This window comes from Marmota flaviventris, chromosome 14 (genome assembly GCF_047511675.1).
Source record: "Marmota flaviventris isolate mMarFla1 chromosome 14, mMarFla1.hap1, whole genome shotgun sequence".
NCBI classification, from domain to species: domain Eukaryota; kingdom Metazoa; phylum Chordata; class Mammalia; order Rodentia; family Sciuridae; genus Marmota; species Marmota flaviventris.
Window position 1 is genome coordinate 34672392 of NC_092511.1, and position 121085 is coordinate 34793476.

The window sequence follows — 121085 nt, forward strand, 5'->3', positions numbered from 1 at the left end:
GATCCCTTTTGCTTTTCCTTTAGAGCACCTAATGTACATTTTAATTATATATTTATTTGTGTCAATATTTAGTGAATGCACATCTCTCTTCCTAGGTTACAAATCCATGAAGACAGAGATGTCTGTTTCAGTAATCTGACAGAAATCTCTTTTTGGCATATCTTTGTGTTCCTCATAACTTAGTACAGTGCCTTGAATATAATCAATATTCAAGAAAATGTATTCCTTGCCACCTTTGTTCAGGATATACTTACAGTGCATATTCATTCAACAAGTATTTATTGTGTATCTACTATGTGCCAGGCCCTGTGCTAGATGATGGATATATATGAAAGCAAAACCAGACAGTGTTTCTACTCTTGTGGCACTTACAGTATAGTGGGGTACTATGGTTGTTACCACTGTTGACCGGTGACGAGTCCTTGCTTCCCCAATGTTGAAGAATAACACCAGAGAAGCACGCCGAGGCAAGGTCAGAGTAGAAATTAGAAGTTTATTAAAGGGCAGCAGAAAAGACTTCTCCCAGAGGAAGAAGGGGAACCAAGAGATGGAATCCGTGGAAGTGCAGTTGTCTCTCCATTTTATAGTTTTCGGTGATGGAATGTTGGTGGGAAAGCCCGAGGGGTGGGACACAGGTGGGCCAAAGAAGTAATCTGGGCTGGAAGGACTTAACACTTCTTTGGGATGGGCTATCTTCAAATCTGCTGGGGGCTGTTTCCTGGACTTCATTAACATTTCAAGAGTTGCTCAACTTTTCCAGGAATTCATCCTCATGGCCTCCATTTTAGATTTCACTCGATATTAGACCCAATTTACCTAACTACACTGACTACCTAACTTTAAATCTGGCTTCATGGTTTGGGTCTAGAATGTCCTCCCAAAATCTCATGTTCAAAGTATGGTCTTCAATGCAGCAAAATTCAGAGGTGGGCTTTTAGGCAATGATTGGGTTATGAAGGTTTTGACTTCATCAGTGGATTAATCCACTTGGTGGATTATTGCGCTGATAATGGACTACTGAAAGGTAGGACCTAATTGGAGGAAGTTCATACCTGAGCACATAGAAAGTGTTTATCTTCTCTCCTGCCCTTTCATTTCTCTCTCTGTCCTTTCTGGCTCCCACTAGCTGATGGCTTTACTCCTCAATACACTTCTACCATGATATAATACTGCCTTGGAGTCAGAAGAACATGGACTGAATCCTCAGAAACTGTAAGCCAAAATAAATCTTTCCTACTCTAAGTTGTTCTTGTCAAGTATTTTGGTTACAGCAATGAAAGGCTGATTAAAACATGAAAGGAAGAAATCCAATAATAGCAAATAAACTAAGACAAACAGGTATAAAACAAGGGTAGTATCACTATGAACATTCATGAAATCTGTTCAGAGATATTTTCTTTCCATGGCTACCTAATATAAAACCCCAAACTGACAGGTACTTTTCTTTTTAAAAACATCTTTATTATAATTCATATAAAATAAAATCCACCCATTTAAATTGTAAATGCCCATGGGTTTTTGTATATTCACAAATTTGTTCAACTATTACTAATTTTATAATTTTTTTTTTTTGCCCCAAAAAGAAAGCTTGCTTCCATTGGCCATCACCTCCATCCCTTCCCAGCCACTAATTGACTTTCTGTCTCTCTGGGTTTGCCTCTTCTGGACATTTCATATAAATGGAGTCATAAACTAAATGTTGTTTTGTGATTGGCTTCTTTCATTTAGCCTATTTTTCAACACTTAGCCAATGTGCAACATGTATTAGAACTTCTATTTATTTATTTTTATTGATGAATAATATTCCATTGTACCATGTGTTTTCCTTAGCACAGCCAGAAACAGGATGCTGGTCCACATTTTTCTCCAGAGCCAACATATTCAGTTTGTCATGTTTCCAGAAAAAGGTGACAGTAAGTTAATGTTGGCTGAGCCTTACAGGAGTGGCAGCCGTGTTTAGAAAACTGCTTTTCATGAGTGATCTTATTCACTCAGTTCTCTAAGTCTATTTAGTATTTCTGAGTCACAAAACGGAAGTGATTCTATTTTAGCATTCTTTTTCTCCTGCTTGGTCTCTTTTGACTTGCTGTGTTAAATTATGCAAGTCACTTAAACTCTGTTTATTTAACTCCTGCCTGCTCTGTAAAATAAGCCCAGTTCAGCCTGCTTGTTTGCCAAGGCTGTTTGGAGACAATTTTTCATATGATATGCATCATCAGCTCCCACAGAAGGCAAAAGGAATTTGATGTGTGGGGGTAGTCTGGGATCTAGTCCAAAATTAGTGCTCATCTGGAAGAAATATGGAAGCCTGATACTCGGCCCCTCACTTGCTGGCCTTTTATTTGTTTTCACTTATTGTCTTCCCTTTGAGGAACTTTGTAAATCTCTGTTTTGTGATTTTTTTTTTCTTTATGAGATCACCTTAAAAAAAAAAAAGATTGCAGTGAAAAAAGCCTTCTGAGATTCTCTGTTGACCAACTGTGAATCAAAGGGAGTAATTTGTCTGACCTAGTTTTGTGACCTGGGAAGAATTACCCATAACTTTCAGAATTTGTCCCCCTCCTCTCTCCTCTCCTTTTACCCTGAACTGACCTCGGCTTGGGATGTAAAATCCAGTTAGATTTAAAATACCATTCATGCAATATGCGGTGTACCGGATGCTGCGAAGGATGCAAATCCTTGCTTTCAAAGGCTTGCAGTCTGGTAGAGAGATAGGGGGTTGTACATAAAACAGACGGAGTAAGTGCCAAGAGGGGCAAAACCCTAGATGTTCAGGGAGCAGAAACAATAGATTTCTGCTCGGTGGAGAGATAGGCATGGTTCTACGGAGATTGTTTTGAACTGTGTCTTAAGGGATAGTTAAAACTTTCAAAGGCGGCATGCAAAGGAAATAGCTTGTAAATGTTCCCAGTGGGCGTCCTTGGGGGTGGGGAGGTGCACAGCAGTGGTCTCAGGTGTAAAGGCAGCTGTGAACAATAAACCTGAGCAGGTAGAATGGAGGCCTTGAACACTGGACTAGGGAATCTGTTCTTGATAATTTGAGTAAAAGGAAGTCAATGAAGGTTTCTGGCAAGGTGTAAATCAAAACTGCCCTGAAGGACAATTAACTCGCCTGGAGCATGAAGGATGGACTCACAAGAGAGATTTCAGGCTGGGAGACTTAAGCAGGAGGATGGTATAATAATAGTCCAGCCCGGCAGAGGAACTAGAAAGTACGTGACCGACCTCTACAACAAGGTCTGAGGTCTAGATGTGAGGAAGGCTCGGGGTACACGGGTCAGGACAGAACTACTTGGAAAGGAGACTGGGAAGAGCCAAAGTTATAGACACACTCTTCAGTGACGACGGGTGGTCGTCCGTGGTCCCGGATTGGCTATCCCGGCCGCCAGTCCCGGGAAGGGGTGGCGCCCTGTCCCCGCCCGCCGGGGGCTCCTAGAGAGGCGGGCGCGGGCTGAGAGCCGGGAGAGCCCGGGGAGCCCGGGAAGCCCGGGATCAGGCGCAGCCGGCCGGGACATTGGGTGCTGCCACCGGGGACCCGCAGCAGAGGTAAGCAGATGGGAAGTACCCGGAGCCGGGGGACGACCCCAGCGTCTCAGCCACTCCGGGATCCCCGCCCCCTCGGGAGCGCGCCGTCCGGGGGGCTCATAGAGCCGAGGATGGGGACCGCGGGCCGAGTCGGCTGCTGGGATCCGGAGGATGGAGCAGCTGGCGCAGCTCTAGACCCCACGTCTCCCTCTGCAGCCGGGGTCTGCCTCCAGGTCTGGGTCTCGTCTGCAGGGGTGGGTTGGGGGCGGTGGCCCGCACCCCTACGTCCCCTGGGCTCCTGTGACGTTTTGTTTGAAAACCCAGAGCCCGGGTTTCTGGCGCTGCGCCTGTGGTCCTTGGCACAGCGGGGCCCCAGGTTAGAGATGCCCCCGCAGTTAGGGATGCTGCGGCTTGGCCTCGGCTTCTGGGGAGCCCCACTGTGATCTCCCGGGAGAAACTTCTCAAAACTTTAACGAGCCATTTTCTACACCTCGAGTTGCCGGGACGTCAAAGTGCCCTAAGGTGACCTACCGTGAAACTACGCTGTCCCAGAAGTCAGTAGACCACTTTTTAAAAGATGGAACATTTTAGCCGTGGTATTCTGAGCGCGAGACACTGTGAGAAGAGAAGTCGAACCATTTGTGCTGTGAAAGCACTAGTGCTGGGCTACCTGCGGGTCACTACTTTCTTTGTGAAAATTCCTGTCTTTGCAAGTCTGGACCGCACCGCTCAGTGCGTGCCTGAGGAGTGTGGGGCGAGGAGCAGGCTGTTTGGGGCAGTGCCACCGAAGGGCAGGCGTGGCCGAAGTGGGGCTAGGTGGTGGCGGTAAGGTTCTTTAAACAAGGCATGTCTCAGTCTGGTCAAGAAAGGCATCTTTTCTGCTAAAAAGAAAAAAAAGAAAAGCACAGTTACCTGATCCAGTTAAGCTGTCCCTTAAGAGAAGAGAACTAAAGAATGTGAGAGGTTAACCCTGAACTCCATCAGAGTAAACCAAAGGAGATGAATCTTTCCTTTTGGGGTTTTGTAAGAGAAACAGGAAGTCAGAGATTCAGAGAAAAGAGCATTCATTCCACAATTGTAAACAGTTTATTTTGTGTCAGTATGTATTTTCAAAAGTTATTGAAGGTATTTGGAAAACTCAAGACTTTTTCTTGTCCCCTGCAGAGAAGATAGAGCACTTTCAGATTCAGAATTTAGATAAATATATTTTTAAGTAATTGGTTATAGCTCCAAAGTGCTATAGTTCTATAACATCAGTGGTAATATTTATTGTTCATAGAATTCTTAACTACTCAAGATGGTGCATTAGTGCAAGCTACTTCTGTACTTTTATACACTGATATTATAGAATGAAATGAGGAAACCAGGTGTCTAGACCTCAGTGTGGACCAATCTGAAGCTTTGAAAAAAATTTTTTCTGGTAGTATTGAAGATTGAATCCAGGACCCACACATGCTGGGGAAGTGTTATAACATGGAGCTACAACCCCAGCCCTTTTAAAAAAAAATTTTTTTATTTCAAGACGGTGGGTGGGTGGGGTGTCTTACCAAGTTGCCCAGGTTGACATAGAGCTTGGTAATCCTCCTGTGTCCATCTCCCTAGTAGCTGGGGTTATATTCTGTCTTCACTGCTTCTCCTGCAGTTTTGAATTTTTTTTATTATGACCCAATTAAAATGGAATGCAGATGTTAAGTGCCAATATAATAAAATTCTTAAAGCATTACTACCTCATTGTAAAATAAATTAGCATAACTGAAAAATAGGTGTGTTTAGTTTTGATGTTATTTGTTGTGTCATTTTTTTCATAGCAAAGTGCTTTAGGTAAGCTATATGCATGATGCTTTTATTTTTGAAGTTAAGTTACCCTTTTTTTAAAAAAAACTTTTTTTAGTTGTAGATGGACACAATACCTTTATTTAGCATTTTTTATGTGGTCCTGGGGATTGAACCCAGTGCTTTATGCATGCTAGGCAAGCGCTCTACCACTGAACCACAACCCCGGCCCAACAGTTACCTCTTAATTATTTGAGTTAATGGTGACATTCTTGGAAGAGATAATAACCACATATAATGGATCATTAAATGATCTATTTGTAAATGTGTTTTTAGTGTACATCCACTTAAACTACTACTTTTTCTTGTTCATAAATTTGTGCTTTTTATCAAGATATAATTCAGAAACCATAAAATTTACCCTTCTAAAACTGTGCAATTCAGTGATTTTTAGTATATTTTCAAAATTGGCAATCATCACCACAATCTAATTCTAGATTATTTTATCACCCCCCAAAAGAAATCCCAGTCCCCATTGCCCTTTTATCATAGCCCCTGACAACCACTAACTGCTTTCTGTCTCTCTGTCTGGTTTGTTTCACTTATAATAATGTTTCAAGGTTCATCCATTTTTATAGGCTGTAGTGGTATTTAATTTCTTTTTGTATCTGAATAATATTCCATTCTGTGTTTATGTCACATTTTGTTTATCCATCCACTTGAGGGTGGACACTGGGTTGTTTCCTCTTTTGGGCCTTTATGATTGGATGTTATAAATAATTGTGCACAGGTTTTTGTGAGAACCATGTATTCAATTCCCTTGGCTCTATACTTCATATTGGAGTTACTGGGTCATAAGGTAACTAAACTTTAGAGGAACTGTTAAACTATTACCAAAGCAGCTGCAATATTTTTGCAATACCACTGGTAATATATGAGGGTTCCAATTTCTTCACATTCTGACCAACAATTGTTAGTATATGTTCTTTTTCATTTTATCTATCCTATTTGGTATGAAATAGAATGTCATTATGACTTTGATTTTTCACTTTCCTGTAGAGTTAAGGATGGTGAACATCTTTTCATGTGCTTATTGGCCATTTTTATTTCCTTTGGAGAAATGTCTATTCAGATACCTTGGCCATTTTTCATTTGGGTTGTCTCTTTTTACTGCTGAATTGTATGAGTCCTTTATATCTTCTGGACACAAGCTCCTTATCAAGTACATGATTTGCAAATATGCCCCCCTCCATTTTGTAAATTTTTTTTCACTTTCTTGATTGTGTCCTTTTAAGCTCCAATTCTTAAATTTTTTAAAAAAATTTTAAAGATATTGATGGATCTTTATTTTATTCATTTATATGTGGTGTTGAGAATCAAACTCAGTGCCTCACACATGCTAGGCAAGTGCTCTCCCACTGAGCCACAACCCCAGCCAACAACAATTCTTAAATTTTGATGAGGTCTAATTTATCTATTTTAGTTATTTGTTGTTTAGAACATATCTAAGAAACTATGTCCTGGTTCAAGCTCCTGAAGATTTATACCTGTTTTCATCAAAGAGTTTTAGAACTTTGGCCCTTACATTTAGCTCTTTGATCCATTTGGGGTTAATTTGTGTATATGGTATGAAGTAGGGAATCAAATTAATTCTTGTGCATTGGGGCATCCAACTGTCTAAGCATCATTTGTTTAAAATACTATTCTTTCTCCCATTGAGTTGTCTTGATACCCTGGCCAAAAGTCAGTGAATATAAAGGTGAAATGTTATTTCTGGATTCAACTTTATTCCATTGACCTATATTATATGTCTATCCTTATGCAAGTATCATGAAGTCCTATGATTTGTGCCTTTGCAGTAAGGTTAGAAAGTTAAACGTGTGAGTCCTCAAACTTTAAAAAATTATTTTGGCTATTCTATTCTAAGTTCCCTGTAAATTTTAGGTTTAACTTGTTAGTTTCTGCAAAAGAAATAGTTGCACTTTTTGAAGGGATTGCATTGAATATGCCATCTTTACAGATTCAGTCTTCCAATCCATGAACATGCAATTTCTTTCATTTATATAGATCTTTATTGGCTTTCATGGGTCTTTTGGAGTTTTCAAAGTACAAGCCTTGCAAATTTAACAAGTTTTATATTTTATTGATTTTGATGATAGAGTAAAGGGAACAGTTTCTCAATTTAGGTTTTGGATTTTTCCTTGCTAGTATACAGAAGAACAGTTGATTTTTATATATTGATTTGGTTTCCTAGAATCTTGCTCAACTCACTATTCCTTAGAAAATTCTAAGGAATCATGCATGTCATCTGCAAATGGAGATAGTTTTACTTCCTTTCCAACTGGGTTGCTTTTTATTTTGTTTTCTTGCCCTTTCTAGTACAATGTTGAAATGTTGAATAGAAGTAATGAAAGCAGACATCCTTGTCTTGTTCATGACTTTATTGGGACAACTTTCAATCATTTACCAGTGTGTATGATGTGAACCGTGGGATTTTTTATAGATGTCCTTTATCAGGCTGGGGAAATTTCCTTCTTCTTTTTTCTGAGGAGGGGGTGGGCGGTGCTGGGGATTGAACCCAGGGAATTGTGCATGAGGGGCAAGCACTCTACCAACTGTGCTATATTCCTAGCCCCAAGGGAGAAATTTCCTTCTATTGCTGGTGTGTTGAATGCCTTTATTATGGGGGCTATGTATTTTCTTAAGCGTTTTTCTGAGTTGTTGAGATGATTGTGTGGTTTTCATATGGTATATTACCTTGATTCTTTTATTAATTTGCTGAGAAATATGTACTCCTTATGTTATTTTTGACTGTAGGCTGGGAATGTAGCTCAGTGGCAGAGGACTTGCCTTTCATGAGCAAGGACTTGGGTTCTATCCCTAACACTGCAACAAACAAAACAAAATCTGTAGCCATTTTACACTAGAACATAAACAAGGGGGTGTAAATGGAGATCAAAATTTAACCAGCATGAAATAGACTTCTAGTTGCTTAAGACAGAAAAGTGTCCCTACATTTCTGCACAATTGTATGAATGGATCAAGAATTAAGGATGGCTGTTTCATGACTGCTTTTTATTTTTTAATATTTCATCCATATTTTCTTTCCCTGTCTCTTTTAAAGCTAATAATGAGAGAAATCAAATAGTAGAATGATAAAAAGTTTGTGTTTGGCAAATTACATTTCTACTCCTAAAGCATCAATGCTGAAGTGAGTCATTAATAGTAAATGCTAATATGGGAAATGAAAAAGATTATTTACAAGGCTAATATTATTCTAAAAAACAAACAAACAAAACACGGATAAAACAGCGAAGCAAGGATGCTGTAGACACCAAGAAACAAGAAGAGAATGATGTCAGCTCTACCATGATGAACTTTCCTTAAACTATAGCTGGGATTGAAAGGTATCTGGAGGCTTTGACATGGTGGGATACTTTTAATAAAAGTTGTAGCCTTCATAGAACAATTCTGCTTGTATTTATTTGTTTTTAAAAGATTGAGTGATAATGTCAGTATTAATATAAAAAAGTACATTATGCACAAACCAATACTTATGCTAGGAAAATCTTTCAGTGGGATTTTATTAGCATACAGTTTTTTAAAAGTTGGTATAGATTTAGGGAGGAGAATAAATTACACTAAATACTGGGAATAAATTTGATTGTATTTTTATAAAACAAAAGAATAAAATAACATACTTCAACTGCAGGACCCTCCAGGGTCTAAGTAACATGCTCCTCATGCCTGGAGTTTGGCTCCTGCAGGAGATCCATTCCTAATGCAAATTTTATCAGTTCATAGCAAGGACAATTCAGAAATACATTATTTAAACCTTTTATTTTAATAACTCAATAAAACATTAACAATGGGCTGAGGAGGTACCTCATTGGTAGAACATTTGCCTAGCACGTGTGAGGCTCTGAGTTAGATTCCCAGCACTGAAAAAAAAAAAGCAACATTTAAAGTTGCTTTTATGAATCTCAGAGCCAGAAACAATCATGCTTAATGAAGTAACACCTATTTAAAAACCAGTTCCCTGGCCTCTTGTCTTCCTCCCTATAGTGTTTCTCCTCCAAAAGGAAAGTTAATATCATGGAAAATACTGAGTCCAGATTAATGTAGATGATTCCAAATTTCATATTTATAGGTTTTTCTCTTCTTACACCAATAAAAATTATGCACACTTGTCAGGATCATAACTTACCTAGATAAATATGCCAAAGGATTTCTGGCTTGAAGGATAGCCTGTTCTTGGACAAATTCAGAGTGGTGCTAAGTAATAATTTTAGAACAAATCTAATATATATTTGTAGCACTGGTATAGTGTTTCTCGATGTTATTTTATTGTGCTATCAATTGAATCAAACTGTGATACTTCTGTAAATGTAAGAGTGTGGTAAAATTATAAGCTATGGATTTTAAAAGTCTATCTGTTGGACAGAGTTAAAATAATAATAGTACTCTGTGCTGTGCTATTATACTATCCAGAGTTCTGTTAGAAACAGCAAATATTTAATTTGTCCCTCACAACTTACCAGTGAGGAAGGATAGTTTGTGATTGTCAGCATCTTTCTTTTTCCAGATTGTGTAAACTGACACTAAAAGAGAATTAAAATCATGGCATTTGCAGGTAAATGGATGTAGTTGGAGAGTATCATGCTAAGTGAAGTAAGCCAATCCCCCAAAACCAAATGCCGAATGTTTTCTCTGATATGTGGATGTTGATCCATATTGGGGATGTCTGGGGGAGCATGGGAGGAATGAAAGAACTTTCGATAGGGCAAAGGGGAGGGAGGGGAAGGGGGGAGGCATGGGGGTAAGAAAGATGGTGGAACGAGATGGACATAATTACTCTAAGTACATGTATGGAGACATGAATGGTATGACTCTACTTTGTGTTCAACCAGAGACATGAAAAATTGTGCTCTGTATGTGTACTATGAATTGAAATGCATTCTGCTGTCATGCATAACAAATTAGAATAAATAAATAAATAAATACGTTTTTGTTTTTTTTTTAAAAAGAAGCTGAATTTGAGGAGCTGGGGTTGTGGCTCAGTGGTAGAGTTCTTAACTAGAAAAAGAAAAAAAAAAAGGAGTTCTTACCTAGCATGTGTGAGTTACTGGGTTCAATTCTTAGCACTGCATATAAATAAATAAAATAAAGGTCCATTGACAACAACTAAAAAAAAAAAAAAAGAAAAAAAAGGTAAGTAACACAGTGGGGCTTCCACCCCTGGCCTCCTGTCTCACTCAGTTCTTTCCATAAAATACACCAGCTTCTGGAATTTATCTTAGAATTTAAAACTTGTGGCTGGATATCATTAGATGGGGTGCATTGGGTGATTTAACGGATTATCTTAAGTGCTAATGTTATGCTGTTTGAATGCTTTCTTGTTTAGAATAATTATGGCAGAGCCTTCTGATTCAGAAGGACCAATAGATTGGAAAGAGCGATGCGCAGCTCTGGAGTCTCAGCTTATGAAATTTAGAGTTCAAGCAAGCAAGATACGAGAGCTTTTAGCAGACAAGGTAAGCTTTTCTCTCTAGCCTTTGTTACTAAGTATCAGCTACTCTGGTCCCTTTTCATGTATAACTGAATAAACTCAGTACTTTTGGGGTTAAGCCTTTTGTAAAATAGTATAATTTAACTATTTGCCAAGATTTGAAGCTACATTTGGCATATTCTTTTTCCACTTTTAAGGTAAATTGGGCAGTGGATGTAAAACATTTTATTTGCAAATGTTAGTGGAATATGTGAAAATTGTGTATGTTTAATGAATGTGGCATTCATTCATTCTGGAGAGAAAAGTAGTTCATTTGATTTTGCTAGTGGAATTTAATAGCATTTTAAATTGCTAAATATTTAAGAATATCATTTTAAAGTGATTATAGAATACAAATCCCTATTGGCAATAAAATGTGTTTATAATGTATTTGAAAAGTATGTACCTGTTTGGAAATTTGTGCTTATTAACTGTATATCATTAAACTATTATTGAGACTAGAATTGAGTTTAATATAATTATATGTTTTTCCTAATAGTTCTAATAATGCAATTAGAATTTTGTGTCACAGGAATTTTGTTTTTGAAAATATGTATATAAACCCAGCACATTCATTCATTCAATCATTTAACACATATTTTTTTGAGGGCTAGTTATGTGCCAGACATGGTTCTTTATGTCACAATTACATATGTAAACAGGACAGCCTATGTTTTTGATTCCAGGTGATCTGGATTTTAGATCTGTGCTATCCATATTTGTTCAATATGAAAGTCACTAGCCACATATGGCCATTGAACATTTCAGATGAGGGTAGTTCACATAGAAATATAAATACATACCGGATTTCAAGGATTTAGTATGAAAGAAAGTAATTTATCTCAGCAATAATTTTTATATGGATTATGTTGATACTACATTGGTTATTGGGTTAATTGAATAATATTAAAATTAATTTTACCTGTTATTTTACTTTTTAATGTGTGCACTAGAAAATTTTAATTATGCATATGGCTCACATTATATTTCTAGACAGTCTTGGATATATATTAGGATGAATGATATCTGTGGTCAGTCAGAACTCAGCAGAAGAATTTCCAGGGGGTTTCTTAAACCCTAGTCCACATATTCTTTTGGGATAGATACTGGTACCCATATCACATCTCCAAACAAGGTCTTAAATCTTCATTGTTGGCCAAGAATCTCTGAGAAGTAGTTTAATAAAATACAGTGAAACATCATTCCATTTATACTTTCATATATATCTTCTTAAATTTTTGTATTTTAACATCTTTTTGGTAGAAAGACTAAGGTTATCCTATTCACTTTGGGTTAATGATAATCCAGTAATAGTCTTTGAAGAATAAATCCCCAATATCAATGTGCCCTACTGCTATTAGAATAAATTATAGCTCAGAGAAAAAAAATCTCAGTTTGAATATCTCCAAATAGGGAAAACTTATCTTAAGTCAAGGTTGTCTTTTGCTCTTTATATATGTCCTCTCCTGTGTTGTGCTGTGATTTATCTAGTATTTTCCACAACTCCAACCATTCATACAATTATTTTGTCTAGATCCACCAATTAAATCCTGCTAGATCTTGTGGACACTTGCCAGTTGTTGCCTTGGCCTCTGAGCAGTTGACATTGCTGACCACAACCACCTCCTCAGAATTTTCTTGACTTCTCTACTGTCTTAGTCTACATATGGACTAAATAAAAATTCTGCTCATTTGGGTTTCAATTAGTTGACTTTTAAATTTTGTGGCAACATTTGTTCTGTTCTTTAGAAAGCACATTGCAGCAAGTGTCTCTCTGATTGCCCATCTTTTTATTTTTTAAAATTTTTTAGTTGTCAGTGGACCTTTATTTTATTTATTTATATGTGGTACTGAGAATTATTTTTTCTTTTTTTAAAATTTTTTTAGTAGTTGTAGATGGACAGAATGCCTTTTTAAAAAGCATTTTTTAGTTGTTGATGGACTTTTATTTTATTTGCTTATTTATATGTGGTGCTGGAATTGAACCCAGTGTCTCACACATACTAGGCAAGGGCTCTACCACTGAGCTACAGCCCCAGCCCCTGAGTGCCCATCTTTTAAATTATAAAAATGGTGTTTTCTCTATAGGTAAAACCATACATAGCTTTTTAAAATATTTATTTTTTAGTTGTAGTTGGACTTAATACCTTTATTTCACTTATTTATTTTTATGTGGTGCTAAGGTTCGAACCCAGGGTCTCACAAGTGCGAGGGGAGTGCTCTACCATTGAGCCACAACCCCAGCCCCCACAAATGGCTTTTTAAAAGTATTTTTTTAGCTGTAGATAGACACAATATTTTTATTTTTATTTATTTATTTTGATGTGGTGTTATGGATTGAAGTGCCTCACGCATGTGAGGCAAGCGCTCAACCTCTGAGCTACAACCCCAGCCTCATAAATAGCTTTCTGATTACCAATCTTTAGGCTATTAGTTTTAATATTTTCTTTGTCAGTAAATGAGTACTCAAGAGGAATATTATTTTAAAATTGCTGTTTTAGTTGTTTCTTTTCTTTCTTTTTTGTCTGTATTTCATATCTGTAACTTGAATCCTTTGACAGATCTAAGAGATGGAATTATTCAGATGCATTTTACATACTGGAAAATGGATAAGTATGCCAGGTTTCTCATGGTTTCCTAGTAATATATTCAGCATTAAAATGGGAGTAAGGATTCTCACAATACTTTGTTAAATTCCATTATGAAATATTTTCCCAAGTTTAAAATTTCTTTTTGGTATCCACCCATATTTTAAGGAAAATAGCTAATATTAATTGATTTATTATGTACTCAGCACTTTATAGATTTAATTTACTTAATTTGTCTAATCACTTGTGAGGTAATAAATTTAATTGTCCCCATTTTATAGATTAGGAAACTTATGTTTCCTCTGTGCTAGGAATTCTTCTAAGTCCCATACATATACACACACACACACACACACACACCCCACACACTTTTAATACTTTCAACAATCTTATGAGGTAGGTACTAACATTACCTGCATTTATCTAGGAGGAAAATTAGGCTCAGGAAAATTATTTAACTTGTTTGAGTTTACACTGAAAGATAAGTGATGGAACCAAGATTTGAATCTGGCATTTTGTTTTTAAAGCCTAAATGATTAGCTGTCACCTTATATGGCCTCTCTGATCTAGTTTTATTACCACCCTCTTTGCTCTCTCTGATGTTTCTGCCCTCTCATCTATTCTGTCTTCTATTCAGTCATGCATCATATAAATTCATCTCTGGGTGGGGATAGGTATCTATGTGTGTTGGTGTGTGTGTATGTATTTAATAATAAAAATTTATAAAGCATTACGTATTTTTCAGAACAACCCTATTGCACTGTTTCTAAGTGCCAACTTGAAGCAAATGTTGCATTCCTGAGACTAGTCTGTTCCCATCCACAACCTTTGTTTTTGTGTTAGGACCAGTCTGCCCCAAGGTTTCTGTTTAATATTCTCTATGCCTTCTCCCCAAATGGATGTAGCCCCAAGGCTGAAGATTCTTAAGAGAATACTAATTTGATTCTTTAGCTCTTTGCCAGGAATTGGGGCCAGCTTCTTCTTCCTGCAACAATTCTGATTCTGGTTCCATTTTATTGGTGTTGGCTTTAGGCAGCTCATGCCAGGTGCTAGCTGTGGCTCCCAAGCTTTTACTACAGCCATTAGCTAGTTTCAACCCCATAGTAACCCTATGAAGTAATTATTATTCTCACAATCTAACAATATTAACGTTAAGACTGAGTGTAATTGATTAGTATGTCCAGCATTACACAGCTAACAGCAGAGCTGTCGTTAAACCTTAGATTTCTCATATTTATTGTAATGCAGTTAATAGAGTACCTGGCACATAGAAATGACTCATTAGTTTTTTCTTTCCTTCTTTTTCTTTCTCTTCTTCCCTCTTTCATCCTTCCCTCCTTTTCTCTCTTCTCTTTTCTTTCCTTTTCCTTCCCCTCCTCCCTCTTTGGATCAAACCTAGAGCCTTAAGCATACTAGGCAAGCACTCTACCACTAAGCAACCCTCCCCAGGCTTTCTTGTATCATTTTGACTAGGTATGCTGTTTAAGAGGAGATAATTTCAATGTAATTACAGATTGATAGGAAACATTTTGAATTTTGTAAGGGAAAAGGTATGAGATTATCTGAGAGTATTTTAGAATTAAAGATGAATTTCTATTTTATAGATTTGTTTTATTTTTGAAGATGGAGTAGAATATAGAAGATTTTTAGAAAACTATTTTGGCACTTGGTTCCTCCCCCATCACTATTTTCAAGAAAGTTAAAATATTAAAGCTAGTGGAAAAAAGGCCTTATTGAAGTCTTGGGCAAGTGCTGCTGTAAGTGGGAGAGGTCTTTAGAGGAATTTCAGGAATGGTGTTGGAAATATCCTTAGAATGCCAAATATAAACTCTTCAGGGAAGCTGAGTTGTAAGTAGTTTTTCTACCTTATAATATTACTAGTTAGTTTTCTGAGTCAGGGAGGGAAAAGGGGAACTTTCTTTACAAGGTTAAGTGCAGTGTTATTTCCTATGAGTTAGATTTTCATTGAAAAAGAAAAGGAAAAAAATAAGAATTTTTCCTGTGGGCATCAGCATGGCCCACATAACCTAACGCTTGCTGCCTTTACCTGACACAGCATGGCCATCTGGGATTTCCTGCTTTGGTCTTTCTTTCATGAATATGGTTCCCCTGAGGTGGTTCAGGAATGCTTCCTAAGAATAAGGAGTCCCTGGATAGCAGAGCATATGCTTTCATTCAGCAATCCAGCATAATATCACTGTTAACCTGTTTAAACTGTACATCCTCTCAGTTACTCTGTTGGCTCACCTAATGTTGCACAGTGCCTGATGGAAATTTGACATAGATTTCAGTGAGATTTTGCAGACTAATTTGAACGTCATATTTGAGGTTATTGGCTGATGACATTATCTTTCTATCTATCTATCTATCTGATCATCAGGGATTGAATTCAGGAGCACTCAACCACTGAAACACATCTCCAGCCCTAGTATTTTATTTATTTTAAATCCCCAGTATTTCATTTATTTATTTATTTATTTAAACAATTTAGATTTATTCTGATTCCCTTACAATTAATCTCACTCTTAACACCACAATTTTATTTATTTATTTTTTGAGAGAGAGAAAGAAGTTTTTAATATTTATTTTTTAGTTTTTCAGGGAACACAACATCTTTGTTTGTATGTGGTGCTGAGAATCGAACCTGGGCCGCACGCATGCCAGGTGAGCGCGCTACCACTTGAGCCACATCCCCAGCCCCAGTATTTTATTTAGAGACAGGGTCTTACTGAGTTGTTATTCAGTGCCTTGCTTTTGCTGAGGCTGGCTTTGAACTTGCGATCCTCCTGCCTCAGCCTGCCAACCTGCTGGGATTATAGGTGTGCACTTCCACACGTGGTGACATTATTTTAATAAAATTTATAAAAATGTTTGGTGATAGGATTGGGGTTGTGGCTCAGTGGTAGAGCGCTTGTCTAGCATGTGTGAGGCACTGGGCTCGCATACAAATAAATAAAGGTCCATTGATAACTAAAAAATATTTAAAAAAATGTTTGGTGATAGAGTCTTTAATGATGTCTATGGGGGAAAATCAGGGAAAGAAAGTCTTGGTGGGGAGTTGCTGTTTACATTAGTGAGTAAGAAGGTCCTTAAGATTCTACCTAAATTAGCCAATCCATTGAACAAGTTTATTTGTGCACAATGCCTATAACAATGAGATGATCACTGAGGATTATGTGGTGATATGATGTGGTGATATTATGTGATGATATGATCCAATCTCACTGGCAAATTCCCATCTGATACTTGTTGCTAAGTTCACTGTGGTTACAGAGGGCACTTGGTAACAGTAAATCAAGCATGAGATTTAGAATTTGCTGCTTTATTTTATTATTGTGTAAGTGGCCTGTTCATAAAATGCTTACTGTGTTTTTGTCTAAAATCTGATATGGGGCAGATGATCATTTCAGATTTCTTTTACTGGCTTAGAATGGAACAGTTGTGGACTTGACCCAAGGTTTACATTATAGTTTACATTGTGAGGGTAAAAACTTATGTGAATATGTCCTACATTGCCTTTTTGAGTATTTTGCAAAATTATTTTCCAGCTTGAATGACTATGAAACAAAATAATCAAAATGAAAGTATTGCCTTTTATTCTACCTGATGGTTTTTAAAGCATTCTAAGCTTTACTGGATAAACTTAATGTATATTTATATTAATGTGATATGAAGCATTCAGTATTTATGATTCTGTAATATAGATGGTTTCTTTTTATTGGTGTTTGTACTAGTTTTTTAATTTTTTTTTTTTTTTTTTTGGAGAGAGTTGAAGCCTTCCTTCCTTTATTCATTTTGCTCTTTTTATTTCATTTGTTCAAAAAATATTTACTGAGTTTTTGTTAGGTAGTATTCATTATTCCAGCCTCTACTATTATTATATAAGTAATTGGCCTACTTAACATCTAAAAAGGGAGCATTTAACTATTTCCTATCCAGTGGTAGAACTCTCTTAGAATCTCAAACTCAAAATTTAGACTTTTTTTTTTGGTTCAATCCCGGGTAACCAGATAAATAAATAAATAAATAGTTAGATAGATGAATAATATCACCAGCCAATAACCTCATTCCCTGTGTTTCTTTCTCTGATAGGTTCTCTAAAAACATGTAACTTAAAGTTGTTGTTATTATGAGTGTTAAAATGTTTATAAGTTACCATTAAAAGATTCCCAAGCTGAAAGAATAGCAAAGGACAGAAATAAAGACCAATGCTTTCCAGCTAAGAATTTTGTGGTTTTATGTATTTGGGACTGATGTTCATATAGTTTTTTTTTGTTGTTGTTGTTACTGTATACTGTGTGTTTGGTTTATAAATACTGTAACAACTGTGGTTTTTCTAAAAAACACTAGGGAATGAGAACATGAAGATTGAAATCTCAGCTATGTTACTGTCTAGGAATATGAATTTGCATAATCTTTATAACAGTTTCCATTTCATGGTATGACTATGAAGTAATGTATTTGAAAGTTCCTGGTTTCTGAATTCTTTTTTTTTTAAGAGAGAGAGAGAGAGAGAGAATTTTTTTTTAATATTTATTTTTTAGTTTTTGGCGGACACAACATCTTTGTATGTGGTGCTGAGGATCGAACCCGGGCCGCACGCATGCCAGGCGAGCGTGCTACCGCTTGAGCCACATCCCCAGCCTCTCCTGGTTTCTGAATTCTAATTGGAATTTCTTTTTATTATTATTATATTTATATTTTTTTCGGTACCGTATTTTTTAATTAATTTTTAAAATTTATATATGACGGCAGAATGCATTACAATTCTTATCACACATACAGAGCACGATTTTTCATATCTGGTTGTATACAAAGTATATTCACATCAATTCATGTCTTCATACATGTACTTTGGATAATAATGACTATCACATTCCACCATCATTTCTAACCCCATGCCCCCTCCCTTCCCCTCCAACCCCTGCCCTATATAGAGTTCGTCTATTCCTCCCATTCTCCCTCTCCCCATCCCACTATGAATCAGCCCTCCTTATATCAAAGAAAACACTTGGCATTTGGTTTTTGGGGAATGGCTAACTTCACTTAGCATTATCTTCTCTAACTCCATCCATTTACCTACAAATGCCATGATTTTATTCTCTTTTATTGCTGAGTAATGTTCCATTGTGTATATAGTCTAATTGGAATTTCTAAAAAGAAAAGTTATCTTTTATTCTTTGAGTTCTTTTTCTTTCATCTGGGGTTATTTTTCTATTTTTTTTTTTTTGTTGTTGTTGTTCAGGTAGAAAACTTTTCTCAAATGTCTGATGATCTTTGGTGATCTATTTGTATTTAAGAATGGGACATCTGCAAAGTTGGGTGACAATTGTACACTACTTGTTAGTTACTTGTCAAGTTTTGCTTTTGGGAGAGTGGGCAGGAGACTATTTGTTAGATGGCAAGCTCATAAATACCACAATTGCTGGATGAGTGAGCTCCAAACAATTTATTCAATTTTGTAAGAGAAGAACTTTTCAATTTTTTAACAGAAAGTAAATGCTTATTTGCTGGACATCTGGCATCTGGGGGGAGTGAGAAGGTTTAAGGGAATTAGCTTATTTTAAAGGACCACATAATTTCCATTAGTACCCACTATTTTCAGCCTGACACAGCATTTCTCCCATAGGTCTTTACAGGGTTCTGCAGGGCACTGGGTCCTCGGCAGGAGGAGAAGCTCAGGACCCTCCATACCTTATTTTAGTCTGTGCTTTCCATCATTCTTCTTCACCAAAAACAGAGGGGTTGAGTGAATATATGCCTTTGCAATAGTAAACTTATCCTTTACTCCCAGCCTCCTCTCACTAGCAGCCAGCCTTTAATCTTTAAGAGGATATTGAAAATCTCTTGGAACTCATTTATCAGTCCAGAAGGAAAGAGATAATGAGGCTGACATCAGTGGTTCCCCAACAGAGAATCTAGCCAGATCACTTCATGTTGAAGTTCATGGTCAGCAAACCCCATATATGTGTTAAAGCCTCTAATCAACCTTTTAGTCCCTCACCCTTAAACCCAAATGGCTTCTCAGGGACAACTGAATATCCAAAGAAAAGCCTGTAACATGAAAGAGAATGAGCAATCAGAAAAACATTGCCCATATAGAGAAAAGGAAGAAAAACAAGGTGGGCAAAATCCTATCATTTAATATTTTCAGAAAGAAAGGAAGGGACAGGACAGTGCCTCCATGAAATAAGGAATATTCAGGAGGAAATAATGACTCTTGGAAATTAAATACATGATAGAAGAAAAGGCAGACTTAATAGAAGGGTTGGAATATAAACTTAAGGGAAGTTGCCAGGAAGTAGAATAAAAAATTTAAAAAGATGGAAAACAGGAGAAAAGATGAAAAAGTTAGAGGTTCAGTTCAGTATTTGCTAATTAGGGTTTGGAAAGGCACTAACACTACTGGTTAGCCCTGCAATTCAGGTCTGCCCTACTTCTGTTTTCCTGCTGCTCATCAGGAATCAGGGGGTTGAGGTCAGCAAATTGGTCGTGCCTAGAGGTTCCGGATCTGCTGTGCTGCATGGAGTGGGCTTCTGCAGCAAGCATCCACACCATGCCCAGTCCTGGCTACTGCAGGGTGACAGATCAGCTTACCCTGGCTCACTTTGGTGCTGGCCTGCCATTGACACAGGCCGGGCCAAGCATGGCTGGCTCCTCACAGATGTCTGAGCTCTCGGCCTCCACTCTGCCCCTCCACTGCTTGAACAAGAGCTTGTTGGCAGGGATTGTTGGGCTGCCTGTGCAGCTCCGTAGCCAGTGGACTATGCCATTTCTCAGCCTGAAGAAGTGCCCCAAACTGCCATTAGGGGAAAGGGCGATGACTACTCTGGCTATTTCAGGCTGTAAAGGGCAGGGGATGGCAGTCAGGGTCCTTCTACTGGCCTGTTTCAAAAGGCCTCCAGTAGAAGCGGGATTTGGTTTTGGATTCCATTTGTAAGGCCATTTATACCTTGAGCATCTCACACATCAGGGCAGTCTGGTTGGTAGGTGATTGGGTGAACCATATACAGGGCAGAGATCATATTAAGACAGCAATAAACAAGATAGTAATATTTTCCGTAAACAACTAGCACAAAATCAATTTGTTATTAGCAAGTCCCTGAAAACCATGAAGATTAGTAACTTATTAAAGCTTAAGGTGGGGTTTAACATGACACTGATTTGTGAGTGGAGGTCATTTAAGACTTTAGAAACATTAGCAGAGTTGTTAGAAAAATATTTAGTTTCTATAATGTCTTAGGCATTCTCTTCAGCTATAGTTAAATATATATAATGCCATTTTTAATATTTATTTTTTAGTTATAGATGGACACAATATCTTTATTTTTTATGTGGTGCTGAGGATCCAACCCAGTGCCTCACGCATACCAGGTGAGCGCTGTACCTCTGAGCCACAACCCCAGCCCTATAATGCCATTTGTGTTGTGTGTGTGTGTATGTGGTGCTGGGGATTGAACCCAGGGCCTTGTGCATGCAAGGCAAGCACTCTACCAACTGAGCTGAATCCCCAAGCCCCTATAATGCCATCTTATTTTTGTAAAACATCTTTTTCATTAGTGTACCTGTTTGGTTGAGGGATCCCCTTTAGCTATCACGTAGGACTTCCTTGGAAAAGTTGGTTTGGACGTCCATGTGTCATGTTACATCTTTTAAATGTAATATAAATAAATATAGGGACTAAATAATACTAGTGAAAAATACATTGAGCTTATCTACATAGGAAGTTAGGAAGATTTTTAGGTCTCAAGTTGACTTAGAATAGATTTGTCACTTTGGCAGGAGTTTTTCAGAATGGTTATCAGGCACTATTATATAAGAACCCCCTCCCTTTATAACCTCCCAGTTTTACTTACTTGAAAGAACTGACACCAGCATATGTCTTAAGTTATAAAGCATTGTCTTCCTTATATGACTGCTTTGGTTATACTCTTCTGCCAGGTGTTCAAGACCAAGTTGATCAAAATTGACCTTGTTCATATCTACTGTTAGGAGTCAGCTAAGATTTGTCAGGAGTCAATCTTGGGAACTTGTGAGAAGACTCTTGGCTCCTTTAGCTTTCCTCTACCAATTATGCCATCTGCCAGGATGGATTAGAGTCTTGCTGACCATATGTGGCTTCCTTTGTAAGCATCGGGGACACTTCCCTTTCCAATGACCCTCCTCTTTGCAGAATGTGCATTGATTGGTTTTCTTTTCTCTAGAGTCCTCAGGAGGTCAGGTGACTCACCAGAGTTGCATGGCCCTAAATGAAATTCCATTGTTTCCTGAGTTCTGGCAAGGGTCAAGATATTGGCTGGTTTTTCCTTTTATCTTTTACTGCCTTGACTTTGATCTCCATGGTTTTAAACATCCAGCAGACTAGTTTCACCAGTCTTAAAGTGGGAGTAATGGGTTTTGACTTTGGTACTGGGAAATCAGCATTATATCCTATCTGTCCTGTAGGTGATGGCTTTTTGTCTTAACTCAGAAGTAGAACTCTTGCAAAACACTAAAGGCAACAGTTATAAAGTTACTCAAAGCAACCAAATGTAATCCAGGTTTGAAAATGGACAGTGTATAAAAGACAGCATTTATTGGTCAGCTTGCCTATATTAGACCTACATAAGCTCTAATTTTATAAATTTCTTATATAACACTTAGACAAATCTCAACCATTTAGTTCTCAGATGTATATATTATATCTCTAGCCACATATATTTAGGGCATCAACTATATCAGAATAACCTAAAATATCAGTTACTTACTTAACCAGTTATGGAGTAATTGTTTAAACAACCTTAAAACAGGTACAAATCCTAATTTTTAAGACTTAGGATTTTCCTAACAGACATAATAAATTATCTTGATAAATAATAATTGGATATCTCTTAACATACATTTATGAAGAAATGTTTAGTTAAGAACTTTACATTATCCGTGAAGCCAGAGTACCACATAACCTAGTTAATATTTTAAACCAGTTATTCCCACCAAAGAAAAATCCTTTAAAGCAATGGACATCAAACTTCAAACATTTTATAGAAACTAATGTTTTGTATTGACTGCACACTAGAAAATTATGTGTTAGTAATTTCAAAGACATTTTTGCTTTTACCAATTTAAATTGACTTTTTGTTGAAGTTTCACATGAACTTTTATAAGTGCTCACATATCTATAAGCCAATTCTGGTACCATGTAAAGAATATATAGATACATACAGATTTGACATACAATACACAGGTATGCACAAATATACATAAAACAGGAAACAAAGATGTGGTGGCTTTAACCAAGTGTTTTATATTCACAGGTAGGAGACTAAAGAGATTACAGTGCCTATCAGATTTAACCCTTTAGAAATTAAAACAGAGCCTGTCACATATTTTTACATTATGACTTACACATAAGAAGGACCTATGCAATTGGAGACATTAGGAGTAGTCTATCAGCCATGGTGGACACTGAAATCAAAGGTTCAAATGGCCACTTGTCCTCAGTGGGGGTCACATTCACTTCCACCATCACTACTGTTAAAACAACTCCAGGTAGATGAAACAAGAATGATCAGGAAAAAAAATTAATTTATGGGGTTGTGGCTTAGTGGTAGAGCACTTGCCTTGCATGTGTGAGGCACTGGGTTCCATCCTCAGCGCCACCTTAACCAAATAAATAAATAAATAAATGTTATTATGTCCATCTACTACTAAAAAAAAAAAAAAAAGAAAAAAGAAAAAAAGAATTTAAGTATGCAGAACCAATTGTGAATTCACCAGAAAAACTGAGTTCAAAAGACAGAAGGTTTTTCTAAAAAATGAAATGACCATAATCATATCTAGTAAAGGAGCACATGGAACATCTTTATCAGACCACAATGCACATTGGGATCAGAGTCAGTCCTTTCTCTTTGTCTCCTCCTTTCTGTAGCATTTAGATAGGAACTTACTGAGAAAGCAGAATTCCAGAGTACAAAAAAGCTTTATCAGTTTGGACACTATTTTTTTTTGTCTTAAATTAGTTTGATCAATTACTCATTGCAGATCTAGCTGAAGGTGGTGTTAGTTTATGTTTCCCTCAAGGGCTATCTCCCTCATTCCCAATTTGTATGTGGGTCAGACTTGAGTACAGAAAAATATTAGGTATTTCTTCCCAGGGTTGAGGATTAAAGGACTTGCAGTGTGTGAGTACTTATGCTAGATGGAGTATTACCCTTCTGAAAGACAAAGGGTGAAGAAGGTGACACTTGACATCCTTCTATTGTCTGAACCAGATTGAAGTATCCTTCTATCCCCTGTGGACCTCAAGGCCGTTGGTGACCACTCCTTGAGTCCTGCTGGTTGGATTGATCACTCTTAGCAATTCATGACCCAGAATCCCTTTTTTTTTTTTTTTAATGTCATTTCCCTATTAAAAGGAAAATCCTGTTTTTGTTTTTTTTTTCTGTACTCTGCTTATCTGCAATTATGAAGGCACTGTAGACAGGGTTTTGTGTCCTGGAGGAATTTAATTATTGTACTAAGGGAGAGACATTTCACAAGGGTCATTTGCCCTGAACAAGTTTTATAGTCCTTTCTGATGTTTATATTTATGGTATCAGTTTGGAAATCTTTTGATACTTACTTGATCATTGTAAATATTTGATCTTAAATTGCTTGAGAGTCTTTGGATTGTATTTGTTTTTTGTTTAAATTTTTTTTTTTTTAGTTTTTGATGGACCTTTATTTTATTTATTTATATGTGATGCTGTGAATTGAACCCAGTGCCTCACATATGCTAGGCAAGTGCTCTACCACTGAACTACAACCCCAGTATATTTGTTTTTTTGTTTGTTGGGTTTTAAAATTATCCAGAGGAAAACTGGAAGAGTTTGGAAACCTAGGGAATGGGACCTTCCTTGTGAGTAGGAGCACACAAAGGACAAGGGTGGGGTTTAGGTCTCAAAAGGCACTCAAGGACTCGAAAGTTCCCAGTAACCTTATCTATGGGTCCTGTTGAAACAATTGGGATTCAGAGGGGCATAAGAAACCTGGGTGTACATGGTTTGTGTGGCACATATGACAGACAGAGTAGAGAGAATAAAAGAGCACTTGGCTCACACTGTGGGGATTAGTGGGTCACCTCTTTTCCAAAGACTTGGATCAGACTAAGGCTTTTGTCTCAGACACAACAGGTGAGGGCACCCTCCACCATCAGGCTAAGTCAGTCTGAAAGTGAAAGAAGGAAGTGGGTGCTTGAACCCATCTGTCTATGTGGTTTGTGTTACACAGAGATAAACTGAAGCAGAGCTTGACCACCATTCCTCCATCAGAGATGAAGGGAATGAGCAAGCCTCCTCCAGTGAGCCCACGCCTTCAGACCGGTGGCCCTCACTAACTGCTTTTAACTGGCTGGCAGGTGTCCAGTATTTTTGATAGAGATTTTTCAAAAAGGAGTAAAGAACTTCAGGGGAAAAAAAGATGGCTCTGTTGGTCCATTTTACTCACTCTTCCAAAGATCCAAAAGATAAAATTTGATAAAAATTGAGTTTCTCTGTTTCAGCTGGCAGGTGGGGGTCTGCATAAACCAAAGGCCTCTGCAGCTCTTAATGGTGGGTTATACCCTCCAGTGCTGCAGCAGACCCTAGCAACTGTCAATTTCTTCTTTCTGGGTTCCTGTCTTGCAAATTCGAAAATGAAATCCACAGACAGGTTGAGTGAATGTAAGAATAGGATTTATTAAAGAATAGAAACAGGGACAGTACTCTCAAGAGTGGGAGAGAGACTCCATTGCAGGTTTTCCCCCTGGATTTGCTAGTCTAAGGATTTAATATAATTAGCACTTGGGTCAATGCTATTGGTCCAAATTCATGCTAATCAGGGTTTGAAAAACTACTTACGCTAATTAGAGGCTGGAAAGGCACTAACACTATTGGTTAGCCCTGCAATCCCATTCAGGTCTGCCTCACTTCTGTTTTCCTGCTGCTTATCAGAAATTAAGGGGTTGAGATCAGCAGATTGTGCAGGGATTTAGGGGTTCTGGAGCTGCCACACTGCATGGAGTGGGCTTCTACAGCAGGCCTCCACACCATGCTTAGGCCTGGTTGCTGTGGGGTGTCAGGTTGGATGGCTCTGGCTCTCCTGGGAGCTGGCCCACTGCCAGCATGGTGGCCTCTGCACAACTGAAGTTCAGCTCTGAAGGACTGAAGTGGGAGCTCCTGGCCTGTGCTCCAGCCCATGCAGACTAAATGTGTGCCTCTCCACCACTCCATTGTCATTTCTTGGCTGGGATTATTGGGCTGGTTCTGTGGCAGGTGGTCCACATCAATTTTATCATAGTATGCTGTCTGGTGGGGGAAAGGATAAGAAACCAATAAAGTTATTTTTATTAATATTATTTTTAATTTTTTTAGTTGTAGGTGGACACAGTACCTTTTTTTAAAAATGTGGTGCTGAGGATCGAACCCAGTGCCTAAACGCTCTACCACTGAGCCACAGTCCCAGCCCAAAGTTAGAAATCTTTAAAAGCCAAAACGGCCAAAACTGTTACAATGACGAGCATTCATCTTTCTTTCTTTTTTTTAATATTTATTTTTTAGTTGTAGTTGGACACAATACCTTTATTTTATTTATTTATTTTTATGTGGTGCTGAGGATTGAACCTAGGGCCTCACACATGCTAGGCAAGTGCTCTACCACTGAGCCACAACTCCAGGCCTCATTTTTCTTTAGAGAACATTTTTTAGAAACTAAGCTTATTTCTAGAACAAAAGCATACCTTCAATTTAAACTTTGAACTAAACTCTTGGAATTTAGGTAATTATGCAGCTTTAATGGATACTAGAAGATGCTAAATGTTGTGTAAATCCATTACAAACCATAGAATGGAGAAAGGTCAGGCAACCAGGACTTCTGTGGTCCCATCTTACCCTAGAGAGAGAGAACTGGTGGTTTTTCCAACATTACCACAAAACTACCTACTTTGAAAGCCTGTGGCAGTGGTTGGTGGAGATGGGTTGGAATAGGATGATATTTTGGGTAGGATGAGTAATGAAATGAAGGACACCTTTCATCTTGGAGAGTAATTCAGCCCTCAACATCTCCTTGGGCTGGCCATAGTTTTGCAATAACAGCAGGCTTCTGATTAATATTAGATGTATTTTCACTAAAAGAAAAATATAAATTCTCTTTCAAAAAAGTCTTTCTTCTAAGGTTAATCCATCATTGTGCCATTAATAATACTTCATTACATATTTAATCTGGACTGCATCCTAAGTATTTAAATTGATATTTTTAAATCTCAAAGAAAATCTGTGTAATACATTTATTTTGGATATGTTCATACAGTTTGTGAAATGGAAAGTTGGGGAAAGCTCTGTACTTTTCATGATTATGCACCTTGAAGTTGAGACACTAGATTTCTCTATGATATCCAAGAACTGAGAGCAACAAGAAAATACCATTTCTAGACACTCACTGCATGTCAAAATGAGAGACTTTCGTTGGAATGATGACCAGAGATGATCAGTGGGTACCATAGAAATAATTACAGTATTAGTTTTACAGATCTGTTCTCAACAGGGTAACTTTGGGTTTTAGTTTTCTATGGCTGCATAAAAAGACCACCTCAAAATTTAATGACTTTATTAATTTTTCCATATATATGTAATTTTCAAATATATATTTAAAACATATATTTAAAAATATCATGTTTTACATGATAAATAGATAATTTTGTCAATTAAAAAACCTAGGGGCTTTAAAACAGCAATCATTTTATTTGTTCACAATTCTGTTGGTAATTCTTTTGACTATTTGGCATTGAATGTGGTCATTCATATGACCACATTCAATTGTCAAATCAGCTGGAGGATGGGCTCACTGGGGGTGCTGGACAGTTTGGTCTGGGATGTCCTGATTTCATTCATGTATCTGACACCTCAGCTGGAAGTGGTGGAATAGTTAGATACTGTCCAAGATCCACCTGCCCCATACCCTTGGTCTCTCCAGCAAAGTAGCCAGATCTTTTTTCCATGCTGATTCAAGGATCTAGGAAAGTACATGTGCAAACTGTATATTTCTTCAGGCCCAGCCACAGAAGCTACATCACATTCTAATAGTCGGAGTCCATCACTGGACAACACAGTGTTAAGGAAAGAAGAAATATTTTCTATCTCTAGAAGGGGGAAGTCACATGATGTTAAGCATCTTGGTATGTACTTCTTGCCATGTGTATTTTTTATAACATGTCTATCTAAATCTTTTGCCCATTTTTAAAATGGGGTTGTGGGCTGGGGATGTGGCTCAAGCAGTAGCGCGCTCGCCTGGCATGCGTGCGGCCTGGGTTTGATCCTCAGCACCACATACAAACAAAGATGTTGTGTCCGCTGAGAACTAAAAAATAAAAAAATAATAATAATAAAATAGGGTTGTGTTTACATTCTTACTATTAAGAATATACACTCGAAAGTAAAAAACCTTTATCCTGGTTAAAAGTCCTTTATCACAAGTGTTTTGCACATATTTTCTCAATTTATGCCTTGACTTTTCATACATTCATTTACAATTTTTAGGAGGTACATTTTATCAATTTTTTCTTTTATGGTTCATGCTTTTAGTATCTTTTCTAAGAAATCTTTACCTAATCCTAAATTACAAAGATTTTCCCCCTTTGCAGAGAAGGATAGACTTTGAAGATGATGTAAGATTTAGTAGAAAGTTCAGTTTTTCGTGAGCCAGGTGCACACCTATAATCCCAGCGGCTCAGGAGGCTGCAGCAAGAGGATCGAGAGGTCAAAGACAGCCCCAGTAAAAGCGAGGCACTAAGCAATTCAGTGAGACCCTGTCTCTAAATAAAATACAAAATAGGGCTGGGGATGTGGTTCAGTGGTTGAGTGCCCCTGAGTTCAATCCCCGGTACCAAAAAAAAAAAAAAAAAACCACTTTATTTTTTTCCCGTGGATATCTGTTACAGTGCCTTTCCCCCTCTTAATTACCTGGGCTTCTGTTTATACGTGTAAACATGGCTGTAGTCAAAGAGATGGACAATAATAAGCACTGATGGAAAAATTGGAGTCCTCATATATTGGTGGTGGGAATGTAAAATGGTGCAGCCACTGTGGAAAACAGTTTGATATTTCCTCCAAAAGTTAAATATAGAGTTGTACTGAGACCCAACCATTCTACTCTTAGATATATATCCAAGAGAATTGAACATATATGTCCGCACAAAACTGTACATGAATGGTCATAGCATCATTATTTGTAATAGCCAGAATTGTCCTAAAGCCTATCAGCTGGTGAATGGATAAACAAAATTATGTACATCCATATTGTAGAATATCATTTAGCACAAAAAAGAAATGAAGCACTGATACATGCTACAAATGAAAGAACTGTGAAAACACTAAGAACTCAGACACAGAAAGTCATATATTATTCATATACAGAATAAGTAATTCCACAGAAACTGAAATAAGGCATCATGTGCCTGAGAACATTAATCTAGAGTAAGTTTCTTCGAGGCATATTTTAGTAAAAACTTCTGTGTTAAAGAGCATTAGAGTATCTAGGCAAAAACAAATCCATGACTTTTACATAAAAAGGGGAATAAAAATTATATTGTTACACTAATAGCTTATTCTCATGCTTTATGCCATGAGAAAATAGAATACATAATTAAGACATCAAGGAAAGAACACTGGGATCCAAGGATTTTATATCCTGCAAAACTGACTTTCAAGTATAAAGAACACAGAAAGCATCTATTAACATGAAAGAACTCAGAAAATATCTTTACCAAGAAATCTCTCTAAGAAGTTTAAAGAATGAGGTTCAGGTAACCAAGATAACTAGAGATTATAGCATACAATGGCTATACATATGATCTGGCAATGAAGATAGAATAAACCAATAACAAAAAAAGGATTAAGGATATGCCTCAGTGGTAGAACACTTAGTGAGCATGAAGGAGACCCTGGTTTCCTCACCAGCATTGAAAAAAAATTTTTGAGATGGGGTCTCACTGTGTTGCCATAAGCTGGCCTTCAATTCAATTCTTGCCTCAGTTTCCTGAGTAACTGGGAATACATATGTGTGCCATTGTGCTAGCTATATTAGATGGTATATTTTAAAGTAGATTTCTGAACTATTCTGTTCTGTTTATCTAGTATGTTTGTTTTATGCAAATGTATTGTCTTGATTACTATTGCTACATAATACATTTTGATATCAGATATTATGTCTTCTAATTTTGTTCTTTAAGTTGTTTTGTCCATTTCTATATAAATTTTGGAGTCTGATTAATTTATGCAAAAACTCTGCTAGGATTTTGACTGGGACTAGGTGGAACCTATAGGTCAAACTGGGGAAAGCTGAAATCTTAATAATATTGAATCTTCTCATTCAAACTCTCCATTTTTCAGGTCTTCTTTGTCGTTTCAGTTTACAAATATTTTACACATTTTGTTAGGTTTACCTCTAAGTATTTTGTGGTTTTGAGGCTGTTGTAAATGGCAGTGTTTTAAATTCCAATTTCAACTGATTGTTGCTTTTATATAGAAATATAACAGACTTTTTATTGACCTTGTATCCTATAACCTTATACACTCATTTATTAATTTTAGTAAAACTAATTTTTTAGATTATTTGGTATTTCTCATGTAGACAATCATGTCATCTTTAAATAACTGTTATTTCTTTTTTTTCAGTCTATGCCTTTTAAATTTTTTCTTGGTTATTATCTGGCCAAAAGTAAAATGTTGAGTGGAAGCGGTAAGAGAACATCATTATGGAAGGAAGCATTCATCTTTTGCCATTAAGTGTGATCTTAGTTATAAGTTTTCATAGATGTCTTTTGTTAAGTTTCAGAAGTTCCTTATATTCTTATTTTGCTGAGATTTTTATTGTGAGTGGATGTTGAATTTTGTCAGATGATTTTTCTCCATTTCCTAAAATTATATTTTATTTGGTCTTTTGACATGTGAATTACATTGGGTTGATTTTTCAAAATTTGAAATAACCTTGCATTCCTAGGATAAACCCCATTTGGTCATGGTATACTATCATTATTGTATATGTTTGGTTTGGATTTGCTGGTATTTTAAGATTTTTGCTTCTATATTCACAAGGATATTGGTCTGATGGTTGGTTTTGGCAATACTGGCTTTAAAAATTTTGTTGGGAAGCATTCCTTCCTTTTATGTTCTGGAAGAATTTTTTGTCGAGTGTATATTCATTACACCATAAATCTTAGGTGGAATTCATTAGTGAAGCCATCTGGTCCTGGAGTTTTTCTGTGTAGGAAGCTTTTTAACTACAATTACAATTTCTTTTATGGATTTTGAACTATTAAGCTAACATTTCCTCTTGAATGAGCTTTGACATTTTATATCTTTAAAAGAGTTTGCTTATTTTACCCAAGTTGTCCAATTATTGTTGTTCATAATATTCTGTTATTATGCCATTAGTTTCTGTGGGGTCTGTATTGATGTCCCCATTTATATTGCTGATATTGATAATTTGTATCTTTCTTTTTTTGCTTTATCATTGTGGATGGAGATTTATCAATTGTATTGGTTTTTTTTTAAATTTTTTATTGTTGGCTGTTCAAAACATTACATAGTTCTTGATATATCATATTTCACACTTTGATTCAAGTGGGTTATGAGCTCCCATTTTTACCCCATATACAGATTGCAGAATTACATCAGTTACACATCCATTGATTTACATATTGCCATACTAGTGTCTGTTGTGTTCTGCTGCCTTTCCTATCCTCTACTATCCCCCCTCCCCTCCCCTCTTCTCTCTCTGCCCCCTCTACTGGCATTCATTTGTCCCCCTTGTATTATTTTTCCCTTTCCCCTCACTTCCTCTTGTATGTACTTTTGTATAACTCTGAGAGTCTCCTTCCATTTCCATGCAATTTCCCTTCTCTCTCCCTTTCCCTCCCACCTCTCATCCCTGTTTAATGTTAATCTTCTTCTCATGCTCTTCGACCCTACTCTGTTCTTAGTTACTCTCCTTATATCAAAGAAGACATTTGGCATTTGTTTTTTAGGGATTGGCTAGCTTCACTTAGCATAATCTGTTCTAATGCCATCCATTTCCCTGTAAATTCTATGATTTTGTCATTTTTTAATGCAGAGTAATACTCCATTGTGTATAAATGCCACATTTTTTTTTGTCCATTCATCTAATGAAGGGCATCTAGGTTGGTTCCACAGTCTTGCTATTGTGAATTGTGCTGCTATGAACATCGATGTAGCAGTGTCCCTGTAGCATGCTCTTTTTAGGTCTTTAGGGAATAGACCCAGAAGGGGAATAGCTGGGTCAAATGGTGGCTCCATTCCCAGCTTTCCAAGAAATCTCCATACTGCTTTCCAAATTGGCTGCACCAATTTGCAGTCCCACCAGCAATGTACAAGTGTACCCTTTTCCCCACATCCTCGCCAGCACTTGTTGTTGTTTGACTTCATAATGGCTGCCAATCTAACTGGAGTGAGATGGTATCTTAGGGTGGTTTTGATTTGCATTTCTCTGACAGCTAGAGATGGTGAGCATTTTTTCATGTACTTGTTGATTGATTGTATGTCCTCCTCTGAGAGGTGTCTGTTCAGGTCCTTGGCCCATTTGTTGATTGGGTTGTTTGTTCTCTTATTGTCTAATTTTTTGAGTTCTTTGTATACTCTGGATATTAGGGCTCTATCTGAAGTGTGAGGAGTAAAGATTTGTTCCCAGGATGTAGGCTCTCTATTTACCTCTCTTATTGTTTCTTTTGCTGAGAAAAAACTTTTTAGTTTGAGTAAGTCCCATTTGTTGATTCTAGTTATTAACTTTTGTGCTATGGGTGTCCTATTGAGGAATTTGGAGCCCGACCCCACAGTATGTAGATCGTAGCCAACTTTTTCTTCTATCAGATGGCGTGTCTCTGATTTGATACCAAGCTCCTTGATCCATTTTGAATTAACTTTTGTGCATGGCGAGAGAAAGGGATTCAGTTTCATTTTGTTGCATATGGATTTCCAGTTTTCCCAGCACCATTTGTTGAAGATGCTATCCTTCCTCCATTGCATGCTTTTAGCCCCTTTATCAAATATAAGGTAGTTGTAGTTTTGTGGATTGGTTTCTGTGTCCTCTATTCTGTACCATTGGTCCACCCGCCTGTTTTGGTACCAGTACCATGCTGTTTTTGTTACTATTGCTCTGTAGTATAGTTTGAAGTCTGGTATCGCTATACCGCCTGATTCACACTTCCTGCTTAGCATTGTTTTTGCTATTCTGGGTCTTTTATTTTTCCATATGAATTTCATGATTGTTTTCTCTATTTCTACAAGAAATGCCGTTGGGATTTTGATTGGCATTGCATTAAACCTATAGAGAACTTTTGGTAATATCGCCATTTTGATGATGTTAGTTCTGCCTATCCATGAACAGGGTATATTTTTCCATCTTCTAAGATCTTCTTCTATTTCTCTCTTTAGGGTTCTGTAGTTTTCATTGTATAAGTCTTTCACCTCTTTTGTTAGGTTGATTCCCAAGTATTTTATTTTTTTTGAAGATATTGTGAATGGAGTGGTTGTCCTCATTTCCATTTCAGAGGATTTGTCGCTGATATACAGGAATGCCTTTGATTTATGTGTGTTGATTTTATATCCTGCCACTTTGCTGAATTCATTTATTAGCTCTAATAGTTTCTTTGTAGACCCTTTTGGGTCTGCTAGGTATAGAATCATGTCATCTGCAAATAGTGATAATTTAAGTTCTTCTTTTCCTATTTTGATGCCTTTAATTTCTTTCGTCTGTCTAATTGCTCTGGCCAGTGTTTCGAGAACTATGTTGAACAGAAGTGGAGAGAGAGGGCATCCCTGTCTTGTTCCAGATTTTAGAGGGAATGCCTTCAGTTTTTCTCCATTCAGAATGATGCTAGCCTGAGGCTTAGCATAGATTGCTTTTACAATATTGAGGTATGTTCCTGTTATCCCTAGTTTTTCTAGAGTTTTGAACATAAAGGGATGCTGTACTTTGTCGAATGCTTTTTCCGCATCTATCAAGATGATCATATGGTTCTTATTTTTAAGTCTATTGATGTGGTGAATAACATTTATTGATTTCCATATATTGAACCAGCCTTGCATCCCAGGGATGAATCCTACTTGATCATGGTGCACAATTTTTTTGATATGTTTTTGTATCCGATTCGCCAGAATTTTATTGAGGATTTTTGCATCTAGGTTCATTAGAGATATTGGTCTGTAGTTTTCTTTCTTTGAAGTGTCTTTGTCTGGTTTAGGTATCAGGGTGATGTTGGCCTCATAGAATGAATTTGGAAGTTCTCCCTCTTTTTCTATTTCCTGAAGTAGCTTGAAAAGTATTGGTATTAGTTCCTCTTTAAAGGTTTTGTAAAACTCTGCTGTATACCCATCCGGTCCTGGGCTTTTCTTAGTTGGTAGTCTTTTGATGGTTTCTTCTATTTCCTCAATTGATATTGGTCTGTTTAGGTTTTCTATATCCTCCTGACTCAATCTGGGCAGATCATATGACTTAAGAAATTTATCGATGCCTTCACTATCTTCAAATTTATTGGAGTATAAGGATTCAAAATAGTTTTTGATTATCTTCTGTATATCTGAGGTGTCTGTTGTGATATTGCCTTTTTCATCCCGTATGCTAGTAATTTGAGTTCTCTCTCTTCTTCTCTTCGCTAGCATGGCTAAGGGTCTGTCGATTTTGTTTATTTTTTCAAAGAACCAACTTTTAGTTTTGTCAATTTTTTCAATTGTTTCTTTTGTTTCGATTTCATTAATTTCTGCTCTGATTTTAATTATTTCTTGCCTTCTACTTCTTTTGCTGTTGTTTTGCTCTTCTTTTTCTAGGATTTTGAGATGAAGTATGAGATCATTTATTTGTTGGTTTTTTCTTTTTTTAAGGAATGAACTCCAAGCAATGAATTTTCCTCTTAGAACTGCTTTCAATGTGTCCCATAGATTCCGATATGTTGTGTCAGTGTTTTCATTAATCTATAAGAATTTTTTAATTTCCTCCTTGATGTCTTCTATAACCCATTGATCATTCAGTAACCTATTGTTCATTCTCCAAGTGATGTATGCTTTTTCCTTCCTTCTTTTATCGTTGATTTTCAGTTTCATTCCATTATGATCAGATAGGATGCATGGTATTATCTCTACTCCTTTATATTGTCTAAGAGTTGCCCTGTGACATAATATATGATCTATTTTTGAGAAGGATCCATGTGCTGCTGAGAAAAAAGTGTAACTGCTTGATGTTGGGTGGTATATTCTATATATGTCAATTAAGTCTAGGTTGTTAATTGTGTTATTGAGTTCTATAGTTTTCTTATTCAACTTTTGTTTGGAAGATCTGTCCAGTGGCGAGAGAGGTGTGTTGAAGTCTCCCATGATTATTGTATGGTGGTCTATTAGACTCTTGAACTTGAGAAGAGTTTGTTTGATGAACATAGCTGCACCATTGTTTGGGGCATATATATTTATGATTGTTATGTCTTGTTGGTGTATGGTTCCCTTAAGCAGTATGTGGTGTCCCTCTTTATCCCTTTTGATTAACTTTGGCTTGAAATCTATTTTATTTGATATGAGTATGGACACTCCTGCTTGTTTCCGAAGTCCATATGAGTGATATGATTTTTCCCAACCTTTCACCTTCAGCCTATGTATGTCTTTTCCTATCAAATGCGTCTCCTGTAGGCAGCATATTGTTGGGTCTTGTTTTGTGATCCATTCTACTAGCCTGTTTCTCTTGATTGGTGAGTTTAAGCCATTAACATTTAGGGTTATTATTGAGATATGGGTTGTTCTTCCAGCCATATTTGTTTATTTCTGTTACTAAACATGGTTTGTTTTCCTCTTTGATTATTTTCCCCCCTTTACTGTCCTACCTCCCACTGTTGGTTTTCATTGTTATTTTCCATTTCCTCTTCCTGTAATGTTTTGCCAAGGATGTTTAGAAGAGATGGTTTTCTAGCTGCAAATTCTTTTAACTTTTGTTTATCATGGAAGGTTTTAATTTCATCTTCCATCCTGAAGCTTAATTTCGCTGGAAACACAATTCTTGGTTGGAACCCATTTTCTTTCAGTGTTTGAAATATGTTATTCCAGGATCTTCTAGCTTTCAGAGTCTGTGTTGAAAGATCAGCTGTTATCCTGATTGGCTTACCCCTAAATGTGATCTGCTTCCTTTCTCTTGTAGCTTTTAAAATTCTCTCCTTATTCTGTATGTTGGGCATCTTCATTATAATGTGTCTAGGTGTGGGTCTCTTATGATTTTGCACATTCGGCGTCCTGTAGGCTTCTAGGATTTGGGATTCTGTCTCATTCTTCAAGTCTGGGAAGTTTTCTCGTATTATTTCATTGAATAGATTGCTCATTCCTTTTGTTTGAAACTCTGTCCCTTCCTGTATCCCAATGACTCTTAAATTTGGTCTCTTGATGTTATCCCATATTTCTTGGATGTTCTGCTCATGGTTTCTTAACAGTCTTGCTGAGCTGTCTATGTTCTTTTCAAGTTGAAATACTTTATCTTCATTGTCTGATGTTCTATCTTCTAAGTGTTCTACTCTGCTGGTAGTATTCTCAATTGAGTTTTTAAGTTGGTTTATTGTTTCCTGCATTTCTAGGATTTCTGTTTGTTTGTTTTTTATAACCTCTATCTCCCTGTATAGTTGATCTTTTGCTTCTTGGATTTGTTTATGTAATTCATTGTTGAAGTGATCTTTCATTGTCTGATTTTGCTGTCTGATGTCTTCCTTGAGACTCCAGATCATCTGAAGCATGTATATCCTGAATTCTTTATCTGACATTCCATCTGCTGCAGCTATTACCTCTTCTAACGTTGAGTTGACCTGCATTGCTTGTGGTCCTTTCTTTCCTTGTCTCTTCATACTGTTCGCGTTCCTTTCTACTTGGTGAAACTGTTGTGCTATTGAATTTTCCCCCTATATATTTATATTGGTCTTGTATAGTTGCAAAGTCTCCCTCGCAGGCGCGGGCGGCGGCTCTGCCCCTCCTCCAATTGGGCAATGTGCCTACCACGCCGGCAGGCCACTGGGCCTGCTCTGCCAGTCGGTAGCAGGTCCGCCTACCTTGCAGGCGCGGGCGGCGGCTCTGTCCCTCTGCGGGCCGCTAGGCTTGTTCTGTCGGTGGTCGCAGTTCTGCCTACTTTGCAGGCGCAGGCAGCGGCACTGCCCCTCTGCAGGCCTCTGGGGCTGTTCTGCCAGTGGGTCGCAGGTCCGCCTACCTTGCAGGCGCGGGGGGAGGGGGCGGCTCTGCCTCTCAGCAGGCCACTGCTCCTCTTCTGCCGGTGGGTCGCAGGCCCGCCTACCTTGCAGGAGTGATTGGAAGCTCTGTCCCGCCGCGGGCCACTGGGCCTTTTCTGTCAGTGGTCACAGTTCCGCCTACCTGGCAGGCGCGGGGGGTGGGGGGCGGCTCTGCCCCTCAGCAGGCCGCTGGGCCTGCTCTGTGGGTGGTCACAGTTCCCTCTACCTTGCCGGCGCAGGGGGAGGGGGCGGCTCTGCCTCTCAGCAGGCCGCTGCTCCTCTTCTGCTGGTGGGTCGCAGGCCCGCCTACCTTGCAGGAGTGATTGGAAGCTCTGTCCCGCCGCGGGCCACTGGGCCTTTTCTGTTGGTGGTCACAGCTCCGCCTACCTGGCAGGCGCGGGGGGTGGGGGGCGGCTCTGCCTCTCAGCAGGCCGGTGCTCCTCTTCTTCCGGTGGGTTGCAGGCCCGCCTACCTTGCAGGAGTGATTGGAAGCTCTGTCCCACCGCGGGCCACTGGGCCTTTTCTGACAGTGGTCACAGTTCCGCCTACCTGGCAGGTGCGGGGGGTGGGGGGCGGCTCTGCCCCTCAGCAGGCCGCTGGGCCTGCTCTGTGGGTGGTCACAGTTCCCTCTACCTTGCCGGCGCAGGGGGAGGGGGCGGCTCTGCCTCTCAGCAGGCCGCTGCTCCTCTTCTGCTGGTGGGTCGCAGGCCCGCCTACCTTGCAGGAGTGATTGGAAGCTCTGTCCCGCCGCGGGCCACTGGGCCTTTTCTGTCGGTGGTCACGGTTCCGCTTACCTGGCAGGCGCGGGGGGTGGGGGGCGGCTCTGCCCCTCAGCCGGGCCGCTGGGCCTGCTCTGTGGGTGGTCACAGTTCCCTCTACCTTGCCGGTGCAGGGGGAGGGGGCGGCTCTGTGTATTGGTTTTTTTTAAACAGCTTTTGGGTTTACCCATTTTTCTCTGTTTTTAATTTTGTTGATTTCTCCTCTAATCTTTCTTAATTCTGTGATTTCTGTTATCTTTAAGGTTTAATTTGCTTTAAGTAGTTCCTTTAGTTTGCTCAGACTCTTGCTTCCCAATGAATGCCCTTGCTTTTCACCCCTGCAGCCAATCTCACAAAGGTCACTATGACCTCCTAATTATCAATGACATCATCCCAGTTGTCATTTAGTTAGCTGCTTCTTCAGTATTTGAGTCTTTTTTCTATGTACATTCATTTGTATCCTAATTCTACAAGGTGTTTGAGAATCTGCTTCTTAATTTTCTATTTACTCTGCGTGAGCAGAACTAACTTTTCTTGGGGGGGTGGGGTGGGGTACTGGGGACTGAGCCACATCCCCAGCCCTATTTTGTATTTTATTTAGAGACAGGGTCTCACTGAGTTGCTTAGCTTTGAACTCAGGATCCTCCTGCCTCGGCTCAGCCTCCTGAGCCACTGGAGCCACCATGCCCAGCCATAATAATAATTATAACTGTTGTTGTTGTTATTATTATTATTGGTGCTGGGGATTGAATCCAGGGCCTTAGTGCATGGAAAGCAAACACTCTACTGAGCTCTATCCCCAGCCCCTTAGAATTATTTTTGATTGAGAATTGGCTACTGTTTCCAGTGCAGATTTCTAACACCTTTGTCTTTTTCTTCTTTCCTCAATTCCATAAAGTTCCTCATCATGTATAAACTGCTTTACCCACAATCCTATCACCCAAAGGTAGGCAAGTCATTAGTATATATCATCCCATAAAAACAGACACATATACCCTTTTCCAACAAGAATGTGATTAAAACATTAATTACTGCTTTGTAAACTTTCCCCTAGATATCATCTACATATATCATCATTCTAAATATAATTTACATTTGTCTTTGAATATGTCATATATTTTCATATGTGTGTAAAGGTATGCATATATATATTTATAATTGCTGGAGAGACTTTCAAACATATAGCAATAAGAATATTAATATATAAACCCCCATGTATGTTACTGTCAGCTGTAATGCTTATCAACTCAGGAACTATACTGTTTCTACTCTACACTGATCCACTTCAACCCTCTGCTATATTATATTGAAGTGAAGCCTATATATAACCTTTCTTACATTTATGTACATTTGTAATGATTGTAAGGTATCTGAGGATGTGCCATTATTTATATACTTAGAAAGTCCTTTTTTAAAGATACTTCTAATTTTTCTACTTCCTCCTTTTTAATTTTTAAATATTTTATTATTTACTTACTTTTGGCAGACCTGGGAATTAAACCCAGAGCCCTATTATCCCTGAGCTATGTTCCAACCCTGTTGTTGCCCAGGTCCCATGCTTGCGACAATGGATTCAGGGTCGCTCCGCGTGAATTGGACTGGCAACAAAAGACCACACAAACGCAAAATACCTTTTTCTGGGGTCAGGGACGGCTCTGTGGCCTCAAGGGTCAGCTCCCGCTGGAGGCTGCAGGAGGAGCATGGGAGGCAAGAGGCAAGAGAACGAGCGCACCCCGAACCGGTATTTATTAGGGGAAGACTTTGGGTAGAATATTCCACCCAAATAAGGCAAGGTATTGTGTTTCAACAAACAGCGGGGTGTAACCCCCTTCCACTGGGTGACGCCCAGTCCCGAGCTGCATTTCCTTGCCCAGGGAAGGAAAGGCCCGCTTACTTCGCACTGCCTTGGATGCCAGTTCCACACCCCCATTACTCAAGGTTAAGGGGGCGTGCTCAGCCCCTGTTCTGGGTGGTCCCTACACCTAGTGGCTTTTATTTTTATTATTCAAATTATGACACTATAAATGCCACCACCACATTTTTAACTAATGAGGTATCTTTAACTTTCTTACATCACTTTTATGTGATTTCTTATTTTTATTCTTACAACATTATTTAAGGTAGTAAGAATATATTATATTATTCCCCATTTCATATACAAGAACTTTAGAACCCAGTGGCAAACTATTGGCAAACAGTAGAGTAAGAACTAAAACCTAAATTTTTAAAATCTTGTTTGTTCATTTTAAACTAAGCCATCCAAACTTAAATTATTTATAAAAGTAACACATATATATGGTAGAATAAGCTGTTTTAAAACACTCTATATAAATATTGACTACCTATTAAGTATCAGACACTGTGCCAGATGCTTTCCTGTTTATTCTTCATATAAATACTGTAAAATAAGTGTCTAATTTTACATACAAGGGATGGAGACTCAAAGAAGTTAAATGGCTTTCTTATCATTATACCACTAATAAATCTGGGTTCTTGCCCCTAAGTTTATTGCTCTTTCCATTTTCTCCTATATTATTATTTCAAGGACTATGCCCTTTTTCTTAAAAAAGCAAAAGTGACTTTTTGAACCTGTGCTTTTAGCCAATTCCTTGTATTCAAAGATATACACATAATTTTCATGCCCAGCAACGGATTTATTTGTAACCTTGTATAACCAAGGTTCTGTGAATTGCTGTTGTGTGTGTATATAGTAAATGCTTTTTAATAATAGAAAAAAATCTGTAAAGTTATTTTTTTTAATTTTTTAGTTGTTGATAGACCCTTATTTATATGTGGTGATGAGAATTGAACCCAACGCCTCACACATGCCAGGCAAGTATGCTACCGCTGACCCACAGACTCAGCCCCTTGGTAATGTTTTTGATACCTTTTAGAATTTTATTGACTGGAACGTGCAAAGTATGGTGTCCCAATGGATTTAAAGGGTATTCCACATGAATTATTTCTAGCAACTTAAAATGAAGTTAGGAAATTTTACAAATTAGGCAGTCAGTGCTACAGAAGCAGAAATATTTGGCAGTGATAAAAATAATACTATGGGCTGGGGTTGTGGCTCAGTGGTAGAGCACTTGCCTAGCATGTGTGAGGCACTGGGTTCAATTCTCAGCACCATATATAAATAAATAAGGGCTGGGGATGTAGCTTAGCTGGTAGAGTGCTTGCCTTGCACGAACAGGCCCTGGGTTCAATCTCCAGGAACACACACACACACACACACACAAAATTAATAAAATAAAGGTCCATCAACAATTTTAATATTTTAAAAATACTGTTCTTCACATAGGCATGGTATTTTACAGATAACAGAGAGCTTTGTCATTTCATCAATACTTTATAATATATTGAGTACCTACTATGTAGAAAGATCTGTTTTAGGTGTATAATAACAGTGAAGCAAACAGATTTCGGCCCTTCCTGCTATCACTAGAAACTAAATACTTAAAAAAAAATCAGACAAGATATTTTCATAGTTCTTTTAAGAAACTATTCATTTTTTCCCCACTAGCAAAGTTTGACAAAATTTTATTAGCAAATATTTGTGGATTTTTTTTTTCTGTTTCTCCTGGAAACCCCAACAATATACAAAAATCAGTTAAGGATCCAGAAGTACAAAAATTCCTCTGAAAATAGAATGTAGTTATAGGGTAGAGGTGACAAGTATCAGCATATTGCCAGTAGTGGAAGAATGTGGTCTTGGCATTTGTCTGCTGGTAGGTTTTTGATTTAAAGGATATCCTGAGAACATCCAAGAAACATAATACTTGTCCAAATGTTTCTATACAGTATCTAATAAGTCAGCAAAATGCTTTTAAGCAACAATCCTTGCCCATTAGACATTTGATGTATTTTTTTTAAAAAAGATAAGTTCCAGAGAATGTATTTGGGAAATATCTATTTACATATCCAAATATTTAAAAACTTCTTCCAGAATTTAGATCCCTGTAATAAACTGCCTTTTAAAAAGTGCTGACATGTGGACAGTTAAATTGCCATATATGGTGACAATGGATGTTCTTCATTTGTATTACCAAGAAAAATATTAGGTGAATGACACATGTAACCTTTTTCTAATGGGCAAATGAATAAAATGGAAAAGAAACAGATTGTTAATGTTACTAGTATATTTTATTTAATAAAACATATCCAAAATGTAATTTCAACAAGGAGTTAATATAAAAACTTACTCATTTTTATTTCTTTGTACTGTTTCCCAGTAATACATTATTATTACTGGAGATTGAACACAGGGGCACTCAGCAACTAAGCCACATACCAGCCCTATTTTGTGTTTTATTTAGAGACAGGGTCTCACTGAGTTGCTGAGGCTGGTTTTGAACTGCCATCCTCCTACCTCAGCCTCCTGAGCCCTTGGGATTACAGGCGTGCACGACCGCACCCGGCTGTTTCCCAGTAAGACATTATTGAATGATGTGTGTATAATATACTCACACCACACCTTAATTAGGACTAGCCACATTTTGAGTGCCCTTGGACAGTACAGTTCTATTACTTGCCAGCCCTCGGTCATTTTGTGAACCACTTGGAAGGCAAGAAAACCAGCCTATCATTGAAATGATGTCCCAGTGCTCCGAGGCGGTACACGCCATACATCATTACTTCCATCTTTTCGGGAGTCAGTTCATTAGTACGGTCCAAAAACTCATCTACGGATTCCCCAAGGATGATACAGAAAAAACGAATGCTCTCACTGAGCTTCAGGCGCGTCACTTCTGAAATGTTTACTACATCTTTTGTCAGGTGGGCCAAGATGGTGGTGCTCGTGGTGTTGAGTTTGACCTCGATGTCGAACGTGGCCTTGGTGAAACACAATTATTAAAGCCCAGGAAGTGCTCCCAATCCACCCGTCTCAGCAGCAAACACCATTTTCCCGGCGTTGACCCAGCGCCCGGGTCGCGGCCGCCTTGGGTCCGGTCCCGACGGCCCCCGCGGCGCGCAGCTGTCGGCCGCCTGAGGTTGGGCCCCTCTAGCTGCGGGAGGCCGCTTCTCGGTGGTGTGGGAGCTGGCCGGGTCTGACAGCGCGGTCCGCGGGGGGTGGGTCCCAACAGTGGAGGGAGGCGTGGCTGGAGCTCAGCTCCCGGCCAGCAAGAAGAGTAGAAATGAGCGCGTGCTTGCCACCGACGGCTCTGAAGTTGGCCAGACTTCAACATCGAGAACAAAGAATTTGAAATTGAGTTCTGCTTTTGTATTCAACCCTTGGCACGCATCCCTTATATGTTAATTAGATTGGGTCCTTTATAAGGCTTTAAAAATTTTACTTATAATATTCATTTTAGTGTGTGTTTAATCAAAGAGTCTCTTTACTGTTTCCATCAATTTATAAGAATGAAAACTCCCCAGAGCCTTGACTCACACATATCACCTATGGAATTTATGAGAATACATCCTTTTCCCTGATATTACTGCAACTTTTTGGTCAAAACGTCAAATATGACATTTGAAGTCTTTATTTTCTCTTATACTTATTGTTCTTAATATTGTATATTAAGACAATATTGACAATGAAGAGTCTATTGGTCTCTATCTAGTCTTATTGATGTACACTCCTATGGCATATTTACATTGTATCAAAACTCTTGGCATTTTGTTTGATCAATTTTTAACTATGTAAAGAACCTTGCATGTATTAATTGTATGCGACTTATGTATCCAGTGAACCACTTTATATGTTCTTTACAAAATTGATAACATTGAAACATGAATTTTTATATTTCATTTTTTCCTCTTACTTTACAGATGCAACAGCTCGAAAGACAAGTTATTGATGCTGAACGGCAAGCAGAGAAAGCTTTTCAACAGGTAGAGTATTATTTTAGTTAAATTTTTTTCCTGCCTCTCCCCATATAAAGGTTGCTTTGAAATTTGTCAGTCCTCTGCATTCTATCATTTTTACTTCTTGAGCTTGATCCATAAGAGAAAGTGGAAAAATCTAACCCTGTTTTGTCCACTAACAAAGTTTCAAGAGGAGAAAAGTTCTTGATTAGAAATTTTTTATCTCCTGAGAGCATCAAATGTGACTTTTATGGTAATCCTAACCATAGGTAAGTGATATATAAAAATATGTTTGTAACAATTTTATTCATAGTAATGAAGAGTTGTAAATCTCATGAATGCCTTATTATAGAGGAATGAATAAGTGAACTTTATCAACACCATGAGATAATCAAATAATCATTAAAAATAATGTTACCCTGTAGTATGCTTTTTTTAAGTCCTTTGGTATAGACCGAGGAGAGGGATTGCTGGGTCAAATGGTGGTTCCATTCCCAATTTTCTAAGAAATCTCCATACTGCTTTCCATATTGGCTGCACCAATTTGTAGTCCCACCAGCTGTGTATGAGTGTACCTTTTCCCCCACATCCTCGCCAACACTTATTGTTGTTGGTATGCATAATAGCTGCCATTCTTACTAGAGTGAGATGAAATCTTAGAGTGGTTTTGATTTGCATTTCTCTAATTGCTAGTGATGATGAACATTTTTTCATATGTTTGTTGATTGATTGTACATCATCTTCTGAGAAGTGACTCTTTGGGTCCTTGGCCCATTCATTGATTCGGTTTTTAGAGGGAATGCCTTCAATTTTTCTCCATTTAGAATGATGTTGGCCTGGGGCTTTGCATAGATAGCCTTTATCATGTTAAGATATGTTCCTGTTATTCCTAGTTTTTCTAGTGTTTTGAACATAAAATGGTCCTGTATTTTGTCAAATGCTTTTTCTGCATCTATTGAGATGATCATATGATTCTTATCTTTAAGTCTATCGATGTGATGAATAACATTTATTGATTTCCGTATGTTGAACCAACCTTGCATCCTGGGATGAATCCCACTAGATCATGTTGCATTATCTTTTTGATATGTTTTGTATTCGATTTGCCAGAATTTTATTGAGAATTCTTGCATCTATATTCACTAGAGATATTTTGATATGTCTTTGCCTGGTTTTGGAATCAGGGTGATATTGGCCTCATAGAATGAGTTTGGAAGCGCTGCCTCTTTTTCTATTTCCTGAAATAAATTGAAGAGTATTGGTATTAGTTCTTTTTTAAAGGTCTTGTAGAGTTCGGCTGTCTATCCATCTGGTCCTGGGCTTTTCTTGTTGGTAGACTTCTGATGGCATCTTCTATTTTGTTGTTTAAAATTGATCTGTTTAAATGGTGTATATCATCCTGATTCAAATTGGGCAAATCATATGACTCTAGAAATTTAAGACCCTAACATTTAACAGAAGTTTATTTGAATTGTGGAATTAGGAATAATCTTTTTCTATATTTTTATACTTTCTAGTATTTCTTAGATTATTTTTAATGATGTTTTGATAAGTCGCTTAACCCTTTCTGGACCTTGCCAGCAGTAAAATGAGCAGTTTGGATGGGCACATCCAGGTTTGAAGTTTATCTAGTGACCCTAAATCCATAGCTTCTCATTTTATAAAAATATCTCTGCCGCATTTAGTTGAATCAAGAATTTCCAAAATGCAAAATTCTTTCTTCCAAGAAGAGTATATTAAATTTCTTATGCTTCCTCTAAGTTTGTCATATGTTTCTTTCTTTAAATCTGAGCACTACCAAATCTCCTTTCTACCTGTTAATTTTATATAATAAAGGCCTGAATTTTTTCTAAGTAAGCCCAATCTAACCTAATCCTTGATTTTCTTAATCATACTTGAAAAGAAACCTTAAGACTTTATTATGCAAAACTTCAGCCACATATAAGAGTAGAGAAAATAATGTAATGAACTCCCATATCCAACTTCAACAATCAGTTTACTCATGGCTTGTTTATATCTCTTCCTACTTTCCCCTCCACCCATCTCCACACTGGATATTTTGAAGTAATCCCACACATCATATAATTGTATCCATGAGTGAAATTTCAGCAACTAATCTAAAAGTAAATGCTCTTTAAAAATCAACCACACCATGTCAGAAAACTTGCCAATAATTCTTTTTTTTTAAATATTTTTTTTAGTTGTCAATGAACCTTTATTATTTATTTATATGTGGTGCTGAGAATCAAACTCAGTGCCTCAAAACATGCTAGGCAAGCGCTCTACCACTGAGCCACAACCCCAGTAATTCTTCAATACATCTGTCAAATTGTCTTATCATTGCTCCTATGTTTATTTTTAAATTGACATACCATAAATTTATTTTTTAAATGGCATACCACAATTCACATTCCATAAAATCTACTATTTCAAAGTGAACAATTCAGAGTGTTGTGCAATTATCATTTCTACCTAATTTAAAAATATTTCCATCATCTCAAAAGGAAATCTTGTGCATCCATTCTCTTTCTTCCCTCCCTGCCTCAAGGTCCTGGCAACAACCAATCTACTTTCTGTCTCCATGAATCTACCTATTCTGGATATTTCTTATGGATGGATTCATATAATATGTGATCTCTTATGTCTGGCTTCTTTCCCTTAGCAGGATATTTTTGAGATTCATCCACATGGCAGCGTGCCTATCACGATTTAGCCCTGCATCTGTTGCCATCAACAGATGGGTTGTTTCAATCTTCTGGCTATTGTGACTAGTGCTGCCATGAACTGCATATACAAGCATTTGTCAAGTACCTGTTTTTAATTCTTTCATTTATATACTATTTTTTCTTTTTTAATAGTTGATTTATTCGAATCAGGGTCTGAATTAGATTGACACATTTGATTATTAAACTCTCTATAGGGTTTCCTACCCTTTCTTTTATCTTTCAATTTATTTGTTGAAAAACATGGGTTAATTTGTCCTCTAAAGCTTTCTGCATTCAGAATTTTTTGGTTGCATAATTATTTAATGTGTTCTTCTACCTCTGTATCTCTGATAAAATATAGTTAGATCCTAAAATTCTGATGCCGCTTCCCTTCCTCTCCCCCCCTTCATCCTCCTCCTCATTCTTCATTTCTCCTGTTCCTCTTCCTCCTCTTTTTACTCTTTTTCTTCCTCTTTTCCTCCTCCCTTTCCTAAGTCTTCGTGATATTGCATACCTCTGTCAGGAGGTATATAATGTAGAGTATATAACATATAGTAAACTCTTCTTTTGATATATTAGCAACCATTAATGATCCTTCTTTATCAATTATTTCAACAGGGAGGTAATTGCTTTGTAAAAAATCTACTTTATCTTTTAGAGAAGTTTTACATTTACAGCAAGATTGAGCAAAAGTACAGAATTTTTGAGTATCCTCTCCCCTACCGCAACACATACTCCAGCCTTCCCTAACGTCAATATCCCACACCAGGGTGGTATATTTGTTACAGTTGAAGAATTTCATTGACACATCATTATCATCCAAAGTTCATAGTTTATATTAGTGTTCATGCAGTGTTTTGACAAATGTATGATATTTATTCACCATGATATTATTATATGGAATAGTTTCACTGCCTAAAATTCTCCTACATTTCAACCTAATCATCTGTCCCTGCTCCCAAGTCCCTAGAAATCACTGATCTTTTTAATCTTCTCCACAGTTTTGCCTTTTCCAGAATGTCATATATGTCATATGTCTAACGAACCATAAAGCAAACAGTCTGTTCATATTGACTTTTTTCACTTAGTAATATACATTCAGGTTCCTCCAAGTTTTTATGGCTTGATAGCTCATTTATTTTTAGTGTTGAATAAAATTCCATTGTAAAAATTACTACATCTTCTTTACGGCTGTTGCTTTTTAGAAATTAAGACATAATTGATATAACAAAGCACCCTACCGTTAGATCAAGTTATAGAGCATTTTATCATCCCATTCTCTTGTTTTTTTTTCTCAGGCAGCAACCCTGTTTACCAAGGTAACCAGTATTCACATGGGTTAGTTTGGCTGTTCTTGATATTAGTACTTTTGGTCTTCTTCTTTTCTTTTCCTTCCTTCCTCTCTCCCCCCTCCCTTCCTCACCCCCTATTTTTCTTTCTCTGTGATGCTGTGGATCAAACCCAGGCCCTTGCACATGCTAGCCAAGTGCCCTACTACTAAACTGTATCTCCCACCCTAAACTGACTTCTTTCACTCAACATTATGTCTATGAAAGTCACTCATGTTGATATGTATCAGTAGTTTTATTATTGCTGAATAGTATTTTATTGTGACTATATCTCACTTTTAACCATATGGTTCCTTTTCAGCTTGGGGCTCTTATGAAGACTTATATTTGGTGGATGTATGTTTTTAGTTCTGTTGGGTATACACCTAGGAGTAGAATTGCTGGGTTATAAGTTGACAGATCTTTAATGGGTGTTAGCAAATAGTTTCTCAAAGTGAATGTGCCAGGTTGTACTTCTACAGGCAGTGTATGAGAATTCCGGTTGCTCCACCTTTTTCCAACATTTGGCATCGTTGTACTTTTACTTTTAGCCATTATGGCCAAGTTAATGTTGAAAAGAATGCAACTGTAAATTCTCCTCATTGGCTTAACAAATATGTATACACAAAACATCCCATTTCCATCATTTTGATCTGTCTTGTTTAGACCTTATCTTTTGACATCTAATAATGATCCCTGCCTAGCAAAATCAACAGATTGTTCTTACTTCCCCATTTCTCCTACCAAGATAGGAGAAGATGAATGTAGACTATAATATAAAAGAAAGCCAGTCCAAGACAATGGTAAATGCTCCCCATAAAGACATGGATTAGGCAGATTTCGTGTTTAATTTCTAACTTTCTACAGTGTTTCTAGAGTACGTTATTCCCATTTGTACATGATGATTTTCTAAACACATGGAATTAAAGTCCAGTGTTTTCTTTCTTTCTTTTTCTCATTCTTTCTGTTTTTTTAAGAGGAATGAAGAAAAGGGAAGGATATAGGGGCCAGAGGTTGTCAAAGTAAATTCCATACAAAGAAAAATAAAGATAATTTATGTTCTCTGCTTAGGGGATAGACTTAAATTGTTAACTGTGTTTAAATCCAAATTCTACCACTTATTTGACTGGAAAAGTTTCTTAATTTGATTCTTTGTTTTGTCACTCATAAAAAAAGAGCTAACTCATGTTGGCAGAGCTGATAGCCTCTGTGTTGTGTAAAGGTTTATAACATGGTGATTAAGAGCAAAGGCTCTGGAGCCAAACTGCCTGGTTCAAAATCTTCCTCCATCTCTTACCCCTTATTTGACTTGGGCCTCAGCTTCCTCTCTGTAAAGTGTTGTACAATCTATGCCTGTCCCAGAATTTTATGGAAATTGAATAGGTTGCTATGAGTAAAGTACTCGGAATGCTTCCTGGCACATAGAAGTGCTGTGTAAGTGTTAGCTATTATGAAGATTGAAGCTAATTTAAGGAAAGTGCCTGGCATGCCTTCAGCCCTCAACAGATGGTGGTGGTGGTAACACTATTAGGCTAAAAGTACAAGGGTAAAGATCTATGCTGTCCCTTTTTGTAAATATTCTTTAGTTGACGGTATTGATTACTGATATCCACACTTATAGTAGAATGAGACAATAATAGCAAAATCATAAAAGGCCACTCAAACTCTATGAGTAAACTTTACTCTCTGTAAAATGCCTTTATCTCTTTCTGTAACCGTGGAGTGGGCCATGTATGTACATTCCTGTTTAGCCCTACAGTTGCAGTAAACATTTGTCAGTTTGTCTATTTCTCTTTCATGTCTCCCTCTCTTTTACTTTCTGACTTTGACCTTTCCTAGTGGCATTTTCTCGATCTCCACACTCATGGCTGTCTCTGTGTCTTTGTTCCACCCCATCTTTCCCTTGCTTTCCTTTTTCTTTTTGATTGCTCACATTATAGGGGAAAAAAAGAGAAAGTAATTGAGAATTGTTTTGTCTGGCCTTTTTAAAATTGGAAATTCTAAATTTATATGTGTGGCAAATTTATTTCTCGAAAATAAACTTAAGTAATTTTTATGTGATTTTAAATTAATTTTTCCTCTCAAATGTACTAGATCTAGTGGAGTTTCTTTAAAAAAAAAAAAAAGAAACAAGAACCTCATATTCTCAACCTAGGGCAAGGGAATCAAAGCATGTAGTCAATCAGGGCAGTTCATAGCCACTAACCTTAATAAGTTTAATAGGAAGAACTTATTTGAAGTTGTCCTTGAAGGTATCAGGTAAAGAGTCATTTAATTCTAGGCTGTACATGTTTAAGCAAGAGCACACCATGATTGGTTATGTTAGACATACTGCCTTAAATTGAAAGGATAGAGAAGAATTGCAAATCTCTCATAATTTCTGTAAGCTAGCAAAATATTTGGATATTCCTCTTTGTCACAACACTCTAAATTTATTCAATGACTATTTTATTTATGCTTCAGAAAGATTTTTTTCTGTAAATACCTCAATGGATCTAAAAAATTGACAAGAAATATAAACAGAGAGCAGATGAACTCTCATACACTGATTATGTCACCTTTTTGGCCTTTGTGTTAAGTTACAGTAACTGAATCCTTAGCTATCTTTAACACTTTCCTCTTGGCCTATCTAATGTTTATGTTCCTTGAATTCAGCTTATCTTTTCATTGAACCTAAAACTTAAATGATTGTGTTTATATTAACCCAAAGGGAATGTTTCTTGACTAAAAGCAGAAGCCAGCTCAACTCTATACTTTAGCTTCATACATTTTTCTCTTTATTTATTAATGAATGGCATTATTTCTATAAGCATTAATTAAGTTGTCTGCAGAAGAAAAGATTGCACATTTGCTAGATAAATCTTGGTGACCCTTGTATTTAATACTGTAATATATCTTTATGGTCGCTTGTGAATTTTGAAAACAGTATGCATAAACCAACCCAGAACTACTTAAGGAGTAGTCTTGCGAGGCAGTGTTCAGCCCCAGGGCTTCGGAGGCCCCAGAATACTGTTTACCAAAAAAAACCCAAAGAGAGAATGTGGAGAGGTTTTGGGGCATTTTATTACTCACTCCTTGGCAGTGGCAAGTTGAGATATAGTGAAGGGTGGTCCTGTGCCTACAAGCTGGGGAGATATATAGAATAGGTTGCATGCCTACTGCACATGATACTCAGATGTTTTTAGGAGTACATCCCTTTGCTTTACAACCAAGGTCACTCTTCAGATTCTCTCCCAAGAACTGGAATTAAGGGGAGTGGTCAGCTCCCCATTTCCCTCCATACCACATTCTTTTAGAGACCTTTTTATCTTAATGCAGATTTTCCTAGGCACTGATTAGTGTTTAACCAATGGGTAGAAAGGCAACAAGCAGCCCCTCCTCCCAGAAAACCTTTGTTACTCAGATTTTTAGTCTCTCCATCCCTTTGTTCCCTGTCAGAGATAATACTGGTAAAGTGTGGCCTATGGTCCCAGGTAAACCAAAATAGGTTTTCACCATCGATCACATTATTAACACCAGCTTTCTGTTGTCACCCAAGACCTCAGGTATAGAAGAGCAGTCTTACCAGTGAAGCCATCCCAGTGGCTTAGAGGTTGTCTCCCAAAAGCCAGTTGTGGGCTGGTTCTTCAGAATGTACAGGATCTGAGAAGTCCAGAGTTTGTTGAATTAACCTTTTGCTGAATAGGGACTTAGGTAATCTCACGACAAGAAGGTTTGCAGGGAACTGATTAAGGAGTGTGCTGAGTGGATGCAGCCAGAGGCATGCCTAGAAATAAAGGAGGAAAGTACTAGAAATATGAAACATTCCATACTGAAGGGCATACATGTATAGGTGATTTCAAGAATTTACTTAAACCCATTTGAATTCATAGGTGTTTGTTTTCGGTCAGTCTCTGAATAGTTAAAATTCTTATATGGTTCAGGTTAAATGAATGGAAAAAGAACTTGGCTATTTTCCATATGCCATGGGAGGATATTTTAAAAGCCTGCTTATTTTTTCTGAAAGCTTCTTAGCTTTACTATAGACTTCTTGTTCATACTAATTACCAAGGAAGGCTGGTGAATCCTGTGAAACTTGGTCATAACAGGACCAATTGGGAAGTGGGTTGCCTGTAACTATTTTGTGATCTCTTTCCCTAAGAAATTTTGCACATTTCCCAATATTTTTCTTGCCCGGGAAAGTTATTTTTCTAAAAGTAACAACCAAACTAAAAAGTTTAGATGGCAAAGATGCATCCAAGAGTTCAATGGATTAGACAAAGGGGAATGAAAGGAAGGGAGAGGGGATATGATTAGGAAAGACAGTAGAAATGAATCAGACATAACTTTCCCATGTTCATGTATGAATACATGACCAGTGTAACTTCACATCATGTACAATCACAAAAATGGGATGCTAATTTGAATGTTATAATATGTGTATACATAATATGTCAAAATATACTCTACTTCATGTATATACAAAAAGAACAAATAAAAAATTTTTTTAAAAGATGGATCCAAGGAGCTCTGCAGCATTCATCGTAAAGTGAATTCAATTATCAAATCCTAGTCATCATTGTCCAGAACCTAGACTGAAATAGGTTTGGCACTTGCCAGTAATAATAGGGAAATTTTATGTGACGACCCAATGTCTGGAGGGTGGCTTGCTCAGACATAATAAAAGGAGACTATAGCTGAGGGTCTGGTAATATTTATTTCTGTTCTTATTCAATTACTTAGGTTTTTCTTGAAGTTCATCTTCTATTATTATGTCCTCAGAGGAGAACAACCATTTTGGACTTGGCTGTACTCTTCTCTCCTTGCTCCAGAGTACCCTATGTACAGCTGGAAATGCATCTTCATATTGACTCTTGGTTTTTCTTGTCCTGCTTGGGCTGTTGATCATGACATGGACCTTTGTCTTTGATACAAATCTTAATCCTTCAGCTCAAGCAGAAAACCCACTCTATTATGTTAAAGAATCTAAATTAAAGATAACTGAAATTATCATTTGAATACTAGAATATGTTTTTCCTCCTATTTTTTAATCTGCTTTTATTTTCATAGTTTCTAACCATGCGGGTAGTATTTAAGTAGAATAATTTGGCATCTAAATTGAATTGGCATTTATACTGTGAATCCTCAGATGAAACTTGGTATTCACAGTTATAAGAATAAAATCAAACCAACCTTTACACCTTTCACCTGAAACATCTAATTAGTCAAATACTTTGAACATTGAGTAAGGATTCATTTTGAATTTTCAGAGATAATTAATTTCTCAAATGCTTTCACATTATTGCTAAAATTACATTCTTAGCTATTTGGAATATATGAATGAAACTCTTTAGTACAGTCCTCAATTCTTTATTTTCTTTCTTGCTATCCTTAACACCTCCCTTTTTTAGACCTTATAAAGTCTGGTGAGACTTCCAATCAAGGAATAGGTCTGTGATTCACAGAAAGGTAAAATAAAAGAAACAGCTACAAAGTGGTATCAGTAAAATTGAAACTTCCCTATGAATTAGATAGACTTATATAATCCATATGGCCAGCAACAATCAGGTTTGCAGATGTGTCCTAAGACGTCATACTTCTGAATGTGTTTTGTAGAAAATCCAATCAGGGCCAATCTCTTAGATGTTAAAATTGAAGCACTTCCCACCCTCCAGCCTCATACCTGTTAATCTTACCAACTCTTTGACTTACTGTATGATTTTTACCTACTTATTACTATTTTTTATCCCTCTTTACCATTAGAATGTAATTTCCATGCAAGATATTTGGGTCTGTTTTATGATTCCTTTCCAGGTACTGAAATAGGCTTGGCACTTGCCAGGTATTCAATGAGCAATGGTGAAGTGAATGAATCAATAAGCCCTCACTAAGTGCCTTTTCCTACCTATTATTCTTGTTTTTTTTAATTTTTTTTAATGATTTTGTCATTTGAGGGCTCAAAGTTTCTCTTTTCTTTTCCACTGAGCATTTCTTTTTCATCTAAGTTTCAGTTTTCCCCCAAAATGTGTTATACCAGGTCATCTGGTTTGAGTTTTATCTCACTGCTCACATTTTTAATTTATATTCCTACCTTGTTTAGAATATGAAAAAAAATGAGGGCTAGAAACTTGCTGCTTCTATATAAACACTTTTGTGTATTGTCACTGCTCTAGTAAGCATATATGTTATGTTATAGCAATATTCACATCATCTCCTGTGTATCCTTATGTACCCCAAAAGTACAACTGTCTGACAGAATAGTCTTTATAATTTGTAACTTTTAAATACATTAACAATTCCTGTTTCATATTTTCATTTTATTATGATACCTTTTAGGAATCTATATAATTTTATAGTAAAATTCTAAGTTTCATATTATGATAAATTTAATTTAATTTTAATTTTAACATTTTATTCTCTCAATTTAGGTACAAGTTATGGAACAGAAATTAAAAGCAGCTAATATTCAAACCAGTGAATCAGAGACAAGGTTATATAAAAAATGTCAAGACCTGGAGTCTCTACTACAGGAAAAAGATGACATCATTCAAAATTTGGAACTGCAATTTGAAGAGCAGGTAGGAAAATTTTAATCATCAAAGACTTATAAATGTGTGTACTCATTTGTGCATAAACACAAAGATTAAAAGGAGTCTAAATTTCTAAATGTGGAGGGAAAATCTTACTTAAGTCAACCCACAGGATTGTATCACATGTGCTGGTGAAAGGTTAAGGTAAAATGGCATTTGCTTTAAGTCCAGGGTGAGTCCAGGCAAGATCTGGCACTTTTTAGACAGGACAGTGTTCTTTCACATTCAGACTTTAGAATTTATGTGTACAGTTTAAGTAGGAAATACTTAGTTATCAGCAGGCATTATGTCCCTAAAATGTTTGTAATCAATTTTGTTTTAGATTGTTACAGTGTTGGAAATATTTATAGAACATTGTATTTTATATATTTATGTTTGACACTAATCCTTCTGCTTAGAAATGTATACACTGTTTTAAACCACTACTATTGAGATCAAGTACAGAAGTTTATTTTAGATTTTTATTACAAAAATTGTGTTAGGGTGATTTACTTAAGTAGTCATTTAATGTAATTTAAATATGACCATTATGACATTATTTTGTTATGCACATTAAATTGTTGTTTATTTTCAGCATTTTTTTTATTTCTCTGGGGATTAGTATTTCTTTGTTAGTGGTTTGCCTCTTTATACCAGCCTCCAGTCCCCACCCATTGTAATTTACATAATAACCATATTCCCGGTAGTTTTGTGATCATAACCAGATTTTAAGGTTGGTGAACTAGACTTTTTCAGTGTATATTTTTCCTGGGTCTTTTTTAAATTAATGCTTGAGGGCGATCTAGCCATGCTAGCAGATTTTTAGTCTCCTCTCCCTAACCTGGTTGACCCTGTTCTACTGTTCCAGAAATGTTTATTTTATTGATATATTCAATGTATTGACTTCAGTGTGTTGATCATTCAAAGAAAGAGAAGAACAGTTATTAAAACTAGCAATGTTTGCATCTATCTCTGTGGATTCTTATTGTATTTGCTGGATAACTTTTCTCTTTTAAAAATCTGATAATTTGCAGGTAGATGTCCTAAATCTGAGACAGGTTTTAAGTGGATTTGTCTTGCATATTATCAGGTAACATTTCTGGACCACTGAGTTTATGTTTGAACTAAACAACTTGCAAATGTTATTTCAGAAACAAATAAGAATCCAAGAAGCTAAAATAATAGAAGAGAAAGCAGCTAAAATCAAAGAATGGGTAACAGTTAAGTTAAATGAGGTATTTGTTACTATATTTTTTCTTTTCTTTTCTTTTACTTTATTCTTTTTTTTAGTAGGTAAACAATCAGAATATACAATCATCTGAGTGAAATAAAAAATTCTAATCAGTTGATGGTGCTGCTCTCTTTGGGTAAACCTGAGATAGGTAGCTTTTATTTTAACATCCATGGTATTTCAAAAATTAAACAATTGATAGACACCTGATGATCAGTGTAAATAGTCTCACTCTAATTACTTAATTTTAGTTCTAATTAGTTAATTTTAAATAATTATAGAGCATATCTGTATATATTATAAAATTAATATATTTGGTATCTGAAGTACAGATTAAATACTGAAATAGTTTGGTTTCAAATAATTTTACAGTGGAAAAAGCTTAGGGGGGCCAGGTGCGGTGGCACATACCTGTAATCCCAACAGCTCTGGAAGCTGAGGCAGGAGGATCAAGAGTTCAAAGCCACCCAGCAAAGGCGAGGTGCTAAGCAACTCAGTGAGATTCTGTCTCTAAATAAAATACAAAATAGGGCTGGGGATGTGGCTCAGTGGTTGAGTGATCCTGAGTTCAATCCCCAGTACCAAAAAAAAAAAAAAAAGCTTAGGGGTTGAAAAGTTGCAAAACTCTCAGTTGTGGAAAAATTAACATTGGTGCCATAATTATCTAGTTTGATAGCCTATGATGATAAATACATATATTTGCATGTCATTTTATTTTACTGCATTTTGGAATAATGACACTTTAATGTTTTCTAAATATAATTATTTATTATTTATTAGCATGCTTTAGAAATGTTATTCCTATGTAAGAGAATATCACTGTGTTGTTTTAGCTGGAATTGGAGAATCAGAATCTTCGTTTGATCAACCAAAACCAAACTGAAGAGATAAAAGCACTACAGTCAAAACTACAAGGTATAAACATTTTCACCAAGATAGCCTAGTTGGATTTATTTGGCTATATAGGATTTACTATTTTTTACTTATGATTTAAAGATTTTATTATAATTATAGTATTAGGAATTATTTTCATGAAATGAAGGAATTTCCAAACAAACCAGAAGTCAAGTGAATGTAGCCAAGTGAATGTTGGCCCTAAATGTGGAAGGTGATGATATACAAGTTTACCAAACTTGTTACTACATAGGTTAAAAAAACATGGACAGCTAGTAATTTTGCCTTTTTCTATTCTAAAAGGCATTAATTTGTCCCCATAGTAAGTTGCATAGAGTTGAACTTACCTAAAGTATTATTTATTATATTAGCCCAGGATGTCAGGGATTATGGACAGTGTATACCAATAATGATGGTGTTTTGGTCCTTCCAACCCATGTCATACTCTATCTCCTGGTTTTCTTGGAAGAACACAGAAGACCTATGAATCCAGATAGTAGATTATAAATATTTGTATTAGAGGTATGTACTTCAAAAGGCCGAGAATACTCTGGCCTCTGAAAGAAAAGTCTCTTTTAGTGGGGATTAAGGAATCATGGACATGGTATACCTGTATTTGCATGGAGGACTTTGGAGAAAGCTCCTTGGCTTGATATGTGTCCCTGAAAATGACATTAACCTCCAGAGCTCTTTACAACTTTTGACTATTTACAAATATTAAATCCAAATGAATATTGGCTACTCTTCAGATAATTCATAACAATATTTTATAGGCTCAAAAGTAACTTTTCGGACTGGGGTTGTGGCTCAGTGGTAGAGTGCTCGCCTAGAATGCTTGAGGCACTGAGTTCGATAGTCAGCACCACATAAATGTAAAATAAAGATATTGTGTCCACTTAAAACTAAAAAATAAATAAAAAGTAACTTTTCATAATGTAAAAATTGGTAAATGGTTAGACCACATATTTCGTCTTTTGAGCTATAAATCAGCACTTTTTAATAGAACTTTCTGTGATTAAAGAAATATTCTTTACTTGTGCTGTCCAATATGATGACCACTAGCCACATATAACTATTGAGATTAAAGAACTTTCATTAATCATGAAGTATGACTCTTGTGACTGAAGAACTGAATTTTAAATTTTACTTAATTTGAATTGATTTAAATCACCATATTGAACAGCACAGCTAGACATTAGTGAACAACCTGAAAAGTATAAACTAATTTGAAAATTTCATTTCAGGTATATTTGCTTTAAAAATCAGTTGTTATTTTCAATTTTGCTTTGTATCCTGGTTTTCAACAGTGATTGAAATTCTTACAACCTGAGTGTTTTGAGCAGAATTTGATGATGTGAATAAATTCTTTGGATTTTCCAATACATGGGGTTACTTGCTTTTAACTTTAAAACCTAAGGTTGCGTAGTGTCACTATTATTGATTGAGATTTTTCTTAGTACACTATTCTAGTGAAAGCCACTCAATTGCACATCAGGTTGAAAAAGAGGTGAATCCAGCAAGGTGTAGTATGATTTATGCTTATATTACACGACCTAGTATAGAGGTTTTAAAACTTCATTTAGCAATGGAATCCTTAAAAGGAGGAAAATTATGTAGAATTTGAGCAGGTAAAAAAGGTAAAAGCAGTGTTGGATGATGATGGTCCAGAATTCTGCAAACTTGGCCTTTTCCATGCCTCTTTTTGCATCCTCTGGGTCTCACAAAATGCACTGGGAAAATATTGGTATGGTAGGAAGAACATGGGCTTTGAAGAGAGCTTTAATGCCTTGCTGCTTAATAACTATTGTATCTCCAGAACATTTTTTTACATTAGTAAAATTGCAATTATAATAGTGCCTTCTGATTTCATGTAGGAATATATAGACTTATTGATTACAGGGCATTTTGTTATTGTATATTAATACTTACTTGGTATAATTTTCTCTACTTGTATGACAAAAAAAAAAAAAAGTGCCTCCATGGCTGATCTGTAGTTCCATATTTAGAATTAAAGTTTCAGATTTGTGTGACATTTACCCTTATTGAAATAGATTGAACATACTAGGCCCACTAAAAATTGTTGTTTTTTCCGATTTTTATTTTTATATTTTAGTACCAGGGATTGAACACAGGGACCCTTAACCATTGAGCCATATCCCCAGCCTCTTTTTTATATTTTTCTATATTTTCTTTAGAGACAGGACCTCGCTGAGCTGCTAAGGCTGACTTTGAACTTCTGATCCTCCTACCTCAGCCTCCTAAGTCACTGGGATTACAGGCTTGTGCCATTGCACAAGCTCTGATATTCTTGACTTGCAATTTTTTGTCTTCATTGGCCGCCTCTTAGATTTTATAGACTAAGAGATACCGATCATTGGAAATTAGGCTTGGAGTGGAGAAAAGATATATTATATGCTAAATATAAGGTGGTATTTAAAAAATATATATGCATGTACATTTGTCCCTCAGTATCCATAAGGGATTGATCCTAGGATCCCTGTAGATACTGGAATCTGAGAATGCTCAAGTCCCTTATTTAAAATGGCACAGTATTTACATATAGTCTATGCACCTCCTTCTATAATTTTAGTCATTTCTGGATTGCTTATAATACCTAATACAATATAAATGTTTGTAAATATTAGTTATACTGTATTGTTTAAGGAATAATAAGAAAACATCAATACATGTTCACTACAGAGGCAGTCTTTGTTTAGAATATTTTTTTATCTACAGTATATTGAGTCCACAGATATGAAATCCATGGATACAGAGGATCAAAAGTATGCAACCATTATAATCTTATTGTGAATTAGTTATGTGAGAGATGATCAACACAAAAACATTAAAAGATACATCTAAAAGAACATAATATATAAAGATATCTTTCTTATCCACTGCTTAATTATCAGTTGCTACTTAGCTTATCCCTTTGTCCAGAGTGAAAAATTTCATTTTTGGAAACTCTTCTCTCTAGGATCTCCATGATTTTGATCTTACAAGCAGGAGTTTAAAGGTCTTAGAGATGAATTAAATCCATGATTAGGTGAATTACTGTACAAACTTTCTAAATTTTATATTGCCCCTTTTTTTCCCCTAACAAAGTGATTAAGGTTCTTTACGTTGTGATCACCATGAAGCAAACCCCTCCATCTGCTGCCTTCTCATTATTGAAAACTAAGATAAGCAAAAATCATTACAGTGATCAAGTGATATTTGTACCAATGGTAATCTATATTTCCTTTGGTTGTTTTGGCAACCAGTACCTCAGACAATGGCATTATCACACAATTTTTAACCAATATTAACTAGTATTTAACAATACTTGACTTTTTAAGAAACTGTAATGCTCTAGTTATTTATAATCAGGTTTTAGTTTGTGTTTCTTGTTTTTATTTGACAACTGCTCTTAAAGGGATTTGTTTTCTCTCTGGAGTCAAGAAAATATTTTGGATATTCAAAATACAAAAAAACAGACCCATGATGCTTAACAATGGGGCTCCTGTGTTACTGTGCCTAAATTATGATAAACTTGAGACTTTTTTCCTAATGTAAAGAGTAATTTGTCTTAAAGTTTTTATATGCTTTTTTTCTATGTTTAACAAATTGGCATAAAAAATTCAGATCTTAATTTTGATTAATGACCTTTTAGAAGTTCAAGGTAAGAAGTCATCCATGGTTTCCACACCAAAACTTTCGGAAGGGCAGCGCCTGAGCAATTTGAAGTTTGGGTGCTTTTTATCCCGAGCAAAGAGTCCTCCCCAAGTAGTGAAATCTGAGGAAATGAGCAAGATATCTTCTAAAGAATCTGAGTCCACAGAAGGAAAAAAGACAGAAGGTATTTATGGACCACAGCAAGTTACTTTTGCAATTTTTTTAAGAAGGAAAAATCATTTACTATGGTTAATTCAAATACAGCTAAATTTTTTTTTTCTGATAATTTTGATGCTTTATAAGAATATTTCCAATGAGCAATATAGCGTTGAACTTTGTATATCTGGTTATTTTGTCTTCTGAGGGTTTTAGCCAGGGTGCACAAGAAAAACTGATTTTTCTCATCTTAACATTTTTCCTTGCAGCAGACAGAAGTAATACTTAAATTTTAAAGTTTACAATATTCCCCTCAAAGTACTTGGTTTAGCTGAATTTCAGATTAGAATATTTTTATTCATTATTTATTGAAAATATTGAAAATTACCTAATATTAAACATGAAATTAATTCTGGCCTAGCAAACTTATAAACAAACAAACACTAGGAAATAATAATAAAGTGACTGCTTTGATTTTCCGTTTGCTGCTTCAAAGAGGAAAATATCTGCCTACATGTTTAGACCCAGTGTCCTGTGTGCAGATTTCTACTCCTCCCGGTGTTTTACAGCCTCTCTTAATTTTGCTTTGTTGTGCAGCTGCTGGCTTTGACTCTCCCAGTGCAATCATTTTTGTTGGCTTTTTCCAAATATTTTAGCCAGGTTTGATCTCCTTTCAGTTCCAATTATCTTCTTCCAAAGGAGAAAAATTACAGCTCTTACAAGCTGTCCCTCTGCTGGGTTATGACATTTTGAAAACAACATGTTTTTCCAATCAGAAGGCCACTGAGCTACTTATTGTCTCACCCTCCTTGAATTTGCTTTGCTTTCTCAAGAAGCCATTTCCATCTCCTTCCCACTGTCTAGCAGTTGAACACAGCCAAGGTTGTCTGTACTGGAACTCTGGCTCACAAACTGCCTGATGCAAACTTTTTTTTTTTTTTTAGAATTTTTTTTAAATATTTATTTTCTAGTTTTCGGCGGACACATCTTTGTTTGTATGTGGTGCTGAGGATCGAACCCGGGCCGCACGCATGCCAGGCGAGCGCGCTACCGCTTGAGCCACATCCCCAGCCCCCCTGATGCAAACTTGCAGGGTGTGTTTGTTCAGCCTCTGGTTCTCTGACTGTGAAGATCATATGTATGTTTTCAAAGCTCCTTTTCTGCTTTTCAGTCTAAAGTTTTAATTCACTGTCCATGAAGATCGTGGTGTATTTTATTAAGTTATAAATAAAAATAAGCTATATATAAAGACATGTTCAATGAATATTATTATACAAACATATTTTGTAGTTATGATTAAACAAAGTAAAGCAAACTTTTTTTTCAAACTTTTTCTGTATATGTTTTCCTCATGATATTACATATTTCATTACTGAAGTTTGGGCACCAAGTTTATTTCTTATAGTTTTGTGTTTAGTATGTCTTGATTTACTTTATGATAATTTTGAAATTTAGTGGAAAGAGGGTCATCTTTTTTTGCTTCTAAAATGGAAATCATGGTATTCATTGTTTTTTGGGGGATGACTATTTTTGTAGTCAAATTGCTCTATATTACATTTTGCTTTTTTTATTATGTCTGTCAAGTTTGTTCCCCAATATATTCTTTGTAGAGACCAATTTAATCTTAATACAATTATATTGAGTTGTAAGACTCTGTTTTTGTTCGTTTGTAGTACTGGGGATTAAACCCAGGGCTTTGTGCATGCTAGGCAAATGCCCTGCCTCTGAGCTGCATCCCTTGCCCTTTATATTTTATTTTGAGATAGCCTCTCTCTAAATTGCCCAGACTGGCTTTAAATTGAGATTCTCCTGCTTTAGCTTCTCAAGTAGCTGGGATTATACACATGTGCCATCACATCTGCCTCTGGGCTTTATGTTTTATATTAAGCTAGGGTTTCAAACTTTTATTTTAAAAAAAGACATTAAAAAAGACAAATGGTAATTTAAATTAACCTTATTCACATGATATGAAATTACTAGTCTTCAGAGCATAGTTACATAAAGCTACATGTATGGGAAGTTTTTATTATTAAAGGCAGCGTACCAATATGTTGTATATTTTTCTAGAAATGGAAATTCTGGAGAAGTCTGTTGATAACCCAGTTCAAGAAAATGAGAGAGGCCAGAGAACCTTGCATAAAACCCCTTGTGTCTCAGAACAGAATAGGAAAACAAGAGTAAGTTTTGCAATGGATGATAACGTATGCAAGAATTCTGAGGCTCTCGGAAGTGACTGGAGTTCCGATGAGGAAGATGAGAACAAAGAAACTTCCAAGTCCAGGAGCATGTCCAGACTTTCTAGTCACACCTCAGAGGAAGGTGTCCCATGTGGCAGAATAGGGAGCGAAGCATACTTGACAGCATCTGATGACAGCAGCTCTGTATTTGAAGAAGAAACTTTTGGTGTAAAGAGACCGGAACACAAGAAGCTGTATTCTTGGCAACAGGAGGCCCAATGGAAAGCTCACAATAATCTTCTTGGAAAGGGAAATTCTGACACAAGTAAAAAGGAGCACGACAGTGATGAACTGAACAAAAAATTTCAATCCCAGCGATTGGATTATTCATCCTCATCAAGTGAGACCAACACCCCAAGCCCTATTTTGACCCCCGCTTTAATGCCAAAGCATTCTAACACACTCACTGGAAAAGGAACACAGTTAGTGTGTTCATCACACCTATCACCCTCAAGGTTAAGGATTCCTAACGTTTTCAGCATAAGTGTAGCACTCACCAAAAGGCACCTAAGCCAACCACAGTTAAGTTCCGACAGGACGTTTGGTACGAACAGAAATGCTATAAGCATGATACGACCCCTGAGACCTCAGGAAACCGATCTGGATCTGGTTGATGGTGACAGCCCAGAAATTTTAGAGAATATGGACACGAGTTGTGAGGATGGATTGTTCTGCTCTGACTCCATGGAATCTACTCATCCAGATGAGCAAGAAACCTGTGACTCAGCAAAGAAGGCTGCGGGTGGCAAACCTCCCACTCCTCCCCTGCACCGGTTTCCATCTTGGGTAATTATATTCCCCTGTGCATCATATACATAGTGTTGTTTTTTTTTTTTTCCCCTCAAGGCACATATTCACATTTTACTTTCTGAATCTTTTCAAACCCAACTTTGCTCTGGGAATTTCTGGTTTTCAAAATACAATTTCCCCTTCTTTCTCTCTTTTTGTTTATTTATTTATTTTTGAGCAGGGGCTCACTAAGTACTTAACCTAAAGCCTCACTAAATTGCTGAAGATGACTTTGAACTTTTAATCCTTCTGCCTCAGGTTCCCAAGTAGCTGGAATTACAGGCATGTCCCACTACACCCAGCTTCAATTTCCTCTTTTCTTCCCTCACTTATGTTCTGAACCAAATGAGAAACAAGCAGATAGAGATCAAAATGTTACCATATTTACTGATAAATTAGTTTTAGAAAATTGGTGGGCAAATAAACTTTTCAGTGCTGGACTTTGGAATTTACTAGACTTATTCATCCAGGCCCAGGCATCTCTGGACCATTTCAGGTTTTCTCCAGTGAGTTGGTGCCCTGCTAAGAATAGATGATCTGGAGAAATAGTGCAGGTGTTTGGTTCCTGTGGGAGCTACTTCTCAGGAGAAAGCTGCTGGCTGTGCATGCTAAGGAGAAGTTGAATGGGTAGAGGGACATCAAGGTATTTAATTACTAGAAGTCCTTTCATATAAAAGAAAAAATCAGAGGATAGGGAAGAAGGGGTTTCCTTTAACTGTGATTCTTTTGGGTAGATTCTGAACCAGGACATTGAACTCCAATTGGACAACAGTTTTTTTAACATAATCATTTACTTGACTGGCTCAAGAAAAGTTTCATTTTATTCCCCATGAGCTTTTAAATCCATTGCTTTAACCAAAGCATCTCCCTACATATCTAGAATGGATTGAATCCTCTTCTATTAAGGCATTGACCATTACTACAGTAATTAACCTGTCAATTGTGAGCTACTTCTTAGGAATAGCTATCTGTATTGCTAGATGAAAAAAAAAATTCTTCCTATATTTGAAACAAAGTGAATTGGTCTATTTTATAGATTTAAGTTGCCCTTACATATTGGCACAATTTAACCTTTTTTTTTTTTTTTAAGATACTGTAAGTGCTTTTTTTCTTTTTTTTTTAATTTTTTTATTGTTGGTTGTTCAAAACATTACATAGTTCTTGATATATCATATTTCACACTTTGATTCAAGTGGGTTATGAACTCCCATTTTTACCCCGTATACAAATTGCAGAACAATTTAACCTTTTGCCTTCAGAGAAACATGTAGGTTGTCAGATCTTTTGGTTTATGGAGCCATGTTCTTTTATAATTTAGTAACCACCCCAGTTATGTGCAAATTAGGATAGCCATGTTTTCTCAGTAAAATCCACACCTTGAGATGTATCTGCTTTTATTTGCTTCTAAGAGAACATTTTATTTTGGTATCACGTGAAACATTCTGTAGTATATTACTAAATTCTGGATGGCACCAAAAGAGTAGATGTTAACAGCATGTCATCTCTGGAATGCCAGTTATGTTGCCCTTTAGGTAGTCAGAAATTGAAATTTTGCCACGGAGATTTTCAGGCATTTAGGTTAGTCTTTCAAGTTTGTTTTATTTGGCAAACCATTTTACTACATTTTTGCCCTTCTCCCATCCCCTCCTCTTTGAAGCTATTCATTCAGTCCTGGGGGGATGGGGAGAATAGCATTGCCTTTCAAAAGCCTTTCAACAGACTGGCTAAGTTTGAGATTTAATTTCTGTTTCTCAGGTATTTTCAGGCTTCAAGGAAAAGATGTGTTCTAGTTGTCTCTGTAAGAGTTCATTTTAAGGCAATCCCTATCCCTAGTGAATTGAATATCATTCAAAATGCAGTGGTCACTCTGGTAGGACAACCTGTGATTCAGCAGCCCCTCTGATAGTCAACGCCCTAAAAGGAAGTGCCAGCCGTTTGCCCTCTCTGCAGCGGCTCAGCCTGTCCTCTCATCCGCAGTGATTCTCTTTCCACTTTTCTTCCTGCTTACCTACTCTCTCCCACTCTCCTGTGGCCTCTTACTGCCTCCCGTCTCCTGTTTAGTGCCTTATCTGTCTTTCTGACCTGCCTGTTTTGCTGTTAGTCTCCGTAACTGGCTTAGATTCGTTAAGTCAGCTGCTCTTCAATCAAAAGTGCTCCTAAAGATCAGCGATCTTATGCCAGTTTCCTCTTGAGCCACTTGCAGGAGGCATTGGTTACCTGCTAGATGGTGGCCCAGCCAAATGGGTCCAAATTAGATGCATTACAAAATTCAGAATGTGGTGATCCATGCATTAGCAGCCACCTGGGGTCTTTTTTCTCACAGGAGCAGGGCTAATAACCTTTTTGGTAGCAAGTCTAGAGATCTCTCTTAGAGAAGAGGAGAAAACAAAATAACCAACTTTTAGAACAAGGTAATGTTATTAATTCCATTGCAATTTTCATTACTTGACCTCAGGTATTTTTCTACTTGATTGAAATGTATGTTGAAGTAAGAAGATGATGGCATTTAATCCTCCCCTAGCTATGCTTTCTGACTTCAAGATTTTTTCTTTCTTTCACCATGTTCCAGAATGATAGAATAATAAAGAATGTGTTTATGTGTAATCAATGATTGTGAATAGTTTCTGTTTCGTATTATGGCCATTCAAGATTTTTCCTTTTAAAAATTTACCCATTTTCTAAAATGGTAGACTATTAGAGATGGTGTTTACCTATAATGATGAATAAACTTCTCTTATTTGCTCCCTGTATCTTCAAAAGAATTTAAAATATCAAGCAAAAATTTGGGAACTAATAATGGAATAACAAAGAGATGGTAACAAATATCTACATTACTATTCACTGTGGCCTGTTTTATTGGTACTAAGTTCTATAATAATTCTGTCTTCTAGTGAATTTTAACAACCAATGAAAAACATATATATTGAAAGTAATCATTTCTTCTTTTTAAACATCCTATTCAAATCTCTTTCTTTACATTAGGAAAGCAGAATTTATGCTGTAGCCAAATCAGGCATTCGAATGTCTGAGGCGTTCAATATGGAAAATGTTAATAAAAGTAAGTGCTTTTGCATGCTATAACATGGGTGAGCCTTGAGGATGTCATGCTAAATGATTGATAGCGCAATACAAACACATGAGACAGGTGCAGAAAGGTGGATACTGTAAGATTTCACTCTAGGGAGTTAGCTAGTGTGGAATGGTGGTTACCAAGGGCTAGGAGGGGTGGGGAAAGTAGATTTGTGGTTTGATGGTTTTAGAATTTCAGATTTGTAAGATGAAGAAGTTCTAGAGTGAATGTGAATATACTTCACACTATAGTGCACTTAAAAATGGTTAAGATGGGGAGGGTGACATTGTGGCTCGCGTTCGCCGAGCATGTGCAAAGCTCTGGGTTCAATCCTCAGCACCACATAAAAATGAATAAATAAACTAAAGGTATTGTGTCCAACTACAACTAAAAAATAAATATTAAAAATGATTAAGATGGTAAGTTTTATTTGATGTGCTTTTTTACCACAATAAAGAAGTTCTTTTTAGGGCTGGGGATGTGGCTCAAGCGGTAGTGCGCTCGCCTGGCATGCGTGCTGCCCGGGTTCAATCCTCAGCACCACATACAAAGATGTTGTATCCGCCAAAAACTGAAAAATAAATATTGAAATTCTCATTCATTCTCTCTCTCTTAAAAAAAAAAAAAACATTGATGGATGCAACTTTCTAATATTTAAAAAAAAAAAAAAAGAAGTTCTTTTTAAAGTTTGTGATTTTGTATTGCTATTTCATAGCCAACAACTTCCCAAATGTCTAATGTTATCTAAAAATAAATCAAATTATTTAAACTTTGAGAAGATGATTTCAAAGGTTGCTGACTTATGTTTTAAAATTAAAATTCATCTTACTTAATATAGAAATCCCAAAACATTCAAATCTGATGTGGAAAGTACCTCTGATGTAGAAATGCTTCAGAGACTAAAGTGGAGAAACTGGCATTTCAGCCATTCAAAATCAAAGTTGTAAAAATGTTGGCCTCTGTGTCTTTTCTCTCCTTCCTCCCTTCTTCTTTCCCTTCCTTCTTAAAATTATTATAGAGTTAATGCATGCCCATTATAAATGAATGAATGAAACCAAATGACATAGAACCATGTGGAATATAAAGAGAAATTTTCCATAGTTTCTTCTATCAGTCCTCCCAGTTCTACCACTTATCCATGTCTTAGAGGTAACCACTGATATTCTGTTTCATTTCAACTATCTTCTGTTCTTACCAAGAAATCATATTCTAACCTTTCAACATTAGATTCACCTGATAAAGGCTTAAGAATGATGATGCTTTTATACCAGGTCAATAACAGGGTTGTGAATAGTTAGAGAACATCTTCATAGGTCCTTCCACCGAGTCTGCCAGTTGGTAGTTGTCTTACCTTGTTCTGTGCAGCCTGAGCTAAGCACGCATGGAGATGCTGAAGAAATGAAAGCCACGATTCTTGCTCTCAAAGAACTTATAGTCTCTCTGGGGAATTAGCATACATGAGGAAATAATGAGCCATGTGAAAAAGGGGTGTCTATAAAACTGTAAATGCCATGATTCGTAACAGACTACATAATTAATAATCACATGTGTTAATCCAATTTCTCTTTAATTGGAAATGATGCTAATCCATTCATAACAAATAGGTCAATGTGTTTGTTAGAAGTTTTTGTTTAAAAAAGAAAATGACATTGTTTTTTTGTTTCAGATTCTGCCACCATGCTGTCCTATACCACATCAGGACTTTATACATCTCTGATATACAAGAATATGACAACCCCAGTGTATACAACTTTGAAAGGGGTAACTCATCCTTGTTACTGTTAAACACATGGTTCTCTTCATGATGCATTGGGAAAATTGTTCAAGTTCCAGATTCCATTCCATTCTACACAGATTACCCCTTTGTAGAAGGGTCTTAGAAGTTCACATTAATTTATCATTAAAAAAGAAGAAGAAAAGGAAAAGTCTGGAGAAGATATTTATTCTCAGAGCATTAGAGGTCTTCATCCAATTTCATGTGATACACACACACACACACACACACAAACACACAACCCCAGGATGTTAATTGTTTAAAGGGAACATATTATTAATGATGTAATGGGAACTCCTAATTTAGAAAGATTTTTTTTTTCAGTGCCAGAGTCCCTTCCTTGCCAAAAGTATCCAATTAAAAATGAGGACTGTCAGATATTGATAACCTTATGTTTTCAGAAGTTTTCTATAATTGACAAATGCCTTGATAATTAGAATTTGAGGTTGGACAACATGACTTTCATACTGGCAAAATATGTTCTTGTAATCCTTCAAAAAAAAAACCCATATTCCATGACTTCTTCCTATAAAACATTCTTTGTCTAAAAAAATAATAATAATAACTTTAGAGATGGATACAGGGAGGCTGTTCTGCTTTTCTTTAGAAGGCCACCCAAATAAGTAGCAGCCCTTTCCTGGACGATTCCTCTGGCTCTGAGGAAGAGGACGGCTCCAGATCCAGCTCGCAGACATCAGAGTCGGACTTGCGCAACCGGAGTGGGCCTGGGAGCCCCCGAGCCATGAAGCGAGGTGAGGGGAAAGCCAAGTTAGTAGACTATTGCACATATTTTATTTATTATAATTAGCCGAGGTTGTCATCACAACAAAATATTATTTGCATTTCTATGACTTCCTTAGAAATTTGCTTGATGGTCCCTATCCCTTAGTTGTTTTCAGCTTTAAAAGTTTTTAATGGCCAAAGGAATGAGAATAAATGTAGTATGAGGAGGTTTATGATTCAGAAACTCTCACAACCAGCATTTGGACCTCCCCTGTATTAAATGCTGACTTGATGTATTTCCTTGATCTTCCAGGAGTGTCTGTCTCCTCTGTGGCTTCTGAAAATGACTATGCCATTCCCCCCGACGCCTACTCTGCAGACACAGAGTGCCTACAGCCCGAGCAGAAGCTCCCTAAAACCTGCTCGACTTCCAGTGATAATGGGAAAAATGTAAGCCCTGAATCAGACTTTTAAAAAATTAATGAATCAGTTTGAGCTTCCAAAAGGAAACTTAAAATTTTAAAAAATTTCTTAAAATTAGGAACCACTGGAAAAATCTGGCTATTTACTAAAAATGAGTGGTAAGGTCAAGACTTGGAAGCGGAGGTGGTTCGTTCTCAAAGGTGGAGAATTACTTTACTACAAATCTCCAGTGAGTAGAAAATCCTTGCTGTTCAGAACTGAATTCCTCAAACTATAAATTAAAATGTTCTTCGTGTAATGTGATTAATGATGCAAAGCATTTCTTATTATGACTATTACTATTCATCTTTGTTCATTTGGTTTTCTTCCTTTCATATAGAGTGATGTAATTAGAAAACCCCAGGGCCATATTGAACTTAGTGCTTCCTGCAGTATTTTAAGAGGAGACAACAAACAAACAGTTCAGGTACTTTTTAAACTTTTTTTTTTTAATATATATATATATATCATGCAAAATTCAATTCTCAATGATCCAAGCTAGTGGAAAGGAGATTGGATTATTAACTGTTTCTTATTCACTTTGGAGTTTGATGCCTCAAAGGTATATTAACACTGTAAGACTTTTTAGTTAATGTGGTAATGTAAGCTAAATTTCTGTTGGGTAACTCCCACTATACTTTCTTTACCTTTTCTTTCTTTACACTCTTCTTTCCTCAATTTAATGTCCCAGGTATTTTTAGCTCTTAATATGTCAAGCTATTTTAGGAAGGGTTAGCTGATAAATGAATTCCCAAGAAGATGTTAGTAATACATTATATGATTAAATTCAGGAGTATCTGTATTTTAGTATAGAATTAGACAATGACAGTTCTTCCATGAACTTGCTATAACACATATATGGTTTATAACAACTTAACGGTTGGTGAACAGAGGGGCTGTCCTTCCTAGTCACACCAGAGAGGTATTAGCTGCCCATTTTACCTACACATAAGGCCAGTCTTGTCTTAAATCTGTTCAATTTAAAACATAGGCTTTTGAGATAGTCTGGTATATGCAATTTAAATTCACTATTCCTGAAATGCTTTCAATAACCATTATTTTCTCATCTTGCTCCTTCGGAGGGTGGAAGACAACATTTTCCAGAAAGGTACATTATCAATGTTTCCAGTGGACTGAGAACTACTCAGAGATTTAGAAGGGAGAATTAGGGAAACCTTTGTCTTAGAGCATGGCTGTTACAAATCATTTGTAAACTTCTGAAATACTTGGAAAATTTACAATGTGATTAATTTGAGACTGGAAAATTGTGAGTTCATAATATCTGATCAAATGTTATTTCCAAGAATTTCTCTTCTTGTATGCAAGGTCTTCTTGTTTTATTTATAGGTGTCTTCCTCATTTCTCTGTATTTAACAACATCTCCAGTCATTCTGATCCTCATTTCAACAACCAGGCACCTTGGCACATTTAAGGGAAAAAAACAAAAATGGGATGGGTGAAAATGTAAAATCATGATCCCCAAATTTAATATTATGAAAACTTTTAAAGTAAACCGAAGTGTAGAAATATTTCAACAAAAATTTAATTATTATAATTCTCAAAAGTGGTTAAGTATTATACATAATTGTTTGGAACCTAAGATCCAAGGTTTTGCATGTTTGCTTCCATGTAAAGTAAATGATGTTTGAAGAATGGACAAGGACATGCTAATAATCCTAAATCTTCACAGTTGCCTTTCCTACTGCTTTCTCATCCCATTCTAGTTGACCACTGAAAAACACACATACTATCTGACTGCAGATTCTCCCAACATATTGGAAGAATGGATTAAAGTGTTACAGAATGTTCTTCGGATCCAAGCTGCTAACCCACTTTTCCTGCAGCCCGAGGGCAAACCAACAATGAAGGGATTACTCACGAAGGTAGGAACCTTGTGTGCATAGCAATGTCTTAGGCTACTAAGTGGATTTGCCCTGCAAATCAGGAAAAGTGGGTGTCAGGGAATATGAGTATCAAATGTTTATATTGTATTGGGGGGGGGGAGTGTGTTTGAAGTTTGATGCCCACAACAAAAACCAGAAAGATGACAAATGAAAATTTGACTACAATACATAAAAATATACATGTGCTATTAAAAATTCTACAAGCACAATTTCTAAAAGATAGATGAAAAACTTTGAAAAGGTATTTAAAAGGTGTGAAAGCTCGTTAATATCCTAAATATTTAACAAGGTTTTTTTCTGATCAGTAGGTGAAGGATGAGGGGGAGGTGAGGGGGGACCAAGGGAGAGAAGTTGAAATAGTAGAGACAAATAAATGCAAACTATCTTATTGATCATATCGATCAGAAAAAAAAAAAAAACATTTTATTCTCACCAATCATTTTTTATTAAAAGCATAGATTAAAATAATAGATATCATTTTTAAATTTGAGAAGAAAAACTTTTAAATATATTATGAGATCTATGTTATTTATGTTTTAGAACAAAAAGAAAAAAATCCTAAAGTCTTTTCCTCTCAACTGTACCCATTGAGAGGAGGAAAGACATTTTATTATTATTATTATTATTATTATTATTATTATTATTATTATTGATACTGGGGATTGAACTCAGGGGCACTTGACCACTAAGCCACATCCCCAGCCCTATTTTATATTTTATTCAGAGACAGGGTCTCACTGAGTTGCTTAGTACCTTGCTTTTGCTGAGGCTGGCTTTGAACTGGTGATCCTCCTGCCTCAGCCTCCCAAGCCGCTGGGATTATAGGCATGCACCACCACACCTGCCTTATTCTATTTGTGTGTGTGTGTGTGTGTGTATGTGTGTGTTGCTGGGGATTGAACCCAGGGCCTTGTGCATGCCAGGCAAGCACTCTACCAACTGTGCTATATCCCCAGCCCAAAAACATTTTTTAAAATTTTTGAAACCCAATATTGGCACACTTTAAGAGATCTACTAATGAGAGTATTATATTACTCTATACAATAATTTGGCAATGTTTGAGCCCAGTTATAAACTCAGTATGTATTTTTGGATGAACAAATGAATGAGTGAATATCAAATATTTTAAAAACATGTCCTTTGAAAGGATAAGTTTCTTAGTTTATAAATTTCCCAGTTTAAAATTAGTATAAATTTTCTATGAAATTTATCCTTAGGAAATAATCTTAATTTACAAAGGATTTAATTAAGTATAAAGATTTTTTTAAATGAGGTAAATAAACATACTTACTCTGAAATGCACAGATATCAAGTATGGTGTTTGATGAATTTTGAAAGATAGTTACTGTCACCCCATTAAATATTTAGAACACTTTTAGTATTCCAGAAAGATTCATTTCACAGCATGGTTTATAATAAGGAAACATAGGGATCATCTTAGATGTAGGGTAGAGAATAGCTTAAAGAAATGTTTATATAATCATAGTGCTTTTTCTGTGTAGCCTTTTATATGTGGCAGAAGAATATTTAATGCTATAGAAATATACTGTGATATATTGTTAGATGGTAAGTAGAGTGCAATTATTATATTCTTATTCCATTTTTATTTTATGTATTCATAGAAAATTGGCTGAGGGAGGGCTGGGATTGTAGCTTAGTGGTACAGCGCTTGCCTCACATGCATGAGGCACTGGGTTTGAACTTAAGCACCACATAAAATAAATGAATAAAATAAAAGATATTAAAAAAAAGAAAGAAAATTTTCTGAGGGAAATATACCAAGGTATATTGGTTATTTCTGTGTAATTTTATAATATTTTTGCTTAATTGTTTTCTAATTTTTAAAAAATGAATAAATATTGAAGTTTAAGTATTATTTTATTTCAGACATTTACTGGATACAAGTACTATTTTTCCTTTTATACTAGATTGTTAGTTCCAAATTAGCTATGCTCTTAGGACTATCAATTGCTATGAAATTAAAAATCGTTCTATGTGTTAAATTCAAATTGAAAATTTCTTGCACTGGTGAATTATTTCTTTCACTACAGTTAGTCAGACCTCTGGGGTAGTCAGCAAGTATACTACGTTTATTAAAGTCTCACAAATGGTTTGGCAAACATCCCAGACAACTCCTTTGCTCTGGAACAGCAGGAAAATGGACATGGAGTTGGACCCAAATGAAGATTACAGGAAAGTTCAAACTCAGGGACTAAAGGACATAGCTCATTGCAGGGTTGTGGACCAAGCCAATAGCCTTAACATTTTTCCAGTGTCTCTTTAGCATGAATTTTCATCACTGCCCTACCCAAAAGGTATATAAGCCCCTAGACTATTTAAGTGGAAAACTTGCTATCAGTTCCCCATTCACCTTGTGGAAGTTCTCTTTTCTTCTCACTTATATAAATCCTACTCCTTTCACTCTTGCCAAATGATGATAATAATAATTTTTTTAAAAAGGTCCGGCAAAGTGCACAATACAATGATACCACTGGTCTGTTAGAAATCACAGTGAATTGCTAGAATATAGAAATGTGATTCTCTACATGGAGGACTACAGGATGGGGTAAATATTCTAAAGGATAAGATCACTTAATATCATCATAAAATTTTAAGAAATCCTATTGGTTGCTTTTGGGAAAATGCAATAAAACATTTGCACACACATAATCAGTCATCACTTATGTGCTATGATTGTGTAAGAGGTGAAAAAATTTAGAGGTTAAGGAGCTATACTATCATGTAATTTATATCTAATAATAATGTGGGAATGTAGGTGGGTGCTACTCAGAAATATTTACAGACTGACTAACTGTAGTGAAAGAAATAATTCACCAGTGCATTTAACAAAGAGATGCACTATTTTGGGGTGGGGTGGGGTACCAGGGATTAAACTCAGAGGCACTCAACCACTGAGCCACATGCCCAGCCCTATTTTGTATTTTATTTAGAGACAGGGTCTCACTGAGTTTCTTAGCGCCTTGCTTTTTGCTGAAGCTGGCTTCGGACTGGCAATCCTCCTGCCACAGCCTCCCAAGCCACTGGGATTACAGGCATGTGCCACTGTGCCCAGCAAGAGATGTACTATGTTTTTTTCCAAAATATTACATTTCTATAAAAATGTTTTCTCATTTACTGATGGGACATGGAACTCCCTAATATTGTGCAAATACACTTTTTTCCAAGGAACACAGTGCCACTTTAAGCCACATTCTTACTACAACTCATAACAATGAGCTTTCCTCTTATTTCTCTATCACATCCTGAGTTTAGTAGGACTCCATAGTAAGGGTCTGTTATTTTCCCCACGTTTATTTTGTTTGTTTGCTTGGTTCCTTTCACTTTATCAGCATGGCATTGTCTGTTTCTGCTCCTGTTACACTTCTGCAATTCTGTTTCCCATTCCATGGTTGCATTTTGGATGAATTTAGGTTGATGTGTTATCAGTGATGGAACCATCAAGGTTTATAGACAGGATGCTTACGAGATTTCTTCCTACCACTTGTGAGGACTTGTCCACACCCCCCTTCCATCCCCCAACTTTGTTTTCACCTTCAAAGGGAAAAAGTTCCCTCAGTTATTCTAAGTAACTTGCTCCAAACCGACATTCAGACTACAGTTTGAGATACTGTAGAACAGCATTTGAATACTTAGAGGGAAGGAAGGTTTTTCAGGTGGTCATATTGTTATTATTAAGTACAGAAATACACAGCTAGGTATTAAGAACTTGATTGATTTGATTCTGGAAATTCTCTCACATGATTTTTATTTTAATGCTTAAAAATATTTTCTATATGCAGATTTGTTTCTTTAAATCACACAAAAAATTGTTGAGCAGTTACCACACACAACACAATAGGCTGGAAGTTATTAAAATGAATATGCCACTTTCCCATTCCTCAGATAGCTTCTCGATCTAATGGGAAAGAGAGGAACGGAAACATATTTACAATATGTGAAAAATCACAGTTATTGGATTGTATCATGAAGGTCACAGAGAAATGACTTCTCAGAGATGTGCCTGTACCGAGTATTTAAGGAAGAGTGGAAATTAGTTACATCAAATGACATGGCAGGGAAGGTTCCCTGGGCCAGGAGGCAGCTTGAATGAACTCTTGAAGTAGCGCCACCTACACTACAAGTCCTTTGGACAAAAGCCAGAGGGGCCCTGTTGTGGAGAGCCGCTTTTGTCTGAAGTGCTTTGGTCTCTTCCTCCTAGAGGATCTGTGGAACCCTTCAGGATTTTTAATAGGGGCGTGGACATATTCCTATTGTTAACAGATTACTCTGCTGAGAGAAAGGCTAATTTGTGGGAGGCAAAGTGGAGATTCTAAGAACAGGAGGAGTGTTGACATGAAGAAGAGGGTGCTCTGAAGGGGTCATGAGGAAAGAGAGGAGAGGATAAATTTTGATAATGGTGGGAGGTAAAATCTTCAGTTTGATTGAATTGGGGGTTAGTAAGTAGATGAAATAAAGATGCTGGGTGAAAGATGGTGCCAGAAAGAGGAGCAGTTTTAGGACAATGGAAAGGTTATGTTGAAACATGTCAATATTTAGATCTTGTACAGACGCATTAGCTAAGAAGCCCAGCAGGCAGCAGAACACCGGTTTACATCAGAGGAGAGGGCTGGACTGAAGGGAAGGAACTGGGGACTCGGCAGCATTTGTGTCACAGCTGAAACCATGAAAGTGAGAGAAATCAGCCAGGAAAAATGTGCCGAGTGTGCAGAGCACAGGGCTAAAAAGGGAACACTTGGGTTTCTAAAAGTTAATGGCACACAAGGGGATGCATGAAAGACCCTGAGAGTGAGCATCGCAAAGGCCAGGGAGTGGAACATTTGGCCAGGAGTGATCTCAGTGTCACATGTGGAGTGCTCAGGGAAGAAAGCACATTACAGTGGGTTGGAGGGAAAATGGGAGATGAGTAGGTGCAATATTTGAGTCTGGAGATCCTTTAAAGCTGGAGGGACCAAGAGGTCAGGAGAGGCATTTTTAAGATGGGATGATTTGAAATCAACATTGTATTATGAGAATTTTAAAACAAGTGAAAGTAAAACAGTATAATGACTCCTCACATAGTCATCATCCTGTTTCAACAGTTACTAACTGTGGTTAATATGATATCATGTCATAGAATCCCTTGTAACCTTCCCTCTTCTCCCACATTCTTTTTGTTTGTTTATTAAACCTGGGGACGCTTAACCACTGAGCCACATCCCAGCCCTTTTTAATATTTTATTTAGAGACAGAGTCTCGCTGAGGCTTAAGCCTTGCTGAGGCTGCCGTTGAGCTTGAGATTCTCCTGCCTCAGCCTACGAGCCACTGGGATTGCAGATGTGAACCACTGCACTCGGCTGTCTTCCCACATTCTGCACTGAATTATTTAAAGGCAAATGGAGATCAAGTTTTGTTGGGTGGATTTGTTACAAGCATAGAATGCAATTTAATCACAGGTCTTAAATCAAGAATTGTTTGTGATCAAACATGGAATCCCAAGTTGGTAGAGAAGGAAGAGCAGCCAGGAAGGAAGTGAGAAGCTGTAATAAAAGAGAAAGATCAGATGAATGAGGTTATGAAGTAGCAGTGGTGTGAGTAAGAGAGAGGGAGGCGGAGGAGGCTGTGATCAGGGAGCAGAATGTAAACTGCAGAAGTGGAGCTGTTCACAGTGGGGGTCATGGGTAACCAGGTGAGGCGCAGGGATGGGGGCAAAAAGGGAGGGATGGCAAAGGTTATGGAAATAAAGAGATCAAGGATGTGGAGATGGAATGGCAGAAGTTGGGCAGGGGCTTCAGAGCCAGTCTGCCTGTGCACAACTCCTTGGCCACTCATGTGACCTTGAACAAGTTCCTCACAGGCCCTGTGCCTTAGCATCCCCATCAGTAAATGGGGATAATAATAGTGTCCACCTCACACTGTTTTGGGAGGATTAAATAATTTTTTTGAACAGGTAAAGTACATTCAGATAGTACCTGGCACAATCAGGTTGTATTAGGGTTCTCTAGAGGAACAGAATCAACAGGAAGTATGGTTATAAAAAAGGGACTTATTAGGTTTGTTTACCGGAGCAAAAGCTAGATAGTCACAGTGGCCATCTGCAGGCCAGAGAGATGGACCACGAGTAGCTGCACACTCCAAGGGGCTGAAGCCCCAGAACAAGAGGGATCAATGGTGCTACCCTAGTCTGAGACCCAAGGCTTCTGGAGAATCGCTGGCTGAGTCCGATTTGGAAGAGTGAAGAACCAAGTGTCCAATATCCTCAGAAGATCGCAGCAACATGGAGCTTGCATCAGCTGCTGCTTCCTTCTTCTTCCAACAATTATATTCTATCCAAGCCATCATCCTATTGGATGGTGCTGCCCACACTTAGGGAGGGTCACCATTCAGTTGTGTATCCCGAATGCCAATCATTCCTAGACACACCCTTACTGACACACCCATAAGCCTCTTAATCCAATCAAGTTGACTATTCAAATTAACCTTTACAAGATTGTTCCTGGCACTTGGTTAACGCTCAAAAAAGATGCTAGATGTTAATATCATGAGAGTTTCACCTAGATATTGAAGTCAGCAAGGCTGGTGACAGGATTTGTGGAGGGAATGCTACAAGGATGAGAACACAGAGGGAGATAGGAGACCATGGGTGCTTATGTTGGCAATCACACTCTTAAGAATATTATGTACTATTTGTCTTCAAATTTGAGCAGAACTGATATGAAGTACCTCTGTTAAGGATACAAGGTAAAAAATTATTCTTTCACTTATTTATCTAAGCCCTGAGATTGCGTTTAAACCTTCATAAGGATTCTTTTGTTATACTTTGTTTATTATAATGTTTTCAGATTAAGTCAGAAGTTTAAGAAATTCTAAGATAATAAGATTTCCATGTGCAGATAGACAGTTTTTGAGGTACAGCCTTTGCAATGAGTTGGCAAGGGTCTGCATTTATTTACAGTTCTCCAAAGATAGCCACTGTTCTATTTTAAAGATAACTCATTTCAGAAGTTCACTGTCTATAGCCAGATGTGTTTTACTCCAGTTTGGAGGAGACTTCTTTCTGGGGTTGTTTAAAAACAGAGGAAAAAAGCACTCCATAATACTATTTGAAAGTGCCAGGGTAAATATATGTTTCTAAATTTAATTAAGCTGAAATATGTCTTGACCAATGAAACATTTTTATGTTTTGTTTTGCTTTTCTCAAGCAATGTTCTAAACCCATCAAACTGTTAGTGGTGGAGTTATTTGTTTAAACCATAGCTTTGAAAACCCAAAGGCGGGTTAGGTTTGTGGGTTTAAAAGAAAATGTGTGTTTTGCTTCTTATTCATAGTGAGGAAGGAAGCATTTATTGTGTAACTGCTATTATCCTTTATTTACATTGTCTCCTTTGGTCATCACAACAGCCCAGTGGGGTGTATGATAATCTCATGTTATGACAAAGACACTGTGAGGTTAAGTCAGTTGCCTGGGGATCCATCCAGTATGTGGTAGAGCTGAAGTTTAAGCCTTGGTCCTTCAGGCTTCAAGTCCTGGCCTTTCCTACTATAGTGACTGTTCTACTATTGTGCTGAAACTTTGTATTCTTTGATATACTTTGTATATCTTCTCAATGAATTATTACAGTTACTACTTAAATTCCTACTCAATTTAAATATATATCATTACAAACTCCTGCAAGATCCTGCAAAATTGTACAGTTCCTTCCCCTTCCCCATATCCTCTCCCTTTCCTCGCTGAGCCAGAGGCACTCAGGCCTCCTTACAGCTCCTTAGACTCACTAGGCACATCTCTCACCAGACACGTCTGTTCTTTCCTCAGAGGACCACATCGCTCCTCTCCCCCACCTCAGGGCCTTACCAGTGTCACTGAGGCCCTTCCAACCACCATTGTTTTTTAAAATTATTGTTGTTTGTTTGCTTGTTTTTGTGATGCTGGAGATCAAACCCAGGGCTTCATGCATGCTAGGCAAGACTCTACCACAGAGCCACATCCTCAGTCCCCATGTTTTAAATTATAACACTCCCCTCCTTTTCCTGAAGTTTCTCTCCTTCCCTGCTTTATTTTTCCCCTTAATTCTTATCATCTTGGGCAAGAGTGACAACAATATTATGGGCTTTGGGTATACTGGCTAGTTTCTTATATTGCAGGGGAGGGTCTAGCCTCCAGGTGGAAGTTGGCAGGGCTGGGTTGGCAGGACTGCTGCCAGGGGAGTAGGATTCCAGGGCAACCTCAACCAGGACACCACATTCTAGGTCTGGGGTGACAGGGCTTTATCTCAGTCTTACCCACTGGGGGGAATGGGGTTCTTCATGATTTACTAGGATGGAGTATGTAGCCTAGACTGTCTGGTAAAGATCTTCAGGGCCTGTACCTGGGCAGGACTAGAGCAAGGAAGAACCACAACAAGGACCTTCCTAAAGCCACCAAATGATGATGAACTTACAATACCCAATAACATTTTGATAAAATGTCTTCCACAGAATTGTATATAAATGGCACCTCTTTGTATTCTTGATGAAGTCGTATTGTATACTGCTGATTTAATTGTCTGTTTTTCTCACAAGGCTGTGAACTCCTTATAGGAAAAGACCGTCTTGTGCATATCTGTTTCACCAGGACCGAGACCAGTCTCTGACTATTCAAAGTCAAGACCTGTCAAAATCTGTCCTAGCCACTTAATACAGTGCCTGACATGTAGGAGATAATCAGTATAGTAATTAACTTTTAATGCTATTTTTTTATTTTGTATGATTACTTCGGGAGAAGGCATCGATATTTTGAATGAATGAATTTTTTTACATTTGGAAAAATCTCTAGAATTCTTTAGATTTTAATCTTAATTCTAACACTAGGGTGCTAAAGTATAGAGCCATAGAGTTTGTTGGAAATCCATGAAATATGGAAACCATGGAATATACTCAATAACGAAATTGGCACCTTTTCTTAAATCCACCTTTAAACGCTCAGTTCCAGGCATCAAACTTGATACATAATAAACATTTATTCAGTGTTGAATGGTGAGATCCAAAACAAACATGTCATGTTATTCCTGTGACAGGTAAGTTTTAAGCAGCATTTGGACAGTCCAGTTGAAATATCACTTACATTGTAGGCAAACTGGATATAGAACTTCAAATAGAATATATAAGCTATACTTTAAAGTTTACAGCACTCTGAACTATGTTGTAATTCAATGAAATATGATTTCAGGTAAAACATGGCTACTCCAAGAGAGTCTGGTGTACACTTATAGGAAAGATGTTGTATTATTTTCGCAGTCAAGAAGATAAGGTATGTATGTATGTTCAATATGCTAATTAGAGGAAAGTTTTGCTTGTTGTGGCTTTAAATTTTTTCTTTCACCTGTTGCTAGGTAAAACTTGAGAATTTTTGATAAGGATGAAATTTGGTATTAAATTTATTAGTGAGGTAATCACACACCTGTCACCTACAAGAGTCTTGATTCTCAATTATAAGGTTTAGTAACTTATTTAATGTATCATTTAAGACCTAGAAGAGAAAAGCCTTCTTCTGCCTCACCCCAACCATCCGTTTCTCAAGTTTCCCCCATTCTGACAGACTAGATAAGGTTAAGAGGAGGGAACAGTGAACTAGAATGAAGATCTGGGGAGGAAAAGGAATACGGTCCTGTCCCTTGAATACCTGGCTACAACTTACCTGTCTATTCATCTGCCTATTTATATCCTGTGTATTCATTTTTAAGTTAATTTCCTCTCCAAAAAGACTTGTCTTCAATTTCAGAATAGAAAGATGGCATATCATCCAAAGATGAAATATTTGCTAAGTCATCATTATGGAGATTATAAAACTTTTGCCAACATGTGCCACAAGTACTTGCATAAGATAATGATGCCCGCTCCAGGTAACAACAGCCTGTGACTAATGATTGTGTTAATGAGACTAGCCTCCTGGTCCAGTGACCACGTGGGTCCATTGGTATTTATATGTTCCCTTTTCACGGCAGCACCCTTGGGTCTTATCAGCTGTATTTTTTTTAAATGTTGTTTTCAGTATTGCTGATGGAATGGAATTGATATTCATTACAAAGGATGCCTCTGAAGAAATGTGGGGAAATGCTCATATACAAATTCTACCTGAACAAGCACAATACAAACTGTGTACCCAGCGTAGTCCTGACTAACTTCTCAGTCAGGAAAAGAGAAGCCATTCTGTGTGTTCATGTATAAAAAGAATATATATGTATACTGTAGAATTAGGGACATACATATTTTTAGAAAAATTACATTCAGGAGAGTTGAGGAGACTGAGATCAGGGGAACTCCACTGAAGATCTGAAAAGTCAGGACTAAAGATTTCAACCTCAGGACCAATGCCCTGAGGCAGATGGTCTTCAAGAGTTCCCCTAAGCCTCTGTGCATTTCACATCAGCCTAGGCATCTGGCTGCAGCTATCTCAGGAGAGTAACTCCTTCCTTCACCCTTAACTTCCAAACCTCATGCAGTTTCTCTCATAGGCAGACTCTAACTTGGAGCCAGGCAGAGAAGGAGATGCTGGCAAATGCCATTCCCAGATGCTCATTTGCTGTCATGAGGAGACCTTCCAAGAGGATGGTTAGGATGCTGAGTTTATAATTCCCAGCCCAGCACCTCTATGTAAAAATACACATAGCAGCTCCAAAAGAACTATACTCAAATACTAATTGACTTTTGTGATAATAGATTATGGATGATTTTTCTTTCTTTTAAAAAATACCTTTCCATGCTTTTAAAGTTTCTATAATTAGTATATATTTTCAATCTATATTGAAAGATAATTTAATAAATATGAATAGTATTGGTCACAGAAGAAACAAGTCAAAAGAATATAAATAACAACAGAAGTCCACTGTAATTACTGGAAAAGTATTGAGAATACATGTAAATCAATATAGACCACCTTTATGTTATAAATTGATACAGATGTTTCCAGAACAATTTTGGTATCTTGAGAAGTGTCTTTTTAAATTAAATCAAAATACTTCAAAGCATTAGTTCAATGAATAACCATATTAAATATAGAAGTGAATGGGACCCAGATTTTCATAGGATTGGTATGTCTAAAGAACACAATAGAATAGTATTGCTTTATATTATAGCAGACTTAGTTTTCTTCATCACATTTTTAAAATCTGCATTTTATTTATCAATGACCTATTATTTTGCTTCTGTTTTACTCACTTTTTCCAAAAGGGTAGATAATTTTGCATTTTTAATTTTAGAAGAAATTTTTTTCATTCACTGCACATAGAAAACACTGAGTGTATAGTCATTATTAATTTAATGCAGGTAAATCATATTTTGCATGAAAGACAATACATTTATTTACTAATTTTCACTATTAATCAGCTAGAGGATAGATAATACTGATTTTATGTAAGACATCCAGGCAAGACCTCACTGAGAAGCTGACATTTTAGTTAGGTTCTGAAGAAAATAAAAGAGCAGACACGTATTTAATGCATGAGCATTCCAGGCAGAGGGGACAGCACGTGAAGAGGACTCAAGGCAGGAGCATGCCTGTTGTGTTTGGGAAATAGCAAGAAGGCTGGAGGCACTAGACTGGAGTCTGTTAAGAGAGAATACTAGGAGATGACATCAGAGATGGAATAGGGGCAAAATGATATGGGGTTTCATAGGTCAAAGTAAAAACATGGCTTTTTTGAGGAAGCAAAATTTTACCTCTGCCCTTGTAGGGTTTCAGTGAACTAAAGAATTAAACTGCCATAATAAGATAGATTCTAGGAGAAAAGTGTACGAATTTATTTACTATCAGTTTTACATGACACAGGAGCCTTCATAAGAAAATGAAGACCCGATGACCTAGAGTCACATTGAACTGGATGAAGAGCAGGAATTTGGAAAAACATGCCCAGCAAAGGGACAGGCTAGGGAGCATTCACAGGGTGAAGCCCTAGTGAATTATGGGCTGGTTTAGCAAGGTCTGGTTGTGCAAGTTTCCCTTGGCCTCAACTTCCCTCCCTGAGGAGGAGCAGAGTGTTATTTTTTACAGGGAGGATCTCTTGCATGTGGGAGTTTTATCCTCTGCTTTGGGAAGAAAAGTGTCAGAGTGCCCTTCTTGCATCTGTCTTTTTTTTTTTTTTTTTTTTTTTTTTAATGCCTTTAGTGCAAAATAACCCTTCGCCTGAACAGGTGCCTTTTGAGTGGTGTGTTATGTCACCTTCAGCTTTTACTCTGAGATGAGAACCCCCATTGGAAGGCTGTGAAAAGCAGGCACATGGTCTTATCCACATCTAGCAGGAACTCTGGCTTCTGTTAGGAATAGACTGAAGGGAATGAAGAAGAAAATAGTCAGGGGCCATTGTAATAATCCAGGTGGAAGATGATTGCAGGTGAGTGGTGACAATGGAAGTATGAAAAGTGACCAGAATATTCTGAGAGTCTTGCTGACAGGATTTGTCGACCAGAAAGGTGTGAGATACGAGAGAAGGAGAAGGGTCAGTGATGGGGTTTTTACGTCAGCAGCTGAAAAGATGAAATTGCCAGTAACTGAGAACAGGGAAGGCTGAGCAGAGCAGGGCGTTGAAGTGGGCTTGCTGAACGCAGTTTGAGATGCTGTCAGACACCTATATAAAAGTCATGGGTCTGGAGTTATGCATTGGAAGTAGTGAAACACATGCTGGGATGAAAGCCAGGAACTTGGACTGGTTCACCCTAGGAATGAGCACAGATGGAAAAAGAGTCCAAGCCCTGGGCCCAGGAACTCGGTGTGAAATGTGCAATGGTAAATGTCTTCATGGTTAGAATGGACTTTTTCAGAACTGCAGTTGCAAACCTGGCCAAATGTTTTAGAAGTCATAAATCTGAAGCACACTCTGGATTTTCCTGGAATAAATATACTTAATTAAAGCAAAAGTTTTAAAATAGATATGCTAAACACCCAACATGGCAGATATATTTGTTTGGGTCCATAAAAAGATAGATTAATTCAATGTGTATCAGCTTTAGTAAGGTTTTCTTGCTCTTAAATTAAGGTGGAGGAAATAATTTCATTGTTTTGGAATATATTACATACTTTTAATAAATAGACTTAGGACACTCATCATTTACCTGGGTCTGGGTGATAGTTAATCTTTGTACCAGATATCTAGCTTGTTCTTTTTTTCCCTGAATAGTATTGAGTCTATGTCTACATTTGTCCTTTTGATCCAGTAGTTTAATCAAATCACTGATCAATTCTTTGGGATAAACAAATCTGAATATTTTGTCTGAATTATTACTAATAACTTCACTAGGCAATGGGTCAGGTTATTTAGAGAATAATCTGAATCATTCTCTCTTATTTGTTCTTCAAAAGTTAAATGTTCAGAATTCATATTGCAGTTGGACTTTTTGTTGTTGCCTCTAGGCATTTGTTTAAAAAAAAAAAAAAAGTAATCCCAGGGTCTCACTAAGTTGCTGAGCCTGGCTTTGAACTTGTGATCCTCCTGCTTCAGCCTCCTTAGCCACTGGGATTACAGGTGTGCACCATAGTGCCCAACTAAGGCATGCTTTTTCTGCCCCTACCCCAGGCATGTTTTTAAAAGATGAAAATCACCATGAAAACTTGTAGACTTAAAAAGTGCCTTCCTTACAATTGCTAACCTTCACTTTAGTTTCCTTTAGGTCAGATCAAACTCTGGGAGGCTAAAGTTGAAGAGGTGGACAGGTCCTGTGATTCAGATGAAGATTATGAAGCTAGTGGACGCAGTTTGTTGTCTACTCATTATACCATTGTTATCCACCCCAAAGACCAAGGTCCAACTTACCTCCTAATTGGATCCAAGCATGAAAAGGTATCTGAAGTCTTGTTGGTTAATTTAAAATGATTCAGACTAATATTATTCAAGGATGTATTACTCTCCTTAATTTTGTCATGCTTTTCTAAGAAACACATATAGAAAATAATAAAAATGTAAACATTAGGAAAAAGTAATATGAGCACAATTCAAGTGAGTCTGCCTCAGATTGACTAATTGGCTTCTAATTATTATTTGTAAATTAAGGAGAACTGGGGTTGTGGCTCAGTGGTAGAGCACTTGCCTAACATATGTGAGACACTGGGTTCAACCTTAAGCACCACATAAAAATAAATAAAATGAAGGTATAAAAATTAAGCAAAGTGGTTTGTTTTGAGTCTCAGAGTTCCCTACTGTTGCTAAAAATTGTTATTTTCCTGAAGCAATCAAAACTGTACCTTGATTAACCTGTTTGTCACTGTGCTCTGGTTTTAAGGACACCTGGCTTTATCACCTGACTGTTGCAGCTGGAAGTAACAATGTGAATGTTGGATCTGAGTTTGAACAACTCGTTTGCAAATTGCTAAATATAGAAGGGGAATCTTGTAAGTTCACAAGCATTTAAGGCTTTACAATTTATGGAATGCACCCCTTAGCTTAATGGAGTTTTCACTTCATGGGTTTCTGGTTTCCTGCAATGTATCCATCTTGACATTGACTTTGCTTGTCATGAGCCAGAATTCCCATTGGGATAATGAGGCTCCAGAGACACCATCATTTCCCAGTGTGCTGTGTCCTGTCATACCCGGCTGACCCTGCTCACATTTCTCCCTCTGCTTGGAATACTAGCCTTCCTTGGGATACTCACCAACATAGTGCAATCCTGCCTAGTCTTGGGCTGTCCTCTGTCACTGCACTCCACCTCAGCATCTGGCTCATAAAAGGCACTTAATGATGTTAAATCTGTGTCTCAGTGCACTTTGCTATTTAACTCTTTTGTAGCATTTGTAGCTCTGCATTAAAATTAGCTTTAATGGGTAAGGATTCCCATTGAGATCTTAGATTCTATCCTATGCCACACATATGAACAGAGACCATGTTTTATTGGCAGCGTCCAGCACAGGAATTTAATAAACTGATTTTAGGAATGACTTCAAGTTCTTCTTTATACCTCCTCATATTTGGCTTCTCTAGAAAGTCCCCAGATCTTCTCATGTATTGTCATCACTATACCTAGGTCACCACCTGTTAGCACAGTTAAACAATGTAGTAGTGCCCCAGTGGACTTGTCATAGCCTAGTAAATTAGGACCCAACTTTTCTAAATTACTTCATTTAAAACAGAGACATTAGAGTCACAGTGGCCTGGAAATTGAAATAAAGTAATGTTGCCAAACTTCGTGATGAAAGTTGTAAGCCAGACCTGAATGAGCTAATGCCCAGACCTGAATGAGCTAATTTCTAAAGAGTTGATCTAATGGGAGACAGAAATAAATAAGGGAATCATTCCATTTTCTGTTCACTGTTTTTTGGTGTGTAGCCTCCCAGATATGGAGACACCCAACTTTGTGTCACAGCAAAGAAGGAATCCTTTCCCCGCTGACCACACTACCTTCTGAAGCTCTGCAGACAGAAGCCATTAAGTTATTCAAGGTAAAATTATTATAAGTTGGTAAATAATTGAATTGAATTGAAAAATAATAATAACTTGAGTTATACAGTTTCATTTTCTCAAACTGAAAATGTGGTTATTTTAATTAAGAAAATCTATTGAGGGGCTGGGGTTGTAGCTCAGTGGTAGAGTGCTTGCCTAGCACTTGTGAGGCACTGGGTTCGATCCTCAGCTACATAAAAAAATAATGACAACAATGTTTATAGCAGCATTATTCACAATAGCTAAACTGTGGAACCAACCTAGATGCCCTTCAGTAGATGAATGAATAAAGAAACTGTGTTATATACCCAATGGAATATTGTTCAACATTAAAAGAGAATAAAATCATAGCACTTGCAGCTGGAAAATATAATGCTAAGTGAAGTAAGCCAATCTCCAAAAACCAAATGCTGAATGTTTTCTCTGATTTAAGGATGCTGATTCATAATGGGGTTAAGGGTGGGGGTCACGGGAGATTTAGATGAACTTTAGATAAGACAAAGGGGAGGGAGGGGAAGGGAGGGAGCATGGGAGTAGGAAAGATGGTGGAATGAAATGGACATCACTACCTTAAGTACATGTATGCAAACACGAATGGTATGAATACTTTGTATACAACCAGAGATATGAAAAATTGTGCTCTATATGTGTAATATGAATTGTAATGCATTCTACTTTCATATAAAACAAATTTTAAAATAAATTAGAGGATTCCACCTCTTGGGTCCCCTTCTTCCTCCAGGAGAAGACTTTTCTGCTGTCCTTTAATAAAGCTTCACTTTCCACTCTGAAAAAAATAAATAAAATAAAATAAATTAGAAAATAAATTTTAAAAATAATAAAACAAATAACAATAACAAAATGAAGGTATTGTGTCCATCTATAACTAAAAAAAATTTAAAACATTTAGAAAAAAATCTATTTGAAATAAAATTGGGTGCATTTAAATGATTTCAGAGGTGATTATTTGGGATTTACTGAAATAAACTGTGTATGGTTTAATGTCAAACACTTCATATCAGTTGAATCATTTCCCCTGGACTTCTCAAATAGAAAGACTGCACATGAGAGCAGCCTCAGCATTGGGAGAGAGGGCAGTTCCTCCTCTTCATGCTACTTTCAAATTCTTATTCTCCATCTCTATTAGAAATTCCTCACCACTTGAAACTTGCCACTTAACTATGTCACTCTATCCCATCTCTTGTAATCAATCACCTTCTGGTAACTCCTCAAATGGCATTAAGGATTTTGGCTCCTAGCTCATATTCTTCTTCTCTTCTTTCATTTTTTTAAACTTCCATAATAGAATATTTTTTTAAAAATCTACCTGTAGAACATGCAAATACCAAAACTAAGAAATACCATACAAATATATTTGAAAATCTGCATAAGTGATCAATTTTATAAAGAAATGTAAAGGATCAAAATTATTCGACAGATTACCACATTTTATTTGTGATAATTTTAATACTAGTTGAATTATCCCAAATACAGAAAAGGAAGAAAATTTTCCCAAATCAATGTTTTCCTTTTTTTTTATTTTTTTTGGGGGGGTGGGGGGTACCAGGGATCGAACCCAGGGGCACTTTTCCACTGAGCCACATTCCCCAGCTCTTTTTTATTTTTTTTCATTTTGAGACAGGGTCTTACTAAGTTGCTTAGGGCCTTGCTAAGTTGGTGAGATTGGCTTTGAATTTGCAATTCTTTTACCTCAGCTTCACATGCTACTGGGAAGCCACTGTACCTGGCTTCCTTTCGTTTTTTAATTTGGAAATTTTCTAACCTACAGTAGAGAGTATATTATGAGGCCTAAGGTACCCATCACTCAGATCCACAGTCATCAGCATGTGGCCTTTTCCCATCTGCAGTGCTCCCTGACCTTAAATTGCTTTGAACCAATCTCCGATCATCATACCAGCATATACTTTTTGTGAAGTGTTACTTTGATACCAGGCTCCAGCAAGGATTGTACTAAATAGAGAACATTTCATGCAAAAACAATCAACTAATAGCAATCACAATCCAACATGGCTGGTCGTGGTGGCATAAGCCTATAATCCTAGTGACTCAGGAGGTGGAGACTCAGGAGGATCGCAAATTCAAGACCAGCTTCAGCAACTTAGTGAGGCCCTAAGCAACTTAGTGAAACCCTGTCTCAAAACAAAAAATAAATGCATATTTCAATAAAAAAGACCGGAGAGGTAGCTCAGTGGTTAAACACCCCTGGGGTTCAATCCCCAGTATCCCCCCAAAAAATCCATCATGGCTAAATATTAGAATATCTATTACCATTATAATTAGGTAATCATCTCTGTAGATGCTAGAAACTCGTTTGAAAAATTCAACATTCATAAAACAGCAATAGATTATTATTATTATTAACATGATGAAATATTTCTGTCTTAGCTGAAAGCAATCATACTTTGTGAAGAGATGTTAGAAAATTTCCATTAAAATGAGGAATAAGATAAATTTATTTCCCATTATTATTTTTAAACTTTTAATTAAAGTATAAATTATGTAACATTTATCATTCTTCTTATTATTAACATTTTGTTAGGGAACTAGCCTATATAATTATGCAATAAAAGTAAATTAGAGAAGATAAGCCAGGAATGAAAATATTTATAGATGATATAATTGTATACCTGGAAAACTCAAAAAGAACAGGCTAAAAACTACTATAAACAAAAAGAGAATTCCATAAGATAGTGAGGTACAAAATTAATAAGCATGAACCAAAACCTTTTATAAGTACAAATAATAACCAGTTAGAGGATAAAAAGGAAGAACTTCTACTTTTGCTATGATGGAGCAACAGTGCTGGATTTATCTTACTGATGGTTCTTACATGTTGAACAACATGCACAATGGTTCTCACGGTGTTCCTGAGAACATTTGTGTTAAATGCAGTGAAGTCCTATGATTGCCAGCTGTCTAGCGAGAGTTTCAAAACTGCAGTGCAGCAAGGAGCACCCAAATAGAGCTTAGCAGCCTTCCTGAGTTGCAGAGACAGAATTACAGAATTCAGAATTTGAGGTGGTCAGGATGGTTAGGATGCACAAGTTGGGAGAAAAGAACTAGAGCAGGGAGGGGAGGTCTTCAGAGATCTACAGAGTGTCCCTCTCGAATTTTCTTCTGAGAATTGGTAAGCATACATGTATGAGGAAACTACCCGAGGCTCGGGCAAGAACCATCAGAAAGCAATAGGCAGAAAAACTCCTGGAGCTCTCTCAGAACTGGAAATAGTTTGTTTTCCCATCATCCAGAAGGGACAGGCCTCCCAACACATTGGGCTTCAAGTAGAGTTCTCAGAAGGTTATTGGGCCCAGAGCAGTCCTAGGTTAAAGGTTGTTCCTGTGCACCCTAAGAAAATTTAAAAAGAAGACTTGAAAGAATCAAACTGCATCCAAGTATTTTAAAACAAACTCAAAACAAATTCAAAAACATTTGAAGAATACCAAGAAAATATAGGACCCAATGATATAAAATTCACAATGTCTGCATCCAATCAAAAATCACCAGGCATACAGAGAATTGGATTAAATATGACATACTGATGGAAAAAAGCAATCACAGAAGTATCTTTAGAAATGATACAGATGACAAGGACGTTTCTGTGTTTTACGTATTTTTTTTTAACTACATTAAACATTTCCTCAACACTTAATGGTTTAAAACAACAAATAATTTGTATTTCACATAGTTTGAGAGGATCAGGAATCTGGAAGCATTTAGCTGGGTGGTTCTGGCTCAGGGTCTCATGAAGTAACTGTCAATCTGTCAGCTGGGGCAGCGGTCATCTGAAGACTTGACTGGGGCTTTTGGTGGGAAGGCTGTTTTTCTCACTGTGTAGCCCTCTCCCTGTGATTTTTAGGCACATGGCAGCTCTCTTCCCCTAAGAAGGAAAGAGAAACCAAGATGGAAGCCACACTATTTTTATAAACCTAAGCTCAAAGATGACACCCTACTTTCATCTGCCCACACAGACCAACCCTGATAAAATAAGGGAGGGCATTGTCTAAGAGTTTGAGTAGCAGAAAGTGGATATCACTGGGAGCCATCCTGGAGACTATTTCATAAGTTCAAAAAGACAGAAGGCGGCATGAATATTTTAAGGAGGTTGATGGAAGATATTTAAAAGACTCAAACTTTTAGAGATAAAAATGCAATATTTAAAGTGAATAATATACTGAATGAGAGGAACACGTATTTTGAAGCTCTGTTATTATTTACATGAATGTTTAAAGTTGTTCCGTCCTCCAGATAAACTGGTCCTTTTTATCATTGTAAAATGGCAGAATTCCTTGCTCTAAAATCTACCTTGTCCGCTGTTCTTGTAGCCAATCCAGATTACTTCACTTGATCTTAGCCAAAAGGCCAAGAAGGGATTCCAGATTTCTTTTGATTAATGTTGCCATAATATATATATATTTCCCATCATTTTAAACAAAAATTATTTCTAAAAGGAGAATCTTGCCAAACCAATCCTCAGCACGAAGAATGAAGCAGAAGGCATCACAGTACTAGTTCTTAAACTATACAGCAGAGCAATAGTAACAAAAATGGCATGGTATTGGTACCAAAATAGACATGTAGACCAATGGTACAAAATAGAAGACACAGAGACAAACTCACATAAATAATGGTTATCTCATACTAGACAAAGGCGCCAAAAACATACATTGGAGAAAAGTTAGCCTCTCCAACAAATGATGCTGGGAAAAGTGGAAGTCATATATAGCAAAATGAAATTAAACCTGTATCTTTCACTCTGCACAAAAATCAACTTAAAGTGTATCAAAGACTTGTCTAAGAACAGAGACCCTACGCCTCATAGAAGAAAAAGTAAGCCCAAATCTTCATTATGTTGGCTTATGACATGATGACTTCCTGAACAAGACTCCTAAAGCACAAGAAGTAAAATCAAGGATCAATAAATAGGATGGACTTAAACTAAAAAGCTTCTTCTCAGCAAAGGAAGCAATCAATAATGTGATGAGAGAGCATACAGAATGGAAAAAAATCTTTACCACACACACCTCAGATAGAGCACTAATCTCTAGGATATATAAAGAGCTCAAAAAACTTAACACCAAAGAAACAAATAACCCAATCAACAAATGGGCCAAGGAACTGAGCAGACACTTCTCAAAAGAAGAAATACAATTGATCAACAAACATGAAAAAATGTTCATCATCTCTAGCAATTCGAGAAATGCAAATCAAAACTACTCTTAAGATTTCATTTCATTCCAGTCAGAATTGCAATTATCAAGAATACAAGCAATAATAAGTGTTGGTGAGGATGTGGGGGGAAAGGCACACTCATACATTGCTGGTGGGGCTGCAAATTGGTACATTGCCGCAGTCTGGCTGGGCACAATTCAGGAGCCACTTATTAAGCAGAAACTAACTTTATTTTTAGAACACACGCTAGACCACAGGAGCTCTTCAGGAATTCCCTCAGAGCCCAACTGCCACCACCGGCTTCCCACAAGCCTCTCAACGCCCCCACTCCTCCTGCTCTTGAAGCCGATTGGCTGGGTCGTGTGGGCGGAGCCAAAAGAGTCCCCCAATGAGCAGCTCCGTGGTCTGAAAGGGCGGGAAAACAGCCCAATGAGCATCACTGCAGAGGAGCCAATCAGCTGGCAGCTGGAAGTTTGCTGGGGCCCCTTCGGCTGTGGCTCTCAACAGTACATCCCCCTGGAAAGCAGTATAGAGATTCCTCAGAAAACTTGGAATGGAACCACCATTTGACCAGCTATCCCACTCCTAGGTCTTTAACTAAAGGACTTAAAATCAGTGATGCAGTGATGCAGCCACAATAATATTTATAGCAGCTCAATTCACAGTAGCTAAACAATTGCAGCTCAATTCACAATAGCTAAACAACTAGGTTGGAATCAACCTAGATGCCCTTAAGCAGATGAATGGATAAGGAAAATGTGGTATATATACACAATGGAATATAACTCAGCCTTAAAGAAGAATGAGATTATGGCATTGCAGGTAAATGGTTGGAACTAAAGAATATCACACTAAGTGAAATAAGCCAATTCCAAAAAACAGAAAGCTGAATGTTTTCTCGGATAAGCAGATGCTGATCCATAGTGGGGCAGAGGGATAGGGGAGAATGAAGGAACTTTGGTTTGTGTAGTGGGGAGTAAAGGGAGGGGTGGGGTTGTGGAGATGGGAAGGATGGTAGAATGAGGCAGACATTATTACCCTATATACATGTATGACTACACTACTGGAGTGACTGCACCATGTATAGCCAGAGGAATGAGAAGTTGTGCTCCATTTGTGTATAATATGTCAAAATGCATTCTACTTTAACCTAAATAAATAAATAAATAATTTTAGAAAGATAATCTAATTCATGTAGAATAAATCTTATTATTTCTCACCTTGAGCATATCATTCTTTTAATTCAGACCTGCCAACTTTTTATAAATGCAGCAGTTGACTCCCCTGCAATCGATTACCATATATCCCTAGCCCAGAGTGCTTTACAAATCTGTCTGACACATCCTGAGCTACAGAATGAAATTTGCTGTCAACTTATTAAACAGACAAGACGAAGACAGCCCCAGAATCAACCAGGACCATTGCAGGTATGTATTGATACAGACACATGGAATGTAAAATGGTGCTATTTTTCTGGTGGTAAGAATAGCACACAGTATAAACATTTGGAAAATACAAAAAGAAAGTGAAAAAAATAGCTGTTAGTATTTTGATGTAGATCCTTTTGGTTTATATATCTGTGTGTTTTTATATTAACGTAGATGTATATGTAGGTGTAATACTCACTTTCTCGTATTACTGAAATTACAGTGTGCACATTGCTTTTTTAAAACTGTAGAATATAATAATTCATCCTATATCTTTAAATGTTTTCAAAGCATTGTCATATTAATATCAATCACTATACATTTATATTTTTTCAGTTATTTTTGTTATAATAAATAGCTCTACAGTAGACATGTTTTCTTGTGTATAAATTCAATGAATTCCTTTGAACACACTTGAAGAGTTTCCCTATGTCTTTAATAATATTCAGTGTAATTCTTTTAAATTCTTTCCAAGTAAAAACTGGTAATCCATTATTAATTTGGGACACATTTATTTGTTAGTGCAATTGATTGTATTTTTTAGGTGTTTTGTAGTCATTTGTTTTCAATCTTGATTAAATGCCTATTTTTAGCTTTGCATATTGATTCTGAGTTAACCAAAGAATAAAACAGAAATTTTTTATTGCCAGTGTACAGGATTCTCAGGGTTGGATCCAAATTTTGGGAGACTTGAAACTTAAACAATTAAGAAAAAGAGCACAGGTGACGGGGATGTAGGGGGGTGGAGCACTCGCCTACCATGCTAGAGAACCTGGGTTTTATCCCCAGTGCTGAAAAAAATGTACAAAATATATTACTTTCCCACATCTTTAAAAACATAATGACCACTTGAACGTGAGTTTTTCAGTGCCTTGGAAAGGGCCTGTGCAAGAGAGTGGTTCTGAAGCCAAAGCTCATCATCGGATCCCATTGGCTCCTCTTTCTCCTCTTCCAGCCCCCAGCTCACAGTGAATAAACCACACCCCCAGTTCTTAAAACACACCTTGCACCTGGCATTATTCTTCTTTCCCACTTACAAGACCAGCCAAGCAACATCCTCTGTGTGAATCCTTCTCTGACTCACTTAGCAGATGGACATTCTCTCCATTGGTTTTACTTTCAAAAGTTAATATACAGTGTTACTATGTTATATAATTCACTGTGTGCCTATATAACTGTCTAGTGGACTGTCAGCTTCTCAAGGGCATTCCTCCCTCCTTTTCTATATTGCATTTTAAAAATCACTGAATACAGAAAGGAATGGAGCAAAGGAAAATTTAAAAATCACATGTCATTCGGTTACCTTAAGATAACCTCTATTAAGAATAGAAATACTTTGAATTAGACAAAGGGAAATGAAGGGAAGAGAGGGGGATGGGAGTAGGAAATATAGTAGAATGAACCGGACATTACTTTCTTTTATACATATATGAATACACGACCAATGTAATTCCACATCATGTACAACCAGAAGAATGGGAAGTTATACTCGGAATATGTATAATATGTCAAAATACATTCTACTGCCATGTACAACTAATAAAAACAATTTTTAAAAGTATATTCTATAAAAAAGATAACCTCTTAAAATTTTCATACTTGCCTTTTTTATGTATCTGTGTATGTTTGTATGGGTAGATAGGTTTTGATTTTAGGTAGATGTGGGTTTTTTCTTTTTTTACAATTTTATAATCTGCCTTTCCCAAAGCTGCCTATTTTTAAGTGAGTTGGTAAATATATAAATTAAAAAAAAGAAATAATGTCCTAATCTTTGAGTATTATGTGATAAAGGACTACTATGTCCACTTGTGTTTTGGTACCTCAGTTGTAAACAGAAGGTGTATACAACTGGATGGATCATGTGTCTGACCCTATGTAAAGCTTTTGTCTTAATGTAGTATAAATGCTCTAAATAATATATATGGGAAGAAGCAAACATGGGGTGGAGACAGTCACCAGCGCGTGGCTCTCGCAAGCTGTCAGCCATAGTCCTCTGACGGCTGTTGACCGGCATGGTATCTAACCTACAATGCTTCTCTTTGCCCAGGGCTGGCAGCTCTTGGCACTCTGTGTTGGGCTTTTCCTTCCCCATCATCCTTTCCTGTGGCTCCTTGGGCTCCATCTAAAGAGGAACGCAGATTCCAGGTGTGCAGAAAACTAGCCGGCTGAATTATTTATGTGGCTCTGAAAGTCTACAATAAATCATAAGTATTTAAAAACCTGCCAGGTACCTTTTTAGAATATGTGAACAAAATTTGGTATAGGAAGCCTTTAGTTATTATTTATGTGGAACTTGGAAATATTTCCTTTTTTATGTTACCGATCTTGTGGAAGATTGCAATCAAAATATTTTTCAGGGAAAAGTCTATGTGTCATTTCAAGTATGGATGACTTAGCATTAAGGGGTGCTTCTTCAGTGAAACCAAGTGTTTTTTTCTTAGTTTCCCCTTTTAATGGCTGACCATTTAGTTCTTTTATGTCACTATGGTCTTTCCTCCTTTTATAATTGTATGTATTTGAGTTACATCAGAATTTTCACTCCTTTGAAAGAAATATTTAAAATCCTCATAGAATGGGACCCAGGGCACTCAGCTAAGGTTTACCCAGGATCATTTTGTTCACCAAGAGGTTCATGTTAGGTTGCTTAAATAGACCCTGGGACTAGCACAAATAAACCCCAAACCAAAAAGCAACTTGGAAATAAGAGGAAAATATTCTGCAGTTCATAACGCATTCTAGGGACCCTATGATCAAAATCATGTGATTTCTGTAGCAGTTATTGAGCCCCCTGGACAGAAGGTGACACCATTGGGTTGTCTAGAAAACATATTTAAAGGTGTTATCAATCTGCTTTTATAAACAAAATGAAAATTACACATAAATTTTATATTACATGCAAATGAGGAAAAATAAGATCTTGATTCAACTTTTACATGGTTCACCCTAGTGGTTTTGTTTAATGCTTAATATTTTTAACAAGTGCATGTTTTATAGGGTAAAGAAGGAAAATATTTTAAAATTTTTGTTAGAAGACATCTTCTTTCTTGTTTACCAATGTAACATCAACCTTGATGTTCTTCAGAAGAGAACTCTGCTGCATCATGTTTAAGTTACCACATTCTATTCTTTATACAACTGCTTTCTTTATACTTGTCAATATAATCACTATATATTGACTATATAATGACTGGTAGTTTTAAATCCATTTTGTGATTAATACAAAAAGTTGAAGAATACTTTATAGAGACATTTGAGTTAGTCGGTTGCAAAAATAAAGGAACTGGAATTTGAGAAACATGACAGCAATTTAATGTTATCATTGAAAAAGGAAAATTATTTTCAAAATTATTATAATATGTAGTAATAATGAACAGGATGGGAAGTTTTCTTGAGGATGCATGGATTAGATTGTCATAATTAAATTTATTCGTAGATTTTATCTTAAGTTTTATATTACAGGACAGAATTTGGGAAATATGCCATTTATTGCCAGCGATGTGTAGAAAGAACACAACAAAACGGAGATCGAGAAGCGAGACCCTCGAGAATGGAAATTCTTTCAACCCTTCTTCGAAACCCGTATCATCATTCCTTGCCTTTCAGTATTCCCGTGCACTTCATGAATGGGATATATCAGGTGTGTTAGCCTTTTTACTGTCATAAAAATGTGCTTGATCAAGAAACCTAGGGAAATGAGAATACCTAGCTTGGTCAGTACCTGGCATTGATAAACCTGAAAATATATTAGATCTTTTATCAAAACAACTAAGTTTTGAAATAGTTTTGCTAAAAAGGATTCACGCTAAAAACAAATCCATATTGAACCAAAAAAGGAATGGATTTTCACTGCCATTATAACTGTGATGGAGAAAATCAAATATACTTTGGTCAAAATTTTTTCCCCCATCAGTATTCCTGGTAGGTAAGGAAATAATTACTAACATTTGAGCATGCACAATTTTAGTCTCTTTTAAAGTCTCCAAATCTCAGGAATTATCTGGGAAAGTTTTCCCAGGCCCTTCCAACTCTCTGATCTGGATGTCACTTATTTACTGAAGGAAACATGCTCTGAAGCCAGCAATTGTATTTGTGGCCATAGCCTTTTATCACTGAACTCAGATACTTAACTGCCTGTTAAAGAAACAAACATTAAATACATGAAAGTGTTCATTTATTTAAAGCATTTCTTGTTTATTTTTTTTATTTACTTAAAGATTGCAGTTTGTGTACTTTTTGGTTTGCTTCTAACAGGTAAGTACATAATATCTGTATATATTTTTTTAATTTTTTATTGTTGGCTGTTCAAAACATTACATAGTTCTTGATATATCATATTTCACACTTTGATTCAAGTGGGTAGTACATAATATCTGAAAGGTATTGATAGCTATCAAATGATCTTTCTGTTTTGAATTGTTGTTGGCTGTAGCTGAGGTTTCTGAATTCTTACATACAGCAAGCTGACTACTGAGGTAATCTTGTTAATTTTCTCCAGTGGAGCTTTGGGACAAAAACGTTAAAACACCTACAGAAATGCGTGCTGTCATTAATCATGCATCAAGCATGACCTGATCCCTACTCTGACGTCTCTGTTTCAAACACATATGCTCTTTATTAAGAGCACTGCTTTGTTATTTCTGCTCAGGTAGTTGGGTTTGATGCTTCTACCACAGTGGAAGAATTCTTGAATACTTTGAACCAGGACACAGGAATGAGGAAGCCTTTACAGTCTGGATTTGCATTGTTCACTGACGATCCTTCTGGCAGAGACCTAGAGCATTGTCTTCAAGGAAACATAAAGGTGAAACCAAGGGCTTCTAAGGAGCCAGACCTGGCAAGCAACAAATAAACTATTTGGTCTTTAGTTTGCTTAGGGAAGAACAGATTTATGCACTGATAACCTTAAGCTAGAATTGAAATTGATAAGTGTTTCAAGAGCACTGTGAACTTTGCACTCAGTTTGAAAGATGGGTGGAAAATGAACCTGTGGAAATATAGAAGAATGGTGTGTGTGTGTGTGTGTGTGTGTGTGTGGTGGTGTGTGTGTGTGTGTGTGTGTGAGAGAGAGAGAGAGAGAGAGAGAGACTGGGGACTGAATCCAGGGAAGCACTAGCACTAAGCTACATCCTCAACCCTTTTTATTTTTTATTTTGAGACAAGATCTTGCTAAGTTGCTTAGGGCCTCACTAAGTTGTTGAGGCTGGCCTCAAACTTGTGATCTTCTATCTCAGCTTCCTGATTTGCTGGGATTACATGTGTATATCACCACACCTGGTTTAAAGAAAAGGTTTTGTGAAAAATCTTTCTCAGGTTGGGGCTGGGGTTGTGGCTCAGGGTTAGAGTGCTTGCCTAGTATGTGTGAGGCCCTGGTTTCAATCCTAAACACCACATAAAAATAAATGAATAAAACAAAGGTTTTGTGTCCATCTACAACTAAAAAAATTTTTTTTAATCTTTCCCAGATCAAAGTAAAATAACTTTAATAAAGTTTCTATCAAGTGATGGCAATGATTAGAAATACAGAATCATAAAACCATAAAGAGCCCTTAGAAAAACATTCCACTTATTCTGCAAATGAGGAAATGGAGGTTTAGAGAGGGAAAAGATTTCTCCCAAATCAAACAGCTAGAATTTTTCCTTGTATTTCAGATTTCTTTGGTTTAACTTAGTTATTCCATTTTTTCTTTTTTCTTTTTTGTGGCACTGGGGTTGAACCCAGGGCACTCTACCACTGAGCTGCATCTCCAGTCCCTTTTTAAATTTTATCTTGAGACAGGGTCTCACTAAGTTGCAAAGGCTGACCTCAAACTTGCAATCCTCCCAAGTGGCTGAGATTACAGGCATGCCCCACCATACCCAGCCCCAGTCATTCCAATCTTTATAAATTCAGAAGGTAGAAAAGTTACTCCTTCAGTGACCAAATCATGAAAAAATCCCTGGAATCTTTTTGTTTCCAGTCTCATGCAGTCCTGCATTAAGATTCCTTTTTGAGTAAAAAATGCATGGCCACAGTCCAAAGTTAATGTGTGTCCAAAAGGATAAGTGGACCAAAGAACAATTTATAGTTAAATCCTAAACTTAGAGCTATATAGGAACTGAAAACAAAAATCTTAAACACATTTTTTTTGGTCATATTAATTGAGAATTTTCAGTCTACAGATATACTTGTTTTCAAAAAATGTTGATTTTTTTTTTAAGGTCGTGTGAATCTCAGTTTTTCAATTCCTTTCTAGATTTGTGACATTATTTCTAAGTGGGAACAGGCATCCAAGGAGCAACAGCCTGGGAAATGTGAAGGTACAAGAACTGTCCGTCTAACTTATAAAAACAGGTGCGTAATATACTGTATCCAAATGCCAGAGTATGTGTACAAAGTTGTCTTCAACTCTTGCACCTACAGTTTACTTTCCTATTGAGTAGCCTTAAAAGTTATAGTGTTTATTTGTATATTTATTTTTGTATGAATGGTAACTCTCTTCAACAGGAAGAAACTATCACATAAAATTTGTTTCTAATTCTCATTCTTTCATATATATGTATTTCTCTCTCTCTCTCTCTCTCTCTCTCTCTCTCTCTCTATATATATATATATATATATATATATATATATATATTCAGCTTCAACTATAAACCAGTCATTTGGCTAAATGCTCTGGATAAAATGGTAATAAAAACAGACATAGACCCAGTGCCTGCTCTTCTGGAGTTTAGAGGTTGGAGAGGAAGACTGGTGTTAATGATACACTCTCCCCATGAATATGGCATTACATGTTAATCCTCTGAAGGAAGAGCACCCAGCAAGGAGCCCCACCTAGACTGGAGCCATCAGGAGGCTGTGATAAAATGATGTTTATGCCCAGCTAGAAGGAGGGGTTGGGAGTGGGTACTTCCAAGTGGGTCCAAAAGGATGTGGCTGTGCAGCTGGTTTCAGGAATTGAGAAGGTGCTAGTAGAGCTGGAGCACGGACCTTCTCAACGGACAAAATCATGGCACACTTTGGCATAGGGTCAGGAACCAGATTTTCTTTCTTTCTTTTTAAAAAATATTTTCATTTCTTCCATATATTAGCAGAGCATGACACTTAATAAATACTATTAACAGGTCAACTCATATTGACTGTACCAAAATAAAGATATTTTTCTGGTTTTATTTGAATCTTCTACCTCATAAATTAAAGGATCTAACAAATGTTGGGCCAGAAGCCTGGTGGGATTTTGGTATAGCACTGAATCTCTTTTCAGAAGACTCTCTCTGGAAGATGTCCGTAGACTTGAAATTGGAATATAAGAAGTAAAGGCACTGTATGGCAAAAAGAAGATAATAGCCTTTGATCTAGTAATTAGAAAAATAAATTTTTCTAATTATCTGTCCCACAGAAATGGCTCCATAAATTAGCGGAGTATTCCAACTGGCCCAATATCTTCTTTGCCATATATTTTTTTCTGGGTACCAGAGATTAATTTAGGGGAACTTGACCACTGAGCCACATCCCCAGCCCTATTTTTTGTGTTTTATTTAGAGACAGGGTCTACACTGAGTTGTTTAGCGCTTGGCTTTTTGCTGAGGCTGGCTTTGAACTCGCAATCCTCCCATCTCAGTCTCCCAAGCCGCTGGGATTACAGGTGTGCACCCCCGCGCCTGGCTGCCATATGTATTTTTAACAATGAAAAGTTAGCGGGGGAAACTTGCATATTTATTTAGGATAATGGCGAATTCTCAGTTTGGACTCCACCTCATTCAGCCACTGAGGGCCACCTTCTGTTTGAACAGACTCCTTTGATCTGAATTAATGGTGGTTGTGAACCATTGGAGCCTCTTTGTTCAGGGGCTCACCAGCTGTGATGACGTTCCAGCATTTTGAGTAGCTTCACCAAGAAGGCAACTGTGAAGCTTTGCTAAGCTTTAAATCCTAGAGATCCACATTATTTAGATCATGGGAATTGGATAGGCTGCTCTGTTGGAGGAACCTTCATTGATGGCCGGCTTCATCTTTGGTCCGTCAGTGACTGGCAAGAATGTTAGGCTGGAAGACGTGGACCTTTCAGAGGTTTGAGTTCTGTTTAGTGCTGGAGCAGTAGTACTGGAAGTGTGGGCCCTGAACCAACAGCCTCAGGATCACACAGAAAAGTGCTAGAAGTGCAAGTTATGCAATTATTAGGCCTCACTTCAGATTTATTAAGTCATAATTTCAGGGGTTGAATGCCAGGAGTCCATGTTTTAGCATCTCTCCACATCCATGTAATTTTTGCCCATTCTGGTTTTTTGTTGTTGTTTTTTGTTTGTTTGTTTGTTTGTTTGGGTACTGGGGATTCAACCCAGGGGCACTTAACTACTTAGCCATATCCTCACCCCTTTTTTAAAATATATTTTTATTTAGAGACAGGGTCTCACTGAGTTGCTTAGGGCCTCACAGAGTTGCTGAGGCTGGCTTTGAACTCATGATCCTCCTGCCTCAGCCTCCTGAGCCACTGGGACATTCCTGCTAAGTTTTGACAGGCACTGCTCTGAAGGTCCTCAGGATGGCTTTCTCTCACATTGATCTTGCCTTTTGTGGGAGATCATATATTGTTTTGCGGAAGATGTTCAGGAATCCTCATTTGGTTTTGGTAGAACCAAATGGAATAACTTCTGTGTGTAAGACTATTTATGATAATCCACACCTTATGGATGTTTAGTACATACTAGTTCTGATTATGGTGGCTACAGTTGGAACCAAAATTAAAATTGGATGAAATGGACAAAGCCAGTCAAAAAATGCAGACAAAAATAATGCTGTAAGTTTAACACCACTCAAGGAACAAAATAGGTAATAACACATGGTGAAGACGGCCTTGCTAAAAATAAATAAGTAAATAAAAGACTCATGACAATATCATTGACATAAGAAAGGAAGAAAATAAAAAGCAACCCCACTCAACCAAGAGGTTTAATTTTTAAGAGAAGTCTAAAGTGGCTGAAGAGCCACAGCTGTGAGAAAGTACTTTGTTTTTCTAAATATGGCCTTGCTTTGCATATGTGTATAAATAGCTTAGACAGCACCCCTAATTTCCAGTGACACAGTTAAAAGGGGAACTGGCTGTGACCTGTCACCCAGCCAAGGTCTTGATTCTTCATCTGCCAAGCAGCACTACAATAAACAAAGCTAAAATACCAATTTTCTTTATCATGAAATAGTTTATTTATATTTAGCAAGTTATGGAATTTCAATTATTTAGATTCTGGGGTTAAAGATCTAATTAATGGGTTTTGAACTTGGATTCAGAGATGACCATTTGGAAATTAATGTTTAAATTTTGTTCACATTAAAAACCTCTTCTTTAATTTGATTTCTTACTATGTATTCGAAACTGCCAAAGTCAAGGCACGATTTTAACAAAACTGGTCAAGGTCCTTCCCAGAGGGAACAACTCTTCTTTTTCTGTACTTGAAAATGGAAGATTATGTTTAGCAGTGCTTTGCCGTTGTCGTTTTCTGGAGCACAGTTTAACATGCCTATCTCTGCCACCATTGGCTGGCTGTGTGAGCACCTGTATCCATGGACGTCCAAGTCAAAAAGGTAAACAGGTCACCTCATCTTTCCTTTTGATTATGTTCACATTTTTAAAAGTTCAGAATGGAGGAACTCTGCTGTGATTCTGAAGACCTCTAGAGAAGAACTCTATTGCTAATAATCACCTATGTTTATCGAGCATTTACCCAACTCCAGGCCTGTGCTGAGCTCTTTATACCATCCTCTCATATAATCCTAGCAATACCCATAGCGGGTGGGTGATTAGATGAGGCAACCGAAACTTTTAGAGTTTGGCCCCTACCCAAGACTGCGGCAAGGAGTTTCCTTAGCCTTTTTCAGCAAATAATTCCTGTAGTTAGCCATTCTTACATACCATTCATTTGTCCACCCCAGCACAGTGCCAGGCCTTATTTGAAGCCCTGGGAATTCAAAGGCATTCATAAGGTGTGGATTATCCAAAATAGTCTTACACACAGAAGTTATTCCATTTGGTTTCCCCAAAACCAAATGAGGATTCCTAAAACTGGTATTTTAGCTTTGTTTATTGTAGTGCTGCTTGGCAGATGAAGAATCTTGCAGTATCTTGGGGCAGGCAGATGGGAAGTCTTAGCAACGTGGATAATGCTGTGGCAGCAGTATAACAGAGCAGTGAGAAACATGGATATGGAGGCAGACTGCCTGAGTTAGCTTCCTGGCTGTACTACTAGCTATGCAGCCCTGAGTAAGTCACTTAACATCTCTGTGTCTCAGATACCCTCTGTGAAATATGTAGGTTAAAATAGCACCTACCTTGAGAATTGTCTGAAGGATTAGGTATTGGCCAGGGTAAAGCTCTGGGGTCCAGAGCCTGCCACCCAGTGAACACGTCCTAGGTATTTGCTGAATGGACCATGAATAATACCATGTCTACATACATGATGTTGTAGGAATATGGAGGAAGGTTTGGCAGAAGGCTGACTTTCAAGCAGATGGTTGACATTGTAGCCACAAAGGCCACAAAGGCAGGTAGAAAGCAGGGACGTGTGGGGAGGCTCATAATTGTGGTTTCAGTGAAGGGAAATCAGTAGATGGTGGTGGACTGAGGAGTGAAGGGAGGGTAGAAGGAGGGGACTGGAGGACCTCAGGCTGCTCCCTAGGGGGCTACCCCGAGGATGAGAAGGGCCACAGTTGGACAATAAATGCTGTGAAGAATGAATGGGGAGCCACCTGAGGGCAAGCAAAAGCATTCCCCTGCAGTGGCGAGAGCCCTGCCCAGCTGTGCTGATCCCGTAGAGTCGGTTTTCTTGGGCCGCATTCAGCTTCCTGGGCAAGGAGGCAGGCCTTTGGGTACACGCGGCTGTCCACTCCCAGCCCCACCTGCCTTAGTAAGTCACACTCCTCTGGTGCCTTTCCTATTCCAGCTCCATGGGTTTGATTTTCGGATGTCTTGGTCATTTTTCTGATTCTTCTGTGCCTCTCCAAGTGTTGTCCACACCCCTGCGTGGCTGCTGGAGAACAAGCTGTTCACTAGGGGTTTGGGCCAGGTTCCTGCAGATGGTATACCTGAGCCACGCGTGTCCAGGACTGTCTTGCCTTCTTTGCTAAAGGAGCTTCCTTTCCCTTTTCAGGTTCAATCTTGCAGCATGCCAGAAATGACAGGAAAATGTACTGTAGCTCTTCTTTCCTGTAGTCATTGAAATATTTGATTCATTATCTCCCCCTGGCAGTGTTACCAGGCAAACTTGTATTAAGAATCTTCCAGTCGGGTACGGTGGTGCACACTTGTAATCCCAGCAGCTTGGGAGGCTGAGGCAGGAGGATTGCAAGTTCAAAGCCAGCGTCAGCAACTTAGCAAGGACCCAAGTAATTCAGTGAGACCCTGTCTCTAAGGAAAATATTTAAAAGGGCTGGGGATGTGGCTCAGTGATTAAGAGCCCCTGGGTTCAACACCTGGTACAAAAAAAAAAAAAAAAGAAACTTCCAGTGGTAAAACTTATCTAAATCCTCATGGATTACAGTGATAACTTCAAGTGGGGAAAATAAGCTAGTTATTAAAATGTGACTATGGGGCTGGGGATGTGGCTCAAGCGGTAGCGTGCTCGCCTGGCATGCGTGTGGCCCGGGTTCGATCCTCAGCACCACATACAAACAAAGATGTTGTGTCCGCCGAAAACTAAAAAATAAATATTAAAAAATTCTCTCTCTCTCTCTCTCTATTTAAAAAAAATGTGACTGTGTCAAAAAGGGAGGGCTTTCACCTTAAGCTTCATTCTGTTTTATATCACTTTGCTGATGTCATTTTAAATGAATTATCTGTTTCTGTTATCCAGCTGCATTCTTCTACCAGTTTAACAATCCTGCATTATTTGTCGTCATGCAATCATAGATAAAAAGGGGTGTAGGATTGATTTTTTTTTCCAGGAAACTGCTCTGATTTGTAAACTGGGTGTGATAGGAAAAATGATCAGAATCATGGGCTAGGAGGAACATTTAAGAGTACACCCACCATGTTTCCCCAGATAGGGGCTTGCTGCCCTCTCCTTCCCTGACATTTGAAATAATTTTGCGGAGAAATGCTGTGTCTGCTCCTTCAAGTATGTAAAGAGAGAAAGAGGGAAAATCCACAGTGATAGCCCGTTGGGCACACACCTCACTGTTGGACCCAAATCCCTCTTCTCCAACCACTGTGTTGCCATGATAATATTCAGGGGAGTCAAGGTGTTGCTTACTCTCCCCATTACCAAAACATCTGGAGCATTCATAGCACCCATGCCTCATCTGACTCCAGAGACCTGTAAGTCTCACATATAAACAGCACAGTGAATAAATAAAAAGGGCCACTGATTTGATGAAGACTCCTAGACAAATAAAAGCCATGTCATAAGCCAGGCATAATGGCTTACACCTGCAGTACCAGCTACTCAGGAAGCTGAGGCAGGAGGATCTTAACTTCAGGAAGAAAGCAAAGACCAGTTTGGGCAATATAGTGAGACCCCATCTCAAAACCAACCAACCAACCAACCAACAGAAAATCACAAAAATCATGTCATGTTTCAACAAGTAATAATGAATACATGTAAAACTATTTTGAGCTCCTAAATCTGCTTATCCGCATGTGGCCAAAAAGTCAAAACACATCTAAATGTACAAATATTACCTTTTGGATTCTCAGAGAAGACCTCGCTTCCCTCCCCCATGAATTGATGTTGACTTGGGGTTGATTTTGAGTTGAAATATTCATTTCCTATTCTTTGGTATGTTCATATGTTCATAGCATTTTGAAAATTAAGTTTATACGGCCCATTGAAATGAAGATGACATCATTCATTCCCTACAAGAGAGAGCAAATTTAATTTTTCTTAATGTCTTACATCCTTCAGGAACATTTAAGGATTTGGTACTTCAGGGAATTAAAAAATAGCTAGAAGAGTCCCTCCACCTTAAAGAAATTTTCTTTTCATTTTGCTGAAACAGAAATAGAAACAGATCATCAACCAATAGTAATGGTCTAAATTCATATAACTTAAAGGAGCATGTTAAAACCATTCCATTTGTATCCTCTGGATTTATCTTTACTTTCTTCTTTTGTAAGAATGTCATTGGGGACTTTCCCCACTTGAAGTTATCACTGTAATCCATGAGGATTTTTACTCAGTAGTACAGTATTTGCCTAGTATGCACAAGGCCCTGGGTTCGTCCCCAGCATGGAAAAAAAAAAAAAAAATATATATATATATATATATACACACACATACACACACACACACACACACATATATATATATATATATGTCCATATATATATGTGTGTGTGTGTGTATGTGTGTGTATAATTTAATGAGAATTTTCCTTTTTTTTTTTTCAGACTATATTTCTCAATGCAAGCCCATGGAGAGACTGATAGAGAGAAGTTGTTGTTAATGTATCAGACAAATGATCAAATAATAAATGGCCTTTTTCCTGTGAGCAAGGATCTGGCACTAGAAATGGCAGCTCTTTTAGCTCAGGTAACTTCCATGTTGAGTAGAATAATATATGGAAATGATAAGACACCAGTTTCTTCATGGAATTAAGATGCAGTAAAACAACATACCTTCAGCTGTTCTTTAAATCTACTTTGCTGTGATTTAAGACCTTAAACCCTGCAGGCTTTGTAATTACAGTGTGACTCTCAACTGCCAACAACTGCAATGATGCAGAATGAGACAGTATTCTGTAAAGGAAACCTCATTTCTTATTCTCTTGAAAATTTAGCTCTTAGCCGGGCACGGTGGTGCACGCCTGTAATCCCAGAGGCTCAGGAGACTGAGGCAGGAGGATCGTGAGTTCAAAGCCAACCTCAGCAATGGTGAGACACTCAGCAACTCAGTAAGACCCTGTCTCTAAATAAAATACAGAATGGGGCTGGGGCTGGGGCTCAGTGATTGAGTGCCCCTGAGTTCAATCTCTGGTACCCTCCCCGCCAAAAAAAAAAAAAAAAAAGAAGAAGAAGAAAAGAAAATTTAGTTCTAGACCTCTAGACTTCTATTAAATAGAGGAATTTGAGCATTGCACTGTGGGGCTGAGGATGCTGTGTTGAAATTGTTCTTAATCTAACAGGCTTGAGTCCTGAAAACTCTAGAGCACTTTCTTCATGTACCTATTATATCAATTAGGATTAAGCTGACCTTCTATAAACATACACTCAAATTAATAGTGACTTAATTGAATAGACATATATTTGTCTCTCTATAGAGGTATTCTGGCACCCATTACAAAGTCATGAGGGGTGTGGGCTTTATCCTGCTCCCCCTTCCAGCCATTCCTGGGGTGTCATCTTTGCAGCCCTGGAGGGCTGCCAGAGTGCCAGCTGTTAGGCCAGGGACCCTGGTACAGTGTCACTTTTTCAAGGAGATTTATTTATACAGCACTAATCAATAAGAGGGAAATATAGCAAAAAATGAACATAGCTATAATTTCCTCATTTACATACAAGGACATTCCTGACAAGATGTGAACTCTGCCACCTCCCAGCCTCTGCACTCCCTATCTTGAACTTTATGCTCTAGTGAAGTATAAATTGTGGGTCCATGCACAGTTCCAGGACTTGCATATGGCTCCCTTTTTCCTTCATGTGCTTCACTGGTGTCTCCTTTGCTGGGGTGTCTACCCCACTCCTTCACCTGTTAACTTTATCTCAGCCTGTACTTTTCATTATAGGTGTCACTTATTCCAGGAAACCTTCCCAAATCCTGCTTGGGTGGGTTAAAGTCCCTCTTGAGGTGTCCATGATGTTCCATACATGTCCATGTATCGCTGTCCTAACCTCAGCGGTTTATAATTACTTATTGTGTTTCTGCTTTGTACCATTTGCTGAAGCCTCACCAAGAGCCATGACTGTTCCTGTCCCTCTTCCTGTCTAGCACAGCCTTACCCAGGACACTTTCTCTGTGAGCATTCCTGGAAGAATGAGCAGTTGATAATTTAGTTTACTTTTAAAATAATTTGAAGATCATTCATACTTTCAACATTAGGGCTACACTGTGTGTTCTCTTTTGATAAGAGGTCAAAAGCTGAAGAAAAGAGAAACAGGGCCCATGTTCTTGGTGACAAGATTATTTATAAATGATTTTCTGTCACTTGCCATCTTAGGTTTTAGTCCTCTAGACGCACAGATTCTCTGTGAAAATCACCCTCATTTTTACTGATTCAAATTTGTCTTCTTACTTTAGCTTTTCATTTTGTTAAGAAAGCTTCTACAGGGGCTGGGGTTGTGGCTCAGCGGTAGAGCGTGCGCCTCGCACGTGTGAGACCCTGGGTTCGATCCTCAGCACCACATAAAAATAAATAAATGAAATAAAGACATTGTGTCCATGTATAACTAAAAAAAAATTAAAAAAAGAAAGCTTATACAAAAAATTATAACCTACTTTGAGTATTTATATTTCCCACATTTTTAGATGAGTCTGAGGAAGAGACAAGAGAGGTAAGACCACACACCAAGAAGCACATGACTAACTTTAAAAGTATAATTGTGGGATAAATACAGGAAGCAAGTAATGAGAACTTAGTTCTTGCTCCCATTTATATATGGAAAATTAAACAATGTTCCCGATCTGCTTTCCTCAGATCAGTTTTCATGAAGATAAATGAGATACACTAATGAAACCTGAACTCTGTAGATGAGTTATTACTATTACAGATTTGAATATCTGTAGGTTGTTATTGATGCTCTGTCTACATTGGGAAATTCTCAGAACTGACCCCTTGTTGTGGTACTAGTGATTGGTATGGCATTATGTTCGTGTGAGGAGTGTTGGGAATTATCTGAGTCAATTTTTAGTTATTCTCCAAACATTTCTTGTGTCTATTCTATGCCAAACAGTATGCCAAGCACCAGGGAGGGAGACGCTGAGCCTGGGCATAACCACCAGACTCCCCTAGGAGGCAGGCTTGCCTACTAGTTTTGTAACTACTGTTTGCCTCCCTGGTGCTAGGTGGCAGCAGTGTCTAATTCCCTCTGGGGAAAGGATTTTGGTGTGGTTGGAGAGCTGGCAGACAGTTTTTAATTGGTTTGAGGACATAGAATGCTTGACTAGGAAGGAGTTGGGGATTGAGAAAAACCAGGAAAAATGAGAAATGGGAGCCCAACAGCAAAGCCACACAGATAACCAATGACTAAGAAACAGGGTCAAAAAACCTAGAAGGGGGCCAGGGTTGTGGTTCAGTGGCAGAGCACTTGCCTAGCATGCATGAGGCACTGGGTTCATTCCCCTGTACCACATAAAAATAAACAAATAAAATAAAGGTATTGTGTCCATCTACAACATATATATATATATATGTGTGTGTGTGTGTGTGTGTGTGTGTACACACACACACACACACACACACACCCCTAGAACCTTATTTCAATAATAAAATAAAAGAAACCTAGAAGAGTAGGCTATAAGGGTGACACGCAGCTGGAATTAGGGGGGATAAAAGGCTCAGAACCTCAGAAGCTGGTTGTTGAACAGCTAAACTGGAAGTAGGGAGCTTAAATGGCGATGAGGGGCATTCTATGTGACCATTCTAGGCTTAATGGAATCCTCCATCTGCTTGTTGGGAAGTGATAATGATGAGAATTTTCAGCAGGGCATTCACCTAAATGTCCCCATCCTGTCTTCCTCCTTGAACTCTTTTTGGTACCCTATACTAAGCATTTAATTCAGTTTACCATGAGTGTCTGTTAACCCTCACTCCCCATCACTAGCTAGTAAACTCTGCATTTGGGAGCTGCTCGGCTTTTCCCTCTCCCCCACCCCTTAGCACAGTGCCTGACTTGCAGTGAGACCCGAGTCCAGGTTTGGATGAATGGAGGGGTACATGTGTGGATGGAGAGATGGATAAGTGGGGAGTAGGATGGTCATAAAGGAGGGTATGTGTGTGGCCTGTTAGTAGAGATGAGGGTTGAACATTCTTTCATCAAGGAAGAGAGGGGAATGAAGGACTCTATTCCAGGGAGTAAGAGACTAGTAGAATGAGGGACTAAATACAGTAACGTGTGTGGAATAAATACAGGAAGCAAGTATGAGAACATAGTTCTTGCTCCCATTATGTTCAGAAGAGACACTTAAAAAAAAATTTGACTAATACTTTTTGGGGGACTTCTTATAGTTTTGTGAGGTTTTTCCTTTTATTTTATTTTTATTTTGGGTGAAGTCTTTTTTTTTTTTTTTTTTTTTTTTTTGGCTCCTGGGGATTGAACCCAGGGTGCTTGCTTACCCACTGAGCCACATCCCCAACCTTTTTTTTGTATTTTATTTAGAGACAAGGTCCCACTAAGTTGCTTAGGGTCTTGCTAAGTTGCTGAGGCTGGGTTTGAACTCAAGTTTCTCCTGCCTCAGCCTCCTGAGCCGCTGGGATTACAGGCATGCACCACCACACCCAGCTTTTTGTCATTTTTAACTTTTATTTCACCTTATTATTTGCAATAAAAGTAGTGTCTTGAATAAAAATTTTCCTGTGTTATAGGCCTTTAGCAAACATTATTTGATGATGATAGTAACTCAGGAAGATTAATATAGAAATGGACTGAAATGTACAAAGAATTCAAATGAAATTTAGCCTTAATAAAACTTCTTATGTATTGTTATAAATTTTATAATCAGACAATCATGACACATAGATTTATGTGTTATGTATTAAAAAAAAGAATGTTTAGAAAAAAATTAAACTGACTTAAAAAAATATTTTCAATATTCTTTATTTTCTCTTTTTTGGACTTCCAATTAGGTGGAGATTGGAGATTTTGAAAGACCTTTCTCAACCCCAGCAGGACAAGTTTCCAATCAATGTAAAGCCAACCAAACTCTCAAACAAGTTATAGAGAAATTTTATCCTAAAGGGTACAGAGATGGCTGTTCTGAGGAACAGTTAAGGTAAGGATATATTTTTTACTTTACAGAGGGTAGAATCATGCTACATACAAAGTTTTAAAGGTGGGGAAGAAGTATGACCTTTCTCAAAAATTTAAATACTGATAAGCCCCAAGAAGTTATAGCTATTTTCATTCCAGATGTGCTCAAATGCTTTAGAATTTATATTTAAATTTTTTAAGTGGGTAAATAAAAGTGTGTATTTGTCATGTGCAGTGTGTTTTGAAGTATGTGTACATTGTGAAATAACTAAATATTTGTTCCAATGAAAAAATTACCTTACGTGTGTTTTTCATTTGATGTTATTCATTCTAGTTCAAACTAATAATGATAATGAATAAGAGAAAAAATGGCCTTGAAAAAGTTTAATTTTATGAAATGTTTACCATTTTTTGGGATAGTCCATTGTAAGTAAATTGAAAAAAAAATCTTATATAAAACTTTTTAATATAAAATTTAAATTAAATTAATTTAGAGTTTCAGTTTTAGAGAACACAAAAGGCTGATTAGATTAAAAATAGAGGCAAATTTGGTTTACCATGAGTTTTCCAAAATAGGAACATTTAAGGTAAGTCTCTTCTGTGTGGTATGAATGACTGCCTTCAGGGTTTGATTTGAGAAGTTTATCCCTGCCTCCAGCATCTCTCTAAGCTAAGAGTTGCAGTACCTAAAATTAGGGATTCATCTTTGGGCTCTGCTTTTTGTGGTTTTTTTTGTTTGTTTGTTTGTTTGTTTTTTTAATGAAAATATTCCCAGGAGAAGCTACTTTTTGAGGTAATTTACACAAAGGTTTGATGCTAGCTATTCAGATGTTTAAAATTTACAGTCCAAGATACCAGATTATGTTGAAGACACAAAAAGCATGAGAATTTGGTGAAAGAAATGCTCCAAAAAGAAGGGGTGGACACTGGTGACAGAGTCACACAAGAACCGCTGTGCCTAGGTGTGCGGAGGTGGCACAGCTGGGCTTGGGTTGGCTCAAGGAGAGCTTCATCTTGGGAGGATGATAATTTGTGTTTCTGTGGTTTTGTGTTTGCCCTTTTCTTTTTTTAGGCAGCTGTACCAGCGACTGTCAACCAGATGGATGGCCCTGCGGGGACACAACTCGGCTGACTGTGTGCGCATTTATTTGACAGTAGCCAGGAAGTGGCCATTCTTTGGTGCCAAGTTGTTTCTTGCAAAAGTAAGAAAGAACGGGAGGGAAATGCATAATGAGAACCTTTGTATGCACAGTCCACCAGATTTACCCCCGATTTGTATATTTGGTTTTTTTTTTTTTTTTAATGAGGAAATTCCCAACAATTTACAGAAAACAACAAAGGGACACTAGGGAAAGGGCAGGAAGTGTCTTTTTCTTCTCCCCTCTGCTCAACGTTCCCCTCTGCTCAGCCTTTCCCCAGACTCCTGAGGCTAAACAACAGCTGAAATCCTCTGTCCTCTCTTCATTCATCCATCCATCCTCTCATTCATCCTCACACTCATTTGCTCCCATATTTATGAAGTATTGACTGAGTCCTCTTTGGCAGGCCTTGAGCTCTAGGGATACATGAACCCATGGTTTCTGATGAGTTGGAACAAACTTCCAGGACTGTTGCACTTAGCTTGGGCCAGTGTTGCAACAGCCCTGTCAACACAGCCCTGCCTGGGAGTGACATGAACAGAGCGACTCAGAACACCAGGGAAGGAGGCAAAGCCTGCCAGGGAGAGAGCCGTCGCTTCCCCCAAGGGAAAAACTGCCTCAACTCCTCGTTGTATTGAACCATGCCACTTTCAACCCTCTTAGGCTCTTAAGATACATCTTGGTTTGTACTATTTTCTTTCCTGTCATGTTTCTTTTATCCTGTCTAAGAAACTGCACATTCCTCCTTCTCTGATGCCAACCATAATGCTTTGGACATAATTATCACTTAATAAATATTTATTGAATACATGTGCATCTTTGGGCCAGAAAATTGGATCTTAGTTTCCTCTTCTATTAAAAAACTAGAACAAGTCAAATCTAAGGTATCTTCTAACTCTGTGGGTGATTGTGTTATCATTAGGTAAGAAATTGTTTTTGGAATCTATATACTAAGTGAAGAGATGATTTCGTTAGTAATCTATAAAAGTAATATATTTGCAGGGAGTGTTTTTTAAATATAAGGAATAAATTTGAACTGTAGAACATTTTTCATGAATTTTAATTCTGACTTCACCATTGGAAGGACTATTGAATATCCTTTTCTGCTTTGACAACAGTTTTTGTGCTTGCTGGCACAGAATATTAAATAATGATACTGTGCTTCAGAATGCATGACCAGCACTTTTTTTCTTCTTCTTTATAACAGGGAGACACTTCTTTGTTTGCTTTTTGGTGGCCCTTCTGTGTTTTGTATGTGGTTAAATACCCATAACATTAAATTGACTATCTTAATCAATTTAAGTGGACAGTCCCATGCCATTAATTACCTTCACATTGTGGTGTCAACATCACCACCATCTACTTCCAGAACTTTAAAAATCTTTCTGGCCTGAAATTCTATTCCCCCTGAACACTAACTGTCCATTCTTGTTCTTACCGCTCAGCTCCTAGCAACCATCTTTATGTCTCTATGAATTTGACCATACTTGGAACCATACACATAAGGAATTTTACCTTATTCATCCATTTGTGGTTAGTTATTTGTTTCACTTGGGGTAATGTCTATCAGATTCATTCATATTGTACCCTTTCTTTCTAAGGCTGAATAATATTCCATAATATATGTGTTTGCAAGTGTGTGTGTATATTCACATAAACATTTTGTTTATCCATTCAGCAGTTGAAGGATACTTGAATTAAATGGCTTTGTTTTTAATGTTTGCTTGCCTTTTGCAAACGGACCCTCAATAGGCTGATAACCCAAGGTTTTTTATGTGTGAAATTCTGTTGTTTTACTATATACAAATAATGCAAGATTCATCCCAGTTCCTTATCTATAATCTTGATATTGTTTTGCTAGACTTAAAAGAAGTAGTTTTGTTAACTGAAGAAAACATTGTAAATTGCTCAAAAATATTCCTGGGTTTTAATTGGATTCTTTTTCTGGTGAGATTATTTTTGTTGATTCAATTTTATTGCTTTCGCAGTGAAAAATTGGTAGAAACTTTTAGCATTACTCATTTTTTAGCATTACTCATTTCTCATTACAATTGATCACAGTTACGTATTTTCTTTTTATTTTTTGTTAGACATTGATATCAGATTTAATAAACTTTCAGATAGGTTACATTACTACAGTAATCCTTTTACATTGTAAGAATACTTACAATGTACAATTATTATAAAGATTTATAAGAGCACTACACGCCTTATAAAGCACATCAGTATATTTTGGTCATCACAGAAACCCTCAAAGCTTTATCAACTCTTAGTCTCTTGAAACAAAAATAAGATCTAAAAATTATAGTTTCCACATGAAAGATAAGAGATTGAGTCTTGAAGGGATTAATTAGCATATCCAAATGCACATGTTATTAAGTAGCAGATTTGGGCCTCAATACCAGTTCTCCTACTATCAAATTCACTGCTCTTTCCAGTATACCACACAACCTCTTCCCCAAGAGAGATTTTTAGTAATACATTTTTGTTTTTTATAGTGCTATATGTTATATGACATTTAGATTGGAAAATATTTCTATGCTTTTGCATAGCATTTATGACCACGTTTTTGACTCTTTGTAGCCCATAACTCCATCCTCACTTGGAAATGCTTTCATGTGGCTGGCTATACATGAGAATGGTTTGAGCATCTTAGAATACAACTCCATGGTAAGATTAAGCCCTAAAGTGTTACATTGAATCCACTATTTCCATTGCTCAGTGTACTGTAAACAGAAGACAACACTCCTTAATCTGATTTTTCTCATGTTCAGATAGCAGTATTCCTAATGAAGAGTCATTTTACAAATACAACTATGCTTACACTTTTATCTTTAAACCAAGATAAGATGGTTATCTATTGTGCATGATTAAATTGCAATCTTGGTTGTGATGGTGAAAAGAATATTTTTTAAAGAATTAAGAAAATTGTGTCCTGTGGAAAATAAAAATATTTAAGATATTATTAAAGTAGAAAGTTTAATGATCGAAGTTTAAGTTCAGTTTCACTAAGGCTTCTATACATAATTTCTATAATTTCCAATAATATCATCTCCCAGTTCACATGTACAAATACAAAAACTTAGAGATTTTCACATGATTAAAAGTAAAGCCAACCTGTGCTTTTTATATGTTCATGTATTTATCTGAAGTTACATTATTTTCTATCACATTTCATGTGTCAGATTACTTAGTAAAAAAAAAAAATCTGGTGGGCAGGAATTGAAGGTACAGGTGCCGTGGACTCTGCTCAGATGATCCTTACATGTGCAGATCACTTTTAGGCTGTGCACATTTGAATTCTGTCTCTTAAATTGTTTTAGAAATGCATTGGAAAAAAATGTTTGTGGGGCTGGGGTTGTGGCTCAGTGGTAGAGTGCTTGCCTAGCACTTGTGAGGCCCTGGGTTCAATCCTCAGCATCATATAAAAGTAAATAAAATAAAGGTTAGAAAAAAGACAAGTGTCTAAAGTTTAAATTTCATATATTACAAAGGGTTGATTCCTCAACATGCACAGATGTCTTATTTATAAGACAATAAAAATATCATAGGGTTGAGGTGTAACTCAGTGGTAGAAGATATGGTCAACATGTGCCAGATCTTGGGTTCAATCCCCACACCAAAATGGGGTGGGGGTGGGGAGAAAAGAAAAAGGAAGAAGAATCTTGTGAACATACCAATGGGCCAATGACCAACTCAATTCACAAAAGAGTCAATATTCAGTAAATATATTTTAAAATTTTAATTTCACTAGAAATTAAATATGATTTAAAAGAATGATGATATCCAGTGTTATTAGAATGTAGTGTTGAGAATATAAATGGTTATAACCTCTCTGAAGGAGAGTTTTGGAAAAATTCTCAAAAATTGTCCTCACTTTTTAAGCTAGCAAGTCTTGGTGTTTGCTTTCATAACCAAAGAAGGGTTATGTGCATTATGAAATATGTCCCCAAATATTACAAGATATAAACAAAATACCCTGCAATAAGTGATAAATGACTGCAGTAGCCTGCTAACTAAAAGGGTGCCTGTGAAGTCATTACAATAATGTTAGACAAGTGCATTTGTTATCATGGAAAAATGTCAGGAGATACCTGACAGAACCTAGAACATATGAAAATAGCCAGGCATGGTGACTCAAGGATCAGGAGGCTGAGGCAGGAGGATCCCAAGTTCAAAGCTAGCCTCAGCAAGGTAGGGAGGCCCTAAGCAACTTAGCAAGACCCTGTCTCAAAATAAAAAATAAAATAGGCTGGGAATGTGGCTTAGTGGTTAAGCACTACTAGGTTCAATTTCTGGTTTAAAAAAAATATATATATTTTTTTCATATATATATATATATGTATATATATATATATATGAAAATATATTAACAGTGATTTTCCACTGGGTGCCAAATACAAGAGGTTTTTTGTTTTCTTCATAGTTTCTAATTTTTCTGAAGTGAATTTTTTCAGCATTTAAATGTACTTTAATTGTAAAGGTAGATGATGCCTAAATAAATTGAGTTCCACTACTATCTATTTTAGATCAAAATAGATTTGATTTTAGAAAATACTTTTTGCATTATGCCATAATTAATTAATATTAGCATTTTAGTGGAGATAGATATATTACTCATTTCTCATCTTTCTCTGAACATAAAAAAGCATATAACCTTTACTTTTTCTTTTCTTTGAAGAGGTTAATAGTCAGCTATGTGTACAAAAGTCTTATGACCTTTGGAGGTTTTCAAGATGATTTTATGGTAGTCATTAACAATACACATTCAAAAGACAAATCAACAGAGAAATTACTTTTTGCCATGGCAAAACCCAAGGTGAGTAGAACTCTTTCTGCTACCTTTTTTTTTTTTTACACTAGTTCTTTAGTTCTTTTTGTATTAAAACAGTCATTGAGCAAAAAGCGGTTCCAGTTGGGAAAACATATATTACTTAAAATTTAACCACCATGGGTCTAGTCAGTCTTGTTTCTTTGTCTAAAAAATAGTATGATACTACCTACGTCTTTTAGCTTATATACTTAATGAAGGAGGTTTACAAAGTTCTTAGCCTAGGACCTAGTAAATAGAAAGTTCAAAAGAAATGGCCGCAGAGTAAGTGATTGTTGTCAGGTACTTTATACATATTCTCTTACTGGGGATTATTTGCTTTATGGACTCATTAAAGAAAAGATCAGAGTTTTATCATTAAAACCTACTTGTTCCTTTACTGTTTAGAACAAATTATATATTTTTAATGTCTCTTAAGTGAAAGCCAGCAAATAAAAGGGCAACATTCTAAAGTGCAATTCTGTAGTCCAAAGAATGAGAAATTGGCTTTCATAAAACTTTATCTTAAAATCATCAAGTAAAAGAGACTTTCTCAAAATCTGAAGCTTAAAAAAAAATGGTAGATCTCTTTCCTAATTAAGACTACTTAAGTGGAAGCAGTTCATGATCAAGTGCCAAAAATTGAAGCATGCTCAATCATTTAGTTTGAATAAAGCATTAATCTGTATGACGGACTGAATTTCTTGATTCATATATTCACAAATGTGGCTTTAAGTTAATTGAAAGAGTGGTGGCTAACCTTCGCATTTCCGAACATTGCCACTAAACTCCATTGTTTTTTTGAGATTCATTCTGTCTGCTGATTTAAGTAATGGGAACATGGGACCGTACCTTGATAGTGCCCGGCAGGTAAGAACTCCACTGTGTGATCTACAGAGAAGGGGATTCTGGAAGGCTGGTTGCGAATAGCCAACCCTTTACTCCCTTGTCATCCGTGCAAACATCTCAGGAACATAATCATTCTGCTTTTCTTGCTTTAGATTCTTGAAATCACTCTTTTGATCGCCAGTTACATCAACAACTTCCATCAACAGAAGGCAGCGTTTCACCACCTCTCCGCTCCAGCCCTGCTCTCAAGCAGGACCCAGGGACCCCAAGCCAGGGCCATGGGAAGCCAGCTCCTCCTTCCAAGCAGCAGGCCCACCAAAGGCCCCACCCTTTTATGAAGGCTCTGGAGCCTGAACCTTCAGTCCTTGCCTCTATGATGGCTTCACTGGCTGTCAGCAAGCTGATTCACTCCAGCCATGTGGCACCCACACACCAGTATCCAAACTTCAGCAAAAATAGGGGTTACTCTCTCTTATCTGATTCTTAAATATTCAAATAGCAATAAAACATGAACATACAATTTGCCAGCATGTTCATTTTCTCTTAAATAGGTTAAAACTGGTCATTTCTCCCCGTCTTCCTAGCCATCAGAGGCATCAAGCACTGTAGCTTTTCTTTTATTTTTTCTCTTTTGAATATTCTGGCCATCTTTAGAAAGGGAGATTCCAAACTCTTACTCTGTGTACCTGTTGAGTATTTGGAAAAGCTCCCTGCCAAAAAATGTAAGTACTGTAATTAAATGTGCTCTTTATTAATGAGGTGGTATTTGGAAAGGAACAGAGTGCACAGTGTAAGAAACAGCTGCATGTGATGTGGAGGGGTAAATTTTTAGAGCAAGTGCAATAAATTTTGTGGCTCTGTGAATCATTACATGAAAAAACAGAAGTTAGGTAACCAGACCCTCCTGTGTGGTATTAGAAAGTATACCCTGTCGCCTTCGCAGATCACTGGAGTGTAAAGTTTAAAACGAGGCAGTGATTCCTGACATTCCTTGGCTGTCAGCATAGCACAAGTTCACTGGAATATTGCTCGCATTTCCTTGCATTTGGTACGGGGTCAACTTGACCTTGCTTCATTCAATAATATCTTTGAAAACAAAGATAGTCCTTAAAGCTTACCCCTCACATACTCCTTTCTGAGAGTTTGAAAATATATTCCCAAATATTTGTTGGACATTTTGAGAAAAGAGAATTAGAAAATAATTCTTCTATCAAAGGAGATAAAATTTTAGTTGAAAGAATATTGAGATGTATGACTTTACTAGGTTAGGTAAGTGGCCAGTACATTGCAGTATGTGTCAAAACAATGTAATGAGGATTCATGATAAAAATGAAACTGTGATAAGACATGAAAATGATATTATAGAAATGTTTAACTATAATAGTAATCACGAGTATACTTAATTTTATTTATGTGTAGAATATTCGTATTTATTTTTGGACATATTTATCACTTTTGTGTCATTGTTTTTAATCAATTTGAGAAAAATGTTAGCTGCTGAATTACTTTGCTTGCAGAGCCCCTTGTATTTCTTCTTTGCTGCTTTCTCCCCATGGTAATGTACTGTTCTCATACTCAGCCTTCCATCCTTCAAAGGAGCAGAGGCAAGGAATATATTACTTAAGGAATAGTGTACTTTATTGGAACAACAAATAGAAGCTTTTAAAACCTCTGTAGAAATGGATTTCCATTGGCCATTTCCTCTATATCTTTTGAGCCACAACTACTCACTGAATAAATAAATTCGTTTTTTAGAGTAAACTGATTACCAATTTGGGATGACTCTGAGGAGTCTTTTGGCTGGGATACAGAATTTCTGAGCTCCCAGAAAACCATTTAATAATCATTAGTTGGTGAGCCCGGGGGCTTGACAGAACTGTTACTAAGGTGTGAGAACTTTATTCTCAGGCAGTAGTTCGTTCATTCACCATCTGGTAAACTCCCCTCTCTTAGCACCCCCAAATTTTCTAATTTAAAAATAAGTAGTAAAGGCTTAGCTTAAACTGTAGTACCTTATACTTGGCATTTATTTTTGATAGAGCAGAGATAAAATATTTTGATGGAAAGAAATCAATTTTCTGTAACTGATGATGTGAAAATTTTATTTTCTGGAAAATTACTTATATAGCCATTTAAAAAATTCAAAGTATGTTATTATGATTGGTTACATGAGAATAGTGTTTCATGTTTAATTGTAATATTTGTCTCCTATCATTTTCTTCCCTTTCAATCATAATAAATGATTTACAAAACCCATTTTGAGCATTATCTTTTGAATAATCTTCATGAAATACCTAATGTTTTCATTGTCAAAGCTGAGGTGTTCTACCAGTGAAAATGGTAGTTATTACCTCCTTCTCTTACATTCATGCTTTGTCTTCGATGTTGCTTTGTTTTATACCTATAAAAGGAAACTGTTTTGGCACATTGTAATATTAATAGATATGTATGCATATTGATAAATGAATAGAAATTTTGGTTTTCCCTGATTTCATAATAAACTCTTTAAGGGAGTTTATGTCACTTAGGTAAGTTTAATGGAGTGTGCTCTGAACATTTATTTTAAACACTCTGGACTGTGTGTGTGTGTCTGGGTGTGTGTGTTCACGATTGCCCATGTGCCCTTCAAATCCAATATTGCCACAATTTGGAAATGGATTCAACTCTCAATTTACAAGAGAATTTAGTCACAACTTATAAAGACACTTTGTTACAGAATATGTTTTTGGAAATTTTTTCCATAGGAAAAAAATATGGTACTAAGTGTGGTGGTACACGCCTGTAATCCCAGTGACTCAGGAGGCCAAGGCAGGATCCCAAGTTCAAAGCCAGCTTCAGCAACTTAGTGAGGCCCTAAGCAACTTAGCAAGATCCTGTCTCAAAACAAACAAACAAACAAACAAAAAAACCATCCAGGGATATGGCTCAGTGGTTAAGCGTCGCTGGGTTCAATCTCTGGTACAAAAAAAAAAAAAAAAAATTAAAAAGTGATCAGGTCTCTAGAACATACTTTTGACTCATAATTGAACTTAAGTTTATCTTTTTTTTTTAATGCCCATGCCCAGTGTTTTTGTTACAGTATTGTTTATTTTTATGTGGTGCTAAACATCTAACCTAGGGCCTCACACTGTCAGACAAGTGCTCTGCTACTGAGCCACAGCCACAGCCCCAGCCCCTGAACTATAATCTTGAAGTACTAACACCATAGACAACCATATTTCTCTAGTTAAATGTCTATGTTTTTCTGGGATGCCAAGAATATGTTCCCTACCCCATCCACCTACCTCCCAGCCTCAATGGAATCTGTCCCCCTCAGGGCTGAGGGGCTGTGGGCTGATTTCTCAGGGGAAGAGGTAACGTGGGAATTGGAGAGGGGAAATAAGAGCAGGAATAAGTTGGTAGGGAGGTTTCTTTGCTATTATATTTGGCAGAAATCACATTTCCTCTCACATTTTCCCACACTCTCTTTTCACTAAAAGAAGGACTTTACTTCAATAAGAGAACTTTTCCCCCTTTAATGTAATTAAGGTAAGTCACACATAGATATTTAGGGTTCAGAAAATTTCCCCATTTTTTCAGTGTGACCAAGATGCAGAGTTTTCTTGGGCATTTAAATGGGAAGGTCAGTCCTACACTGAAGCGTTGGTGGGTCTGGTAGGAGGCTGGGGTG

The 121085-nt window shown here is 37.2% G+C and overlaps 1 protein-coding gene across 3 annotated transcripts; it reads left to right on the forward strand.

The window, feature by feature from the left end:
- The first annotated feature begins 3475 nt into the window (after positions 1-3475).
- On the forward strand, positions 3476-119566 carry Plekhh2 (pleckstrin homology, MyTH4 and FERM domain containing H2). Of its 3 annotated transcripts, XM_027934557.2 has the most exons (30): positions 3476-3546; positions 10703-10832; positions 43216-43278; positions 53692-53841; positions 54984-55067; positions 55897-55978; positions 59610-59795; positions 61835-62790; positions 65776-65851; positions 67530-67624; positions 68245-68389; positions 68674-68810; positions 68902-69012; positions 69163-69249; positions 70547-70705; positions 79932-80012; positions 84355-84534; positions 84974-85082; positions 86017-86129; positions 92568-92747; positions 94795-94892; positions 96207-96384; positions 97393-97548; positions 98981-99078; positions 106103-106244; positions 110494-110639; positions 111690-111819; positions 114340-114426; positions 116438-116575; positions 117568-119566. In XM_027934557.2, exons 2-30 carry the CDS (start codon positions 10710-10712, stop codon positions 117751-117753), a joined length of 4476 nt encoding a protein of 1491 aa, XP_027790358.1. In that variant the 5' UTR covers positions 3476-3546; positions 10703-10709; the 3' UTR covers positions 117754-119566. The 3 variants fall into 3 exon arrangements, with proteins under 3 accessions (XP_027790358.1, XP_071457334.1, XP_071457333.1); XM_071601233.1 differs by lacking the exon at positions 116438-116575; XM_071601232.1 differs by lacking the exon at positions 114340-114426.
- The last annotated feature ends 1519 nt before the right edge of the window (positions 119567-121085 follow it).

What these genes read in the sequence shown, in the direction of transcription:
- Plekhh2 (XM_027934557.2), top strand. Translation starts at nt 10,710, where the DNA reads ATGGCAGAGCCTTCTGATTCAGAAGGACCAATAGATTGGAAAGAGCGA. An exon ending in TTCGCAGTCAAGAAGATAAG is followed by an intron (nt 80,013 to 84,354) that starts GTATGTATGTAT and finishes CCTTCACTTTAG; the next exon opens with TTTCCTTTAGGTCAGATCAA. An exon ending in CGTCTAACTTATAAAAACAG is followed by an intron (nt 99,079 to 106,102) that starts GTGCGTAATATA and finishes TTTTTTTTTCAG; the next exon opens with ACTATATTTCTCAATGCAAG.